This window comes from Hippopotamus amphibius, chromosome 16, assembly GCF_030028045.1.
Source record: "Hippopotamus amphibius kiboko isolate mHipAmp2 chromosome 16, mHipAmp2.hap2, whole genome shotgun sequence".
NCBI lineage: Eukaryota > Metazoa > Chordata > Mammalia > Artiodactyla > Hippopotamidae > Hippopotamus > Hippopotamus amphibius.
This window is the reverse complement of record NC_080201.1, coordinates 7019873-7150206: the sequence shown is the minus strand read 5'-3', so window position 1 is coordinate 7150206 and position 130334 is coordinate 7019873. Positions and strand designations below refer to the sequence as shown.

The following is a 130334-nucleotide window of genomic DNA, read 5'->3' as shown; positions in this document are numbered from 1 at the left end:
GGGACTGACTCTCATTAATCACTTCTATATACTCAGAATTCGGCATGTAGTCGGCGTAATTTCCAAGAAGGCACAGAATTGTTTTCCTGTTTTGCTCACGGCTGTATTTCCAGCACATAGTAGGTGCTGAGGAAATACATGTTGAATGAATGGATGTGAGGTTGCACGAATGTTGTACTGCCTGCAGCCAACACTGTGGTTGCCTATCCCAGGCCATTCCCTCCTTTTTCCTTGCTAGTGGAATCCTGATATGATTCAAGTGGCAACATGCTCCCCAGGGGTGACTCGTGATGGGTTTAAGGAAATCAGGGCACACTTGTTCCTCCTTGCCAGGGATTGGACTAGGGGAGGTCATGTGACACGGTTCAGCCAATGAGACTAAGAGAAAAATCTGCTCAGGGGATTATGGGAAAGAGTTTTCTCTAGCAGGAAAAGAGAGAAGGCTGTAAAAAGAAAATGCCTGCTTTGTCCCCATCTTATCTCCTTACCTTTGTAGCTATTGTGCAAGGATACGATTCCTGGAGGAAAGGCAATCATTCATAAGCAAAACTGAACAAGCCCAAGAGTGAGAAACCAGCCCTCTGAGGATAGCAGTGTGGGAGGTGGGAGCCTGGCGAGGTGACCCAGCTGAGCTTCTGAGCCCCCCGGATCCCCAGGTGACTTGACGTCTGAGATAAATGCATGTCTTTGGTGTGTCAGCAAATATTCTGTTTCTTTCAGCCAAAGCGCCTTGCATTAACTCATTATGCCTTCATGATATTGTTATGGGCTGAACTATGTTCACCCCCAAATTCATATGTTGACTTCCTAACCCCCAGTACCTGAGAATGTGACAGTATTGGAGGCAGGGCCTATAAAGAGGTGATTAAGTTAAAATGAGGCCCTCATCCAAACTGCCTGGTGTCCTTATAGGAGGAAAAGTGGACACACAGAGACACCAGGGATGAGCATGTCCAGAGAGAGGACCATGTAAGGACACAGCAAGAAGACTGTCTACAAGCCAAGGAGATGTCTCAGAAGAAACCAACCCTGCCCACACCTGGGTTATGGACTTCCCAACCTCTAGAACTGTGAGAAAATTACTTTCTATGCTACTTTGTTATGGCAGCCCTAGAAAATGAATATAGATAGCTATTGGTATGATCAGGTTATTATGGCCATTGTAAAAAAAATCCTTTATTCCACCATAACATTGTCCCTGAGGAGCCTTTGGGACCTGAATGAAGAGCGGTTGCTCGGTATGCTATAACAAGGCAATCATATCAACCCAAGACTGGCCCTCTTGGGGTCCTCCACCCATTACTTCATTCAATAGAAACCTAGCACACATCCCTCATGCATCAGAGCTGTGTGGAATTGTCAGAGAGTATATATTTTGAAGTTAGGCTTCCTGGCTTTGCTTCGTAATTCGATCTCTTAGCAGCTGTGTGATCTGAGGCAACCTGATTATCTTCCCTGAGTTTTCTCATCCCTAAAATGCTAAGAACACCCATCTCATAGAATTATATAAGGCCAGAGCAAGCCAGTACATGCGGAGTGCTTCCCCAAGTCCCTGACTCAGAGAATATTCTCGATGGATGGGGGCCACTTTTCTGAATATACAAAATGGACAAGAAAGGAGAATATGGTCATGCTTTCACTTACATAACTTCAGTCTAATCCTCCCAACAAACCCTGTGACACAGGCATTGCCAACCCTTTTTGCAGAATAAAGTGAGTTTCAGAGGGGTCATGTGACAAGTCACAGTATTTAAATCATAGGGCTGAGATCCCAGCCCGGGTGTTTTGACCCCGTGAGCCCTGAGCTCTTTTCTTCTACACCAGAGCTGCCGTCCTCAGTAGTGTAATTTTTTCCCAAGCACTCAGTGTATGCCAGACATTCTCCTTTAATCCTCACAAGGACTCAGCGTTCACAACCTAGGAACAAATAACCCTGACATGGATACACATGTTTAGACCAGACAGCAGAATAAACTGGCAAGCTATTGTGGGACTGAATGGAAAACGTGAGTCAAAGGGAACTGCCTCTGAGACAGCGGGGAAGAAAGGGCCACACCGCTAACTGTTTGGGGACGGGGGCTTTTGCTATACGCTTCACTTTGAATAACCTTGAGATTTTGATGTCATTTTACCTCCATTTTACAGATAAGGAAATGGAGGCTCAAAGAGGGTAAGTGACATACCCCAGACACAGAAAAGGGAGGAACTTGAACCCGGTATCAAAGCAAACACGTAGCATCTTCCCCTGGACCAGGGCTTCTTAACCAGGGCCTGCTGTGCAAACTAAAATCTTCTGGAGAAGTTTTACGACTACTGAGGGCTGGGCTACACCTTCAGAGACTGTGAATGGGTGGGTCTGGAGGGGGGCTGGGCAGGGGCACTGCTAAAGCTCCCAACCAGGTGTTTGGAATGTGCTCCAGGGTGGAGCAAAGCCAGGCCAGGCTGCTCTCCGGGCTGAGCTCTGCGATCCTGGAACAGTCTGGGCCCAGCCCTGACACTACGAGACCCAGTGGGCTGCACAAAGGCCAGCTTTTCTCCACCCAGACAGGGAATAGCTGGTTCTTTCTTAAAGCAGCACGAGCAAAGGTGAGGTCAGTAACTCATCACGCAACATTCATATCAGCTTGAATATGGATTTTAGGCAATGGCATCACCTTGACATTCACAAATATAGGGGAACTTTAAAATCAGGCATTGTTTTGCCAGAAAGTTGGAGCTGAAGTTTGTTTTTTTGCTATTCCTTACAGTTCCTGAGTAGAACTTTAGGTTCCCTGCATTTATTGTTTAAATGGGTACATGAAACATTTTATGTTTACTTCTCCAAAAAATGAAATATAATTAAGGTGCTCTTTACATATGACTTTTTTTTATTGCTGGTAGTGGGGAGTGGGTGAGGAGACTCAGGGACCTTTATTTAAAATAAAAAAAAAACACCTTTCCCTCTCTGGTGAATCAAGTTCCCATGCTGTGCAGCAGGGATTCGTGTGATTGACGAGCTCTGGGCTCCCCTAATCCAGGTGTCCTCAATGGTCCTGACAGTCTTCTCACCGTAAATCATCTCCACCTGCTGGGTTGGATTTCAGACCGCGCACCTAAGCAGAATGCACTGCTAAATGATCCTGCCAGTTTTTTGTTTTGTTTTTGTTTTCATTTGTTATTGCGGTATAGTTGATTTACAATGTTGTGTTAGTTTCAGGTGTACAGCAAAGTGAATTAGTTATACATATACATATACATATACCTATTCTTTTTAAGGTACTTTTCCCTTACAGGCCATTACAGAGTATTGAGTAGAGTTCCCTGTGCTATACAATAGATCCTTATTAGTTATCTATTTTATATACAGTAGTGTGTCTGTGTCAATCCCAGTCTTCCAATTTATCCCTCCCTGCCCCTCACCCCCCAGATCCCACCAGTTTAAACCCAGCAAGAAAGTCGCTTTTCTTGGTTCAGCCAAAAGTGGAAGTGGAAAGGGAGAGTTGGGGACACAATCAGAGGATTAAAGATTAGCTGGGACACATGGCTGAGGAATTGACCTTTGACCAAACATAAATAACGCCAGCGCAGCTTCCCCCGCGAGCAGAAAGAGATCCCAGGCTCCCAGGGCAGGGAAAGCAAAGGGAGAAAAGTGGCCTCAGAAGGGAAGGAGATGTAAAAGAAGCTGCAGGAGAGCAGGAAGGGAAGACAAAAGGAGGGCCAGGAGCAGGCGTCTTGAACACAGAGGACAGACTGTTCACTGTTACTATCTCTCCAGCTGAGCCCCCCACACGATGGATATAATATTTGGCAGAAATAAGAAGGAACAGCTGGAGCCTGTGAAGGCCACAGTGACTGGTGAGCATTTTCTATAAACGGTGGGCGCTTGTATGCTTAGATGTACACTTTTTTTTCTGCTTATAGAAGTAATGCTTATTGTAAATTATTTTTGGAAAATCTGGAAAGCGGTATATAGAGGGAAAATGATCCACAACCTAGACATATTCGCTGTGAAAATCTAGGTGTGCTTTTATGCATTAGAACTCCGTCTTCAAGGAGGGAGAATCCGTCGTTCTCCCTGTTTCCAAGAGAAAAGTCCCAGGACTGCTGCAATTGGTATACAGACAGTGGGATTCTAATGCAAAGTGTGGACCACCCCAATGTGTAATATTTGTAAAAAAAAAAAGTGTAGGTGTCCGAAACCAATTTCAAAATATTACGGGAAGTGTGTGTGAGTGCTCACTCCTACACACGCGAGGTGGGGGGCATCGCAGAGCCGGATGTGATTTCCTAGAAGGTGTGATTTCAGGATGCGAGTACCTGCAGAGCTGATGAAACAGGCCCAGGGTGGCAGCCTCCTCAGGAGCCTTGCTTTCATGGGCTTTCTCCTCCTCTTCTGCGAGGCCACGTTCCTGGGACCATCTTGTTTAGACCCTACAGGGCAGTGCATGGATCTGAACTCTCTGGTCCCAGGAGTGGTGCTGAGAGCAGGGAGGGGGTCAGCTCAGCCACACCACAGTCTTGGATACATGGGTAGTTTTCACGAGGACAGGACAACTGCCTTTTGTGAGGCAAGTCAGATTGGAGCTTTTCAGCTGAGGAATTGCCTTGGAAGGCTTTTGAAAGAAAGAAATAGCTTTTATGTATGGTTTTTCTGATTACAGAAGTAATGTGCAATCTACAGGTGTGTATATATTACATATAAAACTTGGAAGTGCAGATGAGAACACAGAAGGAAATGAAAATCAGCTGTATTTCCATCTCTTAAGCACTATTAATATTTGAGCCTGTTTTCTTTAAATTTTAAAAAGATACATAAATATAGAGAGTGCAAAGATCTATGGATAGACTTTTTAAAATTAATCAGTTTATTTACTGGCTGCGTTGGGTCTTCGTTTCTGCGTGTGGGCTTTCCCTAGTTGCAGCAGGTAGGGGCTGCTTTGTGTGGTGGTGCTCAGGCTTCTCATTGTGGTGGCTTCTCTTGTTGCCGAGCGTGGACTATAGGTGTGCAGGCTTCAGTAGTTGTGGCACACAGGCTCAATAGTTGTAGCTCACGGGCTCTAGAGCACAGGCTCAGTCGTTGTGGTGCATAGGCTTAGTTGCTCTGTGGCATGTGGGATCTTCCCAGACCAGGGCTCAAACCCATGTCCCCTGTACTGGCAGGCAGATTCTTAACCACTGCACCACCAGGGAAGTCCCTGATAGACTTTATATATAAATACTTTTTCAAAAAACAAATATACACTTACTATTAATTTTTTATTTTTAAAAAAGGGATCCATGATACCTATCCTTTTATGCTCTGGGGTACCATAGACATTTTGCCATTATACTCCTTTACAGCTCATGTTTAGTGACTGCATGGAAATGCTTGGATTATTTAGAAAACAAGAATCCTAGGACCTGAGAAGCTGAATGACCCTCTGATATAGATCAGCTGTTCTCAAAGTATGGTCCCCAGACCTGCAGCATCACCATCCCCTGGGCTCTTGTTAGAATCACAAATTCCTGGGCCCACATCAGACCCACTGAATCAGATACTCCAGGGGTAGAGCCCAGAAACCTCTGTTTTCACAGCCCTCTGGCTGCTTCCAAGTCGGGGACCACTGCTGTAAATCAGGCCTCCATACTTGACAGGCTTGAAGCCACGGGCTAGGGAGGAGCAGCAACTTGCCCAAGGCCTGGTGGGCAACGGAGGACAGGCTCCCAGCCAGCAAAGGTCTCCAGCCCTGGGTCAAGTCTAATCATCTGGTCAGCATCCATTGGCAGACAGCTCACTAAACTTTCTGCCTGTGTGGACACACCTGCCCCAGGAGGCCAGGCCAAGGCTCTAACTTCATGTCCAGCTGTGCATTCTTGGCTCTGAGGCTTCCTTGGCAAGTTACTTAAGCATTCCCTGACTCAGTTTCCTCTTATGTCTAATAAAGTTAGCATGTACCAACCACATGGGGTTGCTGCAATGACTAAATGATTTAATCTACTACAACACGTAGTGCTCAATAAACATTCTTCTCATTACGTCTAGGGCTTCAGTATATTCTCAGATTCATCTCTCCCTGCTTTTCCTCGACCTGCTTCTTCTCCTGTGTCCTGAGTCTCTGTGAATAGTCCCACCCAAGGCAGGAGACTCAGCTGGCATTTTTTTAATGTTCCCCTCCCCTTCCCCCTATACTTAGTCAAACTCTCCCTCTGTTCCCTTGGTTTCTCTCCATCCCCACTGCTGCTACCCTGCTCCTCTCTCTGGACGTCTCACCTCTCTCTGGCTCCTCCTCCCAGCCACACTCCACATTGTAGCCAGAAATAACTTTTGAAACCCCAAAATCTGATCATATTCCATTAGTATGAGAAGAGGCAGATCCTTAGAATGTGGATTAGTGGTTGCTAGGGGCTGCATGGGGGATGGGGATTGACTGCTAATGGGTACCGGGCTTCTTTTGAGGATGATGGAAATGTCCTGGAGTTAGTGGTGATGGTTGCACAACATTGTAAATATACTAAAACAAACAAACAAACAAAACCCCTTGAATTTTACACTTTGAAATGGTAGATTTTATATTATGTGAATTTTATCTCAATTTTTAAAATCACACACACACAAAATCTGATCCCGTTGTTCTCTGTTATAACCATCAAAGGTGTCCCATTCTTCTGAGCACCAAATCAAAGCTTGGTGTGGTCTTGTTGACCTTGTTCACTTGGCCCTCCTTAACTCTCTAGATGCAATACTTATGACGTCCTCGCTTGAAAGTTATGGGCCTGCTGTTACTAAACAGCTTGCACATCTGGTATTTGAACTGGTCTTTGATCTCTGGGTTCAGGTTGCGCCAGAGATAAGAATTCAGGTGTAAGTCGTTTATTTGGGATGTGCTTCCCAAGGAACACTGGGAGGGCAGCCAATGAAAGAGGCATTGTCCAGCCATTGACCTCCAGGAGTCACTGGAGCAGAATCCTCTGGGCAAAGCATAAGCCATGCCTCCTGCTGTGTCAGCCGAGGGCAAGGAAGTGGTGGTCTTTGATCCACAGCGCCTCATCCGCCGTCGGGTGAGAGCAGCGTCCAGGGGCACTAACTCTCCCGTGTGCTTCCCGCTTGTCCACGTGTGGGCAGAGCTGCTCCACAGCGAGCAGCCCTCAGGCGGAGAGCTGTAGGTGTTTGCGGAAAGCAGCCTGTAGGGAGAGGCGCGTGCCCAGGGGATGTGGGCGGGGCCCCAGCAGCACGTGCAACGCTGTCTCTCGAGCAGTGCGGTCCAGTAGCAATACGATGCCTGCCTCGTGCATAATTTAAAGTTTTCGAATAGCCACACTCAAAAAAATACAAAGAAACAGATAAAATTGATTTTAATAGTTTATTTTATTTAATACTACATATCCAGAATGTTATCAGTTCAACATGTAATTAATATTTTTAAATTGCTAATGAGATGTTTTACATTGCTTTTTCATAGTAAGTCTTTGCAATCTGATGTGTGTTTCATCTCAGTTGGGACTAGCCATGTACCAGTTGCCACACAGTGGTGGTGGCTACCTCATTGGACAGCACAGCTCTAGAGTGTTCTTTCCTCATGCCTTTGCAAGGCAAACACCTACTGTCCCTCAGAACTCAACCAGGTCACCTCCTCCAGGAAGCACTCCTCACCCTCCCGCTTTTACCCAGTTTTGTGGTGGAGTTCTTTTCCGCGAAGCACCCTTGCCCAGTCTGTTGCATTGTCTTTATCACAGTGTATTTTGAGTATTTTCCTCTGTCTCTGTCTGTTAATGGATGGGGAGCAACTTGGAGTCAGAGATGATGCCTATTCGTCTTGGTCCTCAGTGCTAGCACAATGCCAGGCGTATTCTTCCTGGAAATGAGCAGGTGCAGCAAGCAGCACAGGGGCTATACAACCACTTCTTTTTGCTTTTTGGTTTAGGTGCAGAACTGGAAACTAAACGTTCTTTCTCTCACCAGGCAAGATTCCAGCATGGCTGCAGGGAACCCTGCTCCGCAATGGGCCTGGGATGCACACAGTGGGTGAGACCAGATACAACCACTGGTTCGATGGCCTGGCCTTGCTCCACAGCTTCACAATCAGAGATGGTAAGAGCACCATGTGGTTTGCCATGGCTGCTGTAAGAAATGACCATCAATGGAGTAGCTTAAAGCAACACACGTTTAATTCTTTTACCGTTCTGGGAGTTGGAAGTCTAAAATGTGGTTCCCTCGGCTAAAATCAAGGTGCCGGCAGGGCTGTATTCCTTCTGGAGGTTCCAGGGAGAGAATCCGTTTCCTGGCTTTTCCCAGCTCCTAGAAGTCACTTGCATCCCTTGGCTTGTGGCCCCATCTCCATCTTCAAAGCCAGCAGCACAGCATCTTGTGGTCTCTCTCTTCCTCTCTCTGTCTCTCTGCTTCTATCATCACATCTTCTCTGTCTGACTCTCCTATCTCCCACTTATAAAGACTTTTGTGATTATACCAGGCTCACCCAGATAACCCAGGATAATCACCCGCCTCAAGATCCTTAATCCAAGCATGTCCATAAAGTCTCTTCTGCCGTAAGTATTTATAGGTTCCAGGGATTAGTATGTGGACATCTTGGGGAGGCTGTTATTCAGCCCACCACAAGCACAGACCTCCCTGGAAAATTGGCCAGGGTTCTTTTTCAATGAATTCAACTGGAAAAATAATATGCGTCCTCAGTAAGGTGGGCAGGGACAGGTGAAAGTTTACAGGCTTTGGAATCAAACACACATGTAAAGCTGAAAAGAGCAAAGCTGAAAAGAGCAAAGCTGACTGTGTTGCTCACCAGGCAAGAGAGAGCCTGGCCAGTCATGTCCTTGAGTGGACACTGAACAGAGGGCAGAAAGTAGGAAGTGCTGCAACTAAGGTGAAATTCCAAGTTTAGGTGACTGATGCAAGAGGTTGATTCTCTACTCTCTGCTGTTGGCCATTGAGCTGATTTACGTCACCAAGCACAAGTAACATAAAAGATCCAGGATGGGTTGTGGGAGTTTTCGGCAGGCCCAGGGCCATGCGGTGGGCTTCAGTGTGGTGAGAGTCTTCTCTGACCCCTGTGTTCCACTGTGGGTGAACTGTGGCCACTCCACCTCCCTGGGCCTCAGTTTTCTCATCAGTAAAAGGAGCTTGATCGTCCTCCCTGAAAAGCTGTTGTGATGATCAGAAGTACTAAGTATCCAGCAAGGGCCTGAAGCCTGGTAGGTGCTCAGTTGATTATAAATCACCATCACTGTCGCTGGGTTTGAATCCCAGCTCCACCATCCTAACTAACACATACTTAAGCTGTATGACTTGGCCAAAGTTACTGACCCTTTCTGTGTCTCAGCCTCCCCACCTGTAAAATGGGGCTATTAGTAGCATATCCCAGAGAGTTGATGTGGAATTTAAATACATTAATATGCATAAGGGGCTTTGTATAATGCCCAGCATATCATATATGCTCAATAAGCGTTAGCTATTGTTTTCACATAACTATTATTTCTTTCAAACTAGTCAGCAGTTATTTTTTGAGTGCACTCTCAGTGACTTGCTCTAACATTTCATGGACAGGCACCGCGTGTGAAGGCCATGAGCTCCGAGTTTTGCAAAAACTCACAGATTTTACTGTGACTCAGCTACAGGGAGGGTAGTTCCATATTTTTCCGCAGTCTTGAACCTTAACAGTCCTCTCTTTTCCTAAACAGAAGTTCCCAGTGGTTCTTGGGGACCTAAACACTGTTCTGGATGAGATGCCTGAGAGGTAAATTACCGGTGGCTTCCCTTCCCTGAGGCCCTGCCTCACCAACTGCCCGGTCCTTCGTGGTCCCTTTCCACACTCACTTCAATGTGTGGGGGAGGTACTCTTGTCCCCTCCTTGCAGATGTGACACTGAAACTTTAGGGAGGTTGGGTGACTTATCCAAAGTCAATGACGTAGGGCTGGGATCTGAACTTGTGTTGTCTGGAGTTTGTTTGCAACCATTTCTCATGTCCTCAACACCACCCCCCCAACACACACACACCCCTGAGAAATGGCAGGTGCTTAAGTGGCCCCTGAATCCTTCCACTGAGAGCCCAGGGACAAGGGAACCAGAGGGGATGACCGAACCCTAGCCATTTGCAGAAGTGTGGCTGTCGTCCACCAAAATCCCTGAGGGGGCTAAACAGGCAAGTGACCAAAGTTATCTGACACTGTTTAGACTCTAAAAGCTTCCAGTAGGTTTTCAAACTAGAAATTCATTGTCAGAAGTAAGTCGCTGTTTTATTCTTTTCTAAGATGGTCAGTAAGGTGTGACCATGAGAGGAGACACAGAGAGGCTCAGGAAAACAAAGGTTATTATACCCACAGGTGCTGGAGACGGGAGGCGTGGCACACCGGGCCTCATGGGAAAGACACCAGAGTGGTCAGGCAGCAGAAGACAGGAGCGGGGTGAACTCTGAGATGATGGCCTTTATTGGGGTTTCTGAGGGCAAGGCAAGGAAGGGCAGAATGAACAGCCTAGGACTGGCTAGTTTGAATAATTTTGGTGGTCTTTGGGCTACAGGGATGGTCCCTGGTTGCCTGGTACCCAGCCCTGGGGTAATTAAGGCAGAGGAATATTGTCTCCAGGGGTGTATGGACCAGACAGAGGATTGGGTACTTTGCATATCAAAGACGTACTAGGTCCTTTGCTACCTCTAAGAATTGCTGGTCCAGGGAGGGGCAGTCTTTCCCCAGCCAGAAAGGTTTTTTAAGGTGTGAAAACAATCATAATACACAGAAAGTAAGGAATATGTGCAATAAAGCAGCATAAAAGACTCAGCTCTATTCATAATCTGGAAATGGCTAGAAAATGGAAAGAATGGAGAGTATAGCCCCTGCCTGTCCTGCTCTTGAACCTGGCCATGTGTCAAGGGTGTGTGCCACACTCTGCTTTGCAACAATCCATGTGCCATTCTCCAGCTCAGGGTGGAGGCCCCAGAGTGCAGGGTGCCTGTTCAGGTTGCTGTATCTTCATCACTTAGCACAGGGCCTGGCCCACAGGGGCACTTGGGAATTCTATGGAGCTGAAATGTCACAACCGAGGTGAAGATGTTTTGGTCGAAGGAGGTAATACTTCCCCAGTCCATCTCTTCAGTACTCGCTACAGGAAGTGCTTGCTGGCCACTGGCCTAAGTGGTTCATGCCCATCCACAACTCAGCCCTCACTACAGCTCCTGAGAAAGGGACCACTGTTACTATCTTGATTTTACAGATGAGCATCTAAGGCCCACAGAGGCCAAAGAACTTACCCAAAGGCACACAGCTAAGAAGTAGTGGTGGTCAGTTATAAACTCAATGCTCTTTAAATCCAGAATCCTAAGTCCTAACCATTATGCAGTTCTGCCCCCGATCCCCTCTCCTGCCAGCTGCCATCTCTCCCCAGCTCTCCAGCCCAATCCTCCCAAAGCTGCCAGATTGCAATGTTGGTGTAGCACAGCCTGGCCTCGTCTCGCCTCTGCTCTAGAACTCTCAGTGTCTCCCCAGTGTCTAACAGTGGACATATAAACCAAAAATGTTAAGTACTACTATACACAATTTAAGAGGACATGGGCAGAGCAATCAGGGTTTCTCTGATTTGTAGGTAACACAAAGCCAGTATTTCTCAAAAGGTGTTTTGTGGGCTTCCTGCATCAGAATCCCCCAAGGTGCTCATTTAGGTTGTGATTCCTGAGACCCTGCCCAGGGCTCTAAGGATAGGGATAGAGCATCTGTGTTTCCAACATGTTTCCCAGATGACTCTAAGCACACTGGTGACAAGGGACTCAGGCCTCTGTAATTTTTTATTTTTTTATTAAAAATTTTTTTTTATTTTTTAAAGATTGACTTTCCTTTGCTATTTTATTTTATTTTTATTTATTTTTTAATTTTTATTTATTTATTTTTTTTTATTGGCTGTGTTGGGTGTTCGGTACTGCGCATGGGCTTTCTCTAGTTGCGGCGAGCGGGGGCTACTCTTTGTTATGGTACACAGGCTTCTCATTGCAATGGCTTCTCTTGTTGCAGAGCACAGGCTCTAGGCACATGGGCTTGAGTAGTTGTGGCAACTGGGCTCAGTAGTTGTGGCTCATAGGCTTTAGAGCACAGGCTCAGTAGTTGTGGCCCACAGGCTTTGTTGCTCCACGGCATGTGGGATCTTCCCAGACCAGGGCTCGAACCCATGTCCCCTGCATTGGTAGGCAGATTCTTAACCACTGTGCTACTAAGTAAGCCCAGGCCTCTTTAGTTTTTTAAAAGCACCAGGTGGTTCTGGTGCACAGTCAGCATGGAGAACGAAAATTAGTGCCAAACCAAGAACAAAGGACTGGAGTAAGAAAGTAAGAAAGCAAAAGACAGGAAAATGACTCATAGCCTTCAGCAGAGGCCACTAGAAGATTATGCTTTAAAAACAAGCAAAGATTTGAGTAAAAAAGGCAGAATGGAGACAGGGAAGCTGGGTGAAGGGTATACAGGAGTGCTCTTTTCTGTAAGTCTAAAATTCTTTCAAAATTAAAACTTTTTATAAGGCAGGCATGGAGATGAGTCAACCCAGGTGCCCCTTAGCGACAGATTTGATAGTTTTCTAATAAGAGGCAAAGTCGGTGTCCTGTGAATTCCAAGAGTCAGATTCACAGAGATTTAGAGGCACAAAGAGTTCTTGAGAATTTAGCCTTTCCAAAGCTGACTTTTTCAACTGTTGTAGCTTCAAGGTACCCTTTTGGAAATTTTGCTTTAAATTTTTCTTAATTAAAAAAATATATCTCCCACCCCACCAAATTATCGCACTTGACCCAGTTCTGGAAGATCCTAGGCGCGAGCATGTCTGTTTACTGTGTCCCTTTAGAAGGAATGTGGCTAATTGGGCCCCCAGAGCAGGGTGCTGGAGAATGCTCTGTGCCTCCCTTTTTAATCTCAACCTCAAAGTGAGTGTCAGCCTTGAGCAATTCCAGAGACACATTTCCCCGTGGCCCCCTGGGTGCTCCCTGCTCTGTGGCTGGTTGTTTGTAGGAAATGGGCCACCTGTCTACAACCAGCCTGGGCTTGGTGTTTACGTTTCACATGAACAGATTTCAGCATTTTAGGCAAAGCACCTTAGCCAGTACCTATGGGGGGCGGCTCTCAGAGAGTGACCTCGGAGGGCAGTCTGGCTCAAGGGGAGACCAGAGTGGCCCTAAAGCTGGTCCTGTGTAGCATGAAGACCACTGTGTGTGGCCTCATGAGCCCCCAGGTGAGTCTTCCTGCCTCCAGGATTTTGGAGAGTCTGGAATTCCTGCAGCCATCATTTATCACATGCATGCTGAGCGCCAGGGGGCCAAGTTCCTTTTATCCTCCCATCTCATTTCAAACTGCCAACCTTGGGGCTTCCCTGGTGGCGCAGTGGTTAAGAATCCGCCTGCCAATGCAGGGGACATGGGTTCGAGCCCTGGTCCGGGAAGATCCCACATGCCACAGAGCAACTAAACCCGTGCGCCACAACTACTGAGCCTGCGCTCTAGAGCCCGCGAGCCACAACTATTGAGCCCACGCACCGCAACTACTGAAGCGCATGTGCCTAGAGCCTGTGCTCCACAATAAGAGAAGCCACTGCAATAAGAAGCCCGCACACTGCAATGAAGAGTAGCCCCTGCTCTCCACAACTACAGAAAGCCCACGTGCAGTAACAAAGACCCAATGCAGCCAATAAATTAAAAAAATAATAAATTAATTTAAAAAAACCCCAAAACTGCCAACCCTAATTGGTGAGGACTGTGTGATCCCCAACTTCCAGTTGAGGAAACAGGTTCAGTGAGATGAAGGGACTCAACCAAGTTCACAAGGCTTGGATGGGGACTTGTCCAGAGCCAAAGCCTTGCCCATTCTACCTACTACATCTGAATAGCGTATGTAGCTTTTTACTGAGCACCTACTATGTGCTAAGTGCTTTACAGGCCTTCAGTGTCACAGTGGCTCTGTGAGGGAGGTATCAAGATCCTCACTTCAGAGCAGAGGGGACTGAGACTTGCCTCTGACACAAGGTCAAGTGCATGGCCAGTAGATGATGGAGCAAGGATTCATACCCATGTGGAGACTTGAACCTCCTTGGGACAGAGATCTTGCCTGCCCTGCTCACCATTATCTACTCACATCCTGGCCCATCCAGGCGTTTAACAAATACTCTTCAAATGCATGATCCCAGGGCCCGGTTAACCCCAGAGCCCCCGCCCCTAGCCATTCCTCCCTCTTCCTTCCTGCTGCCCCAGGAACAAAGCTCCCCCTACCCAATCTCAGAGATACTAATGTACAGTAGCCACCCCTGAAAAGATGTTTGCAAAGAGGACAGATGATGGGCTTCCTAGGTGGCGCAGTGGTTAAGAATCCGCCTGCCAATGCAGAGGTCACAGGTTCTGATCCCAGCTCCAGGAAGATCCCACATGCCGCGGAGCAACTAAGCCCATGTGCCAAAAAAAAAAAAAAAAAAAAGAGGACAGATGATAATCGGACGCACAGTTTACCTCCTGCAGACTGGAGAAAGCACCACAAGGCCTTTCATGGTCTCTTCTGATTTTCTCACCACCAGTGTTGCCATTATTGTGGTTATTGCCACTTAAACGCACAGGTTGGAGTCATCACTGCTGAAATGTACACTCATATCCTTTGTGAAGGGTGAAGACACAACCCTGAGGGCAAAACCAACAGAGACTGTTAGAAGTCAAGATAGTGGTTTCCCTGCAGGGCTGGGGTCAGAGAGGCTAGTGCAGGATGAGATGTGAGGGGCCTTCCCAGAGGCTGCTCACATTCTGTTTCTTGATCAGGAAGTAGTTTATATGGGTAGGTTTAGTTTGTGAAACTTCACCATACATTATGATAGTGTATTTCTATAGGTATATTTTTAATAACAAGGATCAGACAGAATGGTCAATTGATATAATCACTGTGTCAGGATCTTCCAATTGCCAGCCTTTGAATCCAGTTTACCACTCGCTATCTGTGTGGCTTAAGGCAAGGTACTTAACCTCTCTGTGCCTCGGTTTATTAGCTGGGCTCATAAATTGCAGGGTCATAAGTGCCAAAGCCCTTTGCACTTTATTTTCTAAGAAATTTGAAACCTTTGAGCATTGTTTAAATTTTGTTTTATTTTGCTATTTAATTAGCACATAATATTAAGTTGATTTTTTTTCCCTAAAGAACACATTTCTAGTTAGAGTCTTCTACACACTTCTGATGTTCAGAGGGTTAAATCAGATAATATACATGAAGTGCCCTCACAGTGCTTAGCCTACACATGCTGAATAAATGTTAGTTCTTGGTTTCGTTTTCTCTTCTGAAAATATAAAAAGCCCTGGGCAAGAATTGCTTGAGATGTAGTCTCTCCTTGAAGCCCATCACTGTGACAGTGGATATATGAGGGGCATTTCTCTGCTGCACCTCTTTTTTATGGGAACGAAATATCAGTATGTCCTGGGCCCTACTTTTTTGCATGTTATAATTGTTCCAACCCTGGAAGCGTAGGTTATGCTACAGCAGGGAATGTGTTCGCTAGAGGGGAAAAGTCAACATAATGTTATTTGCTAATTAATGGCAAAATAAAATAAAACAAAACCCCTAGAGGCTTCAGATTATGCACCAAATGAAGGTCAAAGGCCTCAATATTCACAGCCCTGAAGGCCTAGTAGGGTCCCCACCTGACCCCCAGCCTCATCTCACTCCTGCTGCTCCCAAGTGCCTACCTGGTGCTCCAGCCCACGCCGACTCAGCCCTTGCAGGGCGTGGGCTGTGCTTCCCACCCCAGGTCTTGGCTTACAGACTTTCTGGGGATAGTGAATGGGAACACCTTACCCTCTCTCTTGGCCCTACCTGCCCGATCTGTTGCAGTTCAATTCTCGTACTTTAAGGGCTTTTTCAAGTGCTGCCTCCTCCATGAAGCTTCTCCTGACCCATCCACGCCCACCTATGAAGGGTATATGTGTATCTCTCTCTCTCCCTCCCCATTTCTCTCTCCTTTCTCCCTTCCCCCCTCTGTCCTTTCTCTTCTCTCCTCTTCTCTCGCCCTTCTCTCCCCCGAAGGAACCTGTGAATATATGTTATTCTACATGGTAAAAGGGTCTTTGCAGATGCGATTAAGTTAAGGACCTTGACATGGGGAGATTGTCCTGGATTATCAGGGTGGGCTCAGTGTAATCATAAAGGAGAGGAAAGCAGGATGGTCAGAGTCAGAAAAGATGTGACGATGGAATCAGAGGTCAGAGTGATGCCGCCACCAGCCAAGGAATACAGGCAGCTTCTAAATTCTCCCCGAGAGCCTCCAGGAGGCTGACACTTCGATTTTTGCCCTGTAAAACCCATTTCAGACAATGTCTTCCAAAACAGTGAGATAACAAATTCATGTTGTTTAAAGCCACTACATTTATGATCATTTGTTACAGCAGCCACGGGAAATTAATATGGGTCTAGAATGATGTGGTATATTTTCAGGTGGGTCTTGGTGGACTGGTCAGGAGTCCATGCTTTTCTGGAGTGAGACAGAATCTCTCTAGTGTCATCAACACATGTACTGACCCGCTACTGTGTGCAGAATTGGGTATAAGGGTACTCCCTGGTTGCAAATAGATATCAAATGTTACTCCGTGGGCTAAATTGTCGATGCAGGGCTCCCAGAACTGAACTGGGCCCTGGGGAAATGCAGCCTAAGTACAGGGCCTTCTGGACCAGTCCTCCAAATCTGGACCTTACCTGGAGGGATGCCAACATGGTGGAAGGGATGGTCAAAGGCCTGGGCCAGCACCTCTCTGGGTGATGCTGCGCAAGGCCATGGACCATCTCTGCGCCTCAGCTCCCTCACACGTAGATGGAACTGGGAATAGGAGTACTTAGCTTTCTTACTGTTGTGAGTCTCAACCTTGCCCAAATGTGTGTGAGAGTTCACTCCACATGCGTGCTGTATCTGGCACACACATTCAAGGGACTATCCCAGTGAACCCCACCCCACATCAAATCCCTGGAACGGCTGAAATCAGCTTCAAAGCCCTGTAAAATTGTCAGCCTGGGTTGCTTCTCTTTCAGGTGAAGTCTATTACAGGAGCAAATACCTGAGAAGTGATACCTACAACGCCAATATTGAAGCGAACAGGATTGTGGTGTCAGAATTTGGAACAATGGCCTATCCGGACCCCTGCAAAAACATATTTTCCAAGTAACTGTCCATTTTGAATCTAGTCCTGTTTTCTGATACCCTTAATGGTCAAAACAACCAGTGTTTGCTCCTCTGATGGTTGTCTTTAGGGTGGATAGAAAACTTCCCTTGATGGCCTTTGACAATATATGCTACACATTTCTTGATCACTGACAGCAAGAGAGGCAAAGAGTATCTGACAGATTGTAGGTATTCTTCCACATGGCTGGTGGGGGAGCACTTCGGAATTATCTATCAAAATTACAAACACACATTCCCTTCAGTCCAGAGAGGTACTTGCTTGTGTCTGAAGTGACAAATGTACAAGGTTATTCATGGCTGAATTATTTGTTATGATGAGGAACTGAAAATAACTCAAATGATTATCAACAGAAGGGTGGTTAAATAAGTCACAGTACCACTATACAGGAGGGTGCCAGGCAGATATAAAAAGGAATGAGGATGCTCTCTATGTTCCAAATGAAAGATTTCCAAGATATACTGTTAAGTGGGGGGAAAAAAAGCAAAGTGTAGAAAGAGCATATAATATGCTATAATTTGTGTAAGAAGGCAGGGGAAATCTAGGTTTATTTTTGTACGTGTAGAAACTCTGGAAGGATGCATGAGGGAGGGGGCGAATTGGCAGGAGGAAGGATGGGGGAGATTTTCAGTTGTATACATTTAAAATCATCTGGGTTGTGATGCGTATGAATGTATTACATGTTCAACACGTAAATTGTTGGCCATGGAATCAAGCCAGTCATCAGTGTCTCCTCTCTGATACTCTTTGGACATAGAAGGGTTGTGAAAGGGCTTAAGGGTAGACTGGCTCAGAGAGAGAAGCTGGCTTCTGCTTTTCCAGAACTGACATCATCTCTCCAGTCCCAGTGTCCAGTTCTGGGGCCGGTACACAGCAAGCAGGGAATTGCAGGTGGGGGGAGGGGGTTGCCCCGGGGGGAGGGGGAGGGAAGGAATTTAAAACCTCAGCATGTGGGGCATCCTTGCTGTTACACTGGTTGCCAGTAGGGGAAGCACTAACCAGTACAGGAGGCTGGGACTTCCTGCTTTGCGTTTGCCTTCTAATCAAATGGGATCAGTTCTTAACTCATAATTAGTTTGCTTTCCTTTTTCAAAAAAACTGGTTTCCTGGACAAAGTTGAGGTAACCAGGGTGGACTCACAGTCCTGCCCGAAGCAGAGATTAGCTGTTTTGCTAGTCTCGGGGGGGCCGTTATGTATAGGAGTATGATTTCTGTAGAACTTAAAATACTTCAGAACAATCCAGCTCTTGATGGCTCTGGGGCAAGAGAGCTTTGGATTTGGGGAGCCCAGAGGGCTCAGTGGGCAGCCTTGTTGTCCCAACTGACGCCCTTCTTTGCTGATTCAATGTGGTGGTATTTTTGGGTAACTTGATCTCTGAGTCCTCAGGATTCCTCAGGCGACCCATTGGGACCCAGTACTTTTTCTCTCTTAGTTGAAGTAGAGTGTTTTAAGTGGTAGGAAAACTAAAACCATCTCGAGTTGAACTTTCCAGCAGGGTAGACACTGCCATTGACCCTGTTGACTTGCTTTCCTCCCCAGAGCCTTCTCCTACCTGTCCCACACCATCCCTGATTTCACAGACAACTGTCTGATCAACATCATGAGGTGTGGAGAAGACTTCTATGCGACCACAGAGACCAATTACATCAGGAAAATCAACCCACAGTCCCTGGAAACCCTGGAGAAGGTATCAGTGAATCTACAACTAGCCTCAGTCCCTGACTCAAGAAAGAGACCCCTGGGGGAGGCTAGGAGGCTGCAGGAGCCCACAGAGGAAGAGTCCTCTGATGCCCTTGGATCTTGGGCTCTCCCAGCTCAGCACTAGCATTAGATTCTAAGCTTCCTTATGGTAGGACTGTGTCCGTATTCGTTCCCAGGACTCCCATAGCAAAGGAACACAAACTAGGTGGCTTAAGACAACAGAAACGTGTCCTCTCACAGTTCTGGGGGCTGGAAGTCTGAAATCAAGGTGTCAGCAGGGCCGTGCTCTCTCTGAAGTTTCTAGGGGAGGACCCTTCTTTCCCTCTTCCTGCTTCTGGTAGTTGTTCCTTGGCTTGTAGATGCCTCATTCCAATCTCTTGTAATGCTAAGCTACAGATCGTTGCATGAAGGCCCACGCTGATCCAGAATGACCTTGTTTTAACTTGATTACATCTGCAGAGACCCTATTTCCAAATCTAGGCACCAGGGGTCAGGAAGATCCAGTCCAGCCCCTAACAGTGTCCATAAGTCCTTGGCACTGAGCGGCCCCTCAGTGGAAATTTGGATGAAGGACTGTACTGGGCCGTCAGGACTCCCAGCAGCCCTGCCTTGCATTGACCCGAAGAGGGAGGCGTTAGGCACAGAGCAAGGGCACAGAAATCAAGGCCCAAGCAGACGCCTTTCCTGGGCAGAATCAAGTCTACGTTTTCATGAAGATCAATAGACCCACTTTCAATTTTCTCCAGCTGGCAGTTCAAAGCCTGGATGTCTTTGCAATACATTTTAACGATCTGTTAGAGGGAGTGCTTTTCTTAGCTGTGAAATTACGTCCAGCTCCTTTTAAGCTAGGCAGCATAGGTCCAACTGATGTACGCTTTCCACAAAGCTGCAGAGAGGAAATACGAGGAGAGAAGGAGGTATCGCCTGACTTTTGGCCGGAGGTTGTGCTGTTCTGGGGGAGGAAGGGCGGGCAGTTGGTTCCCCTGCCGCCCCATTGTTCTGCGGCTGTGGCCTGTAGGCAGTTGGGGTCATTATTCAGCTCTGTTAGTCAAGTTTCCCTTTGAGCAAATGCTTTTCTAACCTCTCGGTTCCCAGAATAACCCTATGAGAGAAGCCTGGAGATTTATGCTTCTGTGGGATGCAAAAGGGGAGAGTTGAAATGACTTCACCAGAAAAGTGGCCGAGATTAGCCCTGAGGCTGCCTCTCTGCCCAAGTTGTTACTTGGAGCTCTCTGCGGTGAGGCGACCATTCTCGTGCTGAGGCCCCCCCGGCAGGGCCAGGCAGCAGGATAGGAACCACTGTCAGAGAAAACACACGTAGCTCACCAAGTCCCCTGCAGCCTAGTTGCTGTGGGAGGCCCCCGCGAGGTTACATCAGGTCGCAAGAGGAAACACCTCCTTTAAAGGTGACGTCTGCCTTATTTTCAGATCAGGAGATGTGCAAAAATAACCGTCATCTCTCTGAACCTGGAGTCAGGGAGCTTTTCACGGGATTTCACCTTCTCCCCTTTTTAAAAAGCAGGTGGCTGTCACGTTTTGCAGGTTGATTATCGTAAATACGTGGCTGTAAACCTGGCAACATCGCATCCGCATTATGATGCCGCTGGAAATGTTCTCAACATTGGCACATCCATCGTGGACAAGGGGAAGACAAAATATGTGATCTTTAAGATCCCTGCCACAGTGCCAGGTGGGTCATTCTGGGGCTGTAATGAAGCACAAACACCAGGGGTGCTCTTTTGGAAGAGTTCTGACTTCCGTTGATAACACAACACTTAATCTGACACTTGCCTGCATAGATGATTCAGAGGGCCATGAACTCACTTTTCTCCTTTAGAAGAAAAGAGATGGTGCTAGGCTTCCTTTTGAAAGAATTGAATCCCTTTTGTTTTTCCAACTTCCCTTTCTTTAGATTCCTGTTCATTAATTCTTTAATTTATCCATTATCCATTAATCATCTACCTATCGATCCATCCATCAATCTAGCCAGCCAGCCAGCCATCCTCCTTTCTTCCTTTCATTCATTCATTTTTCAGTTTTCTGATAAACCTCTGTAGGTCAGGGCTGTGCTGTCCTCTTTTATCCCAGCCCCTGAAGCCAGGCTCCCAGGGTTGTTCAGGGAGCTCAGCCCTGCTGGCATCACTCCAGATCCCCACCCTGTTCTCCAGGCCTTCTGGGCCTTTTCCATGTAGGCCGGGAACCTGGCATGGAGCCCAGGGTTGTGACTGTGTGTTCTCGAGGGGGAGGAGGGTGGGGTTTCTAGCCCTGATTTGTCCAGGACCCTTTGGGGAACCACCCCCAGGAAACCAGGCCGCTCTCGGGGTGGCTGTGCGGGCTCAGGAGACGTTGCAGACCTGTGAGGGTGCTTGGCTAGACCTGCTGGTTTAGGAAGACCAGTTTCTATCTGTGATCCCTGCTGCTTCTGCCCCACCCCCCACCCCCAGTCCCATGGAGCCTCCTGAGCAAATTCCAGGCTCTGCTGGCAGATGGGAGCCCCCGAGGTGAGAAGGTACAATGAGCGCTCTTGTTCAGTGGCGTTCCCACTCATTAAGCCAATACGGGGATATACGGTCTGGCTCGGGACCCTGCAGCGTCAGACCTGGAGCTGGTCTAGGCGCTCGAGTTGGCCACCTCCTATGACAGAGGACTGGGAGCCCTGGGGGATCAGGTGACGAGCCCACGGCTCACAATAGGTTCCCTCTGTGCACCTGCTCCAGGCTGGCAGCTTTGCTGGGATTCACACCTGTCTCTTGCCTCCCAGGCCAGGGTGCCTTTCCTTTCCGTTTGCTTTGGTCCATTTGTTTTGTGAAGAAAAGAACTACCTCCACAACCCCACAGCCTCCCCCCCACCAGCCATCTGTTTACAGTGTGCACAGGTGGCCACAAGAAAGGTGGGGACGCTTGCACATAACTCATTATAATCCAGCCCCAGGCCTGGGTGGGGAGGCCTTTTGACCAACGGTGACTCATCCTTGCAGAGGAACAAGAAAACTGAATAGTCCTGAGCACCTTTGTGCTGGGCGCTCGGAAAGGTACTTGGACTCCTGCGGTATTTCCTTCGGTCCTCTCCGTCCCCTCTAAGGGCTGTGCCTCCCAGTAACAGAGTGGGCAGCCAGGCTGAGGGGGCTGTGTCTTTCTGGCTTAACCCTGTGCCTTTGGCCATAATGATGGACCGTCCCACCAAGCCTTCGTTTCCCATCTGTAGCATGCGAATTGTACAGCCCGCCTTGACTGACACAATCTGTCACATCACCATAGGCACTTAGTCTCATTCCCAGGTGATTCAGAACAGCAATGCCAAGAGAAATTCATCGAAACCCTGTGAAATACATTTCAAACGATGGTTCTCAGCAGCATGTCAAAGCTTAACCTCGGGAAGCTAGCCCATTGCCTCGGAGCTTGACAGAAATGCAGGGCCTCAGGCCCCACCTCACAGGCTGAGTCAGACGCCACATTTTGTCATGACCCCCAAATGATCCCTGTGCAGGTCACAGTTTGAGGAGCACTGCTCCAGAGTGGGGGTTGGCAAACATTTTCCGTAAAGGGCCCAAAAATAAACATTTGAGGCTTTGCCACCTCAAGTATTGTATGGTCTCTGTTGCATCTGCTCAATTCTGAATCTTGAAAGCAAAGCAGCTGTGGACCCTGCAAGAGGAGGCTGTGGCCACACTCCAGATAAACCTTTATTCTGAAAGCAGGTGGAGGCTGGGTTAGCCCCGGGCTGGAGTTGTAGACACCTAGCCCAGAGGCCCAGTGGTCCAGAGGCCCAGAATCTGGGAAGGCAGTGGTATCAGATGCCAGACCAGGTCTCATGGAGGAAGGGCCCCAACCTGCGTCAGCCAGGCAGCAGCCCCTGCACCATGTGCTGTCGGCTCTCATTCGAAGGCTCTTCTCAGCGGCCGGGTGGGCTTGAGAGGCTGGGCTGCAGGAGGTGGTGGCCCCGTTGGGGGCAGCCAGGTCCTGTGCTGTCCCTGAGGCTGGCTTCTCTCTAGAGGGCGGGAAGAAGGGGCAGCGCCCCCTGAAGCACACGGAGGTGTTCTGCTCCATCGCCTCCCGCTCCCTCCTCTCCCCGAGCTATTACCACAGCTTCGGAGTCACCGAGAACTACATCGTTTTCCTTGAGCAGCCTTTCAAGATGGATATCCTCAAGATGGCAACTGCCTACATCCGGGGCGTGAGCTGGGCTTCCTGCCTGGCTTTCCACAGGGAGGACAAGGTAAGGCGGGGCCGGAGCGACCCCGCAGCACGAGGACGGCCAGAGAGAGATGGAGGTCCGCGGCAGGGAAGCTTAGGGAGGGAGGCCGTGAGCTGCCACACAGTCTCCCCAGAGGCATCAGCCAACCTTCCAGCAAGTTCTGAAGCTGGGACGGTCCTTCATAGTGGTCCCCAGTTAGGGCAAGGGGCTGGGCCTTTATACCCCACGTCCATACGTCAGTAGAGCAGACTGTCCCCAGAAGAGCGTGTGACCTTGGGCGAGGCAGCCTCACCAGCCAAGGCAGCCCCCACTCACCCAGCAACGAAGGGGCTGCTCCTCAGCCCTGACTGACACCTGCTCCTCCAGCCTCCACCATCCATTGGCAAAGCCCTTCCGGCATCCCTGCAGCCACTGCGTGATGTCGGGGGGTGGGGAGGGGTGTCACAGATTATGTAGACATCGTGATGGTAGAGCATCCCCCTGGATGGTGTAACAGAAACATCTTCAATTCAGGTACACCTGAGCGAAGTGCTCAGAGTATCTGTGCGCATGCATGTCCCTGACCTCCCTGTATATGTGCTGTGTGTATGTGTATATCCACACATGTATGAATACATGTATTCCTGTATAAGTGCATGTATGTATTTGTTGCTGTCGTTACTTGTGAGAAATAATCAAATAATTCTCAGTGCCATCAATTCAAATAATATACAAGTGTAGAAGGCAACAGATCAAGCCCCCTCCCCACCCCGTCCCACCCCCTCCAGAGGGAACCACCACCTTCCACTTGACACCCTCCACTCCTCTTCCTGTGCACAGGGTGCATCTTCGTGTGCCCATACGAACATGTGTCCCGTGCGTGGCTGCCACCTCTTTAATGCCTGTGTCCTCAGGGAGGAGAGTGAGGTGCTCGAGGAAACGAGGAGGTTAGGTGCGGTCCCTCCTCTGCTTGGAACCTTCTGGGGATTTCCTGTCATCCTCAGAATAAGATCCAAAGTCTTCACTCACCAGCCTGTAAAGATCCACACAGCCTCAACCCCCCTGCTGGTCTCCTGCTCACATGGTCCCCTCCTACACTTCAAACCTGCCAAACACATTCCTGCCTCAGGGCCTTTGCATTTTGTGTCCCTTCCCCAGATGGCTTCCTCCCTCAATCAATCCGGGTCTCGGTCTATGTCCCTCCCCATCCCTGAGGTTCCCCTGTCTATCACAGACCCCCCCCCAAAGCTTTCTTTACCCCCACTTCCCTTCCTCAGTCGTGCTCACCTGTCCCCCTTGACATGCTGTATATTTGATCGCTGACCCTTGGCCTTACCTCCACTGGAATATAAACTCCATGAAAGTGGGGCGTGGTAGTTACTTTATCTCTCCAGTTCCCCAAAAAGTGTCAGCTGTGTCGTAGGCCCTCTATGAATGTGGACTGAGTGAGCTGGGCAAGGGGGCCAGCAGGGAGCCAGTGGACGTGGGTTTGCTCTGCAGGCCCGGAGCGTCCCGCCGGCAGGAGCATCAGTGCCCTCTAGACCTCCAGTCTGCAGGCCCTGGAGATCCCTGGCCCCCACGAGTCCCACAGCGAGAAGACAGAGCAAGGCAGAGAGCCCTGGGAAGGGCTTTGGAATGCATTTGGAGAACTTTCTGAGCAGTCCCTGTGGTTGACCCCAGGACTGGGTTTATGGGGAAGAAAAGCCTAAAGTAACCACGGCTGTGTTCACTTCCCCAAACCCACCCTCCCTCCCAATGCCATCAAAGCCTTCCTCCTCTGCACACTCGCCCCTCTCCCTCACTTAACTTCAAAGCTTGATTCTGGGGAAGGAGAGAAAGAGGCAATGAGCCAGAGGAGGTGGGGAAAGAGCAGCCTGGAGCAGCCCCTCCCTCCTTTCAGAGGAGGATGGTTAGGCCAGAGCTGCCAAAAGAAAGAAAACACCCCTTTCCCCTTGGATTAGGCAACCGGGGCTGCAGATACGGCTAACTGCCACCCAGAGTGGTGACACCCAGAGGTACGTGCGGAGGCCTAATGAGCTGATACCCATGTAGGCGCCTTGACCAGACGGGTCACTCAGCACTACTGCCCTCCAGGGCAGCCTGGTTGCTGGGACAATGGCAGGCAAAGGTCAGGAGAGGGGAACCAGGAGGGGCTTTAGGGGCTCTGGCCACAGATGGGACCTGAGGAGGCTTGAGGGCTGGCCCTGACTGGTTCTCCCTAACTTGGCCATTGCCAGGGAGTTGGCCTGTCGCTGCCCACCTGGATCACAGTATCACAGTCAAATGAAGGTTGGGGAGACAGTGCGATCTCAGGGGCCTCGCCAGATCCTGTCCTCCTGGCAGCAAAGCTTCCCTCCTCCCTCAGCACTTCTGCATGGCTGGAGGTGGGACAGAGAGGCTCCCAAAAGGGAGGGGAGGCTTCAGGGTCATGAGCAGGTGGATGGTGGGGCTGGGTCTTGTCTCCTGCCTGATGCCACCGTGCAGGGCTGGCAGAGGGAAAGCTGACCACTGATGTGCACCTCCTTTCAGACTTACATTCACATCATCGACCGAAGGACAAGGAAGCCTGTGCTGACCAAGTTTTACGCGGACCCCATGGTGGTGTTTCATCACGTCAACGCCTATGAAGAGGACGGCTGCCTTCTGTTCGACGTCATCGCCTACGAGGACAGCAGCCTTTACCAGCTCTTCTACTTGGCCAACCTGAACAAGGACTTCGAGGAGAACTCCAGGCTCACCTCCGTCCCCGCCCTCAAGAGGTTCGCAGTGCCTCTCCACGTGGATAAGGTAGCGTCTTGAGTCCTGGGAGATGTGGGCCCACTTAGGAAGTGACTTTGGTCCTGATTTTGTTGACATTAAAATTCAAAATGAGGTGTTCTTAAAGAAAGACAGAAAATGAATTCATTATTTTTCCAAATATGGTATATATTCACGGTGGAAACTTTAGAAAATATAGATTAAGTGAAAAGGAAAAAAAAAATCCTCATAAACCCATTGTGATATATTGCCTCCTATCTCTCTTTCTCCATAGATAGGTAGATAGATAGATAGGCAAATAGATAGGAAGATATACATACACATTTATATATACTGATATGTACGTATATAATATATATACATAATGTATATACATCTCGAAGCTGTTAAAATTATGTACAATATGATTTTCTTTTCTAAAATTAATATGTAAGATATAAATATGTATTTCCTAATTTTAGAGAAGAAAATCATGCTGTACTTAATTTTTTTCAGCTCTTTATTGGAGTATAATTGCTTTACACTGTTGTGCCAGTTTCTGCTGTACAACAAAGTGAATCAGCTGTATTTATACGTATATCACCATATGCCCTCCTTCCCGAGCCTTCCTCCCACCCTCCCTATCCCACTCCTCTAGGTCCCACCAGTCATCAAGTTGATCTCCCTGTGTTATGCAGCAGCTTCCCACTAGCCATCTATTTTACATTTGGTAGTGTATATATGTCAATGTTACTCTCTCACTTCATCCCAGCTTCCCCTCCCCCTCCACCTCCCCATGTCCTCAATTCTGTTCTCTACATCTGCATCTTTATTCTTGCCCTGCCACTGGGTTTATCAGTACCATTTTTTTAGATTCCATATGTTTGCGTTAGCATATGGTATTTGTTTTTCTCTTTCTGGCTCACTTCACTCTGTATGACAGACTCTGGGTCCATCCACCTCACTACAAATAACTCAATTTCATTCCTTTTTACAGCTGAGTAATATTCCATTCTATATACGTGCCACATCTTCTTTATCCATTCATCTGTTGATGGGCATTTAGGTTGCTTCCGTGTCCTGGCTATTGTAAACGGTGCTGCAGTGAACATTATGGTACATGTATCTTTTTGAATTATGGTTTTCTCAGGGTATATGCCCAGTAGTGGGATTGTTTGGTCATATTGTACTTAATTTTTAGCAGCTTTAATGAAACGTAATTCACATTCCATACTATTCACCCATTTCCACTCATTTACAGTGTACAATTCAATGGCTTATAGTATATTCACAGAGTTGTACAACCATCAGCACAATCGATTTTAAAACATTTTCATTTCCCCCAAAAGAAATCTTGTACCCTTTAACCATCAGTACACACACACACCCCGCCCCCACAATCCCTCCATCCCTTCAGCCCCAGGTAACCACAAATCTACTTTCTATCTCTGTGGATTTGCCCATTCTAGACATTTCACGTAAATGGAACCATACAATATGCAGTCTTTTGTGTCTGGCCTCTTTCACTTAGCATGTTTTCACAGTTCATCAGTGTTGTAGCATGTATCAGTGCCTCATTTTTTTTCATGGCTAAATATGTACATACTATTTTGTGTATTTCTTTTTCCACCTACTTGTATACGTAAACATCTCTCCATAACATTAAATATTCTTCTATGGCATCATTTTAAATATTTGCCTGACAGTCCATGGTGGGAATTCACCACCAGTTGCTTACCCATCTCCCTGATGTCGAACTGTCCTGTTCTTACATTAAAAATGACCACTGGGCCAGATGTTATCCTCAATTAGGCGGATGCTGCCAAGGCTCTGGGCTTGGTTTTATAGGCTACGGAGGCTTCTGGCTCCAGAACTTCCTGACTTCATGACTTAATTAATTTAAATGAAACCAAATTCAATTCAGTTCAGTTTTGATGGCTCATCTTTACTCAATGCCCGCTATGTGCCAGGTACTTTGCTAAGCATTTTATTTCCCTTACCTAACTTATTAATCAAAACCACCTATGGGAAAGATCCTCAGGTTAGCCTTATTTTACAGATGAAGAAACTGAGGGTCAGAGAGATTAAGGAATGTGCCAAGGTCACACAGCCCAGCAGCAGAACCAAGATTGGCTCTAAACCCTTCCTTGGAGCTGGTAAGGAGTATACCTCTGCTGATCTCCCAAGCAGGCCTAACTCCTGGAAAGAGCCCCGGAGGGTCACCCTGACCTCTCTGAGGGCCCTGCAGGCCTAGGGAACAGCAGACACTCCTACATGTGCAGGGAGGCGCCTCCCACCCTCCAGGCTCCTCCATGCAGGAGTTCAGATACCTCCCAACCAGTGGGTGGAAGACCTGCATTTGAGCCCAGCTTCGTTCAACTCCAGAGTTGCGTCCTTTCTTCTCTTGCCAGTATTTCCTCATCTGCAGTCATTTGTGTATCTCTGTCGTGATTTTCACCTCTACTAACATTTACAAAATTGTGTTTTCATTTAAATCAACTCACTCTTTTCTTAACTCCTTTGGAAGGAAACCTATCAGGACCCGGTGGAAAGCTAGCATTGCGTGCTGCAGATGGAAGAGCAGATGCACATAAAGTGCTGGTAATAAAGCACAGCTCCTAAGTTCTAGCCTGGTGCTGCTGCTCTTGCCAGGACCTGATCTCTTCCTTAAAGAGAACATTGGAAAAGTATTAGGTGTTAAAGACATAGTGGTGCTTAACTGAGACGCTCTCCTTGACCCAGTTGGAAGGATTGGAAGAGAAGAAGGGATTAACTTTCTCCCCATGTGGTTCAGGGCTATTGAATGAACAGCCATGACCCACAAAATCATCACCTGAGCCACTGGCCTCTGCGCCCCTCACTCTGGGAAGTTCCGCAGTGCAGCCCTTGGAGTGTCTCCTGGCTCTAGGATGCGATGCGGATGTCACAAAGCACACGGGTGGCAAATCCTGAGGCCGGCCCCCTGCCTCACGGAGACCTCAGCCTGGGGATGATACACAGAGAGGAAGCACTCCCTCCTGCTGCTCACACACTGCAGGATTTTATCACCTTTCATCAAGTTCGAGAGATGATTTACTTCCTTGAACCAAGCTAAGAAGTTTAGCACGTATATTTTAAAAAGGTGCTGCGTGAGCCATCTGCAAAGAAGAGCCAGCGCTGGGAAGGGTAGCTCCAGTCACGCTTTTTAATTGCTGTTTATTGTCCCTTAAAAATGTCTCCTTGCTTCACTTTCAAGTCATCCCACCTGTGTGTTGAAAGGGGAAAGTCCAGCAGGCAGACACTGCCTGTGTGTCCAGATCCAGCCTCCCTCTGGTCCAAAAGCACATTAGGGAAGGGCCTCAGGTGATGCCGCTGTTTCTCACGTGCCCTTCAGTCCGGAGCCTTTGCACCTCACTGTCCCTCTGCCTGCAACCCCGTCCTCTTCCCATGAGACCTGCACCTCTGTCCCAGCTGCAGCTTGGACTCACCTGGGGGCTCTGAGACCAGCTCAGTGAAGGCAGAAGCTCCGGGGAGGGGCCCAGGGATGGGTGTTCTAATTCCTGCTCACCCTTCAGGTCTGGTGTCCTGGCTTCCTCACTGGGCTCATGTATTCTAATGGCACCTGCAGCTCTCTGCTCAAATTGATCTCAGGTATAATGAGCTGTTTGGTCGCCTCTTCCTGTTAAAGATTCCAGGGGGCCGAGACGCTTCGTCTTGTCAGTAGTTTATCCCCTGTACCCACCACAGGGTCTGGCACTGAGTCTTCTCATTAAGCCTTAGATATTTTAAATAAATGAATGAATGATGAATGAATGAAAAAGGTGAAGCAGGTCTCTCAAAGGGCACAAGGTCTTCCTTTAGCATTGGAACATTTCCCAAGTGGAAAGGGCCTTCCACATGGAATGGGCTATAGTGAAGTGTGTTCCAAAGTCTGGGGTCTCCCAGCTGCCCCAGATTCTCTGGCATTTGGGCCAGCTAGGGTCAAAGGAAGGAGGAGCCCATTGACACCCTCGGCGTGTTTGTGTAGGGTGGCACAGGGATTGTTTAAGGTGGGGCTGGGCACCAAAGGGCATGGGCGGTGTGGACAGTCCCTGCCAGCTGCCCTGCCCTCGTCCTGCAGGGCTCCATGTGCTGTCTCCAGGAGGGGGTGGGGTGGCATCTTGGACCTAGAAGGGGTGGCTCCAACTCCTGGTCCAGTAGACTTGGTTTTTGTCTTGTGTTTAAATGCAAAAGTGAAGACCCAATAACAAGAGAAGCCACCATTTCTCAAGAGCTCACTCTGTGCCTGGCCCTGTGTTAGATGCTTTTTCTGCTTTCAGACCCAGGCCTCTGCTCTGGCCTTTCTCCAGCAGTATCCCTTCTCCACGGGGTGAGGAGTTCACAAAACCGCAGGGTGCCATCCAAAGGGGCACTCTCCCAACCCCAACCATGACCTGGGATCCCTGAATTCCCCGCACAAGTGCCCCAAGCCTGCCTGCAACGCCTGTCTCTGTCCTCCTAAGGGCAGGCTGTGCTGCTTGTGTGCCGGCCTCAGGCCCACAAGGGAGGCCAGAGCTAGCTGGGGCTTCCATGCAGTGGGAAGAAAAGGAGGCGGGGAGCCCAGGCCCAGAGGTCAGCCTTCATTCTACCACCTGATTCTAGCTCAGAAGGCCAAGGAGTCCTGGAATTCTAAATTCACACGTGTCCTTCCAGACCAGCACTGTGCACTAGAACCTGCTGCAATGAAGGAATATTCTCTGTCCAAGCAGTCGCAGCCAGACACCTGGGCTACTGAAATGTGGTCAGTGCAGCTAAGGAAGGGAATTTAAAATTTTATTTAATTTAAATTTAAATAGCCACACGAGGCTGGTGCTGGTTGCCGTACTGGACAGCACAGTTCCACAACATTATGAAGCTCCATATATAAAGGAAGGAGGGAGAGAACAGTATTTTACTTAACACTTTAATGTATGTGGATATAGGGTTGGCAGGCCTCTGCCCTCATCCTGGGTCCTGCAAGTATAAGGGCCTGTGAAACGCTCTGCGTGCCTCTCACTGAATCTGTATGACAGTCCTTGGGGTTACTCATCATTCCCATGACTGCAGATGAGAGAGAAAGTAACTTGCCCAACACCACAGAATCACCCGTAGGATTTGAGTTGGGATTTATTTATTTGTTTGTTTATTTTTATTTATTGGCTGCATTGGGTCTTCATTGCTGCACGCAGGCTTTCTGTAGTTGCGAAGAGCGGGGGCTACTTTTCATTGCAGTGCACGGGATTCTCATTGTGATGGGTTCTCTTGTTGCAGAGCACAGGCTCTAGTTGAGGCACGTGGGCTCAGTTGTTGTGGCTCGCAGGCTCTAGAGCACAGGCTCAGTAGTTGTGGCTCACAGGCTTAGTTGCTCTGTGGCATGTGGGATCTTCCCGGACCAGAGCTCGAACCCATGTCCCCTTCATTGGCAGGCGAATTCTTAACCACTGTACCACCCGGGAAGCTCCTGAGTTGGGATTTAAATGCATGTCTGTCTGGCTCCAAGTTACTAACTACGATGGGTTTGGCCCTGCACCAGGTGTTTTCATAACCATTATTTAATTTAATCCTAACCACAATCGTCAGATGCAGGTTGAAGGAACCTTCGCTTGTACCCATCCAGAAGTTATAAATGAGAATTGCCCCCCTTTTCACAAACAAGGAAGCAGGCTCAAGTTCACGTAGGCTCTGGGAGGCCCGATCAAAATTCACATAGAAAGCTCTAGAGTCAGATTTTACACCCAGGGCTGCCAAACTGCAAAGCCAGTGTTTTGCAGGATTATTGAGATTACTGCCTCTCATGGGAGTTCCCTCAAGTTGAGGAATTTCAAAGCCAGGCTACAGGATTTTGTTGAATTCTGGCTAGAAAGCGATTTCTTCCCAAAGTTGAGCACATCGGCTACAGAAAGCAGCCGAGTCATGTTACTGCTGTGTGTGCAAAAATTCAGTTTATGCCTCAACCAGTCTGACCAGTTTCATGCTGGAGCTAGAAAACGTCTCTGCAGACCGACTCCCTGAGAATCAAGCCCGGGACATGCACAAGAGGCCTGTGGCTGCCTCGTGACTAGCGAGGCACAGGGCAGGGCATCTCACAGTTTGTGGGGCTGCACACAGGTGGAGGCAAACAGAGCTTCTGCTTGTAAGACACTCGATGTGTCAGGTGCTGGAGGACTTTTCATGCCCTTCGCTTGATTCTTACAACCACCTGCGCAGCACATGTTCTGCCCCTTAACAGTTGAAGGAAAAGCTCAGTGAGTCAAGCATTTGCTCATTCCTTCAGCAGTTAATTCCTAGGAGCTGACTGTGTGCTGTGCGCTGAATAAAATCTGGTTACTGTCTTCATAGGGAAGACAGCATGAAAGAAGGAAGCAGCTCTATAAGGGAGATAATTACAACTTGGCACAGATGCCTTGGAGACACTGCAGACAGAGTTGTCAGGGAAAGGGATGTTTGAGCCGAGACCTATGGGATAGAAACCAGCCAGCCTCAAGGCCTTTGCACCTGCTTTGCCCGCTGCCTACAGTGCTTTTGTTTCTGAGCAGAAGAATTGCAGTGTGAAGGTCTGGGCCCAGCCTCTGCTCCCCTCTGTGTGACCTTGGGCAAGCCACTTTCCCTCCCTGGGCCTCAGTTTCCTTTTCTTAATTGGGATGGCACTAAGCAAATCTCAGAGGGGCCCTGCCATTCAGGTTCTAGGATGCAGTAAATTTCCCGCCTTCCCAGCAAAAAAAGCCCCTGTTGTTCAAATAGGTTTGTTTTAATTATAAAAGATTATTTTGGAAAGTTTGGAAAATAGAGAAAAGTTTAAATGAGAAGAAGTCAGGCGTGACAATAATTCTCTTGTAACTCCATGAACGCAGGGATCTGTGGTCTTATTCCTCGATCTCCTCCAGTGCCTAACCTGAACTCACCCGCAGGGGCAATGGCAGTAGTAGTAGTGGTAGTAATAATAATACAATTAGCAACAGCAGTTAACATTTATCTAGCATTTACTGCTAACCAGGCCCTCTTATAAACCAACTGCATGGATTATTTTATTTAATTTGCATAATAACTCGGAGACACATATGCTATTTATATGATGCTTGTGCTATACCTTATTATACAGATGGGGAAACAACTTCAAGGATGCCAAGTAACTTGTTCAAGGTCCCATAATGAGTATGTGGGGACACAGGGAGTAGTAGATGCTCAATAGATATTTAATTAATCATGTTAGGTCTCTCTGCCTGGTTACAATGATGATGGTAAAGTACTGAACACAGTCTGATGGTCTCTTGAGACCAAGAGATGTCCTTCATAGATATTTTTCTCCTAAGTAATTTTCACTGCATGTTTTTTTTCTTTTCAACAGGGATACATTTTCATAGGAAAAAATACTGAGAAGATAGAAAAGTTTGGAAAAAGAAATTAAAGCCCCATAATCCCACCATATGCTATATTGTTACTGTTTGGTATACTTCTCCCAGGCTCTTTTCAATTTAATATCTTTCTTTTTTTTTTTAAACATGGTTGAGTTCAGTGTGTGTATGCAGTTTACTCTGCTGCTTTTTTCACTCAGTATTCTCTCATGTGCACTTCCCATGTTATTATGAACTCTTTATAAATACCTTTTTAATGACTGATGCAGCCTTTTACAGGTGAATCACCCAGTATTTAAAAAGCAAGAGCTTATTCTTATAAGTATACTCATTTCACCTGTGAGGGATCAGGCAGCCCAGAGCAGAAGAAAAGATCCACTTTTAGGGGCCCCCCTTCTACCACTCGCCAGCTATGCTCACTTCCGGGAGTCACTTCCAGTGCCTAATTCTCATTTTTAACTGAGAATACCAGTCATATAATAGCTACTTCTAGTGGTTAATGTGGGGCCAGAACAAAGTGACAGACACTGAAGCATTTTTTAAAACGTGCACAGAAAACAAATATTTGTTCTAGATAACAAGTTTTCATTTTTTTGAAAAACCAATTCTTTCAGAATGCAGAAGTGGGCTCCAATTTAATCAAACTGTCATCTACAACAGCAAGAGCTCTGAAAGAAAAAGATGACCAAGTGTACTGCCAGCCGGAGTTGCTTTACGAAGGTAAAATGCATCCTCTCTCCCGTGTTTAGGGAGGGGCTGAACATCCTCTTTATATGACACCTCCTTCTGATGGGGAGGAGACGTCCATGGACAAGGGACTGAGAGGAAGGCTGTTGGGATGCCCAGGGGAAGACATCTGGGGACACTTCTCTTTCATGTATTTTACACTCCTCCCAGGGAGGTGCTGGGGTGATTGTTGGACACAGGGACTTTCACAGCTGCCTGTCCTTTCAAATGCTGCCACGTATTCTTTTTTTTTTTGCTTTCTTTTTTTTTTAATTTTTTTTAATTTAAATTTTTATACTGTTTTTAAAGGTTTCTTTCCACTTACAGTTATTACAAAATATTGGCTATAGTCCCCTTGTTGTACAATACATCCTTAAGCCTGTCTTACACTCAATAGTTTGTACCTCCCTTTCCCCCACCCCTATATCGCCCCTTCCTTGCCACTGGTAACCACTAGTTTGTTCTTTATATCAAATGCTGCCATGCAATGAACGCTGACGTATTGAAAGGCATGGCATGTGCGGATTTCTACCTGTGCACACTCAGAACAATGTGCAGAATAGGTGCTATCAGCCCTGTTTGCCAGAGGAGAAAACTGGGCCTCAGAAAGGCAGAGCTACACCCAGAACATAAGCCCCCTTGGAGAGAAGAACCCACCAGAGCAGGGCTTCCCAACGTGGGCACTGCTGGTATGGGGGCTGGGTCGTTCTTTGCGGTGGGGTCTGCCCTGGGGGTTGGAGGATGTTGAGTAGCATCCCTGGCCTCCAACCTGATTGAGAACCAGTGCCCTAGAATAGAAGCCCGTGGGGCATGGGCTGTGTTTCTGTGCTCAGTTTTGTCATCGGCATGTGACAGAGGTCTGGCTTAGAGCAGGGTGTGCTCAGTGCTTAAGCGCAGAATGAAGGGGCCTGCCCAGGACAGGGCTGGGGAGTGGTGGGCGGGGTCCAGGCTGGAAGCCCGGCTCCCCACATCACTGCCCTACACCAGGGCCAGGCGTATGGAAGGGACAGGCCTGGGGACTCTCCTAGGATGACCTTGGATCTGCCCACTAAGAACCATTTCTACACACAGCATCCCGTGGATCCTATAACAGATTCCGTGTGGCACCTCAGCCTTTTGGAGTCTTTAGAAATGAATATAGACATGTTTGTCCCAGTTCTTAAGGCATCAGCTTCCATCTCTGCTCACCTGTCACTCAGATGGGCAGATGGAGGACTAAAACATGGTCATTGTATTTCTGGGAAGGGAATTCTTGTTTATCATAGCAACCTTGGGCAGCACTGAAAGCATGACTGTAGACAAATCCCTCATAATCCCTCCACCTGTGACAGCCCTTTGGAAACATCTGTGCAGTTTTTCCATTGTGTAGGGGTTACTTGAGGCATGCCAGGCCCTCTTCTAGGGGCTCCCCAACTTCCCGTCCTTTCCTTCGCAGTCTCATCCTGTTCTCGTCACGTTAGGTGAGTTCACGCACATAAAGGGCTTAGATGAGGGTCCAGCTAGAAGCAGCTGTGATTAGAACACCTCTGAGAGGCAGGGGCTACCATGTACGGTTCATGCTTTAGAGCTGAGGACGGCAGAGCTGAGAATAATTCGGTAACTTGCCCAAAGTTGGGCAGCAGAGCCAGAATCTGAACCCAGGTTTCTCTGACTCTTAACTTCTGCATTTCCAGTTATACAAAATGCATACGATACTGTCTAGAATGTTCTGAAATGGCTTCTTCCACTTAATGAACATACCCTGGGAATTTCCCCACATCCTGAAAGTTCTTCAAGAGCATGGCTTTAATAGCTGGACAGAATTCACAGGGATGAATCACATTTTACTTAACCATGTGTCTATAACTGGTCATTTACAGGGTGGAGGAAAGGGGGATTCCAGACCAGGTTTGAGGGGCCCAGGAGCATCACAGGGAGTCTCAGGCCTACTCTGGGACCAACAGTGGGCATCTTTTTCTGATTTGAGTGTGTGGGTGGCCCCTCATCTTGACCTGTCTCTTGGGAGTTTTGTGATTACTCGTCTTGTTGGATTGGACATCTTCCCATCTCAGTGGTCCACCCCGCTTCCCTTCCCACTGAGCCCAATAACCATTTATGCCCTGAGTCCTTTTCAGGAAGTCTTTATGTGACAGACGTTTCCATCTCTGCTTCTTCTTTTCTTTGACATTATGTTTTCACCAGCAGTTGGCTCCAGCTACCTGCAATATTTCATAAGAGGGACTTTCATTTCAGTATTCAACTTAGAAGTTTAATTTGACACAAAAGGCATATATAAATATATATGCATGGACATGGACAAGTTTTTAAGGCTTTTTGGATTACAAAAGTAATAGGTATAATGAAAGTTTCACATAATGAGAAACTTAGAATGGACAATATAAAGTCTAAGCCACTATAAGGAAGTTATCACCCCAGCAGTGCTTCCAAACTTGTCTCTTCAGTTATAACATAGTGGAGATAATTCTATAAGCAGCCTTTTACATTTAATCTTATGATGTAGACATTTCCCCATGTTATTAAAATTCTTTGTAAATATTACTTTCATATAAAATTACTATATGATTTCACCAGATTTATTTAAATATTCAGCATTAATGTTCCTTCCGTGGCTTCAGAAGCTTCTATTCACACCCACACACGTGCACGCACACGCTTTTTTTTTAAAAGAGCTTTTAAAAATTGCAGTAGCCTCTGATTTTAATCATGCAATTCTCTTTGATTTCTATCTTGGATAATTAAAGATGTTTATACACTTAAAGACCTAGGTCTAGCTTACCTTGCTCCTGAAGCTTCTAATAGAGCTGGGGTGATTATCAGGGGTTCCCACTTCCCACCCTGTGACCACCCTTGATCTAGGTCAGGGCTTGAACCAAGTTCAGGAATCCTGGCTTGGGAGCCGTTTTGTGGAAAGGATGCCCGGCCTGGATGTCAGGAAGGGCAGGTGGTCCCAGTACTCAGTGAAGGGGGCTTTGTCAGCTGTGTCATTTCTCTCTAGGCTTAGAGCTGCCTCGGATCAATTATGCTCACAACGGGAAGTGGTACCGCTATGTCTTCGCTGCTGAAGTCCAGTGGAGCCCCATCCCAACCAAGGTACCGGTCCCTGGGAGACGGCAGCCTGCAACGGTCGTGTCTGTCTGCAAAGCTGAGCTCCCAGGTTCTCAGGGAGGTCAGGACCTAGGTCCCCTTCGGATGGGGGTAGGTCAGAGAGTGAGATCAGCGTGGTACAAAACACACTGGAAGCAGTGATGGAGCATGCAATAGAGGGAACTGCACCTAATGGGCTGTCACTCAGGAAAGACGTGGAGGCTGGAGTTTATCTGTTGATTTCTTTTTTGGATGCATGTTTATTGAGCACCAGCTATGTGCTACAACGTGGTGGGCACTGAGGAAAAGCAGATGAACGGGGGATCCCAGTTCCTGCCCTCAAGGAACTCACTGTCTCGAGCAAAGGGGGTAGAGCTGAAACTTGGAGGATTTATTTTTTTTAATTAATTAATTTTTTTATTGAAGTATAAAGTTGATTTACAGTATGGTGTTAGTTTCAGGTGTACAGCACAGTGATTCATATCTTGGTTTTTAAATTATTTGTTGAACACTTGCTGTTTCCCAGGGACTATGCTGAGTGCTGTACAGACATCACTTTTCCTTAGTAACCTCATTTTTTTAGTAATAAAATGGAAAATCTTTTTTTTAAAAAAATGCAAGTAGTGCAGAAATGTACAAAGCAAAAAATTAAGGTTCCCACACACATATACACACCCTGAGTCACTCCCCACTAATCCCACACCCTCAGGGGAAAGAGGCCTATTAGAGATTGAGAGAAGGCTGGGGACTCACACTGTTAAAACAACAAAGGAATCATATTATACTTTAAAGGTTTGCATTGAATATGTTAGTTTATCTAATATGTATAAAAATTACAATATAGTGCCAAATACCAGATAAGTCCAGGTTTTATTTCTGAAAGAATTCAGTGTGTACTGTCAGCTCTGCGGCGGCGGGAGGGCCTTTGTTTAAAGCAAGATGAGGAAGTGAGTGGCTTTCGTTCCTGTTGTTGCACTGGCCAGAGGCAGGTGCCATTTGGGGTCTACATTTGCCAGTGTCAGAGCCCACATTTGAGGGGCTCACTCCCCTCTCTCCGGGGCCTCGATGCCTTCCTGTTCACAGGGAATCAGCTTGCTCTCTAACCACTCATTCCCACGTTTCCCCCCATGGATGCACAGATAATAAAATACGACATTCTCACGAGGTCATTCTTGAAGTGGGAAGAGGCACACTGCTGGCCGGCGGAGCCCCTGTTTGTGCCCACGCCGGGTGCCGAGGCCGAGGATGACGGTAAGGCTCCGGGAAGGGCAGCCCGCTTGCTGCACTGGGCTTGTGGTCACCCTCACACAGAGACATCGTCTGGGGGCAGCGACCACCCCCCCATCACACGGTTGGTGGAATCATGCTTTGAAGCCCAGGTGTGTCTGAGTCCAACGCTGTGGGGTGAGGGGGTCGCCAAGCCCACCCCGACTTCTGACACCAGCTGCGAGTTCAGGCATCCCCAGGGTCACCCTCAGCTTCAAAAGAAGGACTCACAGGAAACACTGAAAGCTGTTACACTCATGGTTACGGTTTATCACACCAAAAGGGTGCAGGTTAAAAGAGACAAGGAGAGTCGGGCGGAATCCAGGAGAGTCCTGTGCGTGGAGTGCCCACTGGTCCTCTCCTGTGGGAGGCAGGACCGTGCTGACGTCCCCAGCAACATCCACGGAGGGTGGCCAACCAGGGAAGCTCACCGAGCCTTGGGTGGGAGCACTGTGGGGCGTGGTCACGCGGACATGGTGACCTCTAGTCTCAGCCCCTCTGGAGGTTAAGCTGACACTTGTGGCCCAAGGCCTCCCCCTACCTCACATTGCTAGGATGGGTTATATGGCATGGCCCCAGGTAAACAGAGACACTCTCATCAGGCCGACCGTCCAAGGGCTTAGAGGTTGTCTCCCGGGGCAGAAGGTCAGACCTCCTTTCCGGGGAGGTGAGATTATATGCGACACAAAAGCCCACTTCCTTCCCTTGGAGCAGTGCTATCCCCCCGCAGAGTGTAGAATCTGGGTTTTAAAATCCATCATAATGGCTGGGTCAGAATTTATAACTCCTCTAAGCATGTAAGTTTTCCGTGGAGCACCTAGAAATTCTCGTGACCCACCTCTCTTGCCTAGGTTTCCACCTGACCAAATGGTCCTTTCTCTCCTTGATTCTGCCTTTGCCCCGGAAATGCCCTGCCCACCCCCCTGGGGATGCTAAGCAGGGTAGTAGAAGCCGGGATGGGGCTGCCCACCTGTGGGGAAGGGCAGGCTGCCCCGCTGGGCCTGCCAGCTGCTTCCCTCAGGTGAGGAGGAGTGGTTTTCTACCTGGGTGGTGTCCTCCTATTGACCTGCATGGCACGGCACGCCAGGCAAGGGACCCTGTGTCACTGTGACCTCCAAGGTGGGGGATGGTTGGTGCCACCTCCTGCTGAGGCTGGCCTCCCCCTGGGCTGGGCGAATGAGTCCTGCACATTCTCTTGTGGGCAGGGAGCAGCCTTGTCTTCATTCCACAAAAGGAGAGGCTCAGAGATTGAGGTAACTCACCCACGGTTGGTCACACGCCCAGTACGTACAGAGGAAGGTTTGAATCCAAGCCGATCTGACCTCAGCTGAGCTCAGCCACTCTGAAAGCCTGGAGGCCTTGGGAAGAATCACGAATATTTGCTGGACGTTTACATGCAGTGTTTCATTTAGCCCTCTGTCCCTTGAGAGTGAGTATTTAGAATATTCCCATTTTACAGAGGAGAAAGCTGCACACACATGAGATGAACTGGACTCATTCAAAGGCTACTTGAGTTTAGCCGAGTGACATAAATTAGCCTAAGTGCAGCATCAAAGCCAATTCTCTGTAACTGGAGTTTCTAAATAGTAGAAAAATAGCCATTCTTCAGTGCATGCAGTAATTTACAAAATGCTTTCATAATTGACCGTGCAAGATCCTCTCAGCACTCCTCTGAGGGTGGAGAGGATAATTCCCACTCTACAGGTGGACAGACTGAGGCTCAGAAAGGTGAGGGGACTGGCCCGGCCAAGCCTTCCGATTTCCCTGGCCTTTCCCTCCACTCGCACAGAATATTGAATCACTTCCCTTCTGTTTTGATTAGATACTTACGTTCAAAGGACAGGGAGACAGAGCTGAGAAACTTATCCCCCAGCTGGACCAGGTTCAAGGCTGCACTTCCACAAAGTGTCTCTTTTTTGTTTCCCCAAAGGGATTATCTTATCAGCCGTTGTCTCTACCGATCCCCAGAAGCTGCCTTTTCTGCTGGTTCTGGATGCCAAAACGTTCACAGAATTGGCTCGTGCATCCGTTGATGTAGAGATGCACCTGGATCTCCATGGGCTGTTCATCCCGGGTGTAGACTGGGACGCGGGGAAGCAGGCCCCATCCCAGGAGGAGAGGGACAGGGCTGTCGACCGCCATGTGGCCCCACGGACCTGACAGGGTGGAGGTCTGGGCCCTGGACAACGGCCCCACTGGACTCAAGGGTGGTCTCTGTCTGGGTGGAGTGGGGAGAAGTCTTTCATTTCATTTTGCACTTATTCTTTCCATGGTTGCTTTGAAACAAAATTATGAAAATAGAGCTTGCCGGTATCTTTTCTTTCATTTTATTTTGGCCATAAGAACCTTGTTTGAAAGTCAATCAAATATTTGTTGATTAGCTCTAGCACTTCTAAGAAAGCCCTTATAAAGGGGTATAAAGACCATGACCATGAATCAGAAATGGTATTAAGTCACATAATCATTGTTCCTAGAATGGGCAGCCACTGACCCACTGGAGAAGAGACACAGAAACAATGATCATTGGTCCTCCCTCCCCGTCTTTCTCTCCCTTCCCTCCCTTTCTCTCCCTTCCCTTCCTCCCTTCTTTCCGGTGGACTAGATGGTGTCCACTCAGCCATGCCCTGTGAGTAGACCATGTGGCCCAGAAGGCGTGTGTTTTGTAGTCATTCCATGCAAGGCATGGCATGGCATAAGACAAAATAATAAAAACTTTAAAGACTCTTCAGACTTTAATTTTACATGGCTTCTTTCCTCTGAAGATCTTCTAAGGCAATAAAACAGAGGGGCAGAGCTAGACGGTTCCTAGCCCGCCAGGTGCCTCGTTGTACACCCGATGGGACAGCAGATGGGTGTGTGCGGGCACCCCCTTGGCAGGAGGGTGTGGAGGGGCTGTAATACTGAGTCCTGTCTTGCCCAATGCTGAGAACCAGGGCGGCGAGGCAGGCTGGAGTCGTACAGGAAAGGGGGTCCCCTCAGCAGAATTCCTTAGAGATTCATCCAAGCTGTTGTTTGTTTTCATCCAAGTTGTCCTTTGTTGGGTATGTTTTATTCACTACTCTTTCCTCTGCACCTAGAGCACTGCCTGGTGGATGCAGGCTCCCAATTAAGTGTTTGTTGAATGAATGAATTCTGCCAACAAAGAAACCCAACTCCGTAATGTACCAACAAGAAATCAATATTTAAGAAAAGAAAAAGGGAGGGACTTCCGTGGTGGCGCAGTGGTTAAAAACCCGCCTGCCAACGCAGGGGACCCGGGTTCGAGCCCTGCTCCAGGAAGATCCCACATGCCGCAGAACAACTAAGCCCATGCGCCACAACTACTGAGCCTGTGCTCTAGAGTTCGTGAGCCGCAACTAAAGAGCCCTTGAGGCACAACTACTGAAGCCTGAGCACCTAGAGCCTGTGCTTCACAACAAGAGAAGCCACTGCAATGAGAAGCCCGTGCGCACCACACCACAACAGAGTAGCCACCACTCGCCGTAACCAGAGAAAGCCCGCGTGCAGCAACGAAGACCCAATGTAGCCAATAAATAAAGTAATAAATTTTTTTAAAAAAGAAAAAGGGAAATGAATATTTTACTAGAGATCTCCTGGGAAGACAAGGAAGACAGTCCACATGGAACCAAATGACAACACCCCAAATTCCCCACGAGGTTCCTCTCCCAGCCGTCCCTGATCACTCCTCTCTTTCTTCCCCTGTTGGTTCCTGAAAAACTCCTCTACCATCCCAGCATTTCCCTTTCATGCTCAGCTCATAGATCCCATTAAACAAAGCCCAAACCCTGTGGATGGCAGAATAAAGACCATCTATTTTTCTCCTCTGGGGACCTCAGCACTTCCACCTTTGACAGAATAAGATGGATTGGGAGAAAATGTCAACCATGGTGGCCTAATAAACATGTGATGGAGGCCTGCATTTGGGTGGCAGGAATGGGAAAGAGTTGACAAATGGGACACTCACCTATTTGTTATTCTACTTTAAATGTTTGAGAAGAGGGTGGTATTTAAAAAATGCTTCCCCAAGTCTATTCTACTCAATTCCCATTGCGAAACAGTACCCAGACCCAGTCACGAAAAGGCGCAGTTCTGTGGGGAAGGAAAGTATGTCCGTGGTTTGTTTACCTTATTTAGGAAGACAGGTGACATACCAGACAAATGGGGAAGTCTGGCACGCCACATCTTTTCTTCTCGGTTTCAAAACACCAAAGGTCAATGCCTGGGCGACCAATTTATCTTGATCCTGAATTCCGCCATGTTTGAGACACATGCCAGGGTCATTAGCTCAAAAGGCCACAGGAGCCAAGATACATGCGCTTTTCTTGACGCTGAGGCCGTCCGTCGTACCCTCGGAGCCTTCCGTGTTATGCTGCATGTAGGTGTGATGTGTGACCGGGAAGTTCTACAGGAAGAATCACCTCAGATTTGTATTGCTTTGATAGAGCCACACAGCATTTCACAAGCGCTCTGTGATGTGTCAGGTACGTGGTAAGCCCTCAGATGTTTGACCCACTATCTCTTTCCTGCAAGGGTTTCTCGAATGCCATGCCACCTCAGGAGTAAGCTGGATGTGTACGTGGACAAATCAACTTACAAAAAGTCTAAGTACATTCGAGCTCCGTCTGCGTGACTGGTTTGCACTCGTTTCCTCTCAAAGTTACTGAGCGCTGGGCTGACTCTATTGAGAAGGTTGCTATTCCAGGTTAAGTGAAAACACCTTTGATCACTTCTTAAGCTGTTTTAAGACAGTTCGGGTGGTTTTTAAATGGCTGGGAGAAGTCTTTCCCATGGCAAATCAGGACATGCAGACAGAAAAGTCATCACCACCTTCCTCATCATCCAGCAGCAGTGAGACCCGTGGTCTCTGCTCTTCAACTTCCGTCCAGGAGTCTGGACTCAGCAACCGGGTGCAGACACAGGGCCAACTGCCCCAGCTGCCAGGCTAGAGCAGGGAGCCGTCTCTCAAGGTCAAGCACCAGCAGAGAGACTGGGGCTTTCTTGGACAAGGTGAGCAGGGAGAGATGTGGCAGCCCTGTGTTGGGACAGGTGGGAACAAGCCAGCCTTCCTTCCTCCTGGTGACCAGGAAAGGCCTCCTGGAAAGGTGCACCTCCAGGAGCTGCCTGAGTGGCCGGAGGGAGCACCTGCCAAGATGCTGAGGGTGCAGCTTGGGGTGAGGATCTGGAGGCGGGTGTGGGTTGACTGAACAAAGCAGGTGTTGAGTGAATTCCCCAAGAGCGAGCAGTGGAAAGAGTGAGAGAATTAGGGGGATTTGTTTTCTCTGATCATAAAAGTCATATACGTTCATCGTAGAACACCTCGTAATGTTAAGATAGGAAATGAGAAAGGCACCCATCGTCCCGCTACCAAAGGAAAACCCCTGAAATTCTGGTGTGGCTTTTCCCCAATTTTAAAATCTTTTCTATGCACAGTTTACATACTAGCAATCGGTTTATAACCCACCGGTTCATAACCTGCTTTTTTCACTTACCATGTGATATTGATACAAGTATTTTCCCAGCTCACTAAATTCTTCTAATGGGTGCATATTACTGCATCTTTGGGACATGGATGATGTACACCTGCCTGCTGGTGGACATTTAGGTTTTTGACTATTATGAACGATGCCAGGTCTGTGACCTTGTGTGTGTGTTTCTAGGGTATCCCACATCCCTCTCTGTATTCAGGTGCCTGTCACTGTCATTTTCTTTGGCTAGACTCCCAACTTAAGATTTCTGAATCAAAGAGTGGGAAAACAGGGATTGGGTGTTCTTTGAAAGGCCATAGGTTTTGGTTTGATTCATAGGAAACTGAGACGGCATTCTAGAATCCGAGAGGTTCAAATGGTCAACGTGGCTATAGGGCTGAGAAATCCACATTTCTCAGGAAACGGGAAAAAGAAAATAGGTACATGGAAATATAACTATAGTCCAAATTCCCCCTTCTTCCTTTCCTCTATTCTTTTTTACCTTCTGTATCTTTCCACTCCATTCAGACACTTGTTCTTTTCAAGCATATATTCACTCCATTCATTCATTCATTCATTCAGTAGTGACCGAGATTATGTTGGCATATAATAGTCATCAGAACCAGTACCTCCACCATCCTCAGGGAGCATATAGCATAGCGAAGGGCACAGCACCAAGGAACAAACCAACGCAATTCAGTGGAATGGCAGTGAGAAAGGGAACCCCTGGGGATTCCCAACACTGTCTTGGGAGCCAGGGTGGCTGATGTGTGAAGGATGGTAGCAGGTAAGCAGGTGAAATGGGCAATGAAAGGGGCGTGGAATCAGGAGAGAACTTGGTAAACTGAGGGTAGACGTCTACCAAGAACTTCTGTGGCGTAGAAGATGGGCAGAAAAGACAAGGTTGAGCCAGAGCCCCAGTTTATCCGTACTCAGCTAAGAAGTAGAACTGGCATTAACTAAAGAGGTCTCCAATGGTCTCTTCAAGGACAATCAAGGACTCATAGTAATTTTTTTTAATAATAGCTTTTTTGAGATCTAATTCATGTACCATAAAATACACTCATTTAAAGCATTCAATTCAGTGGTTTTTAGTATATTCAATACTGTGTAACTGTCACCACTTTCTGATTTAGAACATTTTCATCACCCCCAAAAGAAACACTGTAGCCATGAGCAGTCACCCCTCATTCTGCATCCCCACCCCTACTTTCTATCTCTATGGATTTGCCTCGTCTGGACATTTCATTATAAATGGAATCATGCAGTATGTGGGAGAGTTTGTGATTGGCTTCTTTCACTTAGCATAATATTTTCAAGGTTCATCTATGTTGTTGCATGAATCAGTACTTCACTCCTTTTGTGGCTGAATAATGGTCCACTGTATGAACATACCACATTTTGTTTATCCACTCATCAGCTGAGAGACAGCTGGGTTGTTTCCTCTTTTTGGTTGGATGTTCAGGGTTTTTAGTGTGGACATATGTCTTCATTTCTCTTGAGTATATTCCTAGGAGTGAAGTTGCTGGGTCATGGGATAAATGTGGTTAACATTTTGAGGAACTGCCAAACTGTTTTGGAAAGTGGCTGCACCATTTTACAGTTCCACCAGCAGAGTTTGCGAGTTTCAATACGTCCACATCCTCCCTAGTTTGTTATTGTCTGCTGTTTTTATTTTAGTCATCCTAGATATGATGAAGTGGTATCTCATTGTGATTTTGATTGGCATTTCCCTAGTAACTAATGATGCTGAACATCTTTCCATGTGCTTATTGGTCATTTTTATATCTTCTTTGGGGAAGTATCTACTCAAATCCTTTGCTATTTTTAAACTGGTGTAATTTTTTTTATTGAGTTGTAAAAGTTCTTTATTGTAGATATAAATCCCCACTCAAATGTATGCTTTGCAATATTTTGTCCCATTGTGTGGGTAGTCTTTTCACTTTCTTGATGGTGCTTTTGAAGTACAAAAGTTTTAAAATTTTGATGAAGTCCAATTTAATAAAATTTTTCTTTTCTCTCTTCTGCTTTCGGTGTCATACCTAAGGAACCAGAACTTAATCTATGGTCCCAAATATGCACTCCTATAAATGTTATAGTTTTAGCTCTTACATGTAGGTCTATGATCCATATTGGGTTAATTTTTGCATACCGTGTGAGGTAGGGGTCCTACTTCCTTGTTTTGCATGTGGATGTCCAGTTGTCCCAGCATGAAAGTCACCATTTAGGGTTGATAAATCTTCCACACAGAAAAAAAAAAAAAGTATCTTCTTTTCTTCCACCATTCCCTAGCAGATGGTTCCTTCAACCAGTGAGAAGAAACTGTAGGTCAGCTCCCTGCAGGCCCCAGCAAGGCCTTGGCTCAGAGACAAGGAAACCAGGATGGAGCCTCAGTCAGTGGAGATTTTGTATCTTCTTCCGTCTTCATCACTGGGTCCTGGTGAAGTTCAGGTAAGTCCAGCATATGCCTGTTCAATTCAGAGTCACATCTCCGGTAGGATTTTCCAGCATTTTCTTTCCTTACGTACATCCACCCTCAGGAGGGCTGGGGGTCTGTTGTTCCTAGAGATGCTAACCCATTCCAGGAGGTGAGGACCAGTGAAAAGCAGGGCTTCCCTGATTTTGTCTCCAGTCTGCCACTTGGGTTGGGCAGGCAAGAGGTGTTAGGGTGTTAGCCTAGTTCAGGGTTCCTAAAATTATCATCAGAATTAATGTGGGAGGGATAGTGATGTCTACATTGTTGGTGCATCTTCTGTGGTTAAGGGCAGGAACAGAGCTTATTATAATAGTAACAACAGTATAACATCAGCTGATGTGTATTGATACCTCGTTGTAAGTGCTGGTTCTCATGTAATCCTCACAACAGCCCTGAGGTCGGTCCTGGTACCATTCCCATTTTATGCATGAGAAAACTGAGACTCAAAACAGTTAAGTAACTTTCCCAAGATCACACAGGTGGTTCCTGGGACCTAAAGTCTAACTTCTTAACCACCGCTTTTATTGTCTTGATCTTATTCTCTTCTTTACCGCCTGGGCTTCATATGTACCTGGGACAAAGTGAGTGGTTAATTAAAGGACAGCACAAGAAGTGAGAATGGAGGCTCCAGCCTCACTGCCTGGGTTTTGATCCTCTCGAAACCGGCTGATGCCTCAGTTTCATCCTCCATAAAAAAGAGGCAGTACATGTCCCTCATTCAGAGAGTTGTGAAACGTAAATGAAGATTGCCAGACACATACCAGTTGCTCAATACATTTTAGCTGTGTTGTTAATGAGCCTTAAAAGCACTTAAGAGGTTGAATCTTGGCTCCCAACCCTCGCTAGTCATAAGACCTTTGATAAGTTATTTAAATCCTCTGTGCCTCTGGTTCCTGATCTGTGAAATGGGGAAAACATTAGAACCCACCTCCCAGGGCTACAGTGAGGATTCAGTACTGTTCTGGTCACCCTCAGAAGAAGTGTCTGCCTCTGAGTTGCCACTCTCTGAGTTAGTGAAGATTATGGGGGCAGTTCATGCAGGGATGCTACTCGTAAACCCTCGAGTGAAGGCTGGTCCTCCTCTCTCTGGGAAGGGCCTTACTCCTGGTGTGGTGAGAGGGGAAGGGGACAGTGTCCCAGGTACCCAGAGTGACCGTGGCGTCAGAGATGACATAGGCAGGTCACTGGCACACCCAAAATAGCCATAGTCTAATCAGGCATGACCACAAGACCCTCCAGTGGTTAAAGAACAGGGTCTCCGCATTGCACGATCGAAGTTCAAACAGCAACCATCTCCTAGGATGGATGTGAGCATTAAAAGGATGCTATGTGTCAAAGGCATAGGCCAGTGCCAGGCACAGAACGGGTGATCAAGGATGGGACATCCGTGTGGCAGGGATCTTCATCAGTTTTTTCTTCACTATATCCTCGTCTAAAATAGCACTGTATTAGATTCCCATGGCTGCTGTAACAAGTTACCACAAACTGGTGGCATAAAACAACACAGATTTATTCTTACAGTTCTGGGGGTCACAAGTCTAAAATGAGTCCTATTGGAATAAAATCAAGGTGTCAGAAGGGCAGCTTCCTTCCGGAGCCTCCAGGCAGGAGTGTTTCCTTGCCTTTTCCAGCTCCCTCATTCCTCAGCTCGTGGTCCTGCTTCACTTCACCATTTCCTCCCTGCTTTCATCATCACATCACTTTTTTCCCTTCTATGAAGTCAAATCTCCCTCTCCCTCCCTCATATGAGGACCCCTACGATTAAATTTAAGGCCCACTGGATAATCCAGGATAATCTCCCTATTTTAAAATCCTTAACTTTATGACATCTGTAAAGTCCTTTTTGCCATATAGGTGACAGACACAGGTTCCAGGGATTAGCACCTGGATATCTTCAGGGACCATTATTCAGCCGACCACAAGCACCTAGCTCTTAATGCACTCAGTAAATATTTGTTGAGTGAATACATGAATGTTAGCCATTCAGTACTGTGCTGTCATCATCTTGGCTTCAAGATGTCTGGTCAAGATGTGTATGTGGTCTCCTTGCCTTCAAGTCTTGCTCAAATGTCACCTTCAATGCTGATTTCCTGACCCTGGTTTAACACTACAACTTGCTTCCTCTGTTACACACACTCCTGATCCCTTTATCCTGCTTAATTTCTTTTATCGTAGTCCTTTTTACCATCTAGCATACTATAAAATTGACTTATTTGTTACATTTGTTGGTGTTTGTCCATCTCCCTCACTAGAATGTAAGCTCAAAGATTACATTTGGGGCAAGGATGTTTCTGTTTTCGTCTCAGATGGATCCTGGGGGTCTAGAACAGTGCCTGGCATGTAGTACGTGTTCAATACACAAGCGCTGAGTGAACACACGAACTGAATGCCTCACCAAGTTTCCCTCAGCTGCCAGTCCGGTTCTTTATCTTTCGTGCTCAATCTTGGCTTTCATGACAACGAAGGCATTGCTTATGGTGAAGCCAACTGACTCTAGGTAACTTGTGTATTAATCCTGTTCACAGGTCTCCACCCCTTTGTGTTAACACACTGGCAATTTTGATTTCTAAAACCCAGGTTCAAAAAAAAAAAAGAAAACCACAAGTAACCTCAATTCTCATCTCTGCCAAGACTTGTGAAAGTCTAGGAGGGAAATGGATGGTTTGACTTTAGACATTTATTGAAGGATAAACTTTTTAGAATTTGGATGATTGCAGAGTTGGGAGGGTGAGTTGTCCCTGGCTTAAGTTGCTGTGGTTTGTTATGTTGGGTTATACTGTTTCTACTGGTCTGCTGGAGGAAATGAGCTTGTGGTTTCTGCAGTGGGTCAGGCTCAGGATGGTCTCTGTAGATGGGGCTTGAGTGCCTGAGGGGGCGTGGTGGAGGGGCTTCATTCAGGGTGCCTAGAGCTTCCTGAAACTGTATGTGGGTTTTTGCGCGTCTGTATGTTCATAAGGAGGTTGAGTCCATAGCTTGTATCAGCTTCCCAGCAGGGAAAGTGAAGGACTTGTGCGCTGCCCCAGCAGTGAGAATTCTGTGACTCTGTATCTCACAACATATAGGTCAAGTTAACAGGCTGTGCACAGCTCAGAAAGGAAAGGCAGCAGTTTGAAAGGCAGGCCCCCTTCTCCCCATCTCCTACCCCCCCCCCCATGCCACAACAAGTCCCCAAGCTATTGTGTTAAAGATACTAGACCAGGCATAGGCTCAAATCTCAAGATCACCAATGTCAACTTTTGCAAGACTCTGGGCATTTCTTGAGGCTTCAGTTTTTCTCATAGGTAGAATTGGGATGCCTCTACTTCCTTTGATTTTTGTGTGATTATGAAAGTGCTTCAAGGGTATGAAATGCTATAGAATTGCAAAGTACTCATTTCAAAGGGAACATGTGTGTTTTTTTGCTGTGGCAAGTCTGGCCTGTTCCCTACTCCATCCATGCATCCACCCATCCATCCATCCATCCACTTATCCATCCATCCCACACTTGTTTTCTCACAACAGGCTAAAAGCTACCATGTATGTGACACAAGCTTTACATAAAACACCAATCCTCATAAAAATCATGAATAAATTGAGGTTCAGAGAGCTCAGAGCACGTGCTCAAAATCACACAACTGGGAAGTGATGGAGCAGAGCCTGAATGAAAACCCAGTTCTGCCTGATGCCAATGGCAATGTTCAACATCATGCCCACCCAGAACACTCCTAAAGGCAGAAGAGAGGGGAGCTAAAGAAAGGTGGGGCACAGGTCTACCAAATATAGCACCTGGGAATCTGCGTTTTACCTTAAAGTGCATATACATGTTACAGTGTACTCCACGGCATGTCCATGCTTGTTCTAGTAGCAAGGAACTTCCCAGCAACCTTTAGGTAGGAGCAATGCTTTGGGGGGGTGTGTGTGGCGGGGGCACCCCAGTGTAGCTCTCCGCTATCATCCCCATTACAAACACTGTTTTCCGTATCAGACGCCTGCTGTCTATGTTTAAGTCTTATCTCCTGGGTTGGACTAGAAGTTCCTGGAGGGTACGATCTGAATTGGATTCCTTCTTTCTCATTCCCAAGGCTCAGCCCAGTCCCCAGCATGAAATAAGCAGGCAGATAATGGGTTCAGCAAATACTTATTGAACTCCTGCCTAACCAAGTCAGGTGCCATGGGAGATACAGATGGATATGGGTGGTTCCTGCTCTCAAGATATTTACAATTGAGCTGGAGAGGGCAAACTTCCAGAATTTGCCTGGATGGGATCTTCCCAAGCACAGCATTTTAAAAGCTTGGGACTGTAATACAGCAATAGATGAGATGATATGTAATTAAGACAGCAAACAAAAAGTTTCATTAAATAGGACAAATTTTTTGAAAAGTAGCAACCTGTTCCTCTGGAAATGCAGCATTGTGTCAATTAAAGAGTACACCTCCAAGTCACAAAGCACAAATTACTGATGTTGAAACCGCCGTTTCCCAAGAGGGAAAGTTGAAAACAGTCACCTGCTCTAGATGCTGTCTGTTTTGCCAGAAGGGTCTTGGTCTTTGAGTGCTTGGCCTTTGAGGGTCATGTTCAGAACTTTAGCCGCTCAGATAAACCCATCTTCCTTTCTGACAAACTTGGGTAGGTTGGGGTTTATTAGATTCAATTCTATTCATCGGATACTTACCGAGCTCACTGTGTATGTGCCCAGGACACATGGAGAGGCGGGGGTGTCTAGTGAATGGCTCACACACTTTGCAGTGAATCAAGGAGTCCGAATCCTGGCTCCTCTACAAATCAGCTGAGGGACACGGGCTGGGGCCTCGGTTTTGCTACCCGTAGCACAGAGGTCCTAATACTTACCTTGTGGGTTCTTGTAAAGATCTGTTAGGGTAATGGATGTAAAGCTCCCTGCACAGTGAAGTGCACTAAGAATTCCACAAGTGGGTACTAGGAGAAGTGGCAACTGTAGAAAAATGAAGGAAATGACTTCTGATATCAAGAAACACCCAGTCTAGTGGAAAGACCACTATGTTAACAGATAAATGTCATTAGTATGATGGGTATGACTACTTTTTTTTGACTTTTTTTTAAAGTGAACATTTATAGAACACTGTGCTAAACAGTTGTACCTGGAGCATCTCATTTATTTGCACAAAACCATATATAGCAGGAACCACAATTTTTCCCAATGAGGAATCTGAGGTTTAGGCCATTTAAGTAACATACTCAGGGCTACAGAGCTGGAAAGTGACAGAAGGTGGATTTGAACCCAGCAATCTGGCTCCAGAGGCAGATTTCAAGGCACAGAGAGACAGCAGGAAGTCAGGAGAGGCTTCACAGAGGAGGTTGGTGCGGCGAGCAGTTTTTTAGGCACCAAAGTCGTGGGAGAAGGATCTCAGGCAGGAGGGAAGAGGCGGCAGGATGAACAGCTGGGGCTGTGCAGAGGGTTTCGGATGGAGGGTGGTGGGGGTCTAGAAGGTGAGGGTGGGGAGGGAGGAGCAGGCCACATGGTGGGACACCTCACAAGCCAGGCACAGGGACTTGGGGGACCAATGAAGGATGAGAAAGACAGGATAATGGCATGTAGGGAATGTAATCTATGCCGATGTTCAAAGGGGAAATTACTTTGGGTGGTATGTCTGAATAATTAGGCCATGTCATAGTTTCCAACTAAATTACTACTTTCTTTTTTCTTCTTTTTTAAAAAAAAATCTATTTATTTATTTGGCTGCGCCGGTTACCACATGCATGTGGGACCTAGTTCCCTGACCAGGGATCGAACCCAGACCCCTTGCATTGGAAGCCTGGAGTCTTACTCACTGGATCACCAAGGAAGTCCCACTACTTTCTAAATATTGTTTATTTGTAGGTCGCACCCTTTCTCCTACTAGCCTATGAGTTCCGTAAATGTCGACTCTAATTGCTTTTGTTCTCAAGAGCCTGGCCTATGGTAGGTGCTTAAAAATTCTGTTAAATGAATGAGTGATGGAAAGCACAAATGAATGAACGGATGAGTCTCTGAAGAATTTAATTTTGAGCTGGATTTAAGAAAAACGCATGTATCTGAGGTGGGTCATAGACCTAAATGTGAAAGAGAAACAAAAAAGCTGCTGCAAGAAAGCATAGGAGAATGCCATCATGATTTAAACATTCTAAAACAGAACATGAAAAGCACGAGGCATTAAAGACAAGGTTGATAAGTTGAGCTTCATTAAAATTAAGAATATCTGTTCATCAAAGACAAAGAGAGTGTAAAGGCAGGCCGCAGGTTGGGAGAAGAAATTTGTGTTCCCACATACATAATAAAAGAGCTCCTAAGAAAATCAATTTGAAAATCCAATGTTTAAAAATGAAACAAAAGTTAAACAAGCACTTAAAGATATATCCAAGTGACCAAAAAGCATGTGCTCAACATCATTATTCATTAGGGAAATTCAAATTAAAACAACAAGATACCACTACACACACACCAGAGTAGCAGGTTAAAAGACAGACCCCACCAGTTACTGAAGGATGTGGAGCAACTGGAACTCTCATACACGACTGGTGGGAGTGTAATTTGGTACAGCCACTCTGCAAAACTGGCCGTATCTGCTAAAGCTGAACATATATGCCTTTTCTATGACCCAGCAACTGAACTCAGGCACGTCCACGAGGGGAAAAAAGCGCATATGTCCACCCAAACAAAGACTTGTTTGAGAAGGTTCATAACAGCTTTACTTTAACAGCCCCAAACTGGAAACAATCCAAGTATCCACCAACAGGGAAACAGATACATAAATGGTGGTACATTCACACAATGGTATAGTCACAGTAATAAAGAACCAACAATTGCTACAAGCAACAAATGGATGAATTTCAAAGACATTGTATTGAGTCAAAGAAGCCAAATGCAAAGGTTCAAGAACAGGAAAAACGAATCAATAGTGATAGAAGTCAGAACAGTGGTTTCCTCTGGGAGGTACTGAGGGAAACAGGCCTGAGGAAACCTTCTGGGTTATTGGAAATGTTCTTTATCTTGATCCGGCTGGTGAATTCACAGGTGTATCCATATGGAACAATTCATTGAGCCGTACACTTTACATTACACCTTGATCAAGATGTTTTTCAAAGATGATAAATATATTAAAGTGTTAGTTTCAAACCTTGTTAGGCAAAGATGTCTAACATATTTCAGAAAATATAAGAATGAATTTAAATGTTAAAAAATAAAATTAAATGCATGGAGCATAAAATACAAAGGAGTAGAATGGGATGTTTAAAGAGCTGGAAAAAAAAAAAGGGACTTCCTAGGTGGTGCAGTGGTTAAGAATCTGCCTGCTCATGCAGGGAACATGGGTTCGATCCCCGCTCCAGGAAGACCCCCCACATGCCGCAGAGCAACTAATCCTGTGCGTCACAACTATTGAGCCTGTGTGCCGCAACTCCTGAAGCCCACGCGCCTAGAGCCTATTCGCAACAAGAGAAGCCACCACAATGAGGAGCCCGCCCTTCACAATGAAGAGTAGCCCCTGCTCTCTGAAACTACAGAAAGCCCGTGTGCAGCAAAGAAGACTCAACACAGCCAATAAATAAATAAATAAAATTATTTAAAAAATAAAAAATAAAGAGCTGGAATAGGAAGGGAAAATGGCAGAAGGAGTGAGAAAATAGATCACGTTCATTACAGTCCAGCATTAACGTCAGGGAGAAATGAGAAGTGAAGTTGTCAACCCAGACCTGAGAGGAGGCAGCTGGTGGGGCCCTGATCGTAGAGGTGAATACACTAGATTTTGACTTGAAAGTCACCTGGCAGCTAATCATTGGTGAGCTGGGGAAGGTGCCCTTAAACACCAGGAGGATGACTGTGGTGATGAGGGCGGTTGCAAACGTAACGACACTTAGCATTTGCTGAGCACCTACTACGTGCCAGCGCTTCACTAGTATCATCTCATTCAGTCCTCACAACTGCTCTGGGAAGTTACTATGATTACGCCAGTTTAACAGAGGGAGAAACTGAAGAAGTGGAGTAATTAACCCGGAGCCTCCAAGAACAGGAGAAAGAGACCTGTGGCAAGGTAGTGAGGAAATCCAACGACTTAAAGGAATTTAAATGACTTCACGTTTAAACAGGTCTAAGGAGCAGCCAAATTACTTACATGACATAAATGCTGCAGGATAAATCAGCAGTGCGTTGGCTAGAATTCTAGGGGGAGGACAGAAAATGAGTATCTTTTGAATGCTTTTGGGTATATAAACAACGTACAATACCCAAACTAAATTTAAAGAGTACAAAATGGAAAATGGTGTGGCTTGAAGGAGGAAATAAAAGTTCTTGCACAGGACTTGGTTTGAAAGAAGTAATTGGGGCAACCTCTGCCCAGAGCTGTTATATCATGACCTTCTGAGTTTTGGAAGTTTCATGTCCTTTGACTCACTCGATAATTTACCGTCCTCCACGTTAGCAAGGTCAGGTTAGGCAGCAAAGGATGAAAAGATCCAGGAATATTTTCTCCCTTCCTTCAGTCTGTTTCTTCCTTTCAGTAAGTTTGTATTTATTGTGTATCTATTATATTCTATACATTGTTTTAGAGGCTGGGGATACAGTGATAAATAAAAGAGGAAATTCATGCCAGGTCTCATAAAACTTATGGTCAGAAGAGACACACAATACACAATAAACATATATTATTTCAGGTAGTGACTGAATGCAGTGAGGAAAAATGAAGCAGGTTGAGGGACCCATTCGTTATACAGGAAGATAGGCGAAGGCCTCTCTGAGGAGTTGGCATTTCAGCTCTGATCTATGTAGAAGGAAAGAGCAAGGTCTGAGAATATGAGGAAAGACACTTCCAGGCTGAGAAATCAGCCAGTGCAAAGGCCTTGGGGTAGGGATATGTGAGACCTGTCCAAGGAACAGCAAGAAGGCTGGTTTGGTTAGCACACATTGAGGGAGAGGAGAATGGTGGGAAATGAGGTCGCAGAGGATGTACAAGGCCGCATCACACAGGACTTTCTACTTCAGATTTTTTTTCCCCTACGTTTGATGGGAAGCCATTAGAGGGTTTCGTTTTGGGAAGCAGCTTGATCTGATTAACTTGTGGGGAGAAAGAACTCATAAGGGGAGACAAGAGGAGAAGCAGGGAGAGCAGCCAGGTGGCTAGTGCAGGAATCCAAGGGGAGCTGATCGGTGGCTGGACCAGGGTGGTACCAGTGGGGGTCAGGAGATGAGGCTGGACTCAGGACACAGTCTGCAGGAGGAGTGCAGGGTTTGCTGGTGAATTGGATGAAGGGCATGAGAAAAAAGGTCAAAAATGTCCCAAAATCTCTGTCCTTGGTTAAACGAATGATGCTGCCACTTTATTTGGGGAATAATTAGGTTTAAGGGGCAAAATCAGGAGTTTATTTTCAACCAGAAATGTTAGTCTGCTGTGGCGTAGATCAGCTTGGAGTTCAGTGGGGGATTGTGGAAAACAACATCTGAAGTAATCCCTCGTGGACAGAAAAATCCCAGTTCTCCATTCTTATTAACATTTATTCATTCAGCAAATATTTTAGTACCTACTGCATGTCAGGCACTGTACCAGGTTCTGGGAATATAGCACAGATTTGGGCAGAAACAGAAACTATCTTCATTACAGCTTAATTAGTTCACTGGTTTCTGAGACACTTCTCTGAATATTGTGTAAATATATAGAATCAACTCTCAAGAGTTATAAATACTGAGATGTTCATTGACTCAGCAATTTGGAAGAGCTCAGATTTTCGGAAAGAAAAGAGCTATATATAGATTTGGACAAATGACAGATTTACCTAATAAAATATTTGAAGACTGCCTTAAAATGAATCATAAGAGACTGTCTCAACCAAATTAATGTTTACAAAGAGTCAACTTGGTGTAATGGAAAAGCTTACAGGGCTGGAAGGCAGAAACTCTCGGCCTGTCTGTTCTGCCCTGACTAGGTCACATGTATGACATTGGCTGAGTCCTTCACTCATCTTGCTTCAGTTTTCACTTCAATAAAATGAATTCACTGAAGTCAATATTTTCCAAAGAGCTTCCAAACTACTAATTTTTTTCTTTGCAGTATCCTTTACTGAACTCTTATTCCTCTTTCTAACATTTATTTTAAAATAAAACTCTGAACCCTAAGGTGACTCTTCTTTTTGGAGGGTTCATGTTTTGAAGCAAAGTATCTTCTTTCTGCAAATGAAATTGTTTTTTTCCTGACTGTGAAAGGATGCATAACCAGAAAAGCACAAAGAGAGTAAAAAGTCTCTACAATGAAACCAGAGAGGTAACTATGTCTGTTTTCACCATCAGTGCCTCTGCAACATGTATCATATAGCAGGTGCTTAATAAATGTTTGTTGAGTGAATGACTACTGTTAGTGTCTTATGAAAACATCCTTTTTAGTCTTCAGACCAGGGGAAAAAAAAAGAATCCTTTCTCAGTGGTTGTTTAGCCTCTAAAGAGGGGTCAGTTATAGTCACCAGAGACTGAAACTTCTGGGACTATATTGAATCTCTGAGATCACACGTTTCACAACAGCTGATGTCTGATATCTATGGAATGTGGGGAAACAATAACACTAAATATACCACTCTGGTGGCCATAAACAATATCAAGTGTGGCTCGATTTGAGCAATATCAAGAAAGGCTGCAAAACAGTGCACGGTCTAACCAGGGGTGGCTCTGGCAGCAGCTGCCCCACAAACCCTTCCTCCCACACTTGGGCCTGCTTCCTTCCCGACAGCACCAAGATGAGGGTTTATTTTTTGGGGGGGTTGGGGGAGGTGGTACTTGAGTTCAATTTAACAATTTTTATTGAGAATCTAGCAGTCTTTTGATTAACTCCCTTCTCAGTAAACCAAGATGGTCTTCTGATCGCCTCTGGAAATGAATGGAAGCCAGATCCTGTCTGCAGACACATGCTGCATCTTTTTTTCTCAAATGGAGTTCATGGCTAATGTTGAAAAACTGGGACACTGGACATGTGAATCTCAATTTTCAGATCTCTTGAAAAGTCACTGGATTTGGCACCAGTGGACCCTTATTCCCTGGAGCAATCCGCTGTAAGTGAGAGGCAGCCTCCCACCTGACCCGGAGGGGCGGGGTGGGCTGTGTTCTTCAGCTCCCTGTGGGCCCACCTGTCCCTATTGTGTTACATCCTGCCTCCCAGACTCATTCACCTGACTTGCCACCTCTGATTATGGGAAGCATTCAGGGGGCACCCACTAAGCAGAGGGCACTGTGCAAGTCCCTTGGAAAATGTAAACACAACATAGCTACTACACTGGAGGAGCTCGCAGACCAACCTGTAAACCAGTTAATTACAGTGCAGTGAACTAAGTGCAGCACAGAAAGCATGAACATGGCATAGCACGGGGACTCTGCCCTGAGAAGCTGGTTGGATGTTCTCTGATGGTCACTGAGCTGGATTTTGAAGGATGAATATGAGTGGTTCAGGCAGGTGGTTGGTGAGGAATATTGCAAACAGTGGGGGTGGAATAGAGAGCATTTATAAGGTCTTCTGCCAATTTGATGCCTGTTGCACAGGGGACCCTCTCAAGCCAGCAACTACCTTTCCCCTGATTAATGATGGTCTGTCTACAACCCTCTGCCCAGGTCCTCCCATGCCTTCCTTCTATCAGAACACCAGAGAAGGTTCACTCGACCAGGAAGAGCCTCCCTGACTAATCCCCATTCACCTCTAGTTATTTCAACCAAGGCAACACACCCATTCTGGGAAAACTGGTTACCTGAGGGTGATTCTGTTATTTGAGCTCTTTGTTTTGTTCTGGAACCTCTGACATTTGAAGAATACACCAGCATTCCAAGTAGTTAATCAGTAACTGTTTATCAAACACCTACATATTTAACTCTTTCTGTCATATATATCATTTTTGACTCCAACAACCACCCAGTTGAGAAAGAAAACAAACACAAACTAAAAACAGATTGCAATTCAGAAAACATTTATTAAATGCCCGGTATTCACAATTTTTAAAATTCCTTCATCCATCCAACATTCACTGAGCACTAATAGGGCCGGGCACTGTGCTTGGCACCTGGAAATGGAGACGCATTGAAATATACAAGCTAGCTGGTGACAGGGATAAATAAACCCCTTACAGTAATTTTCCTGCCAGAGCAATGTTCAAAGTACAGCAATAACTTCAGGAAAGAAGTGAAGACTGCTCTCAGGAATACTGTGCAAGTATCATGGAGAAGGTAAGCTCCAGTTGCTTATCTTGTTGATTTTGTATCATGACATCTTACAACATACACAAAAATATACAGACTGGTACAACGAATCTCCACATACCCATGACCCAGCTTTAACAGTTGGTAACTCATAGCCACTTTTGATTCATTTTTACCCTCACCTACTTCCTTCCATCCCTTCGTTTTGTTTTGAAGCCAATCCTAGGTGTTTTTATCACTTCATCCATAATACTGAGATGGAAATGTCTGGACCTTCCACTGGTAACATCCTTCTCCCAACCTATTCTTTTGCTGTGACTCCACCAGAGTTACATACTCTGATTCTTGCCTGTGACTCCAAATCCTTGGCTGGTTCAGGGTAAAGATCCAAGACTTTATCGGAGCCTTTGAGTTGGCAGAAGGAAAAGCCTGAGCTGATCCAGTGAAAACCCCATCCTGCCTTAACTGGAATACTGATCACGTTCTTCTGGTCTTTGGCCCTCGTAAAATTGCTAATTCTTTAGAAGTTTGTTGAACCCCTAATGTTTGGACAAAACAGAGGCTACACTCCACATTCCCATGTGCCCTTAGCAACCTCTCCGAAAATCTCAGACAGTATAGGGCTTGCTCTGCAGGCCAGCTGCCCCAGAGTTGCTGCCTGTTTCCACCTTGATCTTCACTGGGTGGGGAGCCTGGTCACATCTGAACGCCTGGTCTCTCTACCTTCCACCCCTTCTGCGTCTCTCTCTCTCTCTCTCTCTGATAGGCACCAACATCATGCAGTTAGTTACTCACCCAGAGCGTTATCCTGGACTCCCCCTCCCTGTTAATTGTGCCTGTTCCTTTGAAGCCGTCCGCTGCTGTCCACCTCCACCGTTCCCTTCCCTCAAGTACGGCAATGTTTAAGTATGTTTCTGCCTTTGGCACCCCGCCCCGCGCCCCCCGTCCCCGCCAACTCTCCACGCAGCAGCTAGGTGATCTTCGTGAAACGTCCTGCTAAAAACCCTCTCATGCTTCTTACGGGATCAAGACCAACCTCCTTACCGCTGCCAAGGAGGCCCTGCTTACTTCTTCAGCCTTGTCTGCCACAATCTCCTCCCTGGCCCGCAACCCAAACCCCCTTTTCAGGGCCTGCTTTCTCAGTCTGTGTGCTCTTACCTGGGAAACGCCTCATCTCTCGTAAATAATGAGAACTACCCCTGCTGCGCCCTGGCTTACATGCGTTGTCTCACATGAGTCCGCAGCAACGCTAAGACATCACCTTCATTCTGCAGACGGACAAACTGAGGGTGGGCCCCTTAGCCACGTCACAACAATTAATGAGTGGAAGGACCGAGACTCGGATTCAGGCTCACGGCGCCAGAGGCCACGGGCTCAGCCACCGAGGGCCAGCCTGCCCGCACAGCCCTCCATTGCCGCCGCGCCTCGCCAGTTCCGAGCCTGGCCGCCCAGGCGTGGGAGGAACGAGGTTTCTGATTGGCCGCCTCCGGCGACGGCTGGCGAGGGGGCGGGTACCAGGGCGCGGGTGCGTCGCGGAGAAATGACGCAACGCCGCGGCTCCTTAAAGGCGCCGGCCTCTCGCGCGGCGGGTGGCGCAGGCGCGTTCCGGAGGCTGCCGTGTCTGTTCGCAGCGCTGAGAGCCGGGCCGCGCGGACGGGACGCGCGCTGGACGCGGGCGGCTCCAGGGGTCCGTTGGGGCGGCGTCCGGAGCCCGACGGGCGGGCTGAGGAGGGGGCGCCGCGATGGCCGAGGGCAGCGCCGTGTCCGACCCGCAGCACGCCACGCGCCTGCTGAGAGCGCTCAGCTCTTTCCGCGAGGAGTCCCGCTTCTGCGACGCGCACCTGGTGCTCGACGGGGAGGAGATCCCGGTGCAGAAGAACATCTTGGCGGCGGCCAGCCCGTACATCAGGTGAGCAGGGGGCCGCGCGGGGCCGCGCTGTCCGGAGCCCCGGGGCGGGCCGGGCCGGGCCGGGCGTGTCCCCGGTGCCCCCGGGCTCCACCCCGCAGCCGCCGGCGTCCCTCGGGTCGCCGCCGAGCGCGGTGTCTCTCCCGGCGGACACTCCGGCCGGGCCCCGCGCGCTGCGGACCCCTGTGGCTTCGGCCGGGCCGGGCCGGGCCCGTGCCGCCCGCCGGACCGCAGTCCCCCCGCCCTCCCTCCTCGGGATCCCACCGCCCGGAGCCGGCCCGGGCCTCGGAGCCCCGGAGGCCCCCAGACGCCGTCCTGGGCCGGACAGGGACCCACACCCGCGAGCAGGGCGGGGCGGCGCCCGAGAAGAGCCGCCCCCTCGCCCGGGCCCAGCCCGCGGATCCCAGCTGAAGTTTGTCGGCCGTTCGCCTCCACGTCGACTCACAGCGGGCCGGGCCCGGCGCCGCGGACGCGGCCAGGGAGCGCCCCTCTAGCAGAGAAGCCGAACAAACACCTCCTCTCCGGGTGTGGGCGGAGGGAAAACGCTGCTGGATCTTTTCCTTAGGATAGACGATCCGAGGAAACCCCCCCAGGCCCAAGTTCTTCTCAGAAGTGACTTTTCCACCTCTTGTGGGAACTACGTTTACTGGATGATGGGTGATGCCTTAGACGGCCAGGACAGGGAGGGTGGGAGGGAGTGGCGGAAGGGAGGGGATATGGGGATATATGTCGAAATACAGCTGATTCACTTTGGTGCACCTCAAAAACTGGTACAAGAGTGTAAAGCAATTATATTCCAATAAAGAGCTTTAGAAAAAAAAAAGTAGTGTATTATAGACAGACGTTAAAGTAAGCTGTAGCACATTTTAAAAGACTTATTGTAATTCTCAGGATGCTTTTACAACCCGAGGACCAGGAGATTTCAGCGACTTAGAGAAGGCATTTTAAAACAAAGCTTAACCTGATCAGCTAACGAGGTGATTTAAGGGTTGGTAGGACAGTGCTTATAGAAGTGTATCCCATCTTGTGGGGGTGGTTATGTTATAACAACTTTCTTGCAAACTGGGTTGCTCTTTTAATAAAAGAAAAAAATGCTAAAAGCTGGAGAGTTTAAACTGCCCAGTAAGCTGGTTAAATATAGACTAATAGTAGAGAATGTCACTAGAATTGACAGGTCAGAAAAAGCGAAATGATGTGCACTATATTATTAGTGCTTTGTCCTAGCAGAACTTGGTACACAGGCTGCATGTTTTTAACCTTTGTGTTAGGAGACATTTGTGCTAAGTCAGAAGCAGTTAAAGTGCTCTGGTAACTTCTGGCTCCTCCTGGCTCTCTTTCTGAAAACCACTTGCACTCCTTTGTGAGTTTAAAGCTGGGGTTTGGGTGAGTGGTCATTATTAGCATGGGATTTACATTGCTGACATGACAGATAGCACATAGCTGGCAATTCAGAGCTTTGAGCAATCAATATAAAATTGGAGTCAGCAGGCCAGTGTCTCCCCTGTATCCAAAGTATTTCCTGTTTGGGAAAATGCTTAAGAGAACTACTTTAGATGTATTATTGTAGCTCTGTAAGTGGCATCCAGCTGGCTTAAAAGAAAATTGCAAATCACCAAATACATGCTCTCTGTTTCCTTTCTGTGCTTCATTTTTCTTCATAGCACTTACCACTGTAATATACCCTGTATTTTACTTATTTACATTGTGGATCTTCCCCAACCACAACGTAAGCTCCACGAGGCCAGGGACTTTCCTTTTGTTCATTACCGTGTTTCACTGGCATGGAGAAAGACCAGTGCCTAGTGGTTAGCAGATGGGTTGAAGCAGGGGCTGCCTTCCTTTATGCCACAGCAGATTGGACATGAGAGGACTGGCCCTGGTGCGTTTCCATTTCAGATGCTCAGTTGTCCCTGATGGAGAAGAGCCCTGCACCTGCTTTCTCCTCCCAGCTTCACTCTTCCTCTGCGATGACTACTTCTTGGCTTCAGCTCACTAGTCTGATAAATAAAGGATAAAATGTGTCTTAGTCTCATTTAATCTTTAACCACTCTGTGAAGATATAGGTAATAGTGCTTTGAGCCACTCACAGGTTTACACACAGGTCTCCCAAGGTAGTGCTGTCACTGCGATGTCTGCTGAATTAGGAAAAGCGGGATGTCCACTTGTGACATGGTGGCACATACGAGAATATTTAGTAATGCGAAATGTTATTTATATTAGCAGTAATTTAGGTGCGAAATATTACTAATCATAGTAGAGCCAAAAGGGACTTCAAACCGCCCAGTCCAGTTCTGTTACATTTCAAATAAAAAAGTGGAGCTTGGTGGGCATTAATGATTTGTATTACAATGAGGTTACAGCACTTACGGTTGAACTAGGATTAGACTCCAGGATAATGACACCTAGTCTCCTGTTCATTTACCATACATGCCAAGTTACAGCATTACTCACGTTTAACTATTCTTTGTGTAAACTCTACCACTTACTGACTTACAATGTTATGATTTATGTGCTTATTAAGTACTTTCACATACGGTCTCACTTTGATTTTTGTTTTCAGCCATCTTATACAGTAGGCAGGGCAGATATTTTTGACATTTTACAGATAAATATGAATTAGTCAATATGTGTTTTTTCAGTGACTAACTGCTGTAAGTTTATTTGGCTGTTGAGGTATATTTGTTCTTGGGGTTCTTTTAAAATTATCAATCTCAAGGGTACTCAAAGTAATATGACTAATTTGTGTTACGACTTAGAAACAAACTTTAATTTTTGATATTGGGCTTTTATAACATCTCTGTTTTGTTTGAATGGAACTTTAAAGAACTATATTGAAACAAAAGAAATTTGCATGTTCTAGAACTTGATGTTTCTTTCCCTTTCCAAGCTTAAGCATTTAGGCCTGTGATGTCATTAATATATGGATTCAGTGTTCAAAAGTTTGGTAGTTTCTGAAGTTATACAAAAATCTGAGTTTTGTTTAATGTTTTCAGTTAGCCTGGTTTTAGTAACTGTCATATGCTCTGAAGTTGTGTGGTTTAGAAACAGTGTTATATATTGTTTCTGTATCATCCACCAAGGGAACCGGTCCAACTTTGTCACACTAGGAATTGAAGTACTCATTTGGCATACTTTCTACTTAATATAGAAGTCTTTAGCTTAACGTACTGGTTTAATCTTTTCCTGCGCTTTATCTTTGGTTTAGCATTAGTTTTTCCTCCCGATCACCTTAGCAATCATACTGCACTAGAAGGACTTTCAGTATAAAAGGAAAAAGCCAGAAAAACCCCAATTCAGCAACAAAACCCCAATGATAACCTGAAAGAAGATTGTGTAGGGTTTGTGTCACACAGCCTTAAGATTCAGATGCTCCAGGGAGGACGGACAGGAGCTCTCATAGTTCATCACTCAGCTCAGTAAGCGGGATGCTGCTTTCCCAGCATGCCCTCTGCCCAGCATTTTCTCATGATCCCTGAATGACATTTTTCCCTTGGTTTCTTTGGAAAACCAAATCTAAACGTAGCTGATGACCTTTAAGAATGATGACACTGAATTCATAGCTAAAACGACCCGTAACAACACTTTCCTTTCTCAGCAACCCTGAGACCTTCTGGGAAAGGTTCCCTGAGGCTTATAGGAAATTTCCCTTTCTCTTGAATATTGCAAAGTTTGCTTTACTTCATGTCTGAGGCTCTTCTCATTCTGGCACAGTTCCCGTGATCTGGTGTGGAGTTCAGACTCCTCTCTTTTTGTGAGCTGTGTTCTTGGGGAGTAATGTATGTGAAAAGTATTTGGAAATGAATTGCCGTGTGATTCTGCAGTGGCATTGTAGTGGCTCTGTACAGGTTCCAGTCTCGTATCCACTTTTGGGAATTTGGGGTTTTCTAGGGAATCTATTGGAACATGAGTTTGTTTAGCTTTTAGTCCTGGAGAGTAAAGGAAAGAAAGATTTTGGGATCCTTTGATGAGTTAGCTAACAATAAGAATGGCAGTTTATGTCCCATGTTTTTTGAGAGAAAATTGGTCTAGTGAGGGTGGAGTGGAGACATTGGGCCTAGAATCCAGCCTGGATCATCTTGGACAACTTTTCTGGGCTTTAGTCTTCTCGTCTGTGAAGTGAGGTTGATTGGGCTCTGTGCATCACATGTTTGTTCTGCTTCATGTGTCTGTGTTGTGGGGAGGGGGTCTGTCTCTGGTCTCACAGCTTTATTATATCACCTGAAGTTTTGCTGCACATTGATGTTAAAGCTTTTCCTTTGCCCTGTCACACAAGACTTGGTTGGGTATTCTGCTGTATAAATCCAGCCCTGTAGAGTTGTTTTGTAACAAGCATTTATTTTATGCAGTTAATCTGGATGCGTTCCAAGGCCTAATTATTGATGAGCCTGTTTTGCCATTTAAATCTGAAATTTGACTCATAGATGATGCTGATGAAACCTCTTAAGGAGACTAACATGATCTCTGTAGGAGTCCAAGTTTCATGGTGATGTAGAAATCGTTATCATCCTTTCTCTGGGTACTTGAAATCCGCCCTGTAGTTTATGAGCACTGAGGTCCATTCGTATTGTCTGCTGTGTGCAGGGCAAGCTGTCAGCCCCCAAGTCTCTTTTTTTTTCACTTGTGCTTTGAGGTCATAGTCACCTGCATATAGAGCAGCTCATGAATGATTGTCATAAGGGTTTTGTATAGCAATGGTAACCTGTTAAGTTATTTAGTACTGAAGGGTTCAGCTAGAAGCTCCAGGTTCTGAGACTCTTCCTGAATCCTGAGCAGTCTTTAAATCAGATCAGCTGCACCTTGGTATCCTCTGATGGTGATGGGAAATCCATTGGGCCTGAATATCTTTTGATGAACCTAGGCTTATTTGTTTTTATCCAGCTACTATAAGGCATCCCTGACAACTGCTTAAAAAGATGAAATCTGTCCTGAAAACCTTACAGTCACATGGTTCAAAATGATCATCTCCATTCTTCTCCCCTCCCCCCTCCTCCTCCTCCTCTTTAGTGTTTGTAGCCATATTTGATTAAACCCTGTTCTTAATGTTTTACAAACCAGTATTAAAGTATGTTCTCTTTCAGAAGATCAAAGAAGTATTCTCTCTGGGCTTCTAAGGAGACTAAGAGCTTGTAAATTGGAGCTCTGAGTTTAACAGAGATTCCTCATTTCCGCTAAAAGATATGTGTTCATTTATACAAGGCAGCGGTTGCCACTCTTAGTAGCCGTGAAGGCTCTAATTCTGGACAGGTTCTTGGAAGGTTTCAAATGATGAAACAAATCAATAAAATTCTTGTTAGACTAGTGAGTCTAACATAAAGTGAAGTGCCGAATGTTTAGATTTATGGTAGAACTTTTCTGAGGGTTGTTATTTTGGGTAATAGTAATGTGACAGAAGTAAATCCTAGCTCCACTGAATACCAGCTGGTAAGTTCTCACTCTTTTACCTATACCTTTTGACTTCTACCTCTTCTTCCAGTGTGTATTTTCCTCTGCAAGTCCTCTTCAATGTTCTTAAATTAATTTTTATTATATAATTTAGAGAGTCAAGCACAGTGCTTTTCCATATAGAAAGTCTGATTCCTTGAATTTGGATTTGGATAATATAGACTAAGCATTCCAGGTTACAAAATCACCTTATCCGTTGTTTAAACTGTTGATCAGTCTGTCTTGCGGTATCAAAGTGAGGCTTAAAATCTATTTATAATCCATAAAGAAGACATAATTAGGACAAATAAGGAGTCGTCTGGCTTCTGACTACCATGCAGTAAGTCCTTTTGGGAGCGGCTTCATCCTTTGGAAAGATACAAGTCTGTCATTTTGTGCACCAGAGCTATAATATAAATGAATAATTTGTAAGTTGGAGTTCTAGGTTAAGGGTGGAGGTGCGGGGGTGTGGGTATCACAAGTGGCAGCTTATGGTTGCAGCCTTGAATTTGAGTGCCTCCCGTGGGTCCTCTGCCTCCTAAGACACGAAGAGTCCAAAGAAGGAAGGAAATCAAAGGCTCAGGTAAAGATGGCAGCTGTAACTCTATGGAGGGTAAAGGTCGTTTGTCCATCTAAATGTCCTGTGTCGCTCAGCTGGAGTGCTTGACCCCTGTGCTCACAAGAGCAGAGACTGAAGTCATTTTCCTAAGTATTTATTGCCAAAGAATGTCTTCACCACAGAATGATGGTCTAATGTTGGCTCCTTCCATTTCTCTGTGGGAATAAATTATAATATTTTTTCTTCTTTTTAGAGATTTTAGAAAAATAGAATACTTAGGGAAAATAAGATCTTGGTGAAATAGTTTGTTAGATAAAACAGAGTTAGCCTTCGGGCGGTAAAGCTTTGAGAGGCAGCATATATCAAGTTAAAGTGGGGAAGACTGGTTTTTAAAAATAGCCTGTTAAAATGGGGTATAGACCAATACAGTGTCCTTTGTTTTCCTTTATAGAGTCAATGTGCTAATGGATATAGAACCTTAACTGTACATTTTTGCTCATAGGTATTTTGTGATTCTCTCAACTACTAAGTATTTTGGTATCTTTTTATTTTTAATAAATTTATTTATTTATTTAATTGGCTGTGTTGGGTCTTTTTTTGCTGTGCACGGGCTTTCTTTTAGTTGTGGTGAGCGGGGCTACTCTTTGTTGTAGTGTGCGGGCTCCTCATTGCGGTGGTCTCTCGTTGTGGAGCACAGGCTCTAGGTGCGTGGGCTTCAGTATTTGCAGCACATGGGCTCCAGTAGTCGTGGCTCATGGGCTCTAGAACACAGGCTCAGTAGTTGTGGCGCACGGGCTTAGTTGCTCCGCGGCATGTGGGATCTTCCCGGAGCAGGGATCGAACACGTCATTGGCAGGTGGATTCTTAACCACTGTGCCACCTAGGAAGCCCTGGTATCTTTTTAAGAACAATTTTAAAGACCATTTGACGCTTGTGATTTTTATGTTAACATAAGTTGAGTAGAAATATTGTAAATCAGTTTTATAGTCATATTCGCATTCATCAGTAACCCGTTGCCTGAGCCTCTGAATAATTGTAAGTTGTCTAGTATTACTGAGCTCAAAATATTTTCAGACTTTTGTCACAAACTGTTTATATCAGTTGGTCCCTGAATTGGAAGAAACCTCATATTTAGAGTGTGAGGTTGGGATGGAGTCTCCTCTAACACTTAGAGTACATTCAGCGGGAGGGGCCAGCAGTGTGAGGAAGGTGGGATCGAGCCGTGGGAATCCCTACCAAAAAAAGGTCATTGATCACTGATTTCCACTGTCTCCTCACCGGAGCCCGCTCTGTGTCAGGGGTGGAACTGGAGGCCAGCAGGACCCATAGTCTTCCTGAATGTTGCATTTGGTTAGTTAAGGGTTGAGTTTCCCACCCCGCTCCAGCTTTTCCTCCAGTGCTAAAGCTGGTGTGGGAAGTTCAGACTTACCCTTGCAGATTAGGGACTTCTTTCAGGTGTGGTTGTTGGTTTATCTTGTCTGTTTTCCTGCCTGGCTTCTTAACACTGCTGCCTGTATGAGCAGAGCTACCTGTTCCTTGCCTGAAAGGGGTAATCCCTGTTGCTGGCTGAGAGGGAGCAAAATTCTCGTTTCTCTCACCTCTTGCAGTGCAGCAAGAACAAAACATGTGCTCCACTTCCTTTCCATACCGTCTTTTTACCTGTTGATAGGAAAGGGGATTATGAAAACGTGCGCCACTGTCACAGCTGTTGGTACATTCTTTAGAAATGTCCTCACCGCCTGCACCCATGTGCTTGTGGGATTGAGCTCACCAATAATAAAGCACAGTTCAAGAATCAGCATTGTCAGAAGCCATTGAAATGTGCCATGTGTTCATTCATCACAGAGTTCCCTGTAAAGGGACCTTATGTAACTAGTGTCGACTAGGATTAGGCATCCGTTCAACAAACATGCAGGAGACACTGGGTATCACCAACACTGGGTGCTGGGGGGAGACGGGCAGGAGTTTGCATTTCATGGTTAGGGAGTGTTATGCCTTCCCAGGCTCTGTTGTCTTTCTTGTGTGCCAGCTGCCTTTTGAGTGTATATTCAGTGATCTCCCACAAACACTGTCAAAACAGACTGAGCACGTGCAGGTCAAAATCACTCAACTTATTTTTTCCACCTCTGTGGGGCCAGTAAAACAATGAAACATAAAACTGACAGGTTTTAAATTATCTTTGATGTTCACTTAATTTTTCCCTACTGTATTGTGTTGTGTGGTAGTACCAGAATTTCAAGAATGGGGAAAGAAGAGATTGACTTTTATTTTTGGAGTAGTCCCTTCTGAAAGTGCTCTAAAAAGTATACTTCAATGACACATCTGATCATTCGCTACTTTGTTAGTAACCCCAGTTAATCACATTTACAGAAACAGCTGTTTGTAAGTGGAGGACATATATTCTTGGTCAAGGTTCCCCAAATGCTCGTTCATTCATTAAACTTTTCTTGAGCGTTTATGTGTGGCGCTGCCGTGCTCTGGGCATTCAGGGCTCCGACATCCGTGGAGTCCAGCTGGGGAGGCAGACAATGAAGAGGTCCAGTTACAGAGAGACGTGAGGGATGGAAGTAGTTGCCGCTGAGGACTGGGTGAGGGGAGCACCGCTCTGAGGAAACACCATCTAGTCTGAGATCTGGAGGAGGAGGAGGTGGAGGAGGGGATTCAATGTGAGCAGAGCTGGGGGCAGAGGGGGAGGGCACAGGGAAGAGAAGTGCCATGGTCCGGAGACAGAATCAGATTGGCACACCCAGGGAGGTGGACAACACCATCATGGGGAGATGATGAGCGGTGGGTAGAGTGGCAGGAAACCAGATCAGAGGGGTAGCGGGGCCTTGTAGTCCTGACTTCAGGTTGGCACGTGCACTGCGCCCCAGTGAGATTCAGCATTCGCTGGAACACTTCCCAGAGTGGCCGTGTATCGGGAGCTGGCTGGGGAGGTGGCAGGTGTGGGAAAGAGACCTCAAAATTTTTTCCAACTTAGTTTGATCCGTGCAATTAGATTTTATTATAAGGGTTTAGGTTAGGCATTGACGGGAGCCATTAGGAGGTACTGCACTGGTTCCAGCAGGAAGTGAGGGTACCCTGGGCTAGGGTTCACCCGCGGAGTTGGGAGTGCAGTGGCTGGAGTAGGGAGATTGGCAATAGGACTTGTTGGCAAGCAAAGGGAAAGACCCAGGAGAGCCCAGGTTCACTTCCTCCTCATCCTCAGTGAACAGCACTGATCATCACTTTCTGAGTATAAGGACAGCTGTAAGAGACTCTGTGAAGGACGGAGTCTGTCCTCGGAGTTTACAGCTTCGTTGCGAAGGAACAAAGTATAGACCCAAGGCTATGTTAATTGTATAGACACTCCCAGGCTTAGGAGTTCCTAGGAGGAAGGACCACTTGCGTGATCCCATGAGGTTTCATGGAGGAAACAGAATTGAGCATGGCCTTGGGGAGGAGTTGGAGGTGGGTGGGTGGGTAGGTGAAGAGGGGGGCAAGGAGAAGAGTTCGGGTAAACAAAGGTGTGAGTGCGGGGACTTAGGCATGTGCTCAGGGTAGTAAGTACACCACCTGGACTGGACTAGGGCTTGGATAGGGATGGCGGGAAGTGCGGGAGGACTGGCAGGTCAGGACAGTCTTCTCCCGTGCCAGGCTGGTTCACTTAGATTGTCATTCAGTCACCAGTAGTACTGAGTACAGTAGGAACAGAGCTCTGCTTTGAGAAGGTAACTTGGTTGTTTGTTCACAGCACCGTGAGGGGGACCGAAGTTGCTGACTGAGTCGGGTCAGCCCCCCCGCGGCACTGTCCCGGCACCCCGGGATTAGGGCAGGAAGCAGCCAGCTGTTAATTGGACGTGGGAATCAGGCTGAGGAAAGGGAAGAGCTAACAGGTTCAGAGCCCAGAACAATCTGTGGTGTGTTCAGTTCAAGGTAGCATTGCTCTGTCAGCACCGTCATCATGCTCTCCTGGTTCTTGGAGACTCTGTGGAGTGTGACACATAGCTGTGAATGTGTGTGTTTCTCACCTCTGCCTCTGTCGACCTCCTGCTTTTTACTAGCAGAGGAATTCCTGTTCATCCTTCAGGACCCAGTATTCCTTCCTTTGTAACATTTTCCCCATTTTGCCAAATAATCTCTCCCTCCTCCAGGCTCCTCTGTAGCGTATGGCTACAGTGTAGCATGTGTCCATCTTTTGTTCAGTGGGGAGAAATAGAACAGACAGATGTACTGGGTGCTTTTAAAGCGCGTTTTATCTCTAGGGCCAAGAGGCACTAAATCCATTAGTGGAAACTCTGTAGGTAAGACAATGGAGTTGACTGCAGTCTAAGTACTGATGAAGAAGTAGACGATTAGAGTTCAGGGTGCCGTATACACTGCTTCCTCGCAAGATGAAACTTTTGGCTGTGGTGTTTTACTGTATAGCTGAATGTGTGTATTGGGGACTGGGGGAGAGGCACAGAATAAACCATCTTAGAACAGATTTTTAACCCAGAAGAGAGTCTTTAATTTTGGACTGTTTTAGATGGTGCAGTTAAGCTCAACAAAGTCCATTTCTGGTGCCAGGAAACCTTGGAGAAGGGACCAAATTCTTTATTCAGAAGTAGTAGCTCCAGTGAGAGAGCTTTTGTCACAACATGACTAAAGAATTAATAGAGAAGCATTCATTCCCTTGACAACATTTTGGAAGGCACTTTCAGCTTAAGGTTGTCTAGAGGAGTTTATAATGGTAGATTATAAATTAAGGAGGGGCCAGAAGCCGAAAGATCATTTTGAAATGCTGAAGTGAAACTCATCCTGAGCTGCCTCTCATTTATTAAAGAGAACTGAAAGGGGGTGTGTTTCAGGCTGTAGTTGGTTCTTGTTTGTTTTTTGTTTTCCTACTCCCACTATCTCCTCTTTAAAAGAGAAGAAAGTATTTCTTAACCATCACTTAATGCTTTGGTTTGAACTGTTTTGAAAGAATGAACACAAAGACAAAAATAAATTCACATAAATTCTTCTTTGAATTTATTCAGGAGTTCCACTTTGCCTTTGAAAAGGTATAAACCTTCTTTCTAACTCTTTACATTGGGAAGAGGGAATAGAAAGCGAGTAGAAATACGGACCTACTTCTGCAACATGGAATTTCTGTAGTCTTCAGTGCCATGTGTGTACGGCAGCAAAGAAGAACCAGGTCCACCAGTTTTTAATTAGAGAAGACTTGTAAGAATGCCCCTCAAATCAAAGGGGCTGACTCTTGAGGTGGTCATTTCCATAGGCTCTTATGGTTATAGAAGGAACCTCTTTTAAACAGCATTTGAAAAGCCATACCTGAGCAGAAAATCTGGAACTGTCTGACAGGTCAAGGCATGAATGTCTTTCTTTTATTTCCAAAAGGTCAGGGTGTGACCAGAGCAAGGAATCAGGCTTGTTTCATCCTAGAAGAATTTTTTGCTTCACAAGTTGCTGCATCATGAGTCTGTCTTTGAACTCATCTTAGAATTTTAACATGCATTTTCAAACCTTGTTTTTTAAAAGGTAAATTTTATCGACTGCTTTACTTTCAGACTGACGAGAACTAGGTGTAAATTTTAAGAAGTTTTTGTACAAAAAGCTTTATGGAAACCCACATGAGAGTTCAATTATTTCTGTCACCCCAAGTTCTGGTTCTGAAGCATATACTTAACTGTAACTATTGCTACAGTTGTCATCTGTGCATACATAGTATTTCTGGTTCATCTGCTCATTTGCAGTCACTTTGTGTCCCTCTTACACCTCCGTGTAACGCCCATGACAGTTGTTTATTGTGACATCCTTATTGCTGTTCTGTCATTTGCTTCCTCATTCCCCTTTGACATTTTAATTTTCACTTCTTTTTTCTTCTGGATAGTGACACTGTAAACAAATTAGAAAAAACCAAAACCTCTTGGTTCTTTTTTCTTTGTATTTTTTGTGGGTAAACCCACTTTGGGGGCTCAGTCCCAGGCATTCCTGTTTCTGAAGCTAGGAACCGACTCGGTCTTGTATGAAACCAGGTTACTGTCCAGGAAGACGGGATTATCATATCAGGACCCTGGCAGTGTGTATCTGTTTTATTTTCCCCCTCAGATTTATTACCATTGCCTGGTCACTTTTGCAGGTGATTTCTCAAAGTTATTACTATTTTGTTAGGCTGGATTTTTAAACGTTGTATGTTTGCTATGGTAAAAGTATTTAGAGCAAGGTTTGGCAAACTTTTTCTCTAAAGGGTCAGAAATATTTTAGGCTTTCCAGTCCACCTGTGGTCTCGGTTACATATGCTTCTTTGTTCTTGTTTTAACAAAAACCTTTTGAAATATAAAAACCATTTTTAGCTCACAGGACATACAGAAACAGGCTGCGGGTTGCAGTGCGTCTACTGTGATCTAGAGTATTTGAGTTTTTAAAATTTGGACAGAAAACCTTTAACTCTAGCAATCATCTTTAATGCTGTTTGAATATCATGTGATGCTTTGCGTGCCGGTCTTCCAGGGAGCAGAGGCTGGCAGTCACGGCTGGGTCTCCCTGACTCCCTCCCCTGCTCTCCCCCCACATTCATCTCTTTCTTCTAGGGTATTCTCTTGTGTATCCTCTTCCTTCTCCTTTAAAAAAAAAAAAAATTTTTTTTTTCCTTCCTTCCTGGCTTCTTTCCTGAGCATAAAAGTATGCTTAAGTCCTTTCCAGTGCCTGGCACACAAGAGATGTGCAAATGCTGAATGAGTGTGTCCGTTAAAAGCAAACATCCTATGCGTCCTCTTCTAACAAGAGCACGATTTCCTTGACTTTGCGCCAACAGTTCTTGAAGGAAGAGTCTGTGTCTCTCGTCCTCAGTCTCACCTCCTGCTTCACTCTGCCCGAAGGCTCCTGTGGCTCCTGTCTTCTCACTCCATTAAAACTGTTCTTTTAAAAATAGCTAGACATCATGGCCAAATCAAGTGAAAACTTTTTTTTATTGAAGTATAGTTGATTTACAAGGTTGTGTTAATTTCTGCCGTACAGCAAAGTGATTCAGTTATACATCTATATAATTTTTTTTAATATTCTTTTCTTTTGCGACATTATGGTTTGTCACAGAATATTAAATGTAGTTCCCTGTGCTATACAGTAGGACCTTGTTTATCCATTCTGTATATAACAGCTTACATCCGCTCACCCCAGCCTCCCACTCCATCCCTCCCCCAACCCCCTCTCCACAGGTCTGTTCTCTACGTCCATGAGTCTGTTTCTGTTTCATAGATAGGTTCATTTGTGTCATATTTTAGATTCCACGTATAAGGGATATCATACGGTATTTGCCTTTCTGTTTCTGACTTACGCAAGTGAAAACTTTTAAGTGCTTCTCCTGCTCAACCTGTCGGCTCTGTTTATCACTCTTGGGCATTTTCTTGACACTCCAGCTCTCCAGGCTTCTGCGACACCTTTTGTCCCATTTCCCCCACAGTCTCCTTTTCTGGTTCTCTCCCTGTGTGTCCCTAGACGTGATGTGGAACAAGCTTCTGTCCTCCCCCGTACTCTCCCCATAACAGTCTCATCTCCTCCAGAAGTGCCGCTGCCCCCTCTCTCCTGAGCCCTAGGCCTGGACATCCAACGGCCAGCTACACAGCCACCCCAAACCCAGGCAGGCCCGCCTCCCTCTGCCCCCAGGTAGATTGTCCTTCATTACCCGACTCTCCAGGAGAAACCGGGGAATCCTTGGGGATGCCACCTCCTCCCTTACCCTTCTGGAAGCTACCTCCTCGTCACCGTGGCCGCTGCTTGTGTTCTAGCGTCCATTAGTCCTGAGTTGTGGCAGGATCTTTGCTGGTCTGTCTGCCTCCATGCTCAGGCTCCATCAGTATCCCAAAGCTGCCGCCAGAGTGATATTTCCAGAGTGTAATTACATAATGCTCGCAGCTACAGTGTCTTTGGGGATGTGGTTGATTCAGGCGCTGGGGCAGGAAGAATATACTGTGTGCCTTGAGTATTTGTGCCAGAAAAAAAGGAGGGGCTCCAAAGAAGATAGAGGCTTTTAAAAGGAACACAGAGCCTCCCTGAAAGAAGTCCCGATGGCCAAAGCTGGAACGATTTGAGCAAGAAAGTGAATAACAGTAACGTTGGATTATAATCACTAGGATAAAGAAACACCTGTGTGTCTATGGATGCGCGAATGAATGGATGGATAAATAAGTAAATAAATGGGGGCGAAGAGACAGTTCTTTCTTACAGAATTTCAATTAATAAATGTATAAGAAGAAATAAGAGGACAGAAAATCATCAGTTGAACCCCACAGTAATAATTGTTGCAGGCAAGATCTACCAATGGAAACTAAAGTTAGTGGGCAAGAGTTTGAGGAGAAAAAGGATATTTGCATATTTTCACACTACCTCCTCTGATATATTTATTAATTACAAAGGGAAAAATGGTAACTTATAGTGGAGAAACCCAACAGATATCACCTAATCAAGTGGCCAAGGTTAAGGTCGTCAATAATAACACATTGACATCACGTTCTCCCTAATGTGAGGAGCTCAGCGTCACTTCGGTAGTGTCCCACCAGAAATGCCCAGCCTCAGTCTACTCATAAGAAATTAAACCCAAGTTCGGGCACATTGTACAAAATAATTGGCCAGTGCTCACCAAAGTGTTGGGTCTTGAAAGATGAAGAAAGATTGAGGAACTGTCACAGGTTAGGGATACAGCAGCTGGGTGCAGTTTGGAACCCTAGATTGGGTCCCTGAACAGAGAAAGGACATTGGGGAAAAGCTGGTTACATTTGAGTAGAATCTATAATTTATTTAATGATATTGTGCTAGTCTTTATTTCTTAGTTTTGATCATTGTACTGAGATTATATGTTACATACTAAGTGAAGTAACCCAGACAAAGAAAGACTAAGATCAAATGATATTGCTTCTATGTGAAATCCAAAAAAAAAGATACAAATGAACATCTGTAAAACAGGAAGAGACCCACAGACATAGAAAACAAACTTATGGTTACCAAAGGGGAAAGGAGGAGGGATAAATTAGGAGTTAGGAATCAACATATACACACTACTATATACAAAATAGACAACCAACAAGGACCTGCTGTATACCCCAGGGAACTCTACTCAATATTTTGTGATAACCTATAAGGGGAAAGAATCTGAAAAAAAAAAAAAAAAAGATATATATGTATGTATAACTGAATCACTTTGCTGTATACCTGAAGCTAACACAGCGTTGTAAATCAACTATACTGTAATAAACATTTTCTTAATTTAAATTTGTTTTTAATTTTAAAAATTAAAAAAACTTTTTTTTAAGATTGTGTAAGTTATTAACATTAGTAGGTATGCTCCGTGAAGGGTATACAGGAACCCTACAATTTTTAAAAAAAAATTATGAGTTTAAAATTATTTTAAAATAGAAAGATTTTTAAGAAACTCCTCATTGAGTGTCTCCATTTCCATCAAGGTGAAGTCCAGATTCTTTTGCATGGTCCCTCGACTTGGGTTTGTTTGATTTCTTAGGATTCTCTTGAGGTTACACGTTTTTGGCATGAACAGCACAGGAGCGATGCTGGGTGCTCCTCGGTGCGCCGTGCCAGGGGGCCCGAGATGGCAGTTTGTCCCGACATCAGTAGGGTTGGTCTGTTCACGTGGTTAGAGACGGCGTCTGCCAGGTGAACCCACGCCTTTTCTCTTTGTGATTAGCGTGTAGTTTATGGGGTGAGACTTTGAGATTATATAAATATTCCACTCCCCATCAACGTTCACTCACTAGTCTTAGCATCCACTTATGCTCTGTAACTATCCTTCCTTCTGTGTTTATTAGCCGGACTCCTAAACTTTATGCTTAAGCAGCTGGGTAGGAAATCGTACTGGTTACCACAGTGGGGCAGCCCGGGGAGGAACAGGCTTTCAGGAGGCTGGGACAAAGATTTATCGTGGGATGTGATAGGTACTTTATCTAGAGGCTTCAGATGGGGAGGTTGGGTTTAAAACCCAAACTCCTAGAAATGACTGGTAACATTTCATTTTACTGACATTAAGCCCATGGTTAGACGTGGTAGGCTGGTCAGTTCCTCAAGAGTGGGGACCACCAGCTGATTGAGACCCAGTTTCTAAATCCATGCCCAGTGCAGAATGCTGTGCCCGGGCAGTGAAGGGACTAGCTGTGCAAAACAGAGTCACGATTTTTATGGGTTTGGTCTTACTTTACATCTTTCCCTGTGGCGATTGCTGCGTCTCTGCCAGGAGTAATTAATGTCGTTTGTGTTATGTGCACCCACCGACCCTGTGATGTTCTGTGGGTACCGCCTCCCTTCCCTCCCCCCCCCCCCCCAGATACACACACACGATCATACTGTGCACAGGTTCCTTGAGCTGTCTCTGTTTGAGGTGTAATTCACACCTTCCACGTTCTCTGTTCAGAAAACATCGTCTTCTCTAAGATAAATTTCTCTTTTGTTCAAATCACATGACTCTGGGAGGCATATAGTTTGTGTTTTCGTGTTTCTTCCAGATATTGATGTCATTGAATGTGGTTACTGAGAGCAGATCTAAATATGAAATGCTGTACTTCGTCTTCAGAGTGGATGATGTGATAAGAGGAGGGAGATGGAAAACATTTTTGTGAATCCTCACGTGTCGCATGGTCGCGGGGGTGGGGAACTGGTCAGGGACGGATAGGACTGTGGCCTCTGCATCCTCCACGGCAAAGTGGCTCTGCTTCAGTTCTGGGGGCTGGGTTGGTGGGCTGATACCTGGACAGTAAACCTTTGATTTTCTGGAAACCTCTCCTAACCTTCACACTTTTCCATCACTCTGTAGCTCCTACTTTCCCAGGCAGTGCACCAGTGGTGGGGAGGGAAGGCAGCAGAGCAGGGCAGGAGGGAGTGCCAGGCAGTTAGGCACGTCCACGGCCGGCAGGCCTCCCCTGCAGCCAGTCTGCATTTGGGCCTCAGCACAAAGGCAGATGGTGGCATCAGGGGCCTCTGGGTCGCGGAGCGTTTGCCCCTCGATTCTTGAATTGCTGACGACAGCGTACCCTGGCTCAGGTGCCAGGGGAGGGCAGCACCTTGCCCTCAGCCGGCGGATGCTGTGCAGGGGCGCGCACAGCTGCTTAGCTGGTGAACAGTGCTGCCCTGAGCACGCGTGCTCATTTTGCTTCGGAGCCAAATGAAAAGAGTAACGGATCACTGCGGCATTCAAATCCGCTGGTTCCCCGCCTGGCTATGAGCTGTTGTCAAGTCCGTGATGTTTTTCGCATGCCCATTCGGTACCAGACCCTTTGTGGGGTGTGGGGGTGGAGCAGTGAACAAAACAAAGTCCCTGTTTTCAGGGATGTATACATTAAATGCCATCTGTTGGTGGTACATTCTAGAAAGAGAAATAAAGTAGGGAGGGGAGAGGTGCTGTTATTTTAGATAACACGGTACCTGGGCCGCTCTTTGGTGGTGTTACTGGAGCAGCGATCTGAAGTCAGTGAAAGATTAAATCTTCCTTCCACTAATCAGGAAAGTGGGAGGCGGAGAGAATATTCCAGGCAGGAGGGAATACATCAGCATAAGCTGGGAAACATTTTAAATATACATCGTCTTGGACCTGACATAATTGGTCTAGGACCTGCTTTTCTGTAAAAGCTCTCCAGAAGATTCTGGGAAGCAGGTGGGGGAGCTACTCTTAAAATCCATTAAAATTATGAGTCATTCCAGGATCTATTTGAGGAAAAAAGTTTTGATGGTAAATAACTAAAAACCATAATCTCTCTGGGTAAAAGGAATTGGAGGCAAAGAGAAATGAATAGAGGAAATTGAAGGAGATAATGAAGGAAAAGAAATAGTATTGAACCTTAATGAGATGCCATTCTCATAATAAAATTGGATTCTTAGAGTAACAGAGGGCTGCGGCCCTGGTCCCCATTTCTACCTTTTCATGACACTTCCTGCTCTTAGTGAACCAGTGTCCTGCTGGTGGCAGTTCCCAGTCGGGTCACATAGCACCGTACCTGCACTTGCTCCTGGTTTGCTCTCCTCACTGTTCCAATCCTGCTCTGTCCTGTAGAAGGAGCATTGCAAGGATCACTTAGCTTGTATAGGTCGAGGTGTTGTGCGAGGGGAGCTTACCTGGAGGTCGGCTGGTAGCACCTGGTTCATACCCCACTGTGAGCCTCGGGATCTCCTTGGGCCTCCCTCCGGGACACCTGGTCACGTGTCAGACATCTGTGTAAACGCTTTTCTCCTGTGTGGATGGAATTCTTAGGTGGCAGGAACTGGAAGATAGAGAGGAGTTCCTGCATTCCCGTTCACCAAAAAGCTGGCCTTGTCATGGAATGCCATCTGTTGATGGAAGTCTTACCTACACATTTATATTTCATAAAGTTGACTGGGACTAAAGAAATCCATTTTAAAAAATAGGCTTTCTTTTTCAGAGCAGTTTAAGGTTCACAGCAAAATTGAGAGGAAGGTAGAGGTTCCCCATATACCTCCTACCCCCATGCATGCCTAGCCTCTGCCATGCTCAGCATCCCCCACCAGAGGGGACTTTGTTACAGCTGAGGACCCTCCATGGACACATCGTCCTCCAGAGTTCATCGTTTACATTAGGGTTCACTCTTGGTGTACATTTTGTGGGTTTGGACAGATGTGTAATGACACGTATCCACCATCGTGGTATCATCCTGACTGGTGTTGCCACCCTGAAATTCCTCTGCCCTAAAGATCCACTTCTGGTGTAGTTTTTAGGAGCTCACGAAGACAAAAAAAGAAAGAGGGGCATCTGTAAAACAAGCTCCTCACAGGAGCATAAGTCAGCTGGGCCTCAGTGGGCAAATGAAGTGCTGAGCCCGCGCCCCTCTGCTCTTGGGGGCTACCCAGTTTGAGGTGACATGAGTCATTTGAAACCGTGTAAGTAACACCCATGAATTGCCCTGGAGTTTCTGTAAAGCTTGACTCCTTGAGCATTACATTCTCTTGCATCCTATTTGAGTGGGTTTCCTTGCTTTTATTGGAGACAGGCTTTAGCATCCAAGGGGAGGAAAAGTCACTTAGACGTCTTTTCTGTCACTATTACGTCAAATCTCATTCAGTAATATCTAGAGTGAGGAGGAGGACCAGGCCTGATTATCAGGATTGGTTGTTATGACATATAGACACACTGGACTTTTCCAGCAATTGGAAGTCAGTTAGAAGAGACAGTATATAACCAGCAGAGGGCTTTGCTCTGTTACACTTATTTAAAAGTTTTAGATCTCTTTCATGGATGTAAAACTTTGAATAATATCAGCTTCTTTATCAGCCCACAACTTTTTTCTTATAAAACCTCTCTTCAGTGTTGTCAAGAGAAAGAAAAGCTGATTTTGTTTCACTTCTGTTCAACTTTAATAGAACAGAAAATAAATGCTTGCCCAGAGGGTAGGCGATTGAAGGGAAAATGAATTTCCACTGCATCACCCACAGAAGGCATGTTATAAATCCTAAGAAACTAATTGTTGGCTGGACTTTATCCTCTGGGACTCAACAGGATGTTTCTCCAGGGCTGAGTGTCCGCAGTAACTCTTTGGTCTGTTTCAGCAGTTTAGCCCAGAAGTGCTCAAGATTGGGGGAGCTCTCAAATCACCTTATTTAACCTCTTCTTTTTACAAATGAGAGAACAGAGGGGGAGGGGGAATGTCTTGCCCTAGAAACAGAAAACTGGGGGAAAATGTGACAGGCATGGCTATTTATATCTGAACACCGGAGGCCCAATCTTACAATACTCCCCATTATTTCTAGTTTTTTCAAAGAGAGTTATGAAATTCTCAAAGTGATATTTTAAGACTACTGCAGTTTCTAGGAGAGAGTTTGTAAATTGACATGACATAATAATAAAAACAAGGATTTTGTGACTTCCAATAAATTTACATGTGGCTCTATATCTTCCTGGGGCAAAGATAGAAAACAGAAAAGAAGAGGGAGAGGGGCAGTGTTGGGGTAGGGGATTAAGAGGTACCAACTATTATGCATAAAATAAGCTACAAGGATATATTGTACAACACAGAGAATATAGCCCGTATTTTATAAGTATAACCTTTAAAAATTGTGAGTCACTGTATTGTACACCTGTAACTTATATAACATTGTACATCAACTATGCTTTAATTAAAAAAAGAAAGAAAGAAAACAGAAGAGTTGATTGACTTCCTGATATACATGGACTAACTTTAGAAACAGAGGTATTGGTTATTAACCAATTGGTTTGCTAAGCCAAGCTAACCCTTTGGCTTAGCTTTTTTCTTTTTTTAATTCATTAACTCATTCAGTCCACTTCATTGAATTTTCAGTTATATGTGGCAGAGGAGATAGAATGATATGCAAGGTGAGAAAATTCTAGATAAAAAAGGGAGAGTACAGGGAAAATGTATTGGTAGATATTGGGAAAATTAGGGTATTTACTGGGGGAAAGAAATGTGAAGCAGAATGGAACAAAAACTGAAGGGGTGTAGAGGTTTAATTGGGGAGTGGGGGGAGGTGAAGACAAAAAAGGGGGAGAATAAGACAAGTTTATGAGGTTTCTGAATGAGAAAGGGATGGCAAGTATCCAAGAAATGAAAGAAGGGGGGGGACTTCTCTGGTGGTCCAGTAGTTAAGATTCCGTGCTTCCAATGCAGGGGGCCCGGGTTCAATCCCTGGTTGGCGAACTAAGATCCCACAAGCCTTTGCAGCATGGCCCCCTCAAAAAAATTTTTTTAAAAGAATCAAGGCCTGTATTTTATTTCTTTTAAATTTCATTTTTTAATAATTCACTTATTAAGGTATAATTGACATAGAACATTGTATTAGTTTCAGGGTGTACAACATAATGATTTAATATTTGTGTATATTACAGAATAGTCACCACAATAAGTCTAGTTAACATCTGTCACCATATATCATTACAAAATTTTTTTTCTTATGATAACTAAGATCTGCTCCCTTAACAACTTTCAGATATGTGACACAATGTTATGAACTAGTCACCATGCTGTACAGTATATTCCCATTACATTTTTATCATATTTTAGTAAAGATTCATCTGAGATGGATTAGAATATGTCTTACTTGTACTGATTCTAGCTGTGCTTCATATACCTGAGATCCTGCAGAGAAAAAGTCTCCTGTGATAGCTTTTCAAAGATTTAAAGAATACTGTTAATTCAGAAACTTATTTTACAAATAATTATTGAGCATCTATTCTTTGTAAACTGCCAGGCTGTGTTGTAGGGTTACAGTGATAAGGAGACCTCTGACCCCGAGGAATTTGAGTTTAGCAAAGGAGGGAGGAAATGGGATTTGTACATAAATACTGTCATACAGGACGGAACTTGATGATCCCACAAAATCAGGTTCTGGGGAAGTTTATAACAGGAGAAATTCTTTTCACCTGCAAGGAAGTAAGGGTGGAAGTGCAGCCTGTGGCAAGATGGAGTGATATAGGAAAACTTATTGTGGAACTGGCATTTGAACTACTCTTAAGAACATGGTAGGAATTGGATATGCACATATGGGAGAGATCAAAAGTGGGAAAGAAAGATGAAAAGTTTGGGATCTGAATTTAAACCATAATTGAAATAAAGTTTTGTAATTTAATCCTCAGATATTTAGAGACTTCAATAGTACAATGATTTATTTTTCATGGGCTTTGAAAAGGGTCAGATTTTATTGAAGTCTGAAAGGGTCAGTGCTTCTATTTATTTTTTTTTGTCCTCTTAGCCATTGTCTATACCCTGCCATCTGCTGAAAGAAAACCGTACTCTTTAAAAGGAAACCTTTTTCATTGTGAAAACATGAGACAGTACAGTTGACCCTTGAACAACATGGGTTTGAACTAGCAGATCCACATTTATGTGGATTTTTGTCAACATTGCACAGGTTTACTTATACACAGATTAATTGGAAAAAAAATCCACATATAAGTGGACCCATACAGTTCAAACCCTTATTGTTCAAGGGTCAGCTGTATACTAGCCACGGTTGGTTGACTCTGTGGATGCCAGTACGGGGGGCACACTATGGGACTTGTGTACGTGCAGATTTTGGTATCTGTATGGGTGCTGAATTCAGTCCCTTGTAGATACTGAGGGACGACTGTATAGTCGTCTTAAAAAAAAAAACAAAAAAATCCAGTCACATGGGTGGAAAATAAAAAGGGGCTGCACTGAACGGTCTCCTCGTAACCCCTTTCCCCATGAGCCTGGTCCCCCTCGTACACCGTCCACAGCCCATAGGCAGGCACAGCCAGCTCGTTTGAACAATTCGAATTCTAGGTGATGCTCCTCTACCTGAACACATTTTAGAGTTACTGCCTTTAAATTGGTTAAAGACTGTCTGCATCTAGTCAGGAGAAAGAAGCCACATAGTGCTTTGAACAAGGAAAGTTTCATGTAAAGAATTTTTAACTACAACACGTGATTAGAGTAATGAAGGATTGGCTACCAAGAAGTAAACTCTAAAAATTAAAGGAGTAGCTGACATAAGGCGCAGCCACCACCCCCAGGGCCGAGATCCAGACTTTGTTGGACCGGACACAGCCACAGCTCACCACATGGCAGAAAAGCCACACTGGTGGAATTTGCTTGAAATCAGCCCTCTGGAACTTGCCAGAAATCTGTCCTTTAGGGTGTCTGGGAAAGCAGTTCACAGGGAGGGATCTCACTGGAAACAGTCGACTGCAAAACTGCCTCCGAGAGTTGCAGAGAAAGCTGCAGCTGCTGGCAGCCGTGCACTGCAGGAGCCTACCCAGCGGTGGAACAGAGCCCAGGCGCAAAAGTCTCTCCTGCAGTTTCTTCCCAGCACCCTCCACTGAGAAGCTTAACATCCTGCCAGTTAACCTAGAAAAACTGTTCAAAAGGCTCAGATCTGTTTTCACAGAGCATGCAAAAAGGGTCCATTGGGAGCTGAGTCAGCATGTTGATAACCAGCCCCGTGACTAAGAAATACAAATAGTCGTGACGTCCTAAGTGAGACATTCCTGGAGGACGTGTCTTCATGTGATAGATTTCGGAGCCAAATATTAATGATTTAGGTGTTACTCCTACTACTTACGCTGTTTTTCTCTTGACTGAGAATTGACTGAAATCTTTTTCTTCACTTAATAACAGTGTCCGTCACATAAATAAACCTAGGGTGCAGGAAGCAGGAAAGAAATGCCTTTTGAATAAAATTATTAGTTCAATAGAAACTATAGAGGCAGGAATAGCAGATACAGAATATAGGGGGGAAGCAAAGTTGTCTAAATAGCCTCTTTGTACCTTCATATACGTTATATGTGCCATCAATTTTGCCTTCCTAAGGTCTGCCAAGGCCTCCTACTGCACCAGAATGAACCTGCTTCCTTCCACTGGTGCGGAGCTGTTACCCTAGGCTCATTCTTCACCATTCCTTTCCCTGCTTTCCTGTGCAGGATCAGGTCTTTTTTACTCCAGAATCTTCCTCTTTCTTTGTTGGGGCAGTTTTTCCAGTAGCATTCTGAAAAGGGCAGCATGGAAGATTAATTGTTTTTGTTTGAGATCTTTATTGGAGTATAATGGCTTTACGCTGTTGTGCCAGTTTCTGCTGTACAGCAAAGTGAATCAGCTATATGTATACATATATCCCCATAACCCTTCCCTCTTGAGCCTCCCTCCTATTCTCCCTATCTCACCCTTCTAGGTCATCACCAAGCATCGAGTTGATCACCCTGTGCTCTATGCAGCAGCTTCCCACGAGCTATCTGTTTTACATTTGGTAGTGTGTAAATGTCAGTGCTACTCTCTCACTTTGTCCCAGCTTCCCCTTACCCCACTGTGTCCTCAAGTCCATTCTCTATGTCTGCATCTTTATTCTTGCCCTGCCATTAGGTTCATCAGTACCGTTTTGTGTGTTTGTTTTTTTTAGATTCCATATATATGAGTTAGCATATGGTGTTTGTTTTTCTCTTTCTGACTTACTTCACTCTGTATGACAGACTCTGGGTCCACCTACCTCATTAAATAACTCATTTTCGTTCCTTTTTATGGCTGAGTAATATTCCATTGTATATATGTGCTACGTCTTCTTTATCCATTCATCTGTTGATGGACATTTAGGTCGCTTCCCTGTCCTGACTATTGTAAATAGTGCTGCAGGATCAATTGTTTTGAGATTTTGTATAGCTGAAAATGTCTATTCTGTCCTGATATTTGATAAGTAATTTGGCTAGTTAAAAAAATCTAGGTTGGAAATACTTTTCCTTCAGAATTTTGAAGTCATTTCCACACTGCTATTAAAGTTTTGTTTAGAAGTACGAAGCCATTCTGATACCCATTCCTTTCTATGTAACCTGATTTTCTTTCTGGAAGCTTATAAGAATTTTTGTTTCCAGTATTCTGAAGTATTACAATGATATGATTGGAAAGGTGTATTTTTATCCCTTGTTATGAGCTCTTACTTGATAATGTTCCCTTTTTTTGCGTGGACCTTCCTGTTTTTCAGATGTTTAACCTTCCAGACTGATCTTCCAGTTTTCCTACCTTGTGTCTCCTATTTTCTACCTTTTTCTTTTTTGCTTTCTTTTCTGGCAGATTTTTACAACTTTTAATTTTGACGTTACATTAAAAAAAATTTTTTTTGTAGTCCTTAAAATGTTGTTGTTGTTCTCTGAATGTTCCCTTTTAGAGCATCCTGTTCTTATTTCAAGAGCACAACATCCTCTCTTTTCTCTGGGAATATAAATGGGGGTTGTCCTTTTTCCTTGACTTTTCATCTTGTGTAATCTATACTTCCTCCAAGTTGACTTTTTTTCTGTTGGTTTTGGTTTCTTTTCTTCCTTGTCAGGCATCTGTTGAGTCCTGTTTGCTCAACTTTAATAGTGGGGCTCTAAAGCAGATTTTCTGAACCCACGTGCCCCCCAGAAAAGATGTTGCAATGTGTGAAGATAATGATAGTGTCATCCCTGCGAATGGCGGGGCAGTTTCTGGGGAGGCTGGGTCCCCTGTCCACCCCTGGCCTGCACACGGCCTCATCTGTTTATGAAGAGTCATATTAAATTTTCTGCGTGTGGTGTGGTATGAAGAAGTTTCAGAAGTGCCCCCCACAGTGTATGGGAAACTCAGAGCCTGTATCTTGGCTTAGTGACAGTGGGTTCATTGTTGCATAGTGAAGCTGGGTCATTTTCTTCAGGCAGATCTGTGCTCATATCTTTAGATCTTTCGCTTGGGGCTGATCAAATCCTCCAGAAGAGGCATCCAGGTTCTTGCCTGGAGGATATAGGTCTGGCTTTCAGTAATTTTAGGAGCAAAATTTGAGAAAAAAGACTGATGATCTCAGCACTCAGTATGTAAACACTGTTGACTCTCTGTTTTGGTGCAGGGCACCTACCCTCAGATATGCCTGCTACTCCCCTTTCCAGAGACGCTCCACCCCCCATCTCACACTCTTCAGAGTATGTCACTTGTCTTCCGCTGGAGCTGGGGAGCCTTACTAAACAGGACAGGGGAGTTGTTACTATGTGGAGCAAGGATCCGGGAGCTTACCTGTTTCCTAAGACTTTGTCAGTCTCTTCTTCTGTGATTAGCTCATCCTGCACCCCTCCTTCCACAGCGTCCTTGTCCTACCAACTCCAAGCCTTTGGCGGGGGGGTGGGGTGGGGGGTTCTTAAGTACAACTTAGGTTGTGTCTTAGCTTCCCTCGCTGCTAAATTAGGAGTATCTTTTAGACCTTCGGTAAAGTACCCGTTTTTAAACAAAACACAGAAAACATTGACTTTGAAAACTTATTCTTCAAATTGTTCACCACCTTAAAAGTGTCATCTGCCGAAAGTTTAATATCAAGATTAGAATAAAGATTGCCTACACTTCAATATGAGGAGGGCAGTTAGCTCAATTAAAAGTGAAGCTTGAACTGAACATGTGTTCCACAGAAGGGGAAACACATGAGGCCGCGGACCTATGCAGAGCTGCCCAGCACCCGGATTATGAGGGAAAGGCAGGTCATAAGCACAGCCAGAGACTATACTTCACTCACCGGATTGGCAGGATTAGGAAGTGGGACAGACGTGAAAGTCGTGGAGTTTGTGGGTCCACACATTCCCTTACACATAGCAGATGAGGCTGAAAACTGCTCCAGCTACTTTGGAGAATAATCGGGTACTTGCTCATAAGTTGGAGAGAATTTAGCTTAATTCTACTCCCAGGGATACACCCAAGAGAAGTTCTTTTGCATATCACAAAAGGAGACATACACAAGAATAGTCGTAGCAGTACTGTTCACAAGACCAAAAACCTGGAGCCACAGCCCAGGGGCCCATCAGCAGGAAAGTGGCATATTACACAGCAGAAGAGCAAAAGAACCCGTGTGTGATGCAGCAAGATGAATGACCCAGCAGTATAATATTAAATGAAAAAACTTAGCCCCAGGAGATTACAGACCGCATGAAACACTTTTATAAAATTAAACTTAAAATTATATATATATATATATATATACACACATACATTGATTATAAAGAAACCTATATATTTTATAGATTATATATATTTCATGGATACAAAAATAAGAAAGCAAGGGAAAATCGAATGTAGAATTTAGAATAATAGTTACTTCACATGGGGAAGCAGAGGTATGAATTGGTTGGGAGGACAATTTGGTTAGAAGCAGGTTATTGTCAAGGTCCTAGCTTTTGTTTTGGGTGGCAGGTTTGTGGGGTCCTTGTTACAGTACTGAAAATAATTAGATAATTAAAAACAGGGAAAAAATAAGCCTAAAGGGCCTGGAGTTTCCAAGGTGAAGGAGAGATGCTTGCTCATGTGGCCCTGAGTGCTTTGGTTGTCTGTTTCGTTTGTTTTTAAGAGGTAGCACTCTGAATCCTGGAACAAATGCTTTGTAGTTGAAAGTCGTAAAAAATATGTTGCTCTAAAGTTAACAACTGAAATGTTCTAGGTGGGATTCACATACTGATAAGTATCATATACTTTATAGAGTATTTAGTGCATAAATATTTCCAACCATTTCTGTTCTTTCATAGAAATTTTACATTTTTTTCCCTTTCTTAGGACAAAGTTAAACTATAATCCTCCAAAAGATGATGGATCAACCTATAAGATTGAACTTGAAGGGATATCGGTGATGGTTATGAGAGAGATCCTGGATTACATCTTCAGTGGGCAGGTATGACGAGGTGCAGAGGAAGGAGGCCTGGGTGTCCGTGGGCAGGTAGATTGAGGCACAAAGGATGGAGGCCTGAGTGTCCGTGGGCAGGTAGGACGAAGCGCAGAGGAAGGAGGCCTCATAGAGGCTCCTTGAGCTCAGGGGGAGGGTCTCCTTCACCCACTCTGTGACCCAGCAGATGACTCTATCATCTCCATCTTCTGTCACTGTGTGCGAGACTTACGTCCCTTGCTGGACATGGTGCCCAAGGGTGCTCTTCCAGGGCTCTGCCCTTGAAAGAGAAGCAGACTAAGTAAGGTCTTACCCAAATCCCAGGTTTTGTTCTACCATCCTGGGCTCCACCTTGCAGTCTGAGACATGAGGAACGTGGGATGCTCCCTTCACTGCTGTCATTTTGGTTTCTTTTTTTGTTTTTTGCTTTTTGTTTTAATATATAAATTTATTTGTTCATTTATTTTATTGGCTGTGTTGGGTCTTTGTTGCTGCAGACAGGCTTTCTCTAGTTGCAGTGAGTGGGGGCTACTCTTTGTTGTGGTGGGTGGGCTCCTCATTGTGGTGATCTCTCTTGTTGTGGACATGGGCTCTAGGCGTGTGGGCTTCAGTAGTTGTGGCACATGGGCTCAATAGTTGTGGCTCACGGGCTCTAGAGTACAGGCTGAATAGCTGTGGCCCACGGGCTTAGTTGTTCCGCAGCATGTGGTATCTTCCTGGGGCAGGGATTGAACCCGTGTTCCCCGCATTGGCAGGGCGCCACCTAGGAAGTCCTGTCTTTTTGTTTTTTAAATCTTAGTTCCAGTCTTGCTTTGTGCCCACACTGTTGGGAACTCGTTCTGTCTCCAAAGCGTGGACATGGGAGCCTCCTTGGGTGGTGGGATTATTCACCGAAGCGACGGGTAGCTGCACTGTGTTCCTGATGCCTTGGTCCTGCTGCCTCAGGAGGCCCAGCATCCCTGTTCCCCCCACATTCTTTTTTCTGATTTCCCTTTACTCTCTGTACCCACTTATATTTCTGGGGATTTCGTGAAACCCAGGGAAGAAGGTGATCAGTGGTTACTGATCCTTTCTGTTTCTTTGCCCTCCTCCACCCCGCTACTCCCCTATTTATGTGATTTAAAGTATAGCACGAGGACACTTAAGAATAATCTTAGCTGTGAATTAGGAAGAAGTTCATGTGCCTACGTCTCGTTATGCGAGTGTGTGTTTTATCTTTATTCCTTTCAAGGGCTCACGTCCTGCTCTCTCCTTTATTCCTTCTTCTTCATTCTTCTTTTAATTTTCCTCTTGTAAAGCCTCTGTCTCCTACATAGGTGTTCTGAGTGTCCTGCTTACTTTCTCTACATGTGTTCATTCTGTCCAGAGTCAAACTCAGTGACCATCATCCTTTTTGAAGTTTATCATTTCATTTCATGATGTTATCACTTTCTCTTTGCTCTAAACACTAGGTGGTAGGTGTGTGGAAGTAAGGTTGTGTGTATGGTTATTAAAAATAAATGAATTTAAATCAATTTGGGGACAGCCCTTAAAATACCAACGATGCTCTGTAGCATCACAAAAACAGGCTGAGGACCAAACTTTTATCTAACTTGTAAAATCAGTTTAGTGGCAGTTATAACAAGTTAGAAGCCAATAAGAGCGTATTCGTGTTTGGGCTTGCATTTGAAACGTGAAACCTTATTTGTCTGTGGTACAAACTGTGTAAATTGTGGTAAAATGTTCCTTGCTGCACTCCACTATGAAACCTTTCCTTCATATTTCCTAATGGAGGATACGTACTCATTCTCTGGCAGAGTCTGGGCCGTTGATGATTGTGGCAGTATTTTAGGGACCTGTTTCTTTCCGTTGCCTTACTGTTGCATAGAAAAAGTGAAGTGGGTGGGAGGAGAAGCGTCAATCAGAAAGTTGAAGAAAATTAAGGAAAAGTAAATGTTCACAATGATTTTAAAAAAAAGAAAAGATCTTATTAGGGATTTATTCCAGAAAGTAGCTTTGAGACCAGATTGTATCTTTTGCACCAAATGCTGTGTTTGGTGTCCATAGTGAGGCCCCTCGCGCAGTGTGGCTCTCCTTCTCTTCAAGGGGCCACGTGGTATCTTCCACATACTATTTGGCAAAAAAGCGAACTTAATATATTTGGAGGCAAGATTTTCATTAGTTCAGGTGCTAGCATTTAAAGAAATCGCCTTCAGTTTACCAGAGAATGCAGAACTTGCCATTTCCTTAGCATTTCAGTCATTGAAGGTTTTTCTCTTAAGTGTAGACGTGAGCACCATGGACAGTTCACCTTGGCAGGGTTATTAGTGGTTCACGTCGTCGGTAAAGCAAGGGAAGAGTTGGGAAAAGTTAACCAGCCGTGCACTGCTTATGTTGTCCGCAGGTGCCCTGCTACGCTCTGACTCTTATTGAAAACAAAATTGAATGCTATGAAATTGCCAATTTTCAGTCATCTTTGATCTCCAGCAATGACGCTTTCCTGTGGTTCAGCGATTAGTGGTTGGGTTCTAAATATATACATTTACATGTTACTGTCTGGGCTCATCCTCGCAGATCCGGCTGAACGAAGACACCATCCAGGATGTTGTGCAGGCAGCAGACCTGCTGCTGCTGACGGATCTTAAAACTCTGTGCTGTGAGTTCTTAGAAGGCTGCATTGCCGCCGAGAACTGCATCGGGATCCGAGACTTTGCACTCCACTACTGCCTGCACCACGTCCATTACCTGGCCACGGAATACCTGGAGACGCACTTCCGAGATGTTAGCAGCACAGAGGAATTCCTAGAACTGAGTCCTCAAAAGCTTAAAGAAGTGATTTCTCTTGAGAAGCTAAACGTTGGCAATGAAAGATATGTGTTTGAAGCAGTCATTCGATGGATAGCACATGATACAGAAATAAGAAAGGTACCCGTTACTTTATAGCGTGCTCTTACTTTGCCTTGTCACGTACTTATTCATTTCTTTATTTTTAATTCAAATTCTAGATGCTTTGTCTTTCTCCTCCAACTTTGAAAAACTTACAAAGTTGTGATCTAAAAGATAACCTAGGAAACATCTTCCCACAGGATCACTAATGTGGTTGGCTTTTCAGACCAGTCTGCCAAAGTGCATGTAACTCATCATATAGCAATGAAAATATTAATACTTATAAGTCACATGCTATCCTTTGAACGTTCTTTTGGTTGGGAAATGTATTTTGAGCTAAAGCTGGAGAGTATAGAAATGCAGCATCCCCACCCTAGCTTTCAGCATCCTTTCCTACTACGGTGTCGGGCCAGCCTCTGCAGGAGCTCTGATGCAACAGTGGGGTGAGAAAAGGGCACGTGGAATTCTGGCAGAGGGGTGAGGGGCCTGGGCTCTCCCCGAAGTGACTGACACGACTTGAGGAGAAAGCAGGAGAGCTCTCTGGAGCTTTCCTGGCAATGCAGTTCCAGATAGGAAGGTTCTGGGAGTGACAGTCTAGGAAGGGAGGGTCTTAGAGAACATCAGGCTTGAGATCCGCATTAAACACTGGGAGAGGGAGCTTTAAGCTTTAAGTCTAATATTTATAGCTAGAGGTTAGCTCCAATTACTGTATTCAAAATAAAGAAGTATGTTAGGTTTCAGTGACTTTCAAAATGCGTAATTGCATTGTTAATTGTTCCTAGTAACTCTTAACTTACATTTTAATGATTATCTTATAATTTTTAAATTCTGCAGGCCCATGAGCCTGTCCACTTAGAAACCACTTTCGTAGTCCCAGCTCATTAGCACAGTTAGTGTTCTGTTTTCCCATTGGTGGGGTGAGTTAAGGAAGGGATAGAAGAGTTTCCAGCTTGCTGCTGGAGCTTCTCTCTGACCTTCTTCTTGCCTTAAAGTGATGAGGGTGTGTAACAAGAGGCAGTTCTTCATCCTGTGGTTAATCTGAGCTTGATGCTGTAAGGACTGTTGGCTTTTATTACTCAGGGTATATTATAACGTACCTTGAAATGATGATTTCAAAGCCCAGAAAAACTTGTCACCTTATGTATGTAGAGTGCTATAGTCGGTTCAAATCTGGTGATTGGGTATGAAAAGTATATCATTTATCATTCATATTATACATGGTAGATAATTTTTAACAGTAATTACTGAGGAAATGATTAGTACTCAGGTTTTTTTGTTTTTTTTGTTGAACTTTGGCTTTTTCAGATTTTTCTTGTAATGTTAATATTGATACATTTTCATTATCCAGTTGACCATATTGTATTAAGCTATTCCTGTATATAATGTTTCTATAAATGTGATGTAATTCACAGCACATCCAAGTATGTGAAATAAAGCAGATCAGAGCAGAGTTCTTCCGTTCTCCTGTTGCTGCGGGAGCCCTGTAGGGTGTAAAGAAAGCTGCTTAAAACTTTGCAGTGCTACATCAAATATAAATTTGAAGTGATTTTTTTTTAAGTTCAACTTTTATTTATCAAGGCCAAGGGAGGTAGAAAAGAAAGGGACCACTACGCACATTCACACAGTGCTGGCCCTTACCACTTGCCTGTCGGTAATCTGACGGTCAGCAATTTTAATTTTCCGTGAGTCAAAAAACGTAGATTCTAAATGTACACTATGTTCTTCGTTTTTCCTTGCCATGCTTTTCTGCCCTCTTCTGCAGGTCCACATGAAGGATGTCATGTCCGCGCTGTGGGTTTCAGGGCTGGACTCGAGCTACTTGCGGGAGCAGATGCTGAACGAGCCGTTGGTGCGAGAGATTGTCCGAGAGTGCAGCAACATCCCCCTGAGCCAGCCGCAGCAGGGGGAGGCCATGCTGGCCAGCTTCAAGCCCCGCGGCTACTCGGAGTGCATCCTCACCGTCGGGGGAGAGGAAAGAGTGTAAGTGTGGCTGTGAGCGGCCTGACAGGTGGCGTGAGGAACAGAGGTTTCCGCGTACCCAAGGACTCATAACGCGTTCGGTATCTAAAGCCCGATAGCGATCGATTTTTTAAAACGTTTCAGACATTCTTTAGAGCAGTAAAACTAGTCGCAGTTATTATAAGCAGAACTGTCTGAAACCTGTTAACTGCTAAGCGGTTGTCTGTCTCCTTAGTTCACGGAAGCCAACAGCAGCGATGCGATGTATGTGCCCCCTTTACGACCCTAACCGGCAGCTGTGGATTGAGCTGGCCCCCCTGAGCATGGCGAGAATCAACCATGGAGTCCTCTCGGCAGGTACCGTGTGTCCTCACCCTTACCAGACACAGCATCAGGTCCGGTAATTTAACAGTTGTGCAGGTGACTCAAAACCTGTTAAAGAAGTACTTTCGTTATCCCTCTGTGGTGACACTTTTCAGGGTGGCACCAGCTTTCAAGATGATGGTAAGAAGAGTGTCTTCTGTCAGTCCTTCTTGTTCCCAAATCTTAAATACGTAGCTGTTTCGAAGAGGTCACTAGAGGAGCGTTGTACTTGATGGAAGAGCAGAACGCAGTGACTGTTCCCACCCGTCAGCTGGAGGATCACACCCGAGATACAGGGTTTCCCTGAGCCGTGATAGCCCCCCAACCTTGGAACGTCATGCAGGGTAGAACTGCAGCATGTAACTGTATCCAAAATAGGAGTGTCACGTAAAAGCAGGCATTTCACATGAGACTTGAGGAAATACGACTTCAACTAGTTCTGGCTTAAAGTTATTCTACTACAGAAAGTATGTTTTAGTTGATGTTTCCAAGTTTGAAACGTTATCCAGCGTTTTCACTGCAGGAGGTGATGGGAAGGCCGTCCTGCTGCCTTGCTCTTCACCTTGGATCTGCCTCATTGGTGCCGTTTTACTTCATTCTGATGACGGTCAGTGGTTCTTCTTCTATAGGCTCTCCTTGCCTTCTCACATTACCGTAAAGTTTTTAAGCTGGGCCACACGCTACCATATTTTACATATGCCTAAAGCTGTGGAAGAGAAGCAGAATCGTAGGCTCCACAGTGATTGGAGTTTTTGTCGGTGGTCGTTAGCTGGCTGGTGTGGTGTAGGCAGCAGGATGTGGGTCTGATTTCTCTGTTCTTTCTTCTCAGAATTAGCTTCCTTAACTTTTCCTCCCATTGTACACACATGCATAATTCTCACACATGTACACCCACCACAAAGGTTCCTATATCACTAACTTTCAGATTTCCTAAAGGGGTTGTTGTTTCAGACTTTGGAAACAATGAGGAAAGGAATTGTGTCCAGTTGTGTTGGCTGACGTCGTGAAATGATTGAGTAGTTCCTGTTTGTCCAGCCTGTTTCATCTTTCTTCTTATCTTGCCTTTTTTCAAAAAAACGGATGGACTTTTTTTGTCGTTCAATTTTTTCTCTCTGTACCAGGTTAAAAGTTATATTCTATGTCTATATTCCTTTGAAGGTTACTTTAGAATCCACAGCTTGTGTTGTTAACAAAGTCTAGAGTTAATCAGTACATTTATACACGATTTTTCACATTCCACAGTTTTACAGTATTAAAATACATGGTTATTTATAAGTAAATATTTACATATATATGCTCTGTTAATCTCTGTTATACGCATATCTATAGATAGTGTTGTTTAGGTTCATCCACAAATTTACCAATTTCTTTGTTTTTTTCCCTCTTACTCCTCAAACTTTCCATCTAGGACCATTTTCCTTCTCTCTGAAGTTCATCCTTTTGAATTTCCTTTAATGTGGGTCTGGTGGTTGCAAACTCTTAGATTTGTCTAAAGATGTCATTATTTTGCCTTCATCCTTAAAGGGTATTTTGCTGGGTGTAGAATTTTAGGTTGGCGTCTATTATTGTTGGGTGCACTGGAGATATTTTTCCACTGACTTCTGTCATCCCTTGTTGTTAAGTCAGTTGTCAGAATCAAAACTCTGTCTTTTCTCTGAGCTGTATTTAAGATTTTCTTTTTGTCTTTGTTTTACTGCCACTGCACTACAGTGTGCTTAGGTGAACATTTTATTGGGAATTTTACCACGTTTGGGGATTGTTGAGCATCTTGATTCTGTAGCTTGGCCTTTCATAAGTCTGGAAAATTCTTGTTTATTATGTCTTCAGATGTTGTCCTTGCTCATTCTCCTCTGTCCCTCTGCTTTTGGAAGTCAGATGAAATGTGGCTAGACCTTTTTTCTCCATCCCCTGCCTTCTGCCTTCTTTTTTGTTGTGTTTTTCATCTTTTTGCCTCTCCATGTTGCTTTCTTTGTGAGTTCTTTTGATTTATCTTGCATTTAATGAATTTTCTCTTTAACTGTGATGAACCTGCCATTAAATCCATCTGTAGGATTTTTTAAACTGTTTTTATGTTTTTTTTCCCTGGAAGTTCTAAGTTTTTTTGAAACCTGCTATGTCACTTCTGTAGTCCCTTCTTATAGAGTTATCTTTAAATTTGTCTTTTTTAAAACATAGCAAGCATTGTTGTTTGCTGTTTTATTGTCTTTCTGATTACTCCAATATTTGAAATTTGGAATCTTTGCAAGACTACTTCCTGTTGTCTGCTTCTGCTGGTTCTTCTTCATAGAGTCTGGTTTCTTTGTATACCTGAGCATCTTTGGCTGGGTACTGATCATTTTATTAAAAATTATTTATAGGAATAATGTGATGTTTTAAAATCTTAGAATGTTAGAATCTAAAACTTAGATAAAGGTACTTTGTTCCATAGAAGTTTTGTGTTTGTTTCTATCAGTTGCCTAAAAACACTACTAATTTGTAATTACTATAAATTGAATTCAAATTTTGAGATTTCCCAGAAAAGCAAGGAGATTTAAATCTGGTTCCTAATTCTGGTTGGCCTTCATCCGGAGCATTAGAACCTGGGTGAGGCTTTCCTGCCAGAAGCCATGCGGTCTGTGGGCCTGGGATCTAGATTTCTATCTCCTTCCTCCCCTCAAACCATCAAGAGAAAGGTTGCATTTTTCCCAGATTGCTAAACGCCCTCAGAGCAGAGTGGTTTCCATGCAGGGAAACCTCTCTAGGGCCCACATCCCCCTTCAGTTTCACCATGGTGTCTTGGTGGCTGCTTCTCCTTTAATAAGGTTTATTTTTAAATAGAGGCAGGGGAACAGAACAGATGAACTGAGATAACTCAGTGTCACTTGCTGACAGAGCGGGTGGTGGCAGTCTTCCTTTTAAGCCGCAGGGTAGTGGGAATCCACTCAGAGATCCCAAGTGAAGGGAAATGGTCAGAGTGACTCGGAGGTCTGGCTCTGTCACCCAGGCTCGAGTGAAGTGTGATAAAGACCTCGAATCCGCTGTTGTCGGGGAAGGTGTCTCCACATGCCATCTCTACCCTTATGGCATTTGTATTTGACCAGAGATGGGTGTTGAAAACTTAGGTTTCAACCTTCTCGCATGTCTCCTTTGATTTTTTGCAGAAGGATTTTTGTTTGTGTTTGGGGGCCAAGATGAGAATAAGCAGACCCTGAGCTCAGGAGAAAAGTATGACCCAGATGCAAACACATGGACTGCGTTGCCACCAATGAACGAGGTAAAATGCTGCTTTTATTGTTGGTCGGATATGTTTCTTCTCTCCCTCCAGCACTTCTGTTTGCTCTGCCTTGGAGTGTAAGGAGAGAAGCAGCCGCCCCGCCAGGCCCCTGCCCGGTGTGCGTGTGCCTACTCCGGCTCTGCTGTCTGTGCCTTCCCGCGCGCCCCCTCCTCAAGCCTCCCAGGAGCACGCTGGCTTTGGGGCCTCCGCCGGCTGCCCGTGTGGCGCGCTGCTTGTCCCTCGGCCCCTCCGCTCTCCCACCTCCTCCCCTGCTTTCTCTCTCTTCATAGCACTCAGCACCTCCTCACGCTCTAGGTCTTCTTAATTGTTCGCACAAACTTTTTGACGGCCGGGGATTTCATCTGTGTGGTCAGTGCTCTCCCTTCAGTGCTGGAGTGGCGCTGGGCACCCGGGAGGTCCTGTGAGTGGGTGAGTGTGAAAGCCCTCGGGCTCTGCCGCTCCAGGCAGACGCATCAGCTGGGAACCGCTTACTGCCCACTGCTGTACAAAGATCATTTTACAGAGCCAGACAGTAATGGTTCTTTTTCTTGTCGTGAGCTGTTGTGAATAAAAAGTAAGGATTCTGCCAGTAAATTCACCACGTATGTAATTCCCTTGTTCTGGGAAGTTCCTGGACTTGGGTTCTCTGTCTATTGTGATAGAAAAGTGTGCTGCTAGGGAGATCAGAAATATTTGAGAGAGATGGTTTTGAGCCTGGTATTTCTTTGCTGGGATGCTGGACTATAATGATAGCTGTAATTTTTAATAAATGTATGGATATCAGCTTTCAGTCTGATAGTTGGCCTTTTGTCTACAAAGATCTTTGATGTCTTTTCAGGCAAGACATAACTTTGGAATTGTGGAGATAGATGGGATGCTGTACGTTTTAGGAGGAGAAGATGGTGAAAAAGAGCTCATTTCCATGGAATGTTATGATATTTATTCTAAAACCTGGACGAAGCAACCTGATTTAACCATGGTTAGAAAGGTGAGAACTATGTCTTGTGATAACTAATTCACAAATTGGATTTTTAAATTACCGTTTCTTCATTTCCTACATACGCCTTTTAACGCAATTACAGTGTTAGAAGATTTCACATTATAGAATTCTGTCTCTGTTGGTAGCTTGTCTTCACTGTTACCAGCCACACACCAAGCTGGGAAACGGTGTGTGAGAGTTTACCCTGGCGGTGGGCTCTGGGCAGCGCTGCTGGGTCCGAGGCCCACGCCTGGTAAATGCTTTGTGATTGCACTGACCTAGGAAGGAACCAGGTCTCCCACACCTGTTTTCTTTTCTTTTTTTTTTTTAAGCTCTTTATTGGAATATAATTGCTTTACACTGTCCTGCCAGTTTCTGCTGTACAACAAAGTGAACTAGCTGTATTTATACATCTATCCCCATATCCTCTCCCTCCCGCGACTCCCTCCCATCCACCCTATCCCAGCCCTCTAAGTCATCACCCGTCATCGAGTTGATCTCCCTGTGTCATGCAGCAGCTTCCCACTAGCTATCTATTTTACATTTGATAGTGTATATATGTCAGTGCTACTCTCTCACTTCGTCCCAGCTACCCCTTCACCCCCCACACTGTGTCCTCAAGTCCCTTCTCTACATCTGCATCTTTATTCTTGCCCTCTCACTGGGTTCATCAGTACCATTTTTTTAGATTCCATACATTTGTGTTAGCATATGGTATTTGTTTTTCTCTTACTGACTTACTTCGCTCTGTATGACAGACTCTAGGTCCATCCACCTCACTACGAATAACTTTTTATGGCTAAGTAATATTCCATTGTATATATGTGCCACATCTTCTTTATCCATTCCTCTGTTGCTGGGCATTTAGGTCGCTTCCCTGTCCTGGCTGTTGTAAACAGTGCTGCAGTGAACATTGGGGTACATGTATCTTTTTGGATTATCCAAACCTGTTTTCTTAACCATCATGCAGGATTAGGGAGAAACATTAATCCACAGGTGAAGAGCTGCCCTTGCTTACTGAGTAGAGTGAAAACAAATGGCTCACGTTAGCTGTTTAGAACTTGGTCTATGTTTCTGTTCCCTGCTGGAGGCAGGAGTTTCATCATTAGGCCAAAGCCTTGTCCAGCACGCTAGGTATTTTATACCTCAGGTACTGGGATTTACTCGTAATATGATCTCTCACGATCCGTGCCCTTTCAACCGACTGGGGGCAGGAATTGAATGCCATCTTGCTCCCTGGAATCTACATCTTGGACTCTTCAAATAGTGGTGAGAACAGAGAGCCTGGAAAGCCTCTTTTAAAATTAGGATTATTTCCTTATCTCACTTAGTGGAAGAGTGTTAGATGGAGTTAATCCTTTTCTGAGGATTAACAGTATGTGTATTACCTTGCTCTTCCATTTTTAAAAGTCTCTGTGGTAATATTGGAAGGCACCATACATAGTCTTACTGTTAGAAGTCAAATCCTTTTCCAAATATCTCCCAGTGCTCTCCAGCCTGGCTGATACTTACTTATCTAATTTTAATAATAAATGTTGTGCCTCCCCCCCCCCCCCCCATTGCTTTCTCCTTTCAGATTGGCTGCTATGCAGCTATGAGAAAGAAAATCTATGCCATGGGTGGAGGATCGTATGGAAAACTCTTCGAGTCTGTGGAATGTTATGACCCGCGGACCCAGCAGTGGACGGCTATCTGTCCCCTGAAGGAGAGAAGGTGAGAGAACCTGGATAAGGACTGTGCAGAGCCCCCTTCACCTGGTTTTTGCTTTTCCCTTCTTTCCAACTCATCTTTTATTTGACTTGGCATTTGGTTTACATAACATTAAATGAACAATGCATTTCCTGAAAAAGGAAGACCCACGTGTTCGTGCAACATCGAATGTCGCACAGCTAAAGCAGGTGTAAGAGGAGCTAGGGAGTCAGGTCATAAGTTGTGAACCCAATACCTAGTGTGCCCTGTGTGGCCTTTCAGGTTCGGAGCGGTGGCCTGTGGAGTCGCCATGGAGCTGTATGTATTTGGGGGAGTCAGAAGTCGCGAGGACATCCAGGGGGGCGAGATGGTAACCTGCAAGTCGGAATTCTACCACGATGAGTTTAAAAGGTATTTATGACTGGTTTCATGTAGCTTCTGCAACTTTTTCTTTCTGCTTTCAGAGGCATGGGTTTAGCTTTGTTTAGTTTCGTTTTCAAATTATTTCATTGAATTTGTCTATTTATGTCTAATGCATACTATTATTTATTCAGTGACTGCAGAAGTCTTGGTAACTCATAGGAAAGCCATATAAAATGTCTCTAAAATGTAGACCAGACGTTGACACTTCTGATAGCTTTTAGGAGAAAGTTTAAGCTCCTTAACTTGGCAGATACGGCCTTTTGTGATATGCCCGGTGTCTACTCTTTCTGCTGCGATTCAACCCAGATGCTTCCCTTGAGTCCCACTGAGTGACCTTTTTCCTCCAAACATGGTGTGATTGTCTAGCTCTGTGCTTTTGGACTATTCCTTTTGCCTAAAATTTCCCCCCCCCACGTGTATCCAGTTAATTTGGCCTCTTCCAAAACCCTGCTTAATTATCGCCACCCAGAGAAAGCCTTCTCACGTCCCCCAGTCTGAGTGAGGCTCCTCAGTCTGTGATCCCACGTGTCTTTCTCGGGTCGTGATTGTTCACTGAAGCTCCTTCAGGACAAGTTCCAACCCAGCTTTGGGTTCTACCTTCTGGCATCATACCTGGCCCGTGTCAGACACTCGATAAATGCGGTGTCAGAGATTCTTAAACATCTGGCAGGCTGCCATGTGCATCTTGTAGAGGAGGCAGCATTCTTCCAACCCCCTCGCTGCCCTCCTCGGACACGTTTTATTGTTGTGACCGCCAAACAGTATTTTTATTGCAGCAGTATGTTCAAGTCCTGCAGGGAAATTGCCGTGCTGAAATGAATCTTGTGAAAGCATTTCAACCGTTCACCAGAAGGGGGTGCCGGAATAGAACGTTTAAGTTCATGTTATTTTAGATTCAGGCACGCAATGAGCAGTTGCCAAGATTTTAGAAACATGTATAAATGTTACCTAACTATTAGTGTATTTTATATTTAGGATATTTGCATAGCCTTTTCCCACCTTCAATTAGTGGGGGTGGACAATCTTAGGAAAATTTACTAGACAAAGTGTGACAGCGATTTGAGAATGCTTGCTATGGTAGGGGTGGGGGGGCAGAGTTTCAAAGACTTTCCTACACTTCTCTTCCACAGTATGTTACTGTGAGGGCTGACTGTTCAAGGTATGAAGTAGTATATTGATTTCCTGCTCAAATGAATCTCAAGATGGTCTGCCCAACCTGTGAACAAGCAGTCGTCAGTACTTTTGGTTTCTGATAAAATATTGATATAAGCTTTTCTCATAGTGACTGAATTACTGTTTGGACGGTGTGAGCTGGAGAGCTGTAACTTGCTTGCTGAGTAATCAACGTTGCTTATGGTTTTACCATTTTCTATGCCTATTTTGATTGTATAGGACTTAAATCCGGCTGTAAAGTTTTCAGTCAGAACTTGATATACTATCAATTATTAGAACCTTTAGATGTCTATCAGGTTGTCTCATATTTATAGTCGATAAGCTTTAGATATGTGTATTACTTGCTTTCAGTTCACAATTGTTAAACATAAAAGTATTGCTTCTTCCTTGATATTTAAAAGCACTTCCAAATAAAACTCATATATCTTTAGTTGGCTTATATTCAAGCTCACCAATGTTGGTTCACAAATAGAATGAAGAAAGCTTAATTTCTGTTGTCAATATATAGTATTCTTGTTTAATAACACTAAACACACGTATACTACTAATTGCCACGTATTAACTCATGTAACTCATTTACTCTTCAAAACAACCCTCTGAGATATAGGTTTTTTTTATTCCTGTCTTGCATAAGAGGAAACCAAAACACAGAGAGGTTAAGTAATGTGCCCCCCAAAACACACAGGTAGCAGGTGGCAGAGCTGGAATTTGAACTTGAGCGTTCTGACCCCAAGAGTCCGCCTTTTCAGCTACCACACAATATTGCCTTAAAAATATAAGCTTTCCCATAAATATCTATAGAAAGAAAAAAACACCTGTAAGTAGTTTATTTCTTTAAAGATCAGATGTTTCCAAGTGTGTGATATTTGCATACTCTGGAAACTGTTGCCAGATGAGCAACCTGCATTGTATTAGAGACCATTTATTGTTTTTAAGTAATCTCCTCTTTCCTGTCTTTGTTCCCTATTTTTAGGTTAAAACTTTCCTGGAAAAATGCCATATCTTACTATTTTCTGTGTTTCTGACTAAAAAGCAAAACTGAAGGAAAGCACACACACACAAGAAAAATTGCCATTATTTATACCAAGTCACAGCAACAACTTCATATATCCAGAAAGACACTATATCTATTTCTGTTCCTTTCATCTCTGTTCTTTAACTAGTACTACCATCCTCCTAGTGGTCTGTACTCAAAAAAAGGTCATCTTTGATTCTCTCTTATGTGTCACGTCTCATGAGTTGCCAAGTCTTTTTTTTTAAACTTTATAGTATTTTTCATACACACCCACCTTTATTTCTCTGCCCCGACTCCAGTGAGTTCACTCTTTTATACGTGCAGTATCATTGCCCTTCTAACCAGTCTGTCTAATACTGTTCACCTACTTGTGCTTTTGAAAAATTAATTTGACTTTGGTCATTTCATTCTGATGGAAACTCTTCCTATTTCCCCATTGCTTACCAAGTAAAAATAGTAGTATTTAGCCTCCTGCTTAGGGTCCTCCATGATCTGAGATTGATAAAAATGTTCAGCCTTTTTCACTTTCTTCCTTTCACAGGTTCTGTCCTCCCGCTCACTTCATATAATCATCCTGTGTTTTATTGCCTCTGTGCATTTGCTCAGCCCAGATGCCTTCCCCTTTTTGTTTTGTTTGTTTTTTCTTTAAGAACTTTTATTGAGATACAGTTGACATATAATAAACTGCATATATTTAAAGTGTACAATTTGATGTTTTTTTCCTTATTAGTAATGTATGTATGGCAATCCCAATCTCCCAATTCATTCCCTCCCAACTCCTCCCTCCACCCCCACCCCCCCCCCCCCGCTTTCCCCACTTGGTGTCCATATATTTGTTCTCTACATCTGTGTCTCTGTTTCTGCCTTGCAAACTGGTTGATTTGTACCATTTTTCTATATTCTGCACATATGTGTTAATATGCGATATTTGTTTTTCTCTTTCTGACTCACTTCACTCTGTATGACAGTCTCTAGGCCCATCCATGTGTCTACAAATGTCCCAATTTTGTTCCTTTTTACAGCTGAGTAATATTCCATTGTATATATGTACCACATCTTCTTTATCCATTCATCTGTTGATGGGCATTTAGGTTGCTTCCATGTCCTGGCTGTTGTAAATAGTGCTGCAGTGAACATTCTGGGTATATGCCCAATAGTGAGATTGCTGGGTCATATGGTAAATCTGTTTTTAGTTTTTCTAGAAACCTCCATACTGTTCTCCATAGTGGCTATATCAATTTACATTCCCACCAACAGTGCAAGAGCGTTCCCTTTTCTCCACACCCTCTCCAGCATTTACTGTTTGTCGATTTTCTGATGATGCCCATTCTAACCGGTGTGAGGTAATACCTCATTGTAGTTTTGATTTGCATTTCTCTAATAATTAGTGATGTTGAGCAGCTTTGCATGTGCCTCTTGGCCATCCGTATGTCTTCTTTGGAGAAATGCCTATTTAGGTCTTCTGCCCATTTTTTGATTGGGTTGTTTGTTTTTTTGATATTGAGCTGGATGAACTGTTTATATATTTTGGAGATTAATCCTCTGTCTGTTGATTCGTTTGCAAATATTTTCTCCCATTCTGAGGGTTGTCTTTTCGTCTTGCTTATACTTTCCTTTGCTGTGCAGAAGCTTTGAAGTTTCATTAGGTCCCACTTACTTATTTTTGTTTTTATTTCCATTACTCTGGGAGGTGGGTCAGAAAAGATCTTGCTGTGATTTACGTTAAAGAGTGTTCTTCCTGTGTTTTCCTCTAGGAGTTTTATAGGGTCTGGCCTTACATTTAGGTCTTTAATCCATTTGGAGTTTATTTTTGTGTATGGTGTTAGGGAGTGTTCTAATTTCATTCTTTTACACGTAGCTGTCCAGTTTTCCCAGCACCACTTATTGAAGAGGCTGCCTTTCCTCCATTGTATATCCTTGCCTCCTTTGTCATAGATTAGTTGACCATAGTTTATCTCTGGGCTTTCTATTCTGTCCCATTCATCTGTATTTCCGTTTTTGTGCCAGTACCATATTGTCTTCATTACTGTAGCTTGGTAGTATAGTCTGAAGTCAGGGAGTCTGATTCCTCCAGCTCTGTTTTTTTCCCTCAAGAATTGCTTTGGCTATTCGGGGTCTTTTGTGTCTCCATACAAATTTTAGGATTTTTTGTTCTAGTCCTGTAAAAAATGCCATCGGTAATTTGATAGGGATTGCATTGAATCTGTGGATTGTTTTGGGTAATATAGTCATTTTCCCAATGTTGATTCTTCCAATCCAAGAACATGGTGTATCTCTCCATCTGTTTGTGTTGTCTTTGATTTCTTTCATTAGTGTCCTGTAGTTTTCTGAGTACAGGTCTTTTACCTCCTTAGTTAGATTTATTCCTAGGTATTTTATTCTTTTTGTTGCAATGGTAGATGGGATTGTTTCCTTAATTTCTCTTTCTGATCTTTCATTGTTAGTATATAGAAATGCAAGAGATTTCTGTGTGTTAATTTTGTATCCTGCAGCTTTGCCAGATTCATTGATTAGCTCAAGTAGTTTTCTGGTGGCATCTTTATGATTTTCTATATATAGTATCATGTCATCTGCAAACAGTGAGAGTTTGACTTCTTTTCCAATTGGGATTCCTTTTATTTCTTTTTCTTCTCTGATTGCTGTGGCAAGGACTTCCAAAACTATGTTGAATAGTAGTGGAGAGAGTGGACATCCTTGCTTATTCCTGATCTCAGAGGGAATGCTTGCAGTTTTTCACCATTGAGAATGATGTTTGCTGTGGGTTTGTCATATATGGCCTTTATTATGTTGAGGTAGGTTCCCTCTATGCCCACCTTTTGGAGAGTTTTTATCATAAATGGGTGTTGAATTTTGTCAAAAGCTTTTTCTGCATCTGTTGAGATGATCATGTGATTTTTATCCTTCAATTTGTTAATATGGTGTATCACATTGATTGATTTGCATATATTGAAGAATCCTTGCATTCCAGGGACAGACCCCACTTGATCATGGTGTATGACCCTTTTAATGTGTTGTTGGATTCTGTTAGCTAGTATTTTGTTGAGGAGTTTTGCATCTAAATTCATCAGTGATATTGGTCTGTAATTTTCTTTTTTTGTAGTATCTTTGTCTGGTTTTGGTATCAGGGTGATGGTGGCCTCATAGAATGAGTTTGGGAGTGTTCCTTCCTCTGAAATTTTTTGGAAGAGTTTGAGAAGAGTGGGTGTTAGCTCTTCTCTAAATGTTTGATAAAATTCACCTGTGAATCCATCTGGTCCTGGACTTTTGTTTGTTGGAAGATTTTTAATTACAGTTTCAATTTCATTACTTCTGATTGGTCTGTTCATATTTTCTTTCTATTTCTTTCTGATTCAGTCTTGGAAGGTTATACCTTTCTAAGAATCTGTCCATTTCATCCAGGTTGTCCATTTTATTGGCATATAGTTGCTTGTAGTATTCTCTATGGTGCTTTTTATTTCTATGGTGTCCGTTGTAACTTCTCTTGTTTCAATTCTAATTTTATTGATTTGCGTCCTCTCCCTCTTTTTCTTGATGAATCTCGCTAGAGGTTTATCAATTTTATTTATCTTCTCAAAGAACCAGCTTTTAGTTTTATTGATTTTTTTCTATTGTTTTGTTTCTATTTCCTTTATTTCTGCTCTGATCTTTATGATTTCTCTCTGTCTACTCACTTTGGGTTTTGTTTGCTCTTCTTTCTCTAGTTTCTTTAGGTGTAAGGTTAGATTGTTTATTTGGGATTTTTCTTGTTTCTTGAGGTAGGATTGTATTGCTATAAACTTCCCTCTTAGAACTGCCTTTGCTGCATCCCATAGGTTTTGGATCGTTGTGTTTTCATTGTCATTTGTCTCTATGTATTTTTTTATTTCCTCTTTAATTTCTTCAGTGATCTCTTGGTTATTTAGTAGCCTACTGTTTAGCCTCCATGTGTTTGTGTTTTTTACAGTTTTTTTCCTGTAATTGAATTCTAATCTCATAGTGTTGTGGTCGGAAAAGATGCTTGATATGATTTCAGTTTTCTTAAGTTTACCAAGACTTGGTTTGTGACCCAAAATATGATCTATCTTGGAGAATGTTCCATGTGCACTTGATAAGAAAGTGTAATCTGCTGTTTTTGTCCTATAGATATCTGTTAAATGTCCTGTAGATATCTATTAAATCTAGCTGGCTTATTGTATCATTTAAAGCTCGTGTTTCCTTATTAATTTTCTGTTTGGATGATCTGTCCACTGGTGTACGTGGGGTGTTAAAGTCCCCCACTATTATTGCATTACTGTCGATTTCCTCTTTTACAGTTGTTAGTATTTGCCTTGTGTATTGAGGTGCTCCTATATTGGGTGCATATATATTTATAATTGTTATCTCCTGTTCTTGGATTGATCCCTTGATCATTATGTAGTGTCTTTTCTTGTCCCTTGTAACATTTTTTAAAGTCTATTTTATCTGACATGAGTATCGCTACTCCAGCTTTCTTTTGATTTCCATTTGCATGGAATATCTTTTTCCATCCCCTCACTTTCAGTCTGTATGTGTCCCTAGGTCTGAAGTGGGTCTCTTCTAGACAGCATATGTATGGGTCTTGTTTTTGTATCCACTCAGCCAGTCTGTGTCTTTTGCTTGGTGCATTTAGTCCATTTACATTCCAGGTAATTGTCGATATGTATGTTCCTATTACCATTTTCTTAATTGTTTTGTTTTTGTTTTTGTAGGTCCTTTTCTTCTTTTATGTTTCCCACTTAGAGAAGTTCCTTTCTCCCTTTTGTTTTTATAGATAAATCATGTTAGCTATGCTTTGAAGTCAAGATTTGAAGGTTTTGTCTTTTAATGCATGAATATATATTGGGTAGACATCTTTGACCACTGGCCAAACCCCCTATGGTTCTCTGACCTGTGGGTAAGGGACCATTATGGTAAGCAAGGGTTAAGTGGAACTCACCGGAACTTTCCTTCCCTGCCAAGATAGAAAACCAGAAGCAGTACTGCACCCTGAGGAATGTGCAGACATTAGTGCCACCATCAAAGACTTGAAAATGCAACAGTGGTGCCATCTGTCATATCCCCACTTACTTCACTTAGAAAAAGTAGAAAAGTCAGGTGGATTTTGGAAAATAACTGTGAACTTTCATAAACTTCAGCAGGTAGTTAGGCTGATCACAGACTCAGTCTCATGGGAAACTCAGTCCCACAGGTGGTATCTTTATGCAGCACAGTCCCTGGCCTTGGTGTGCTGCTGCTGCTGCTGCTGCTGCCTTAGCTGATTTTTTTCTCTTTACACCCATTGGCAAGGACCACCAGCAGCCGTTTCATGAACCTGGCAGGACCAGTAGCACCCCTGTGCAGTGTGGGCTCAGGACTGTTAGTTGTGCCGTGTGCCATATATTATTAGTCCCCAGAGATTCTGATCACCTTGGTATGCCATTTAAAACATTGTATCGGTCTGCCCCGTTGACCACTGTACTGTTTGGATCTGATGATTAGCAAGTAACATGTACTACAGATGCTTGGTAAGACACGTGAGCAAGAGGATGGGAGATGAACCTCACTCCTGACCAAATATACTTTGCTTATCGTCCAATCAGGGGACAGAAACCACCCTGATAATCTACAGGGGAGATTTAATGTACATAATTATTCACTAGTAAGAGTAGTTAGCTGCTAACAGGTAAGAGGGGACTCTGATGAATGCAGAAATAGCCGATGAAAGAAGTGCAACTACAGCCTTTAGGATTGAAGGAAAGTGCCCCAGGAAGAACCAGACTGGGAATAGTCCTCCCACCCTGCAAGGCTGGGATCCACCTCTGTGGAGGAGGAGGTGCCATGGTCCCAGACATGGCAGAGCCCTGGGGTGCCGGGGCCGGAGCTGGGGCACGGGAAGCTGCCTGCTGGCTGGCAGAGGACTTCCCTGAGGGTGAGCCCCTCTGGGTCTCCTGCACACTGGAGGCAGCAGAGCAGCTGGAGGAAGGAAAAGGCCACCAACACCAGGGAAGAAGCCCTTTCCTCTACCCAGCCTTGCAGTCTCGCCAGCGCCCTCTGTTGACAAAGCCTAGGACTGCGCTTATCTTCTCAAGGAACCATCTACACATTGATGTTCATTTTCTCCACTGTGTGTTTTCTGTTTCAGTGGTTTCTCCTCTTGTCTATATTGTTTCCTTCCTTTTACTTACTTTGGCTTTATTCTTCCTTTTCTAGCTTCTTCAGGTAGCATGTTAGATTTTTTAAATTTCTCTGCTACAGTCTCCTATCTTTTCATCATCAGCGTGTTTTCCTTTCCCTCGCTAAGCATCGTTATGCTGGCTGTGTTCAAGTCCCTGCCTGGTAGATAATCCCAGCATCTGAGTCATCTCAGAGCTGGCATCTGTTGATTCTTTATTTCCTCGAGAAGGGGTTTTCATTTTTCTGGCTCCTTTGTTGAGTAATTGTGGCTTGCGTCCGGGGCGTTGTGAAAGTGACACAGCTGAGGCCCTGAGGTCTCTTGTGCTGCTTCAGAGAGTTGCGCTGGGCGTTTAGCAGGCAGTGGACTTGTTTAGACTCATGGAGCTTCAGGTGCAAGCATCCGTGGGTCCAGTGTGAGTCAGATGTGAGACGGGTGAATGCCTGTCAGTTTAGGGGCTCCTCTGTACCTCCCATCTTTCTGAGACCCCCGCACACTTTAGTGAGCCTTGTTGCCCCAAAAGGTTCTACTGATTCTGGTGGCCAGAAAGATGGCAGGGTTTTCTCTAGGGCTTTTGCTCCCTAGAGCTGCCAGCCCCAGGCTGCCTTCAGACGGTGCTACCAAGGAACTGGAAACTCATTCCATGTGGGTGCTTGTTCAACTTTCAACTTCTTTCCCAAATCTGCCTGCTTCTGCTCAGTCTTCAGAGCCCTCAGGCAGTTGTCCTTTGTATTTTGTCTAGAGTTCCTAGCTGCTCCTTGTGGGAGGCCCAGCCCAGCCCTCACTGAAGCTCCCTCTCCCTTCCCCCCGTCCTCTCCTCTCCCTCTCCCCTCCCTCTCTCCTTCTCACCGTGCTTGTCTTTCCCCTCCTACTCTGCTCTCTCTGAAGCTCGCCCTATTTTAAAGTTTCCTTTGAGGGAAGGGGATTCTTAATTCTGAGTTACAAGAGGACACATCATTGTAGCCTCCAAGTCCTGAGAAAACCATGCTTGAGAACAGTGTAGTAAAGGCATGATATTGCCTTGTCCGTTACAAAAGCTACTGCTACTTCACGATGCCTGCCATGTACTAGACACTGTGTGGAGTACTTTACATTGGCTGGTGCATTTCATCCTCAGCAGTCACCTGAGCTTGGTGATGGTGTCCCCACCTTACAAATGAGGAAAGAGAGACGGGGTTAGCTCAGTTGTCCAAGGTCAACAAGGTGATAATTCGTAGAGAAAGAAATGCAAAACTACATGCCATTTGTGCCATTTTTAAAAACAGCAGCTAAATACATGATCCAGTTAACGTCTCACATTTTATGTAATTTGAAGCCTCAGCGTCATATAAAATAGATCAGTGAGGATTATTTTTCTGAAACCCAGAAACTCTAAATCATTGATTTGATCTGCGTGGGACCAAATTTGGTAGATGGTCTACATAGACCAATTTCTTCAGCTTTGTTGAATTATTCCAGGGAGGGATTACGTTGAATTCTCAGCTCTGCAGAATTACTCAGAAATGCCCGTGTATTCTGATGTGTTCTTTCAGTAGATAATCTAGTCGTGTATGTCTTCATGCAGAAGTGCCAGCTCCCTTGTGGGCGTGCGTGTGGCCCTGTTGATGGGCTTGCTGGAAGGGTCACGTGCCTCTGCAGCAGGATCATGCCGGGGGTGGCTCAGCTGCAGACAGGGCAGGGGTATACTTAGCAGCTTTGTTTGACTCAGGACCTGGGAAGAATTTGTGTCGCGATTCAGTTATTTATAGTTAGCCTTGAAGACATAAAATATGAGTAAACCAGTTACTGTATTTGACATTTTTCAAACTTTTTCTTTCAAAGGCCTGTTCAGGTTCCCATTTTCACTTTGCAGTGAGAGCTCTTAGATTTTTCCCTTTTCCTATTTATTAGAGGCATCTCAGAGGTGGGGGCCAAACCGTATTCCCAGTCCCAGCAAACTGCTTGATTCCAATCAACTTTCAGATGTTAGAGGAGCCAGATGTTAGGTAAAGGTACTCAGGAATATGGTAGCTTTATGGCAGCTTTGCTTCTGCGTTGTTCCATGATCTCGGACAAATCACCCTGCTTCTGTGTTTCTCGGGATCCAAAACATGGAAGCTACTGCTTTGTAACAGTCTGGGAAGAGTGCTCATTGAAATGAAAGTGATGTTCTTAGTGAAATAATTTTACATTTGTATTTAACTATCAAGATGCTGTAGACCTTAGCCTGTGGGTTCTCGGACACTTGGTGGCACAGTGCCAGGGCATCTTCGTGCTCCAGTAGTGAGTGGAAGCCCAGACGCTGGTGGTGCTGAAGAGTTTAGATACATTTCCAAGGTCTGACTGAGGTCTGCTCTGACCTGGCTATGCCTTTAGCTATTGAAGGGAAATTGTTTGGTCAGATTACCTTAAGTAAACATTATTACATAGCAGAGTCATTTGTTTTTGTTTTTGTTTTTGTTTTAAAGCAAAACACCCCTTTTATTTTGGAATAATTTTAGACTTGTAGAAAAGGAGCAAAAATAGTCAGAGTTCCCATAAGCCATTCACCCAGCTTCTCCCAGTGTTAACATCTTACATGCCATAGTACATCAAAGCCAAGATACTCACATAGGTACAGTATTATTAACTAAGCTACAGACTTTATTGACATCTCACCAGCTCGTTCACTAATACCTTTTTCCCTCTGCCCCGGAATCCGATCCAGGACCTGACATGGCTTTCAGTTGTGTTTCTTTCGTCTCCTTTAATCTTGACGGTTCCCCAGGGTTTCCTCATCTTTCATGACCTTGATACCCTTGAGGGTTATGGGTCTGTTTTTTACTAGGATATCTCTTCATCTCGGTTTGTCTCATGAGGTCTCGTGATGAGGCTGAGGCTGCGTGTTCGGGGCAGGAACCCCACAGAAGTGCTGCTGGGCCCTTCTCTGCCCCGAGTTAGAGACAGCAGTGTCAGCATGTCTCGTTACTGATCTGCTAATCGCGAGGACTTGGTTAAGGTGGCATCTGTTGCATTTTCCCACTGTAAAGTCACTGTTTCTCCCTTTGTAATTAATGAATATCTTGGAAGAAATAACTTGAGAAAATGCGAATATACTATTTCTCCTTAAGCTTTCACCACTCACTGAGCACCACGGGTGGACTGGCCTTGCAGTGGTTATAACTGTGGCATTTGCCTAATGGCGGTTTCTCTACTTCCCTCATTCCTTCTACCTTCTTCAGCTGGAATACTGTAATGATCTGCCCCCCTCCCTATTTTTTTTTAATGTATTCAGTCATTTATTTATATCAGTATGGACTCATGGATATTTACGAGTTACCCGTCCAGGACTCACTATTGATTGTGTGGCTCCAGTTGTTCCAGCCGTGGCCATCGGGGGCTACTGCATGTTGGCTCTCGTGTCCTTCTGACACACCTCATCCTTTTTTAAGCTCTTCCAGGGTAGCAGCACAAGACGATCCAGACTCATCTCATATTTTCTGCTGTGGAATCAGCCGCTTCTGCATGGAGCCCTGGCTCCTTTTAGTGGTTATTAAATTGATTTTCAACAGAAGTGCCAATGCAATTTAGTGGGGAAAGAAATGTCTTTTCAGGAAGTGATGTTGGAACGACTAGATATCTGTAAGGGGAAGAAAAAGGACTTTCTTATACCTCATACCATACACAAACGTTAACTTGAAATGTATCATAAGACCTAAATGTGAAACGGAAACAATAAAATTTCCAGAAATTTAAATTTAAAAAAACCTCTGCAACTTTGGAGTAGGCAAAGATTTCCTGGAAGGACATAGAAAACATGAACTAGAGAAAGAAAAACAGGAGACACTAGAATTCATCAAAATTAAAAACCTCTGTTCTTAGAAGTCCCCATTAAGATAATGAAAAGACAGTCTACGTGCTGGGGAAAGGATTTGTGATACATGAATCCAACAAAGGACTTGTATCCATAAAAATAAAAAGAATCTTAAAATTCAATAAGAAGACAGAAAACCCAATTTGAAAAATGAGCAGATCTCTGAGCAGACATTTCACAAAAATAGGTGCAGAAATTGTCCAGTAAGCAGGTGCAGAGATGCTCAGCATCACTGGTCTTCAGGGAAAAGCCCACCACTCATAGGGCTAAAATGAGAAGGACCAACGGTACCCGAGCTGGCAGTAGTACCCAGCAGTTGGAGTCTTCACATGTTGCTCATTGGAATGCAGAATGGCACAACACCTTGGAAAACAGTGTGGCATTTTCTTATCAAAGAAAATATACCTTTAACCACACAACCAAGCAATTCCATAACACAAGCCCACAAAAGAGCTTTGCCCTCTTATGTCCAAAATAGCTTCACTCACAATAGCCAGACACTGGAGGCTGCCCACATGAACCTGAACAGGTGAATGGTTAACAAATTCTGCCATACCGGGCAATGGAATCCTACTTAAATAACAGGAAATGAGATGATGAAGCCACAGCACGGATGAGTCTCAGAAACACTGTGCTGAGTGAAAGCGTCAGATTAAATAGTGCCTACTCTGAGTGATTCGAGGTGGGCCACATTCTGGAGCAGACGCAACTGCATCTTCAGTGGCAGGAAGGAAATGTGTTTCCCTGGAAGAGGGGCGTGGGGGTCGTGCCTCCTCCTGTTGGCTCACCAAGTTTTGTCATCTCAGCCCACCTAGGTGTTGCGGCCACCCTTTGACCTCCTTCACTCTGTCCCTCTGTTTGTTTTCAGGTGGATCTATCTTAATGACCAGAATTTATGCATCCCGGCCAGCTCCTCTTTTGTGTACGGAGCTGTCCCCATAGGAGCCAGTATCTACGTCATCGGCGATCTGGACACAGGTCAGAATGTTACCGTGATCTCGTCGGAGCTGTTTCCCGGTGATGCCGAGGCACGGTGTGTCACCTCTGCTTATTCTCCCGGCGCAGGTACCAATTACGACTACGTGCGCGAGTTCAAAAGGAGCACGGGAACCTGGCACCACACCAAGCCCCTCCTGCCCTCCGACCTCCGCCGCACCGGCTGTGCAGCCTTACGTATCGCGAATTGCAAGCTGTTCCGCCTGCAGCTCCAGCAGGGCCTGTTCCGCATCCGCGTGCACTCACCTTGACGGGACGCCGCGCAGAAGCCGAGCTCCTGACCGGGCGCCGGGATGCGGCGCTCTGCGAGGGGACAGAGAGGGCGGGCGACCCTTGCTCTGTGCCGGCCTCCGTGCGGTAACGCGGGTGGTTTTCTAACGCTTAGAAGCCGGGGCTTCAGCTCTCCTCCGGGAGAACACGTAACTGCTGAAAAACTACTGAGGAGGAATCCGTTCCTCCAGTAGATGTGTCCGGAGACCAACCGGGGCTAGTCCACGTCAGAGGGAAAGGGAGGTGGGGATCCGTATCGTGTAAATTTTGGAAGTTGAGCTACTAAGGTGCATGTTCCCCGCAGGGAACTCACGTCTGACTGACTGCTGTGTTCGAGTACCTGGCTTTGGTTAACAAACACCCGTATATGCAAATCCACATATCCAAACATAGCAGGATTGCTTTTCCCCTGCACTTGGAAGGAGATACTATGCCTAACTCTGCCCGTCAGTTTAAGGTCTGTGCCTAAAATGTTAGACTGGACTCAATGCCAGTTAGTCTCCACTTACTGCTAGTTCTCTGTCCTAAGAATCTTTTTTTAAACTAAGTCATGGTGAATTGAAACTAAGATAAAATTTCTCTCTCATGACATCCTATCTTAGTGATCTAAAGAGTCAGTACGTTAAGGAGTCAGGTGGCAGCCCTCCTGTGACTCTAAAGGAAGCTGCCAACTTCTGCGTCAACTCAGCTGAAGATGCCTCGCGCCGTCGTTTCTGGGGTTGTAATGGATCTCAGCCCCTGCCCTTCTTCCTTTCCAAACAACTAGAACCCTTTATAAATATGAGGATATTAGTGAGTAGGAGATTTTATGAAAGAAAGACTTGAGTCAGACAAATAATAAAGGTCTGCTATGACCAAAAAGAAAAAAGAAAAAAATGGTCCAGAGAAAATATATAGGGATCAAAAACTTTTAAAAATAATCTGTCTGAAAGCACACAGTTTTATTTACTACTGTCTACGATTTGAAAACATGTCTTAGAATGCGAATCCATGTTCAGAATCTAATCTTTGTAGCAGAATTTTCTCAACGCCGTTCACTAGTATGAGTTTCAGACAAATTACAAGTAAAGTTTGGCTGGTAGAATAAACTACCTCAACTTAATTTCATTCTGTTCATAGTAGAGCAAATTAATGCTTTCCTCCTTTCCTCTCTCTCACTCCCTTGTCGACCCACTTGACCCCACTTCCCATGGGGGGAGAAGGTCTGTTATTAGTGGCACTTAACTTGTAAGATATTTTGTTTTCCATTCGAATTATACCACCTTAGTATGAAACCAGGGACTTCAAAGTGCTTGATGACTTCATCATTTGAATTTTATGCAATATCAGATTTCTAATGAATTTAATATAGAGCTCCTCATTTCTAATTGTTTTCTACAGCTTCACACCCCCCCCTTAGTATATGGCTGTAAGAAGCAGCATTTAATCTTAATGATTAATAAATGTAAAAATGTATCCTTTGGTTGTAAATCTGAGAATAGGAATTTCTTCTAGAAACTTCCTACCTGGAATGTTTGTATGCTTGTCCCATGCACAGGAAACATTGCTTGTGTTTTCCCACCCAGGAACAGTACAGGGGGTACCTAGCTGTAGTTTTCTTCTTGTACCCGTTGGAAGTCAATCCAATGCTAGAAAAGGCGCTGAGCAGCCTTGCCTGTGGGGTTCTAAAGAATGTTATGGTGCACATGAAGTCTGCACCCTGGCAGAAGGCATGGGTAAAAGAAGGTGCAGAGTTTTTATTTTCTCTTTCAGAGGCACTGGGCCAGGTTTGCCACCCACTCACATAACACAGATTTGACGCGTTAAGGCAAAGCCAGTCTCTTTGCTTTGTCCCCTGAACCAGTCAGCTGTTGTCTGCAGGCTTTCCCCAGGATACTCTGGATGTCTTTTAATCAAAGCAACTGCATGGTCACTGCAAAGAAAGAAAACTTTCTTTGTACAACTAGATGTTAGTTTTAGAGGAAATAAATTGCTGAAAGAGTGGATTTTCTTTAGTAAAACGTCCCATATAGAACAGAACCTCGGCCTTCAGAAGCCATAACTGAGGTACATTAAAGTGGTGACTGATGTCCTGTTAAAGCCGTGACAGTCAGCAGTTCTCTTTTCTTTAACTTCTGAAGTTTAAAGTCCTTCCCAGGCTACTCCAGGCCTCTCCAAGGAGACAGTTCATTGTTTAGGAGTGAATGGGTCCCTGTTGCAATATTATCAGTACCTGCGTGACTTGGTCAATTCATGTTATAAAAGTAGTTCTTTTTTTTTTTTTTTTTTTTTAACTCAGTTCATTGACACTGTAGCTGCAGGAATTAGGTAACATTTTTTAAAATAAATTTGCCACATAATATGGGATGCAATAACCAACAAAAGCTGCTAAGTGCCAAACTGTTATTTTATTATATATAAATACAAAAACACTATGTTGAAGTGTAGGGATGTGTTTAATTTTATTATATTCAAAAGTAGTCATGACTTTTTTGTAAATTACAGTTACTTTAGTATTGTGAAATAAATTTTAACTCATTTCACATAGGTTTGTGTTTTAACCATCCACTTATGCCTTGAAATATCCTTTCTCGGTAAATTTTTGATACTTCTTTTTCCATAAGGCACTTTTACCAGGTGTATATTGGAATTAGTGGCTAAAGATAGATCTTTACATTTTAAATACAATATCTTTGGGGGAAGTGCAATTTATTTTCATTATCCCGCCAACAGAAGGAAAGTTGTCTCAGGTTAGAGTAAGTGAATATTTAAAGGATTTCTTCTAGGCTACGGTCTAAAGTAAGTTTGTTTCTTTGTTTAACTCATCCAAATACATATTTTTTTTTAAAGATTTAACTGTTTAATTTAAAATGAAGTTTTAAATTTTTTTGTGTGATAGTGCTTATATCCTGTGAGATGTAAAAGTGTGAGAGAGAGAGTGTGTGAGAGAGTGTGTGTGTGTGTGTGTGTGATGTGACTTGGTAAGTCTGTTTGTGTATGTTTACTTTTGGAATTGTCGTTCCAAACGACACGTATTATTGTCTCCTGGTGCTTCAGATAAATTCTTGAGCCTGTGGCCCTTCAGTTTATACTACTGTGTTAAACTCATGTTGAGTGTGTATATTGATGTATTTGTAGTTGGTAATAAGCTTTACTTGGCGTTTGCATTTCTTTTCTTTAGCATGTTAAAAACAGTGTTTACCAACTCCTGGTTGGTATGCTATAAAGATTTGGCCTAAGAAATTTCTAAATTCGTTGTTTCTTTCACTGCTGTGAGGAGTTGCTAGCCAACAGTAGGCATTTTTCAAGTTGTGCGACAACCGAAAAAGAGTACTTGGGGGATGTTGTACAGCATATTGTTAGTCTTGAAGTGTTCTGTTATCTTGCACCACCACTTTAATGATGGCACTTTTTTCAGTGATGCTTTGGAAGTGCCATATTGTCACTTATGAGTGGGGAGCTCCCTAGACAATGCACGGGAGAGACAGCCTTTGTATTGACGTGGTAAAGACAGGGCTCCTTTGCTGTGGCACTGCAGTTACTCAGGGTAGCAAGTTAGGTTTGTAGAGAAACGTGTTAGCTGCTTTGGTCCATTGGAGTTCTGTTTGGTGCCTTCCCACTTCATTGCTCCCAACCAGGGATCCCCGAAAGTTTTCCAAGGAACATTACAAACACTGCAGTGTTACCTTCCAGACGGTTAGCTTTCTTGATTCAGGAGGAGGCTGCCTGTGGTCAGGTGAAGACACGTAATTATCTGGGGAAAGAATGAGGTGGCACTTTCACCACATCAGTTTTGAAAATGCTGAAAACCCCTTTCAGAGCACCCAGTGGAAGGGAAGGGCAGGGCAGGGCAAGGCTGCTGTGGTTCAGGGGCCGCCCCTGGAGCCGTGAGAGAAGAGACTCCCGCTGGAGCAGAAAAGCCCGTCCTAGGTTTAATCAGCAGTGTCGAATGAGCACCTACTCAGAATCCTGCTTGGGTTTATGGGGGGCTTCACAGTGAGGCAGATGAAAGCCTGCCCTCTCTCTAGATTGTAAAACTCCTTGTGGGCGGGGACCCTGCCTTAGTCTTCTGCTAATCCTAGTGCTTGGCGCACAGTAAGTAGTCAATAAATGACCCATGAATATAGTGTCCTTGCGATCCAAATGACGTGCTTCATGGGATTGAAAGGGACTTACTTTGAAATGAGATTTTAATTGAGAAACTTTGTATACAGATAGGCCGGCCTCATAATACAGAGCAGGAAACCAGTACAGAATGAAAAATGCAAAGTGCCTGACTTACGTGATGCGCAACTCTGTGGTCTCCATACGTTCTGGAGGATTTTTGAGGCCCTGTGCTCAGTACACCTAATAATGTTTATCACATTTAATGTTGGGTTTTGTTCACTGCTTTTTATATGGGGCTCAAAATCTCTTCCAGAACATACTGCTTTGATCCTCACATCTCTGTGGTGGGTGCAGTGCTCTCCAGTGGACAGAAAGCAGCCTTGGAAGCCCAGTAGATAGAGCTTCATTCCCCGCTTCAGATGTGAGTAGAAACCAAAAAGCGGAATCCAGTCTTTGGAGTATTTCACTGTTCAGGCTGTTGGAATATCACTTCATTTTCTTGGCATACGAGTATTTTTAACCCCCAAACATATCCTTTGCAAGTTGCACAAATATAAACTAAAAGAGCTTTGGTTTTCTGTGTCAGTTATCTAAGGGAAATTTACTAAGAATTTACTAAAGTCCTAAGAACAGAAGTCACAAGTGTTTGTGTTTGAGAGAGAAGCTGTTTTTACTTTTAAAAGCCAAAGCTTCGCTTATCCTTCCCTTTCCTACCGCATGTAATAAGTGAGGGGAAAGATATTGTGTCTTAGAATGTTGAGGAAAGCATTTTGCTAGCTTTCTAGTAATCCCTGAACTATTCCTTATAGCTGGTTCAGAAATGATAGAAGTTTATGGTACAAGGGTGAGGAAGGACCCACTTGCCCACATTTGAGGAGAACGTGAACTCAGGTGAGTTAGTCCTGCCTGCTGGCACTGAAGTCCCACTGGTGTTCAACTGGAGACTTCCTCTATTTTTTTTGGCAAACCAGCTAGTAAAACTTCTGAATTTCTTGTATTTTTTTCAGAGGTAATTCTATTATTTTAATTTTAAACATATCTCACCTTTGTCTCGTTGCAATATGAGAGCACAGATGTAACTGTGTATTCTTTGGTCTGATGCGTACCATTTAGGAAAGTTAGTTCTTATTCAATTCTATCATTGAGATTCTCTAAGTGAATGGATTTTTAAACTCCTTCCCTTTCTTATGAAATCAAATATCTAATAACATTGCATAATTATCTAGTGAGAAATGTCTGTTGCCTTCTCTTTTCTTTTTCATGTTGAAGTAAAAACTAATCTTTTAACATTACTACTCAACTGAAATTTGGGCTGATTAGAATTTTTTTTTTTTAAATTGACGTCCTCGTGGCCCAACAGAGTTGTCGTAAATTCTTAAATCACTGTGATTTGAATTAGAGAAGGCGCAGGTAGGAGGGATGACAACCCACAGAGTCTGGGTACACGCTGCATAAGATGACGCAGAGAAAGCTCAGCCACTTCCTGCGACCCAAGTAAATAAGTGGCCACGTCCAACAGTTCAGCTCCCAAGTGGCTGTGGGTTCGTCTTTCTTTCTGGTTGGTGGATTATATTTATTAGAACTTCATTTTGAGCATTTCAGTACAGGTTTTCAAGTACCTTATTTTTATTCCTCTCACTTACCAACTATACACAAGGTGTAGCTTAGAACCTTGGGTCAAATTTTTTCACGTTAAACCGAGGAACTTGGTTCAAAGATGACTACATAGGTAGTTTGCTTTATCGTGTTTCCTGCTTAATTGGATGAGAGTTACGCAGGCACTTATCCCCTTGTTCTTCGTGTTGATAGGAAAGACTGTTCTCGGCTACCTCATTATGTAGTGTTATGCTTGAGCCCCTGCCAGTTTAGAAGAATTCAACACATTCTGTCCTTTAACAAAAGCCTGGAAGCAAGCAGTAAGCGGCCTTGAGGAATACAATTCTCTAAGGCGTAGTTTCCATTTTACTCCTTTTTTTTTTTAATAGGCACTTTTAATCAGGAGGAACAATAATTCTCCTAGAGCTGCTGCGAAGTGATTACTTGAAACTCAACTTGAACTTTAAAGAGTCTTTACAAGGCGATGTTTTCATAATGTAGAAAAGTAGTATGTTTAACGCCACCACTGTGTAAAATAGAGGGCTTCCTTGCCATCCTCATTCAGATCAGACAGGCAAACCCATCTGTCTGTAACGTGACCCAGTGTTTGGGATTTAGATGCTTGGGGCTACTGTTTTTCATATTCTATAAGGTGCTATTGGGAGCAGTTTAAGGGTCTGTTAAGTGTATTTTCATGAATTTGTTTCCCAGGAATCTTAATTTTGATGAAAGTATAGGGCTCATCACGAAATTCATCCTCTCCTTTAGTTCTGATAACCCGGGGTTTTAAAATGAAACTCTGAAAGTGTAGGGCTGAGTTGACCAAACAACATAGAATCGCATTATACTTAAAATCACGAGTGATCGGATCTGTTTTGCATGTCAGTGGAATGTCCCTCCTGTACGTGTCATCTGTACAGGGCGTGTGTGGGTACTGTCCTCCCTGGCATCTGTCAGCCTGCCTGGCTGGTGAGTTAGGGAGAGCTGCAGGGGCCCATCAGTCCTTGTAGACACTGCTTCCCTTCTGGGGGTGATTTCTTACAGGAATAACCCAGGACCCCTCATGGCCAGAAAGAATTATGCCTGTCCCTAAAAACCTAGCGTTCTGGGAATAATTTACATACCAGGTAGAATCTAAAAGCGTAACTGTCCCTGTGCATTAATAAGATTTAATGGTTGTACTTGTGCTTTTTTGGACTAAAGGGCTTGCTCCTGACAGGACAGCTCTGGCAAAGTTCTCCTCGGGTGGATCGAGCTGTTGGCCATGAGGCATTCCCTTAGGTGGTTTCTAAGAGAACCAAGGCTCTCCCCTCTAATGCCCCAAGCTTTCTTATTGTAATTATTTTGAGAAAAATATCTGGAAACATTCCCTGTACTGTCCCACTTGAACCCAGTGGTTGTGAGCACGTGTGGGCTTTGGGGCCGGAGGCATGTGGGTTTGAAGATACTGACCTCCGACTGCTTCGTGAGCTTGGAAACCCTTTACCCCATAGGAAGAGATGATGGGTTTTTACCTGCTGGGGTTGCTGTGAGGAGTCAGTGGAGTAAGGAAGGTGAGAACTTGGTGCCTTGCACACAGATGGGGTGGTTGGAAGCTCAGCTGCTCTTGCCAGCCGTCTCGGCCTCGAGTCACGCCAAGTCACGGATGGTCTCAGCTACCGCCCCTCGCTCAGTGTCCCCAGCCTTAGTGCTTTCTTCGTTCTCATGTCTGCCACCACGGTACACGAGTGAGTGTATATTTGCACTTACAAAATTCTTTATTCTCTAGGTCCCTGACACCACTCTTCTTCTAAATTTAATTCTAGACAGTGGAAACTGCCCAGAAATACGTGTTTAGAATTTTTAGAGTGGTTATAAATATCCCTTATTTATTAGGGTTTGCCTAATGAAGTACTCTAATAATATTTAAAACTCTCTCCCGAAGTTGAATTTTTCTTTTTTTCCCTAAACTGTCAAAGGTAGCAGCCTATATTAGTCAAATAAACTGGATGTTTTCTGGATCCCTGTTTGAGATCAGTATACCTAAACTATGCTTTCTGAATTGGGATGTTGTGCGGAACCTAAAAACAAACAAACTTTGTTACGTGTGTGTGTGTGCGTGCGTGTGTGTGTGTGTGTGTGTGTGTGTGTGTGTGTGTGTGTTTAGAACTTCTGTACTTTCAGATACAGAAGGGTTATTTAACAAAGTGCTGCCGACAGTGAGCGACTTAATCCTTTTATAAAATCACTTCTTTTCCAGTTCAGATTATGGACTGGTGCATTCAGTGGTGCGTGACATACCCAGCTTATCTTGATTTCAGTAAGACATTTGATAAAGTCATTCTTGATATTTTTGTGATTGAGAAAAGGAAGTAGAAATAGGTTTAAAAGGACTAAGAAATGCCCGGGCAGTGTTGATAAGAGCAAGCCCTTGTGTCAGCATGGATGGGGGTAACCTAGCAGTGTGTGTTTTTAACGTTTTCATTAGGGACTTGTACAAAAATGTAGACGGCAGAGGAAAGTGTTGGGTGTTAGTGCTTTTTTTGCATCCTAATAACACAGCTAAGCATAGTATTATGTCCAGGTTCAGAGAAGATCGTTCCCAAATGTAAGGGAAAGAAGAAAGTGGGGGGGAGGGCGGAGGGGGCACCATTGATAATTTGAACATAAGCCAGCTGTTTAAAAAAATAGTGCCCTTGTCTGTTTGGGGGGCTGGTAGTCTGAAGAGGAAGTCTGCTCCGTCCGCGTGCTGCATTGATAGGCCCAGGGAACCGACTGAGCTGCCGGTTCCGGGCACCAGAGTCTGGGAGGCCACCCAGAGGATGACAGCCAAGGTGACAGGGCATTAAGGAAGTGTAGCAAGAATCTCTGGAGGCCCCAGGCTCCGGCCAGCTGTGGGGGCTTTAGAAGGAGCAAATGCGCGGGGCCCAGAGCACCTCGCCCAGGCCAACAGGTGGGAACGGTAGAGGCAGAATGTTTCTGTCACTGTTAGAACTTTCTAGAGTTACCTCATGATAAAATGCGTGCCTCCTGTGGTTCTCAGTGCTCAGCTCTGAGGATCACCCCAAGAATGCCCCCAGCAGCTGTGGCTAGTGGGTGTGACAGTGTCAGCCAGGCGAGTCTTGCACGGTGCCAGGATGTTGTCACAGACGCCAAAGCTTCTTGCAGACAAACGGTTCTGTGAGCAGTTTAGTAAAAAAGGGGGAAGAGTAACATTTGTACTTTAGCTTTTACATTAGTTTTGAGGAAAAGGGACTTTGTTCCTCCTGACGTGTGCTCTCTCCTGTCCTCCCTCCCCTCTGTCCTCTCTCCCCACCACCCACTCACCATCCCACGACTGCAGCCGGCTTCAGCAGAACCTTCAGAAGTAGACCCGCTTCTGGAGATTTCCCTAAAACCATGTTGTCAACTGAACAATGATTCTTACTGTTTATATACTCTTTGTTCTAAATCCCTCAGCACCTCTGCAGACTTAAGGACGCTGATAAGTAAAAATCAGACTCTTTTAAGCAGGGCCTGGGTGACCCGTGGCCCGGGATGCTGTCGAGGGAACTGTGTCCTGGGGAGAGTTGGGTCGGCGACCCCTTCCAGCTCCAGGAATGGGTCCCTTGCTGATGGGTTCTTTGTCGGCTCTTGAGGAGCTTTTCCGGAGGACCTGCCTCATCTTGGGTTCTGTCTCTTACTCTTCTATGAAAGCCCCCGCGGTCTTCCTCCCAGTTCTGGGGGTGGGGGGGCCACTCCCCCTGTGTGTCTCTTCCTGACCCCACCTGCCCAGAGCACAGGGACCGAGCAGGACTTGGGATGGACGCCCAAGTCCAGGTCCGGGCCCGTGGGAGGGAGCCGTCCACGTTGTTTCCCGGTGTGTCTTCTCATCCCGTTGGTTACCTGCACTCATTAAAAACCCTTTGTTTGGACCACGGTTCCTTTCCCTCCCTGTGCCTCCCTGTGCCTGCACGGACTGAGGGTGGGATCTCTGAGGAGGACACAGGCCCTTCCTGCAGTTGGCCTTTCTTCCTGGGCCAGTTGAGGAACTTCAGTCACGGGGGAAGGAGGTGATTTTGGTTGTGTTCTTAAGTGTACCCTTGTTTACATATGTTTCTTGGCAGTCTGTTCTCATCCCATGACCTCTCCCAGCATTTTTTTTTTAACTGCTTGAATTGTGAGCAGCCCCCCGCAAAAGAGGGGGCCGCTCTTCTGGTTCCCCAGACCATTTGCCTAAAAACATGTGTCAAAAAGTCATTCTTCGGGAGCCCCCGACCTGGCCTTTGTGACCAGCACTTTCCGCTGTCAGAGAGCCAGACCGGTCACCCAGGCCGGGCAGCTGCCAGCGTTTGCACTGCTCTTCTCCTTTCGTGTGAGAACTTTGGGGCCCAGAGCCTCGCCCCCTCCTCCACCTCCCCCCACCAAGACACGGCCAAGTGCGTCTCTGCGGCTCCTGAAGCAACTAGACTAGAACAGCCTCCCTGGGGTCCGGGTTGGCCCCACCTTCCACGCCTGCCCTGGAGGTTCTCGGGGCTCCTCTCTGAGTCAGAAGGGGCCCCAGATGCCACACGTACTACCTCAGCACCCAGCCCGCAGGCACCGTGCGGGCCCCGTGTTGTCCTTTTCTCTCGTTTAGCTCTGATGAAAAACACACTGCATTCCAACTTATGAATAGGGTCAGAAATCAGAATTCCTCATTTACAGTAAGAGAGAGACCATCTTTTCATATTGTTTTCAAAAGGAATTTTTGCCTCAGAAGAAACTCCAGAAAATAGATGTATTGTTGTTAACCTAAGCGTATGCTCATTGAATTTGAGTCTATGCTTTATAAAAAATTACCTAGGATCTGGTACGTGGGGCAAAAGGGTATCATCAGCTTAAAAACAAACTTTCAGTGTCGGTGAGTTTATGGCATTGTTTTCCTACAGGGGACCTCAAAATTCAAGTTCTGCATGACAGAGATCAGCCAGGTTCCACAGGGTAGATGATTTTATGGTGGGAAATGTCTCAAGTGGCCTTTAGTTGAGAAAAGCACAGGCTGTTTAGCAACACTTGCTTAATTAAATATCAGTGGCTTTTTCTGCTGATGGGATTCTTTTCACTTTGACTCATCTGTAACACAGCTTTTGTTCGGTTCCTCATTCCTATACCCCTCCAAGTCACCAGTGACATAGCGATACTTGTTTTGTTTTGAATCACACCACTTGTGAATTGTGGCGACCATGGAAAAATAATCACATTTTCGGCAGAACTTTTGAACACCCATCCCAGCCCGTTCTGCAGTTGCGTCAGCAGACCTGGGGGTGATCAGTGGATTTAACAAAAGCACCTCCCTCCTCCACCCCTTCCCTCCCATGCTCATCAGAAGCTACTGTAGAAGCACCTCACGCAGGCTCTGGCAGACTTCATTTTCTCACTGTGTGTTCCTGGGGACAGAGATACGCGTACCTGTCTGTGAATGGGGTCCATCCATCACTCATTCTAAACGTGTGGATTCATTCATTTTCTCTCACTGATCCCAGTCTTCCGCTGTGAGAGAAGACCACCAAGGGAATTCCTTGAAACAGGGCCATAAATCCAGTTTGACTCTCCCAGGCTCAAGGCTGGTCTTCACAGTGGGGCCTGGTCCGGCAGAACAGCCAGCGACACTCCTGTTGGCTGGTTGCCTGCGTGGTACCAGCCGCCATATGTGACAGTCACGCTGGTCAAGAACCAGTTTTCAGCACACCCTTGCTTTGTCGTTTTGATGCTTTTAATACCATAACGCAAAGTCCATGAATACCAAATTCCCAAAATACTAGATCAAAATTCATCCTTTTAAACTCAGATCTTTGTTTAATTAACATATCTATATTGTCTGACATGGTACATAGGGAAGAGTTTTTAATTTAAGTCCTGCAGCTTTTATCATCTGGTAAGATTCCAAGTTGAGCAGTCTACTTAGACGTGTATTCAGATGAGGTTACGTTGTGTGCGATAAGTTGGTCTTTAAAGAAAGACCTACCACTGAGAAAAACAGAGATTTGCAATGAAATATGCATAAGCTAGACGAAGGACATTCTTTGGAAAGTTCAAAGTATTTCAAGTACCGGGAAGTTGCAACTTGTAGAATTATCCTCCCTGAATTCAGTAGGATAGCAGAGAAATTGTGCTAATGTAATTTCATTGAAACGTCACGTCTTGAACATCCTGTGGTCCAAGTGAATTCCTTTGTCCTGTGGAGTAATTTTCTGTTCCGTTGCTGGTATGAACTTTTAGTGAAGTTGAAGTGATTTTGAATTAGTAACCTTTCTTACAAAGTTGCTTTATGGTTTACAAGTAATACTGATGCAAAGAGGCTATGTTAACTTCCTTAAATTCAGTAGCACGCACTTTGTTTACCTGCTTTGGTTTTTTGTGGGGTAACTACGGGGTCATCCCGTTTCACGAGCACAGGATTTGTGCTTTGGGAACATACTGCAATTGTGCTGTTCTCTTGTACCAAGGATCAGTGAAAGTGTTTTATCTTTTTTATGTAGTTTGTATTGACTGGATTTTATAACTGTAAGAAAACAGAAACAGAGTGTTGTATTTTGACCTGAAATTTGTCTATGGTAAAGTAATTTTGTTTTATGTATTGGAAGTTCATTTAAAACTTGAAATATTTTCTAGAAGGGTACCGAACAAACGAGTTGTCTTTAAGCTGTTTAATTAACCTAATAAAACAATTTGATGGGGAAGGCATTGTAACTGGTCCTGATTTTTACAGTGGTTCCCGCTGAATTACCGCTGTCGGTACAGCTTGGCTTGACTTCTGAATGGAATATTGTCTTTTTTACGCCACATCTTTAATGGCTTGGGTGTCAGCTCCCTGGGTCCTGGCTTATGGTGTAAGATACATGCCTTCACCATAGTCCGCAGTCATTGCCTTGGTGTCTCCCATCACCTATCAGAATAAGTCTCCGTTCTGACTCCCCCAGAAGACAGTTTCAAATTTACTTTCCTTAGAAGAAAGAAAGAAATTACACTTATGAGGTATAGAGGATCTTGATATCAAGGGTCTAGTTATATGTTGGAGAATTCCATCTGTGACAAACAGAATTCTCTGTTATTTCTTCTTGCTCTCATGCCCAGAGACTACAAAGCTACAAAGACCAGGGGTCCAAAAAAATGTCACAGGCAGATCTCCACTGAAGACATGGGGCAAAGAGAGACTCTCCCAGTGATGTCCAAGTTACATACGTGAAGTCTGCCAGAATCACTCCTGAAGTCACATGGAAAGAAGAAGAAATGGAATATTCCTCTTTAGTCGTACAGCATAGTGTCAGGTAGGTTTGGAAGTTGGTTTTAAATTTTTTTCACCTTCCATAATAGCAAGAAGGTTCTATGGTCCAGTGGTCTGCCAGCCTTTTTATTTTTGGGGGGTTGGAATGTGGCTGTGGAACCCTTTTTTTAAACGAAGACCTGGCCAGAAAACCAGTGCCCGAGTTGGCTGGGTGCGGAAGGGCGTAGTCGGAGCTCGCGGAGCCTGAAGCCCGGCCCTGTGACGCGCAGGTCTCCTCCAGCAGCTCCGAGGGGCCCTGGCTGTGCCCACTCACCCTTGGCAAACCTTGGCAGTCTCTGCGCTCTTAGAGCCTCCATTTCTTGTCTCTAAAATGAGACTTAAGTCATTGGATTTCCGTGTCTGGAGGGCAAGGACATAATACCTCATTATATAAAACCCTGGACCAGATTATGACCAGGTCCCTTTTATATCTACGGTACCTGAGATGTCAGTCTGCTCAAGGCCTGCCCTACAAAGGAACCCAGTTCTGGAAGAATATACCCCAGATTGCCTGTTGTAGGTGGTGGGGGTGTCGCTTTGCTAGTTTTGACGCAGGCAGAGATAGGACAAGGGTTGACCTTGTCACCTTCCTGCTACTGTTGCCAGCTTCAGAGAGTGACACATATCTTGTTGACCAACGGTGCACCAGGGGCTGCTTTAGGCACCTCACATGTTAATTCACTTCATCCTCACAACAGCCCATTTTACAGCAGAGAAAACTGAGGCCCAGAAAAGTTGTCACTTGGCCAAACTCACAGGCTCAGTGGTGGGAGGGCAGAGCTGGATTCAAGGCCAGGCAGTCCAACGGCCTGTCTCTCTGCAAAGGAGACAGACCTTCTTGAAAGCTGCTCATGTGTTTGCTTAATGGCCAAGAATGGAAAATCAAACAGTTTTGTGGCTGAAGGGGTCAGTCAGGGAAGACGTTCTGGATGGGAGCCGAATTAGGAGGTCCAGCGCTGCTTCCACCACCATTTTTTCAGCTCGACTAGAAGCTGATGAGAGCCAAGGTATTTAAAAAAAAAAACTGAGATCAACTTTGAGGGCAGAGTGTGTGTGTGTGTGTGTGTGTGTGTGTGTGTGTGTGGTGGTGTGGTTTTGTTTTGTTTTGTTGTAAAAGAAACCTGTAGCTTTCTGGAGAACTTGAGTTCATGTTCACTTCCTGTGGGTTTTGGAGCAGCTTCTGAAATTTGGGCATGAGGAGGGCATGCTCCTCATCGTCCCTGAATTATTTCTACGAGCTGGTTCAGTGGCCTCCACTGGCCCCAGTCCATTTGCACCCAAGGATCTTTCTCTGCGTGCAACTCATTCCCTGCTAATAAAGACACTCCCCGGGGCTGCAGAGGGTTTGAGTTCTAAGATGACTTTGGGAATCCACTACCTTGGCTGGATCTGTGGAGGTGGGGCTGTGTGGTCTCTCAGCTCCACTTTCAAAGTGAAGGGTAAGCAGTTTGCACACACTAGGATGGCTATCATGAAATAACAGCAACAGAAAATAGCAAGCGTTGCTGAGGATATAGAGAAATTGGAACCCTCGGGCACTGCTGGTGGGAATGGAAAAGGTGCAACCACTATGGGAAACCATTTGGCGTTGCCTCAGCGAGTTAAAGAGAGCTACCGTGTGACCCAGCACTTCCACTCTCAGGTGCATGTACCCAGGAGATATGGAAACAGGGGCACAAACCAATGTTCACAGCAGCACTGCTCACATTAGCCGATAGGTGGAGACAGCCCACGTGTCCACCAAGAGATGAATGGACACAAACCCTGTGTTCTGTTCATACAGTGGAATACTATTCAGCCACAAAAAGGAACGAAGCACTGGGACGTCGCTGGTGGCGCGGTGGTTGAGAATCCGCCTGCCAGAATATAGAAAAATGGTACAAATCAACCGGTTTGCAAGGCAGAAGTAGAGACACAGATGTAGAGAACAAACATATGGACACCAAGTAGGGAAAGTGGGGAGGGTTGGGAGGGAATGAATTGGGAGATTGGGATTGCCATATATACATTGCTAATAAGAAAAAAAAAATCAAATTGTACACTTTAAATATATGCAGTTTATTATATGTCAATTGTATCTCTGTAAAAGTTCTTAAAGAAAAAAGAATGACTTGGTATTCATAATTCTATGTAATATGTAAATATGACAGAATTGAATGAATAAAGTGTGTAATTTTAAAAAAAAGAATCCACCTGCCAATGCAGGGCACACCGGTTCAAGCCCTAGTCCAGGAAGATCCCACATGCCACGGAGCAACTAAGCTCGTGCGCCACAACTACTGAGCCTGTGCTCTAGAGCCTGTGAGCCACAACTGTTGAGCCTACACACCACAACTGCTGAAGCCCGCACTGACTGTGCTCCGCAACGAAAGAATCCATCACAACGAGAAACCCGCACACCACAGCAAAGAGCAGTCCCCGCTCCCCACAACTAGAGAAAGCCCACAAGCAGCAACAAAGACCCAACACAGCCAATAAATAAATAAGTAAATAAAGTTAAAAAAAAAAGGAATGAAGCACTGATACGTGCTCCAACGTGCATGAACCTTGAAAACACGCCAAGTGAAAGAAGCCAGTCACAAAAGACCACATATTACACGATTCCATTTATCTGAAATGTCCAGGAAAGACAAATCCCTGGAGACAGAAAGTGGATTCGCGGTTTAGGGCCTGGAGGGAGAGAGGAACAGGGAGCAACTGCTCATGGGCCCGGGGTTTCCCTTCAGGTGAAGAAAACGTTTTGGAAGCAGATAGAAATGATGCTTACATGATATTGTGAATGTACCGAATGCCAGGAGGTGTACACTTTCCAATGGTTTGTGTTAGGTGAAGTTCACCTCGATTAAAAAAAATTGATGAGGGATCAACTATAGGGGACAAATCAGAAAAAAGATCAACACTAGATGCTGGGTCGTTGGGAAGACTGAGGAAACGGGAAACCCGCTTTCCTACCCCAAGTGCTGTGTACCGTAGCTGACCCTGGGGCGGGGGAGATTCCAGCGGGGGGTGCCGCGTGTCTGGTGTGTGTGTGTCCCCTGGTATTTGGGGTGATCCACAGACCTCTTCCCCACCATCAGGAAATTGAAAACCTGAACAGCTTTTCTAAATTAGATCCTACAGGAGCCAGTCTACCCGTTAAACACCAGACTGCTGGGTTCAAAGCCCATCTCCACCACCAGCCCTTCCTTGGGGTAGCTCCTTACCCCCTGTGCCTCGAGGATAATGGCATCATCCTGGGGACGTGGTGAGAGCTGAAGGGGCTACCAGGGTACCAAGCCCCTGCCGGTGCACAGCAAAGCCCCACGCCGGTTACAGGGCTCTTCTCAGCTCCATCAGCGCTCCTGGTTATATATGGGGCGCCCTGCCCCACTGCCCTGCCTGGCCTGCTGCTTCCCCACCCCAGAGCCTGGCAGGGCCGCCAGACTCCTCGCCCGGGAACCGTGGCCACTCCTAAAATGTTTTCAGGGAAAGGCAACTCGTGCTCCCCCAGGCTGGAGGCGGGGTGCTCGAAGAATTCCCAGCCTGGGAATCTTACCGTAAGGGTGGGTGTATTTTTAATCCAGCAGGATATACTTAACAGCTGTGGCCAGGAAAGGGGAAACTGACTAACAGTTCCAGCCCAGCCAGATTCTCCATTGCTGCAGCAACTGGCTTTCCCCAATGCAGCTGGGAGGCAGAGAGGGAGGAGGAAGAGGGGGTGTCACCTGTCTGGGGTGTCGGCGCCCCTAGCTGCCTTCCCTCCCATCCTTTAAGCTGCCCAGAGGCTTTGAGGGGCCAGCATCCACATCTGACATCTGTCATCCTAGTGGTGGGCCCTTTGCTGCCAGTTATCCTCACAGCATTCCTAGGAGATCATCGTGACCCTCCCCTAACAGACAAGAACGTCACAAGCCATTTGAGTCACTTGCTCCAAGTCACGTGGCTGGTCTGAGGCAGGGCTGGCCTTTGGACCCAGGTCTGTCTGATATGCAGGCCTAGGTCCTTCCTACAACTGTCCTTTCGCCTGTAGGCTGTCTCTTTTTGTCATTAGACACAGCACGGGGGACCGGCACTAACACAGTCCCCACACTGATGGGTCCACACAGCACCTGGCCTGGAGACACGGCCAGAAGAGCCAGCTGTGCTCAGGCCCCTCCCTTTCAGCGTTCTCTGCAGGAAAAAGACCCCGAGATACCTTAACTCCTGTGGTCAACAGAATGATGCTCCCTTGGCCCCCAGATACAGCGATGTCCTAATCCTCAAATCAGAGAACCTGTGACCTGACATAGCAAAAGGGACTTTTCAGATGTGCTTGAGTTAAGGATTTGAGCTGGAGATGATCCTGGACTATCCAGGTGGGCCCCGTGTCATGACAGGGGTTCTTATAATAGGGAGGCAGGAGGGCCAAAGAGAAGAGGTGACAACAGAAGCAGAGGTTGCAGTGACGCAGGGCCCCAGGCCAAGGAATGTGGGTGGCCTCGAGAAGTTAGAAAAAGGAAGGAAACGGATTCTGCCCTGGAGCCGCCAGGAGGAAGACAGTCCTATGACACCTTGATTTGAGCCTGGTGGGACCAGTGTTGGACTGCTGACCTCCAGAACTGCAAGATAATAAATGTGTGTTGCTTGAAGCCATTCAGTTCATGGTGGTTTGTTACAGCAGCCACAGGAAGCTCATACAATCCCACCCTCCAGAAGTTCGACCTTGATAGTCTGGAGGGGCCCAGAAATAGGACCCAGGTCACTCTAACGTTCAGCCAGAGCTGCAACCCACCCATCTCCCAGACCTCTTTCTATCTTGGAAATGATGCATCTGCTTCCAGAGTTGGCCTAGGCTTTCGTTGGCCAGAGCTTGCTGGTCCTACTTCTCCAGGTCTGAGCCACTCAAACTTCCTACCCTACAGAGGCTACAGCAGAAAGTCCTGGACCACCCAAGTCACTGGAGGCCTCTCTTTACCCAGGCTTCCTTCAGACAGACGGGAGTCCTGACAGACAGACCCTTTTGTCTTCACCAGTGATCTCTGCCAATCCTGCTCAACTACTATAAAAACCCATCCCCCAAATCCTGGCCCCCTCCCATGTGTTCTGTCAGTCTTTGGAAATCCCACCATGTTACTCCCCAGCTTAAAAGCCCTTTGCTGCTGCCCACTGCCTTGAGAATGAAACCTGACCATGCCGTGGCCTCTGAACCCTGCCCACTGTTCCATCTTCATTTTGTGC

The 130334-nt window shown here is 45.2% G+C and overlaps 2 protein-coding genes across 5 annotated transcripts; both read left to right on the top strand.

The window, feature by feature from the left end:
- The first annotated feature begins 1052 nt into the window (after window positions 1-1052).
- BCO1 (beta-carotene oxygenase 1) lies at window positions 1053-41690 on the top strand. Of its 2 annotated transcripts, none has more exons than XM_057712758.1 (11): window positions 1053-1070; window positions 7919-8047; window positions 16982-17111; window positions 18671-18818; window positions 20375-20522; window positions 22825-23048; window positions 25536-25793; window positions 33706-33811; window positions 36813-36907; window positions 38041-38152; window positions 40098-41690. In XM_057712758.1, the coding sequence occupies exons 2-11, from the start codon at window positions 7969-7971 to the stop codon at window positions 40325-40327; spliced, it is 1530 nt and encodes a 509-aa protein (XP_057568741.1). In that variant the 5' UTR covers window positions 1053-1070; window positions 7919-7968; the 3' UTR covers window positions 40328-41690. The 2 variants fall into 2 exon arrangements, with proteins under 2 accessions (XP_057568741.1, XP_057568740.1); XM_057712757.1 differs by lacking the exon at window positions 1053-1070 and adding an exon at window positions 3567-3834.
- An 18051-nt stretch (window positions 41691-59741) lies between these two features.
- Window positions 59742-128376, top strand: GAN (gigaxonin). Of its 3 annotated transcripts, none has more exons than XR_009049702.1 (12): window positions 59742-60172; window positions 87122-87236; window positions 89781-90131; window positions 91855-92072; window positions 92287-92408; window positions 95555-95667; window positions 96506-96655; window positions 98223-98359; window positions 98618-98746; window positions 111795-111991; window positions 124949-125142; window positions 126922-128376. XR_009049702.1 is itself a non-coding variant. In XM_057712132.1 (11 exons), the coding sequence occupies exons 1-11, from the start codon at window positions 60006-60008 to the stop codon at window positions 112171-112173; spliced, it is 1794 nt and encodes a 597-aa protein (XP_057568115.1). In that variant the 5' UTR covers window positions 59748-60005; the 3' UTR covers window positions 112174-124555. The 3 variants fall into 3 exon arrangements, 1 of the variants encoding a protein (XP_057568115.1); XR_009049701.1 differs by lacking the exon at window positions 126922-128376 and adding an exon at window positions 111992-116699 and having other exon boundaries at window positions 59748-60172; window positions 111795-111904; window positions 124949-125084; XM_057712132.1 differs by lacking the exons at window positions 124949-125142; window positions 126922-128376 and adding an exon at window positions 111992-124555 and having other exon boundaries at window positions 59748-60172; window positions 111795-111904.
- Window positions 128377-130334: the final 1958 nt, after the last annotated feature.

Excerpts from the sequence above, each read along its gene's own strand:
- BCO1 (XM_057712757.1), top strand. The coding sequence starts at position 3,771 with ATGGATATAATATTTGGCAGAAATAAGAAGGAACAGCTGGAGCCTGTG. Across the intron at positions 20,523-22,824 it reads GATCCCTGCCACAGTGCCAG|AGGGCGGGAAGAAGGGGCAG; the intron begins GTGGGTCATTCT and ends GCTTCTCTCTAG. Across the intron at positions 38,153-40,097 it reads TGCCGAGGCCGAGGATGACG|GGATTATCTTATCAGCCGTT; the intron begins GTAAGGCTCCGG and ends GTTTCCCCAAAG.
- GAN (XM_057712132.1), top strand. The coding sequence starts at position 60,006 with ATGGCCGAGGGCAGCGCCGTGTCCGACCCGCAGCACGCCACGCGCCTG. Across the intron at positions 92,073-92,286 it reads GTCGGGGGAGAGGAAAGAGT|TTCACGGAAGCCAACAGCAG; the intron begins GTAAGTGTGGCT and ends CTGTCTCCTTAG. Across the intron at positions 92,409-95,554 it reads CCATGGAGTCCTCTCGGCAG|AAGGATTTTTGTTTGTGTTT; the intron begins GTACCGTGTGTC and ends GATTTTTTGCAG.